The following is a 144,179-nucleotide window of genomic DNA, read 5'->3' on the forward strand; positions in this document are numbered from 1 at the left end:
AAACATCAATACCTTTTATTTACCATATGAGCGCTTAGTCATGTGTCCCGCGATGTTAAATACACCACGCATGCGCGAATTATGTATGAGCACTCAGTCACGTGCTCCGTAATGGTAATCATACCACGAATATGCATATCACGTATGAGCACTTAGCTATGCGCTTAGTAATGCTAAATATACCACGCACACGTGAGTCACATATGCGCTACAACTTAGAGCACATTGTTGTGTAGCTTTAATATTTTGCGCGGACATATATGTTCTCCAACCTGAATCGCACCATCTGGCAAACACTCCAAGGAATGTAGGGAGCCAAACGAGCTCCACTATATTTAAACCTAGGAGCACACAGCATACAATTTGTATACATCTTCCAGACTGACCGAGCTTTGTGTGAAGGTAAGACTCTCTATGCTCCCCCTTTTTTTGCTGTAGTTGTAAACTAGGGATTATTGGTAGCCACATTGATATAAATAACAACACAATGATGCATGCTAACGATCAGTGTTTGATATGCAATGGCTTTCTATCATGAGATTGAGATGATTTGGCACATTTACTTGTTATTATGTATATATAGATTTTTTTATATTTTAAATGATAAGGTTGGTATATGAGATTTGTTTTACTATTGTTTTATAAATCATGTATTATTATTTTTTGAATTCATTGTATATTTTAACTTAGGCCTAAGTGCTTCTCTGGCCAAAAAAACGTTGAAGTGAATACTTGTTTTATCTATTTTCTAATTAGTTACGCACTTGAGAAAGGGCAGGTGTGCCCGAAACGCGGCGATTTTTTTAGCGTTGTGCATCATTGTCTTTTTGAATAAAATCCTGTTGTGACCTGAGAGCGCCGTCTTTCCATTTCATTGAAAACTCACAGCATTGTGGACGCCCTCAGTGCTGTTTGAGTGCTGGGGACCACCCGCAGTGCTGCGAGAGAACTCATTTGCATACCGATGAAAAGCGGGATTTCTACTGAACTGCGCCCCGGAGAAGACATCTAAAGGTAGGAGACGAATAATTGCCTTTCTTAAGGCTATTCCTATGTGTTAGGGACAAAAAAATGAGTTTTAATGATAGGATCCCTTTAAGCCCGATTCAGGCTGTTATGGGGGGTCATTTTCTAGAAAGAGCCATGCCCTGGCAGATCAGTGATTGGATTGGAATTTAACTTAACCAACTTATAAGAACCTCCTTAAGATACAACAGAATCATCAAAAAGATGTTTCGTGAACAGGAAGAAAAAACCTGGAACCTGTCATACTATGGCACAGTGGGGATCCCAATGGCTGGCACCCCATCAATCGTGAAGTCATATGACTGCCATTAGAGTTGACTGAACTGGTTTGGATCAAACTGAAAAAAACTTTCCTGACCTGCCTATAAATCCACATCCACTCCTTGAAGACCTCCTTGCCGAGCAACAAAAAAGGCAACAATTTTGGGTGTCAAATTTGGCACGTCATGATTTGTTATGTTGTAACCTTTTTTCAAATGCAACCTATGCCAAAATGGATAAATATGGGCCATTGCTGACCAGAAATGTTTATTTAGATCATGTGTCATTTTTGCAAAATTAAATCTCCTTCTTTTGAACCTCCAACATCAATTCCAATGGTTTCTTCTTTCATCGAGCAGGAATATTTATCATTTATTTAGACTAAATGTTAGAACTGTAGTTGTGGAGGCCTCATCCTGGATCGTGGGAATCCTAAGCATAAGAAATGTGCAAGGGCCTTATAACAGATAACATCTGCCCATTTTCTATGTGCTTTTCAAAGACTGTGTCTTTAGGGTCCATTCACACGGAGTAAACGCTCGCTCATTTTAGCAAAATACACATGTAAAAAATACACGTGTAAAATAAGACTCCCATTGACTTCAATGACATTTTTTACACGTGTAAAAAAAACATGTCAAAATACACGTGTAAAATGTCATTGAAGTCAATGGGAGTCTAAGGCTCTGTTCCCACGGAGTAACGCACCGCTCATTCTGACACGTAAACATGTATCAGAGTGAACGCTGTAAAACAGAATCACATTGACTTCAATGGGTGCCGTCTTATGCATTGAAATCAATGGGTTAAAAAGCCTCCCTCCTTTTTGGGACAGGATGTTGATCCAGGGACTTAATCCATTAGCCATATTTGGAGTTGGGAAGGAATTTTTTCCTCCAATGTCGCAGTTGGTTTCATCTTCGTGGGATTTTTGGCTTCCTTTTGGTTCAATTTGGTAGGTGCATAGGTTGGACTTGATGAGCTTGAGTCTTATCTACTACGTTACAATGTTACTATCTCACCTTCAAGTAGGTCTACATATCATGAAGTACATTGTTTAATCAAAATGTGCCTTCTTTATCTCCTAATTTCCCTGTCGTCTGTACCAGCGGCACAATGTGGGGTATTTCTGCCCCTGTGTGCTGGTAGGACAGGCGGATTTTTAATTAGCCAATCAAAATGCGTGGCTGGCCCTATAAGAGGGCACAAGAACCTCCCCTCTGCGTGTTTTTTTCTGTCCTGTGTGGACAGAGGACAGGTGGGAGGACTTGTGTCCTCTTATTGGGCTCTATAGAGTTACTTACCCTTTTGAGCTCAGTTCTTAGTTTTTCCCTTCAGGGCCCTTCTTGATTGGAGTCTATCCTCTGGCCCTGTTGAAGGAAATAACGTTATTAGCCTGCGTTGGCTTTTACCATACCCTCCCTCCCCCCCTCCCTTCTCTCTCCCTCCTCCCCTCCTCTAGGCTTACCTGTCAGCTTGCTTGCGAACCTGCGAGGTTCGTCTCACGCCGCATCCCCGTCCTCCGGCTGCGCCGCTGACGCTTAGCTGAATCAGGGGCGTAGCGGCAGCCGGAACTAAGTTTCCCGGCATTGTGTTGCTGCGTCCGCGCTGGCCGGGTGCACACTTCCGGTTGGAAGCCGGAAGTTTAGCGGCGCCATTACAAGTGCTGGCGCTGACATATGCAGGCCCCGGCAGCGCTCTGGCCGCGTATTCGGGCCAGGAATTGGCCTCAGGAGGTGGAGGTAGGTACCCCTTGTTGGGGCTTGCTATGGAGGGGGACCTTTTTCTTTCTAACCCCTTTTGGATTTAACTTGGGGTTAAACTTTGGGAGCTGTAGCTTATCCCATTTCCGGCCGGCGGGGTTAAAATTCTGGTCCGGCCAGTTATTTGATACCTTCGGTTCCTAAAAGCACTGAAGGCTGTGCATTGTGGTTGCTTTAACCCCGAAAGCTCCAGTTTTGCGTCTACCTGCGCTTCTAACCTTGGTTTTGTCACCTTGCTGTCCGGTCTTCTGACCTGGTAAGATCTACCCTTTTATATTTGGTAGGTTGTCTTGGTGACAAGGTTGCATGGTCTGTTGTCTCTCTCTAGGATATGTCATCCTCTACTACCCCCCCGGGGGATTATAGGAGGAAAACTACTGCTAAAAGGAAGCATCTTTCCTGTTTTGACTGCGACACGCCGCTCCCTGATGGTAGGTAGCGGCTTAAAGGGTTATCCCCTCCGGGGTACTACCGGTCCTATAACCCGCCTATTATTTTTAGGCTACGAATGGGCCCGTTGTCGCGGTTGCAGAGGCCCTCCACCTGAGGAGCCCTCTCCTAGAGATATGATGGCCTGGGTCAAGGAGATAGTGAGTTTGGGCATCGCTCGGGTAAAAATAATTCCCTTGCTTGTACTCTCCTTTTATTTTTTGCAGGATGATTCCCGTAAAAGGCATACAGTCTACCTTGTCTCAGCTCACCAAGAGACCATGCACTGAGCATCGTTCCTCGTCCCTCCCTCCCCTGGAACATCTACGGGTGGCAGAGGATGATTCCTCCGAGGACGACTCAGTAATTTCCAGCAGACCTGTGTTCCACTATGAACAAACAGGCAGGCTGCTGAAGTCCATCCGGTCTACAGTGGGCCGAGATGTTGACGGGGAAGCCTCCACGTCTGCCTCTGGGGGACATATTGCCTTCCATGCGGACGCCACGCTGACCGACCTCATGGGGCAGCAGTGGAAGCAGCCAGAAAATTCCTGGGGGCCTCCCTCGAAGGTGGATCTAGCCGTGGCGAAGTTGTCTCGTAGAACCCTGGTGCCCCTTGAAGATGGATCAAATCTTCAGGATCCTCTGGATCGTAGGGCTGACGCCACATTGAAGAAGGTTTACTCTGCTTCCTCTGCCCAAGCTTCAGTAGCCATAGCCTCTACCACTGTGGGCGATTTTCTACGTAACCGCCTAGCCACCTTGGAGCTGGATATTGATTCCGGCGTGGACAGGGATGAAATCTTGGCTTCCATGAAGAATATTCATAGGGCTGCAGATTTTTTGGCAGAGTCTTCCCGCCATCAGTTAAAAATTTCAGCCAAATCGATGGCATTGTCCACTGCGGCCCGTAGACCCCTGTGGCTAAAGCCTTGGCATGCAGACTTCGCATCCAAAGCTGCTCTCTGCGCTCTCCCCTTTGAGCCAGGAAGAGTGTTTGGCCAAGGCTTAGATACCATCATGGAGGGATTAGCAGAAGGTAAGGGGAAGTCCTTACCTCAAGCATCCAGGGGCAGATGTGCCCCCTCTAGAGGCAGAGGTTCTGCCTCTAATTATAGACGCCCGGCTCAGCAAAGGCGTTCCAGATATCGTCCTAGGGGAACTGGACGAGGCGCTTCCAGGGAAGACGCCAAGAGGAAGCAGGAGTTTTGACGCGGGGCAGCTCCCTGTGGCCCCCCTTCCTGTGGGAGGACGTCTTTCTGCTTTCTTCAGAGCATGGGTCACCCATATTCAAGATCCATGGGTGTTAAAAATTATACAGCACGGGTATCTTATCGATTTTCACCTTCCACCTCCAGATCGGTTTGTTGCCACCAGAACCCTTCCACCTTCTCAACAGGCCAGTCTAGAGGCCTCGGTCGCCGAGTATGTTATCAAAGGCATCCTAGAGAAGGTCCCAGCCTCAGACCTCGGTCGGGGAGTTTACTCCCCCGTCTTTCTGGTCTCCAAAGTCACCGGGGGCTGGAGAATGATAATAGACCTGAGGTACCTCAATCGCTTTATCAGGAAGAGGTCATTTCGTATGGAAACCGTGGATTCCGTGACTGTTTTTCTCCAGCCAGGAGACGTGATGGTTACCCTCGACCTGAAGGACGCCTACCTTCATGTCCCTATTGCTCACTCCCACAGAAAATTCCTCAGGATTGCCGTTTCTATGGCTGGCCACAGGGAGCACTTTCAATTTACAGCTCTGCCGTTCGGCATCATATCCGCCCCCCTGGTATTTACCAAGGTGATCGCTCCGGTTGCCGCGGCCCTCAGACTGCAGGGTCTCTTCATCGTTCCTTACCTAGACGACTGGCTACTGAAAGCTCAGTCTCCTGCTGCTCTCCTCCAGCAGCTCAACCTTGCCATCAGCTTCCTACAAGAGTTAGGATGGATCATCAACTGGGAGAAGTCCGAAATCGTTCCATCCACACGGAGGAAATTCCTCGGGTTCATAGTGGATTCAGAAGCGATGCAGATCTTCCTCTCCAGCCCAAGGAAGAAAAGGATCCAGGCCAGTGCACGTTTTCTATTGCACACCCGGCGGGTAACTATCCGCACCGCCATGAGAGTCCTCGGACTAATGTCATCCTCGGCCAGAGCAGTCCCTTGGGCTTTATGGCATTTGCGTCCCCTGCAGATGGAAGTGTTGAGAACCTGGAACAGGTCTCCACGGGGACTGCACAAGAATATCTGCCTTTCTCCCGCTACCCGTCTTTCCCTCAGATGGTGGATACACCTGAAAGACGGAAGGTCCACGGTCCCGACATTGTGGACCCTGTTGACAACAGATGCATCCCAGTGGGGATGGGGAGCCCATTGCCAGGACAAGACTGTACAAGGACGATGGAGATGTCCGGAGCTGGGGTCTTCCAATCTCAAGGAACTCAGAGCTGTGTACCTGGCCCTAGTACACTTTGCCCCAGAATTGAAAGGCAAGTCTGTCAAAAACCGGTCAGACAATATGACGGTGGTAGTCTATATAAACAAACAAGGGGGCACCAGGTCACCAACCTTGCTGAGAGAGACGAATCTCATATTTGCCTAGGCGGAGAAGAATCTGGTCCAGTTATCCGCTGTTCACATAAAGGGCTCCCTGAACATAGTAGCCAGGATCTGAGGAGACTCAACCTGACAGCCTGGAGGTTGACCAGTCCCTATTGAGGAATAGAGGACTGTCTCAAGCCGTCTTGAAGACCCTATCCAGCGCCAGAGCGGATTCAACTAACAGGAATTACCGTCGAATTGGTAACATCTTTAATGCCTGGTGTCTGCAGCATCAAGTGGACTCCACTGATCCCCCGACGGAGGCGATCCTGGACTTCCTTCAAGACGGACTAGACAGAGGTCTTGCTGCGGCCACACTCAAAGTACACGTAGCGGCCCTGTCCGCCTATCTGGGGAGGCGTTTGTCTCAGGATCCTTTAGTGAGCACCTTTATTAAAGGAGCAACTAGGCTGAGACCGGTGGTGAACACCCCTGTCCACCAATGGGACCTTATTCCGGTCCTGAACGCTCTTTGTGACCAACCATTCGAACCCCTGGAGGAAGTCTCCCTTAGTAACCCCTTAGCGACCCTTGACGTAACTGTACGTCATGGGTCGCATGGGGATGTATGGAGCGAGCTCACACGCTGAGCTCGCTCCATACACAGCAGATGCCGGCTGTATCATACAGCCAGGACCTGCCAATAACAGCAGCGGTCGGTGCCCGAGCCGATCGCTGCTGTTAACCCTTTACACACTGCGGTCAAACGTGACCGCAGTGTGTAAACGGCGCCGGCGGCATGGGCGCCGCCATGTTTCGCCGATCGCCGCCCTCCTGAACATCACATGAGGGCGGTGATCGGTTGCTATGACAGCCGGAAGCCTATTGAAGGCTTCCAGGCTTGTCTCTGCACTAGATCTATTAGACGATGCCAGAGGCCAGAGGCATCGTCTAATAGAAGTGCTGCGATTCTGCTATTCACTGCAGTACTGTAGTATTGCAGTGAATAGTATGAGCGATCAGACTCCCTAGGTTTCAAGGTACCTAAGGGGTCTGATCATAAATGTAACAGAAGAAAAAAAAAAGTTTTTAAAAGTATTAAAAAAATAAAAAAAATATAAAAGTTCAAATCACCCCCCTTTCCCTAGATTAGCTATAAAAGTAATTAAAGAACATTAAACATAAACATATTAGGTGTCCCTGCGCTCCAAAATGCCCGAACTATTAGAATATTAAAACATTTATCCCGTACTGCGAACGGCGTAGCGGCAAAAAAAATAAAAACAGCCAAAAAGCGTTTTTTTCAACACTTTGCCTCCTATAAAAAATTGAATAAAAAGTGATCAAACCATCGGATCTTTCCCCAAATGGTATCAATAGAAACGTCATCTTGTCCCGCATAAAAAGACACCACAACCAGCTCCATACATGGAAATATGAAAAAGTTACAGGTGTTAGAACATGATGACACAAATTTTTTTTTCTATTTTGCAAAGTTTATCATTTTTTTAAAAGTATCAAAAAATTTCAAATACTATATAAATTTGGTATCACCGCGTTTGTACTGACACGTAGAACACAGGTAACATGTCATTTGTACCAAACAGTGAATGCTGTAAAAATTAAACCCATAAGAAAATGGCGCAAATGCATTTTTTCTCCAATTGCGCCTCATTCTGAATTTTTTTCCAGCTTCCCAGTACATTGCACAGCATATTGAATGGTGCCATTACAAAGTACAATTTGTCCCGCAAACAATAAGCTATCATGTGACTCTGTGAACTGAAAAATGAAAAAGTTATGGCTCTTGAAATGTGAGAAGGGAAAAACGAAAATGCGAAACCAAAAAATGGCCTGGTCCTTAAGGGGTTAAGTTACTGACCGGCAAAATGGCACTGCTATTGGCAGTTACGACTGCCAAAAGAGTTAGTGAACTACAGGCCTTATCTGCTGAAGAGCCATATACTATTTTCTTTTCGGACCATGTGCAGCTTAGGTTCCTCCCAGGGTTTCGTCCCAAGATTCCATCCGCTGCAAATAGGAACCAAACAATTTCCCTTTCAGCATTTTGTCCTTTCCCCTCTTCACCTGAAGAGGAGAGATGGCACAGGCTGGATGTAGTCAGATGTCTGCAAATTTACCTGCAGCGCACTTGCCCTTTTAGGCAGGCCGAAAACCTGTTAATCAGCTATACAGGGAAAAATAAGGGCGCCAAAGCCGCCAAGGCTACGATATCCCGCTGGGTTTCCGAGACTATAAAGGTCGCCTACACCGCCCAAGGGCTGCCGGCCCCATCTTTTCTTCATGCCCACTCAACCAGGGCAGTGTCCACCTCTCGGGCAGAGAGGAGTGCGTTGTCTTTAGATCAAATATGTGCAGCTGCCTCCTGGGCATCTGAGTCTACCTTCATTCGGCATTACCGCCTGAAGGACCGGGTGGCAGATTCCTCTGCCTTTACCCAGACCATTTTAAGCTCGGTCATGGAATAATCCCGCCCATCTTGGGGCCTACTTGCTATATCCCCACATTGTGCCGCTGGTACGGACGACAGGGAACAAGTGATTATGAAGATAATCTTGTTTCCCTTAGTCCTAACAGCGGCACAAGATTTCCCACCCTGGGAATCATATCTTATGTATAAAATTGTGTATAAATATGGAGGTACTTTTGTATCAACACGCAGAGGGGAGGTTCTTGTGCCCTCTTATAGGGCCAGTCACGCATTTTGATTGGCTAATTAAAAATCCACCTGTCCTACCAGCACACAGGGGCAGAAATACCCCACATTGTGCCGCTGTTAGGACTAAGGGAAACAAGATTATCTTCATAATCACTTGTTCTTAGACTAGGTGTGAAATCCATTGCTGCAGAATTATCTTCAAATTTAACTAATTCTAAAAAAAAAAAAAAAAAAGTAGCACATTCTTTTGCCAGCAATAAATTTGATATGTTAGTTTTGGAATTGGTCCACAATCGCTTCCACTCTACCTAAATAGCTCATTGTCGCTTTGTACTGTTTATCCTTGGCCGCCCTCGTTCCATGTTTCCAGAAGGGAGATAGTTAATCCTGGACAAGCTGTTCCTCTTTCCTGACAGCCGTTAGAACCAGCAGCTAATTAGCTTTCAGATGTTACCTAATAGCAACCAGACAGTCCAAAATAATTGCTAATAAGCCCTTGTAAAGGGAGCGAGAGAGCAAAAAAACACAACCTTCTCCTTTGGAACTTTATAATTCGCTAAATGCCTCTGCATCCAGGGGCTAATTTGCCTGAAATATGACAAAATGGGAGAAAAACACTTAACAGTCGAGCGCCTAAGTGAATTGATGAACCCGGAAAAATTATTCCGTTTTTTGCTGTCTGTCCAGGTTATTAGTGAAAGATTTATCTTCTCTTTCAATCATTAAAAAAGTTGTATTAAAAGATGTAAAAAAAAAAAAAGTCAAATAGTTTTATGGATGTGCTGGTGGCTTACATGGCTTGGCTGTGATTGACTAAGGCTATGTCCATGTCTCCGCTGGAGTTTCATCGAAGAGTCCAGCTGAAAATTGGCAGACTTTCTCCTCCGCTCCAAATTGACGAACACCCAACAAATCCCATTATCGTCTATGGGATCCATTGGACTCCATGTGTAACTGCAGTTTTTGTGGTCTGCCTATCCGTTGTTCTGACAAACCAAAACAATGGCTAGGCGACGCAAGTGTGAACCTAGCATGAGAAGTTGTAAGGGGGCGCTCAAACTACCATTGGTGACCATCAGTAGTGTCCGTAGCTATTGTCCGTTACAAGATTTTAGCAACGGACACTAGCTGAACCGTCAGTAATCTGTTAAAATTTCCATTCATTTCAATGGGATTTTATCTTTTGTCTGTAACCCTTCGTTCACATCTGCGTTTGGTAACACTGGTCAACAAATTTTCAAAAGTTGCTTGTTTCTGAAATGAAATGAGTCATTCCCTAACGATTTTTATGTACTGAATTCAAATATCACAAGGAAAACTGTCAATTGGCTCTAGTTTCTATGATATCGAAGGGTTCTCATTTTACTGTTTTGTGAATTGTATAGAATATGATACATATTTATTACTTCTGCAATAATAGAGGTGCAAGTTTACAGTTTTTAAAATTTTGGAAATATATTCTTAGGAAACTTAGTTCTATCTAAAATCAACTATAATTTATAGTCATATCTAAGAATTTTTTTACAAATGAAGTATGTTTATTGAACTTTGGAACGTAGATCCTTATTGAATTGCTATTCGGCTCCTTTACACACGTCTCTTGTATTCAGACATGGGATTGTCTCTGATAATTGTCCAGCAGTAGTCTGCAAGCATTGATGGGTTCCATTTACCCTGATATCTCTTTTCCATAGTAGCAATTTCCTGATGAAATCGTTCACCATGTTCATCGCTCACCGCTCCACAGTTTGGTGCAAAGAAGTCTAGATGAGAGTGTAAGAAATGAATCTTTAAAGACATGTTACATCCCAGGTTTTTATATGCCTTCAGGAGATTTTCAACCAACTCTTCATAATTATCTGCTTTGGTGTTTCCCAAGAAATTAGTCATGACTAACTTGAATGCTTCCCATGCAGTCTTTTCTTTGCCACGCAGCAAATGGTAAAACTCGTCATCTTGAAGAAGCATACGAATCTGAGGACCAATAAAGACTCCTGCTTTTATCTTCACTTCACTCAACCTTGGAAACTTACAGAGGAGATATTTGAATGCCTCTTCATTTCTATCCATTGCCTTTACAAAATTCTTCATAAGACCAAGCTTGATATGTAAAGGAGGTAACAGAATCTTTCCTGCTTGAACAAGTGCTGGATGCATAACATTTTTAGCCCCTGGCTGCAGTGACTTTCTGAGTGGCCAGTCTCTTTTCTTGTAGTGTTCTGATCTTGCACGACTGTCCCACTCACATAGGAAGAAGCAGTACTTGGTGTATCCTCCCTGTAGACCAAGCACTAGCGCTATCACCTTCAAGTCACCACAGAGCACCACAGATGTTGATCATAGTTTATGCATCTCAAGAGCTCTTTCATGTTGTTATAGGTTTCCTTCATGTGAACAGCATAACCAATTGGAACTGATGGTAGTGCATTGCCATTGTGAAGTAAGACAGCTTTAAGACTTAGCTTTGATGAATCGATAAATAGCCTCCACTCATCGGGGTTATAGCTGATTTTGAGAGCATCCATTAAACCACAAACGTTATTGCATACAACAAGATCACCCTCCATGAAGAATTGGACAAGAGACTGTTGACGGTTCCTAAAGAAAGAAATTCGAACATCATCTGCCAACAGATTCCACTGTTGAAGTCTGGAACCTAAGAGCTCGGCCTTACTCTTGGGCAGGTCTAGATCTCTAACAAGATCGTTAAGTTCACTTTGCGATATAAGGTGCAGTTCAGTGGAGAGTGATGCAGGAAAGTCTGGATCTGACGAGGTAGATGGTTCATGACAAACTGCTTCTTCTTCCTCGTCAGTGGAATCGAGCGAGAATGTTTCTGGAGCATTTGGAACTGGCAATTCTTCAGAATGAGCTACTGGGCGGCGTATCGCAGATGGAATATTCGGATACTGTAAAGTCCACTTCTTTCTTTTTGAAATTCCTTTCCCAATTGGAGGCACCTTGCAGAAGTAGCAATTGTCACTATGGTCAGATGGCTCTCTCCAGACCATTGGCACTGCAAACGGTATAGACTGTCTCTTCCGGTTCAACCACTGTCTGAGCTTTGAAGAACATGTATTACAGCATATGTGTGGAGCCCAACTCTTGTCCTGGTCGCCTATTTTGCAGCCAAAATACAGGTGGTAGGCTTTCTTAACCAAATATAAATAGAAATATAAAATGCACGTCTATATCATGAAAAGTAAAGCCAATTTTAAAATTTTAGCATCAATTTCAATCTCAGCACCCCAAAATTAGTTAAGAACAACTGGTTTGATGCCCGAAACATTTTGGCTGTTGACCAGTGTAATCCGTTCGGGGAGTCCACATGGGGACCCCCTGAACAGAATACCAAATGCACTACTATAATGTGGTCCGTGTGCTCTCCTTGTGCTGCCCGCATGAATCATGCAGACATGAAAGTAGACCACAAAGTATTTTTCTGTCCACATATTGTGCAGAGAGCACACGGACACCATTATAGTCTATGGGGTCCGTGTGCTCTCACTGCACACCGCTTGCCAATGAATTTGGTATTCCTTTTGGGGGGTCCCCATGTGGACTTCCCGAACGAATTACCAAACGCAGATGTGAACTAGGGGTTAGTGTCCTTTGGGGCCGTTTACATCCAATCCATCAGAAGTCCATTTTTTTTTCTGTAGACAAAAAAATCCTACATGCAGGACTTTTATGTCCATTTGAAAAAATGGATTCTTGATGGACAGCAAGGGTCTGTAATTTTTTTAACGTCTTGAAGTCTATGGGCAATGGGCTGTTGTTTTCTGTCCGTTGTTTTCTGCGCATCCTCAGAAACAGAACAAAAATATGGACAGTATAAAAAAAACGGAGACTAACTGATGCTAATGTGTCCATTAAATGGATCAGTTTTAAAAAACGGACACATTAACATCAGTTAGTGTACATTAAAGGGGTTGTCCCATGAAAAGCATCCTATCTATACTGCTAGTTTATGTGGATTTAAGACTTTTCTTAAATACATTGCTTTATCAAAACTGCTTTGTTTGGCCGCTATCTTAATTTATTCACTTCATTGTTGACACTGCATTTCTATGACCACTGGGCTTATCTGCTCATTCCCCAAGTGACTTAGCTGCCTGCTCTCAGGGGGGGAGGGAGGGGCTGATAAGCAACAGAGCTCCTCATATAGGGGAGGGGGAGGTGAGAGCTTCGGGATTACTGTGCTGTCTATCTTCAACTTTTCCACTTATCAGCCAGTTTAATTGAATTTGGCTGATAAGGGCTGAGATAGGGAGTCTGTTACCTCTGTATGTAAAGCAAGCTGACTCAAATCCAGCTCTGCTACATCAGTTTCCACATCAGCTTCATACTATGGTATGCCTAGCAGATAGCAGAGCAAGTGAAACCCCGCCCACCAATGTGCTGAGAAATCCAGGAAGTGAAGAGAGCACAGAGCCTTCAGGCTGCAGAACAAGAGTTATGGGAATACCCCTTTAATATCTTTTAATATCTATTATGATAGGGGTCCTTTTTTTTTTTTCTTTTTTTTAACGGACACCTTTATAACGGAATCCAGCGGTAGTGTGAACCCTGCCTAAGCGATTTACACATATTTTTTAGAGTGTAGAGTGCTTATGGTCAGAGTGGGGCCACAATCTCTCTTTCAGAGAAATTCATACAAAGACCTTTTATATCTCCATCCATAAATCTGAAACATTTGAGGTTGTTTTGAGAGATTGGCCTATTGTTTTCATCTTTTAGACCTGCTTCTCTGAAATCCTGCTTGTGAAGCTACAAGTTCAGAGCTCAGTAGATGTTCCTGTAATGTTGCTGTGTCTCCTCCTCTTCTCTCAATCTATAAGGAACCATTCTTAGGCCTGGTTCACATCTGCATTCAGTAGTCCGTCTGGGGAGTCCACTTGGGGACCCCTTGAACGGAATACCAAACACATTAAAAAGCGGTTAGCTAAGAAACCACACGGACCCCGTAGATTACAACTATTACACCCTAGCACAGAATCAATGGACCTCTGTGTAGGGATGAGCAAACAGGTATATAAAAAGCTATTTTCCAAGCATTTTGGATTCGGTTGAAATAAAATTTTTTCCAAAAACAAAATTTTGGGGGTTTGCCACCCACAAACCACTGCGGTCTGATCAAACACCAGAGTATAAACAGTGGAGGCCTAGGGGAGGTAAGTAAACACAATAGTTATACTCACCTTTTCTGGGATCCATCATGGCATCTGGTGTAGGCCCCCTGTCCTCTTTGGGCCTCATCTGGCTCCCTGAACGTCAATGACCCCAGGGAACTACTATGAAAACACAACCACCAATTTCATGATGTCAGCTTGCTCCATGTCACCACTGAGCCCGGAGCAGCTGAGCAGTTTTGGGTTGGCCTTTGATCTAAAATGAAACTGCTAGTCAAACGTTGCGAATATTTGTAAGATGAGTTTTGAAGATTTTCCCAACGCTACCCTTCTCGTTCACTCAAATGGCAACAGAAGCTATGAATTCTGGGAGAAAATACAGCTCAGAAGTCTCAGTGCTATATAAACTGACACGTTATATGTAGAGATGAGCGAGTAGTACTCGATCGAGTAGGTATTCGATCGAATACTACGGTATTCGAAATACTCGTACTCGATCGAGTACCACTCGTTATTCGAATGGAAAATTTAGATGAAGAACCAGCATTGATTGGCTGAATGCTATACAGTCGGCCAATCAACGCTAGTTCTTCTCCTACCTTTAGAAGTCTTCTCCTTGCAGGGTCCCCGCGGCGTCTTCCGGCTCTTCATTCACTCTTCCAGGCATCGGGCCTGGGCAGAGCTGACTGCGCATTCCCGCTTGTAGTGCGGGCATGCGCATTTGGCTCTGCCCAGGCCCGATACCTGGCAGAGTGATTTCAGAGCCGGAAGACGCCGCGGGGACGCTGCACGGAGAAGACTTCTCGGAGGATCCAGCCCGACCCTCACTCGTGGACTTGGTAAGTATAATTTGATCGAACGTTGCCTACCCCTGAAACGAGCATTTTCCCCCCATAGACTATAATAGGGTTCGATATTCGATTCGAATAGTCGAATATTGAGGGGCTACTCGAAACAAATATCGAACCTCGAACATTTTACTGTTTGCTCATCTCTAGTTATATGTCACTCAATCCCAAGGCGCTGTAGATGTTACCATGTGGTGTCTCTTAGTTAATCAGGGAGTCGCAGTAATTAAAGTATTGGGCACGGTGTACACTGGTCCCCCGGGCTCGGGGCTTGGTCACTTCTCAGCAGGTGCTATCCAGCATCTAAAAGATACTCGTACTACAAAGTGTCTGGTTCTGAATATACTGTGTCGTCTACAGCCTGAAGAAGATATTTTATTAATTGATACCCCGTATAATTCATCTGTCGAGTAGGAGTTGTTGAGCCGAGTGGTAATTTTATACTGATGTTTAGCCGTCAGTTCACTTCAGTGGCCACTAGGGATATTAAGGCTTCAATTACTGGTCAATTATTTCCGTCTGATATGAAGTTAATTATCTCATGCACTTAATATGCACCAATGAATTAATGAGCAAAGTAGAAAAAGTAGCGAAAAAAAAATTCAAGATCTCAGAAATTTCTGGAATGGTTGGTTGTTCCTCAATGGTTGAGATGACTTTAGAGTGAAGAAAACATTACAATTGATCGCTAGTTGTTGCTATAAAACTGTAAATGAATAAATTGTTATATTGTTAATTAATGACATTTATTTCTTTATTTTTTGTAGATTTTTTTTTTTTAGTTTCTGTACTTAATAATGGGGGTGGCCATCTTGACTGAGCTTCACCTCTTTTCAGTCAGCCCTCCCCACCCCCCGAGAGTATATTGATCGGATGCCACTGTTACTTACCTCTCCTGCACTCCGGATGGCTTCAGGCCTACTTGTGTGATGTCCCAGACGTCACGTGGGCCAGGCTTACGTCCTTATGCATCGCGGTGGAAGCCCTGGCTCAAGTGACATCTCTTCCATCATTGAAGATAGCTGACATCAGCAGAAAGTGCGGCGGAGCCCAGGAGAGGTAAGTAACAGTGATTTTTATGTTGATATCCTCCCCTTGGTCTCTAATTATTATACTTTGGGGTATGAAAAGACTCCAGAGTGTAATAATTGTTCATGAGTGGTCCACAAAAGGGAATAATACTGTGTGCAGGGGCCACTATGAGATATAATACTGTGTGCAGGGGCCACTATGGGGCATAATACTGTGTGCAGGGACCACTATGGGTCATAATACTGTGTGCAGAGGTCACTATGGGATATAATACTGTGTGCAGGGGCCACTATGGGAAATAATACTGTGTGCAGGGGCCACTATGGGGCATAATACTGTGTGCAGAGGTCACTATGGGGCATAATACTGTGTGCAGAGGTCACTATGGGATATAACACTGTGTGCAAGGGCCACTATGGGGCATAATAGTGCATGCAGGAATGCGAGAGTCGGTCCTAGTCATCTCACCAGTCATGGCCATAGGTAGCAATAATCTGGAGCCGACTTATTGAGATCTAGGGGAGATATGCTCTGTGCAGGGAGGGTACAATAGACAAGCAGTGACATCATCTATTGTCTGTAGTGGATGCAATAATGCGTCACTATAGGTGTTATCTTCTATTGTGATAATGTCTGTGATGTAAATAAGGTGAATACTTCAGAAAAAAAAAACCTGTAGAATTGGCAAGTTCTAGTCTATTTTTAGGCTTGGTGGCCAGAGTGGTAATTGTAGAAAAAGGTACTTTAAAAAAAAAATATAAACAGTGATGTAGAGAATATTAAAAAAATATAATGCATTTTTGAAAATATGCCTAACGCTAGGTTCACACCTGCGTTCACGGTCTCCGTTCTATGGTTTCCGTCTTCTGCATGCCAGAAGACGGAAACCACAAACCGGGTCCGGCCGTGCGCGGCGGTGAGCGTTTTAGGCTCTCCACTGCGAAACCGGATTTTTTTATCCGGACACAGAGTACTGCATGTCCGACTCTGTGTCCGGATTATAAAACCCGGTTTCGCGGCGGAGAGCGCAAAACGCTCACCGCCGCTCACGGCCGGACATCTCTCTCACCCATTCAAATGAATGGGTGAGAGAGACTCCTGCAGGTTTCCGTCTCCTGCCTCTGTTTTAGGCAGGAAACGGAAACCTCAAGTACGGACACCTGGGCGCAGATGTGAACGAGCCCTGACATAAAAACTTTAAAAAATAGGTACTTTTTGGGTAACACATTCCTTTTAAGTGAAGACGTCCAGGTGTTTCTAGTTCTTAACTGAAAGATTTGTGTTTAATTGAGCTGTGAGGAGAGACAAATGAGGCCGTGGCTATGTATCTCTATGAAGTCTATATCATCCAAGCACTATGATGTTGATGCCCTCACATGACCACGTTACATCGTGTGAACACACCCTAATGGTAGATTTATGTATCAGCCCGCTCATCTGAACCAAGAAGAAATGTACTATAAACACACAAAAAAAGAGCGAAAGAAACTGCGGCAAACCGCGCTGTACTTGTCATAAGGCTGAATTATATTGTAAAATATACAATAGAGATTCTTCTACAGAAAGTCTAGTGCTGCCGACTCATTGTAAGAACCCGGATACATCATGATCGCTACACTCATAGTACAGAAAAGCATCTGAGAATTAACAGCAGGTAACAATGAACAGAGATTTTAAAGCAAAGTCCTTCCGACAAGAGGAAAATGAAAAAAGTAACGGTTATGAAAGGCAGAGTTCACTTCTATACAGACATACAGTATTAGATGGACAAGTTACCGTTTCCATAGAAGAGAACATTCTGTTATGTGTTCTAGAAGTCAATAGAAACCATCAGGAAAATTTGTGAAATTCGTGTTGATGTCCTGCATCTATTGGATATCGGAACGCACATAAAACATTTACTGGTATTATTTATAAATGGCACTTAAATGGAGTTTCCCTTAAAAAAAAAAAAAAAAACTAAAATATGAGGAATGCTACTGTTGGTGATACTTCTGAACCCCGTTGTAACTCATCAGAAACTGAATCTTTGTGTTTATTTGCATGTATTTTGGGCTAAAAAAAAATTGTAATAGGTTTTAGTTAAGAATGTTGAAATATTTGGATTCTACAGCTGAAGAATTACAATACATTGCAAGCTGCAGAATAGAAATACAATACATTGCAAGCTGCAGAACAGAATCACAATACATTGCAAGCTGCCGAACAGAATTACAATACATTGCAAACTGCAGAATAGAATTACAATACATTGCAAGCTGCAGAACTGAATTACAATACATTGCAAACTGCAGAATAGAATTACAATACATTGCAAGCTGCAGAACAGAATCACAATACATTGCAAGCTGCAGAACAGAATCACAATACATTGCAAGCTGCAGAACAGAATCACAATACATTGCAAGCTGCAGAACAGAATTACAATACATTGCAAGCTGCAGAATAGAATTACAATACATTGCAAGCTGCAGAACAGAATTACAATACATTGCAAGCTGCAGAACAGAATTACAATACATTGCAAACTGCAGAATAGAATTACAATACATTGCAAGCTGCAGAATAGAATTACAATACATTGCAAGCTGCAGAATAGAATTACAATACATTGTAAGCTGCAGAACAGAATTACAATACATTGCAAGCTGCAGAACAGAATTACAATACATTGCAAACTGCAGAATAGAATTACAATACATTGCAAGCTGCAGAATAGAATTACAATACATTGCAAGTTGCAGAATAGAATTACAATACATTGTAAGCTGCAGAACAGAATTACAATACATTGCAAGCTGCAGAATAGAATTACAATACATTGCAAGCTGCAGAATAGAATTACAATACATTGTAAGCTGCAGAACAGAATTACAATACATTGCAAGCTGCAGAACAGAATTACAATGCATTGCATCCTGCAGAATAGAATTACAATACATTGCAAGCTGCAGAATAGAATTACAATACATTGCAAGCTGCAGAACAGAATTACAATGCATTGCAAACTGCAGAATAAATTACAATGCATTGCATGCTGCAGAATGTCATTCACTTGACATTCTCTCAGAGACCATGTATGATGGTGTAAAGTCCACATATTGGATAGTGATGAGAGGAAGATTTTACAAGATTGATTATAAGGTTTTATCTATCTGGAATTGTTGAGCTTGATCTCAAGTCTTATCCACCTTATCCATCAGCATTGGAACTTCTAAAAACTATCAGATTATGACCAAATCAACATTCACTGTGATTTGATCAAAAATCATCTTGGAATTTTGATTGATTGATTGATTGATTAAAGAGAGGGGCTAGAAACCACATTGTCATTTGAGCTTTCTGAGGTATTTTCTAGGAATGGCATCTGCAGCTTGCTATGTATTAGAATACACTCAAGCTACAGAAGCCGAATGGTCCATAATTCTTACTAAAAACCTACTACAAAATCATTTTTAGCCCAAATCACCTGCGATTAAATGAAAATAAAAACCTAAAGGGGTCAATATTCTTTAAAATAAATTTCCACCTTTTGACATATTATAGTTTATATATATATCAGAGCTCCACTTTCCTGCTACAGATTTCCAAACTCTTTCTATAAATTTAGAGTTAAGTCTATGTAATGTAGTGGGTTGGTCCCAACTGTAGAAGTTATCCCCTATCAATAGGATAGGGTTTAGCCATATGATGGGTGTCCAACCACTTACACCCCACCAATTTGGAGACCAAGCATGTGTCAAAGCAGAGCAAAACAAAAAGGAGCAGCAGGGCATATGCTCAGTGTGCCATCTATCAGGACAGGAACTTAGACTCCCATTATTGGGATCAGTGGGGTCTGGATAGTCGGAATGTCACTGATCATGAAGTTATTCCCTATCCCATCGATAGGGAAGAACTATGTAAGTTGGTATAGTCTATGGTCTTTAAGTGCATGGGAACTGAGCTGCAATAGTACATATTGTTATAGTCACTAAGGGGTCGTATGATTCTGGCTCTGTACACTACACTGATATAAGCTGATAGCAGGGGTCCAGGTGTTACACTACATGGATATGAGCTGATCAGTAGGGTCCAGGTGTTACACTACACGGATACAAGATGATCAGTAGGGGTCCAGGTGTTACACTACACGGATACAAGATGATCAGTAGGTGTCCAGGTGTTAGACTACATGGATAGAAGCTGATCAGCAGGGGTCCAGGTGTTACACTACACAGATATAAGCTGATCAGTAGGGGTTCAGGTGTTGAACCTCCACTGATCTGGCATTGATGGTTTATCCTAAGGCTAGGCTAGCAATATGTAGCCTCAGATACCCCTTTAACTTTATGTGTACTCAGTTGAATTGGACTTCTGACCCCAGTAAATATACTTTCTATTGCAAAGAAATTTGGACATCTGGTTGCGAATGAAAACTGCAAATTTAGTTGCGTCCAGCTTAAGTGGAGTCCTGTATTGTGGGGGGGGGTTAGTTTTCTAGATTACTGTACAGTTTTTCTAGATAACTATACAATTACTTAAAGTAAAGATGTCACTTCCCAGAATGCAAATGGAATTGTGAATGCAGCTCTGCAGTATAAGGGTGCATGCACACTGAGTAACGCCGGGCGTGTATGAGAGCCGTACACGCCGGCATTACAGCAGACTGCCGAACACTTCCCATTCACTTCAATGGGAGCGCTCGTAACAGCGGCGTTTACGAGCGCTCCCATTGAAGTGAATGGGAAGTGCTCGGCAGCCCTGCTGTAACGCCGGGCGTGTACGGCTCTCATACACGCCCGGCGTTACGTAGTGTGCATGCACCCTAATTCAGTCTGTAACTATATATGTAATGTAATGCACTTACAAATTTACTCAACTTTTGATGTATATTAGGCTCTATTTACATAACGTGTGCATGGCAAACGGTATAACGTACGTCAGGATATGTTCCTGAGATATTTGGCCATAGTCTTCAAAAAGCAGTGTGGTCGGAGCTTTACTTCCATATGTAAACTGTAAATTTGTGTTCAGATGTGAGCATGCGCTTCAATATGTTAGATTCTGCATTTCTGCAACTTGATCATGAATATTCCGTTTGTCCATTCCATAGAATGCAAATGATAAAACCTAAATGAGAATAGAGAGGTCAATGCCAGGCAGCTTCTGCAAAGGCTTACAAAATCCTGGGATTGACGACAAGAGCACCGACGTACACAATGCAAATGTTTTCGATATTTTATATATATCTTAAATCTGGACAAATCCGTTTTGTGGTCACCTATTCTTCACTCCTCCTTCTTGTTCCCAGCTACAATATGCAATAATAAATTTTAATTTTGAGAAAATAAAAAGTCAAAAGTAAAACCCTTGTAGACCCGTCAAAACGTGCTGTATCCAGTCATTCAGTGATAAAATATTATAGAAAAAGCAGTCTATTATACACAGTAGAGAACATCTTTAACACACTCTTATGGGGGCCACGTATAGCATGATGCACTCACCCTTGTACCAAAGAATGCAAGCTATCATCTATCTATCTGCCTTCCAAAGACGTGTCTGATTGTCACCAAAATTTAGGTTTTGCTTTTTATATCATTTTCATGTTCCAAAAACTAAAAAAAAATATATATGGCACTGTAATATATGTGCCGGAAAGAGAGTACTTGGAGCTCCACTTACTCACAAACGTGTTCCCTGTTTAACAGCACTCCATGTGGTCAGACATGGTATTACACGTAGAACCTCCATTGAGAAATGTTATAATTACCTGTAAAGCTATCACAATATGTGACTGATACAAAGTGACAAAATCACGGCAGTCATGGCAATCCTAATATATCTGTATCAGGTCCACTACAGTGATTTAACCAAAGGATGAGATCTTCAAACCCACCATTGTACATATGAGGCGCCTCGGAGCTTTGATATACGCATTGATGTGATAGACATAAACTTAGCAGATCCCTAGCGGTCCATTTAAAATCTCATAATAAAACCTCTACAGTATCTGAATGTGTCAAAACGAACTACTGTGAACTCGGAGATAACAGGTTTTGTTGGACATTACTGAAAACATTAGCAATTCAGGGACAAAGGACTTCACGATTGGGTCGTGAAGAGTTAAACCCAACAACAGTTAGACCCAACGGCCATGAAGTAGCCTTCATTTCTTGACACCAGTCTTAGGGGTCTCTATGCCCTTCTTCTGGTAAATAAATAATTGGTAAGATGTCCAAGCCGATGTTCAAGCCTTAGCCGCGGTGGCAATGCTGCATGAGATCCTTCACGATGTGGGAGCAATATCTACAATAAGAACGTAGAGCTTTCAGGTGGTAAATTATTAAAAATATATAGTCATTTGTAAAAGGGCTCATTGGGGAAGACATCTAAGTATAGGGCTTCAGTGTTAACTCGGCTACAACGCGGCATCTTCCAGTAGCCACAACATCATCTCTCCTCTACGTGACTCATGCAGCCAGTGGTTGGGTCTTCTTGGCCGTGATGGTTGACCCAAGCGGAGCTCTCGCTTCTTTAAATCGATGGCTTTAGGTGAATAGCAGAACTGTTTGGTCGAGCAGCAAGGATATAAAGAACATTCTCCTTCAAGAAGGCATCCCACTTCACCTGTCTGCAAGAGACATTTCAATTAACGCAAGCCAAGTACTATGGTATAATTGTACAAAACTTGTTGAAGGGCTTATAACACAATAACCACTTTTTTTCTCGACAATTTAGTCCTGCTGAGTCCATTTATCATATGAGCTGGGAAAGCTCCCAATATATGTGGTACATTAAAAAGACTGATAAGCTGCCCAGACTATGAAGTGAACTCCGGGTAGTGCTGGTCGAAGCCAGAATTTTATCCTATTAATATTATAAATGTGAAAGTTTGTGAGTTTGGATGTTTGTGGGTTTGTGTGTTTGGATGTTTGGATGTTTGTTCCTCAATCACGCAAAACCCGCTCGACCGATTTGGCTGAAATTTTCCACAAACATAGTCACTACACTCGATTGCGCAATAGGCTACTGTTCGTCACAACAGCGCACATACGTTTGTGCCAGGACCCCCACAAAACCCAAACTCACACCACCATCTCTGCAATCTCACACACTTTGGACCATAGCAAGCCACAAAATTCATATTGCCCTCTACAGCCTCGCCCCTAACCCCACACAATCTCATATACATATACTTTACCACTTTGCCCCTCCCCTTAACGATACTGCAGGAGGCTCTCTTTAACGCTCCGGAGCAGCCATGTTTGCCGACCCCCACCGCTCTGACAATCTGCGACACCGCCCACCCATGTCAATACCCCTAGGAAGTCTAATAAATGCAAAAAAAAAGTTTAATAAAAAGTAAAAAAAATATAAAAACAAATAAAAAGGATTAAAAATTCAAATCACCCCCCTTTCCCTAGAACACATATAAAAGTAGTTAAAAACTGTGAAACACATACATGTTAGGTATCCCCACGTCCGAAATCGCCCGCTCTACAAAGCTATACAAATATTTTTCCTGTTCGGTAAACGCCATAGCGGGAAAAATGGTCAAAAGTGCCAAACCGCCGTTTTTTCACTCTTTTGATTCTGATAAAAATTTGAATAAAAAGTGATCAAAGCAATAACATTTCCCGAAAATGGTAGAACTAAAAAGTACACCCAACTCCGCAAAAAAAGACGCCCTATACACAGACGTATAAAAAAATTACGGCTGTCGGAATATGACGACTTTTCAAAAAAAAATGTTTGAACATAGTTTTGGATTTTTTTAAGGGGTCAAAATGTAAATAAAACCATATAAATTTGGTATCCCCGGAATCGTAACAAAACACAGAATACAGGGGACATGTCATTTTGGTTGCACAGTGAACGCCGTAAAACCAAAGCCCCTAAGAAAGTCGCAGAAATGCATTTTTTTTGTCAAATCCACCCCATTCAGAATTTTTTCCCTGCTTCCCAGTACATTATACAGAATAATTAATGGTGGCATCATGAAGAAAAAATTTTCCCAAGAAAAATTAAGACCTCATATGACTCTGGGAGCGGAGAAATAAAAAAGTTATGGGGTTTAGAAGGAGGGGAGTCAAAAATGAAAAACCAAAATCAAAAAATGCCATCGACGGGAAGGGGTTAACTTCAAATACTTCTGTCCCAAAGTCACTATGTAACGTTTCTCACAACACCGTATATATAGCAGCTCAAATACAAAGTAACTTCAACACAAAAGTCTCACGTATTCTCTGAATTACAGCAAAAACAAGATACAAAGTTACATTTCATATCCCATACCTTATACACAGTACTCAAACCTTACCCACACCTGTATATACCCACTTCTACAATCACCGCAGACGAAGTCGCGGGTACCAGCTAGTATATCTATAAATTCTAAGCAGACCTTCCCTTTACAAAAATAGGTAATGCAGTAGCACAGAATTTTTGGGAAAAAAATGGAATGTTGGATAGTAACTTCAGTAAAAGTGTAGTACATTGCTAGCTTAGGGAAGGCCAGTGACATATACAGTATATACACCCCTAGCACCCAAATGGAGAACATACCATATACACATGTGTAATTCCTTGTCTGTGCTCTTATATGAAAAGTATAAGATGGCCCATTAAGAGAAAAATAAAATACTTGATTTTGTGATACTCTGTCACAAGATTTCTGTGCTACATAGCAGGGGTACTCACACTTTGTCAGCATGTGAGCTACTTTATTATATGACCTAGTCGAAAGATCTACCCACTTCTTGTGGGCGGGGCCAGGGAGGGCATGTGGGCGTGTCTATGGGCGTGTCTGTGGGCGGCCCTGGCATGTGGGTGGGGCCGAGCAGAGCGTGAGAGCAGGAGACAGTGGCGTTCTGTGGCCGCCCAGGGATCCCTGCTGTCTGCTTGTTCACAGTACAGGCTGAAAGTCGACTCTCAGTCTGCGCTGTGAACAAGCACTCTGGACGCTTGCAGGCTGCTCTTAGGGATGGAGGGGACCGGGGTGCTGCTTGTTCACAGCGCAGGCTGAGAGTCGACTCTCAGCCTGCATTGTGAACAAGCAGACACCGGGGATCCCTGGCTGCATCCTGCGACCGACCCATACGTCCATTGCGATCGACCTTTAGATCGCGATCGACGTATTGGGCACCCCTGCTATACAGTATGAGTATGCATGTCCACCCAATGGTTGGGATAAGAACTGAGGCTGTTAAGTGTTTTGCATAAGGACCTTTCACATCTTCATAGATGTGCGGTATTTTATACCGCTAGAGAGTCGACTTCAGTTGAATTCAGTGCATGGTTTGGACTCTAGTACAGGAGATATCTATGCCATTAATTTTGGCACTGATATCTCTCCACTGTCAGAAGGGCGGGCCTTACAGACTAGCATCTTTGCTCTTTGTACTCTTCCATTAGCTTGTACTGTCAGGAGCGTTCCTCCCTCCCCCTTCCCCAGCGATGATGGTGATCTGTAATGCCCGCTCTTCTGACAGTGGGGAGATATCAGCGCTGAAACTGGCGCAATATGTTTTTGTGCCTTGCCCAGTTGCATAGGAAAATGTCCTAATACAGAGAATGATATTGAAAAGATACTTCATGAAATTTTCCAAGCCGATGGGATCTATGGCCCCATGTGTGTACAGAGCCTTATCTCTTTCTCCATCGAAGTTTCGATAAAGACTTTTCTCTCTTTGTGTTGACAATCATCATTTTATGATTTTATCTTGGCTGCCAGATCAATGTTCTCTGTTCTCTATAATTTCCGTCAGGCGGATTTTTATTCGATGTATAATTTAGGAGTAGCGAGGTCTTTAAACATTTTAACACACGGTAATAAATTAGAGCGGAGTCGTACACCGCAACCAGACATAGTAATTACAGTCAGAGGTAACAAAACTGGGGGAAATTGGAAGGTAAATGCTATTTAATGATACTGGATCTTCTGGAATAATTAATGGGAGTGCAGCCGAAATTTGTTGTGTGATTTATGGGTTCGGAGGAAAGTTCCTTGTAAGATCCCTCTATGGAAACGGCTAGAATGCTCTAATTGGGTAATACAGTGACCATGATGGTACAATGGTAAAATAAGTAATGAATGTACAGAAAACTCTATTAGGATACAATGGACTATTAGGGCATGTTCATCCTACATAAAATGAAGACATCCTCCTTAGAGGACTCTTCATTTTCCGGCTTTGGCTCCACACTGCAGAACTCTGAAGGACACCATTGGCGTTCCGCCGCTATTTAGGCACAAGCTGTCTTGAATTCCAGACTCTATGGCTGAACTAGTTACAGATTCTGTTGAAAAATCATACAGGACACTAATTTTTTCCTGTCCTGCTGCATTCTTTTTGGAGGAGGAATCAGATTCTGTCAAGTGAATGGTCCTTAGGCCTCGTTCACATCTGCATTGGTAATACATTCAGGGGATTCTGCATGGAGACTCCCCCCTGAACGGACTACCGAATGCATTGGCAAGCGGTGTGCATTGAAAGCACATGGACCCCATAGACTATAATGGATTCCATGTGCTTTCTGTTCAGTGTCCACAAGAGATCCTGAACTACTTTTCTATCTGCATGTTCCATGCAGAGACCATGCAGAAAGCACATGGAACCCAATATAGTCTATGGGGTCTGTGTGCTTTCAATACACACCGTTTGCCAATGCATTTGGTAGTCATTGCGGACTCCCCCGAATGGATTACCAATGCAGATCTTAACCAGGCTTTAGATGTGGCTGTGTATTTATTAGTTATCTGATCAGTGGAGGCAGATTATAGACCTCACACAGATCAGCCGTTTCCGATTCCAGTACTATCTATTGCACTGAGCCAGCTGGTTCCAGTCTCTGTATAGTGGCAGGGAAACGGTACTGCAGCCCAGCTCCCATTGACTAGCTGAGCTGCAGTGATGGTGCTCAGCTACTATACCTGGCCATGAGCCAATTACTTCTGGTTCCAGTGTTGGACAGCTGATCTGAGCAGGGACCAGCTATCAGTCCCCCACCGATCAGGCCTATCCCAAGGATAGCTTCAATGCGTGCTGAGCTGTACCACCAGCACAACAGGGACCAAAGCCAACTATTTCTGGTTCCATGCCATGTATATTATGGGTGTCAGAAGCCGTTCTGAACTGCTGATCCATGCAGGGGTGTTGCTGTTGATTATGAACATAAGCCTTGTTTTAGGCCTGACAACTTTTGTGACTAGACCCGCACTTTAAAGATCCAACAAAAACATTTAGCTAATTCTTGCAAAGTGTTCAAATCTCTTAGTGCTGCAACAAGAACTGCTTATGGTGTAACAAAGGTCGCTCCACCTGCACGCAGTATTGTTTGCCAACAGAAGGACACTCACCTGTTCTCGTCTGGATCTGTAGTCAGTGGCACCTTTTCTTGGCTTTTTCCACTTGTACTACTGGCTGGGCTGCTCTCCGACATGGGCCCAACATGGCTTATACTGAAAGAGGTGAAAACACAACATACAGTAGTACATTACAGATACAAGCCAGTGGTTATTATTAAAAGGGTTCTCCAGCCCTAAATTGATTTTTCACACTGAAGGCCTATCCACAGGAGGAGACCCCAGAGTATAGGAGTGTTTCGTGTGTGTCAAACAGTAAAACATTCAGGTTCTGTCTTTTCCTGGAATTTTTGTAAAATTTGGTTCGAATCTGGTTCTGGGAATTGGTTTGCTCATTCTTTACTGTAAATCCTATGGATTAGAGAATATCAGTAGGCTACCCCAGAGTATAATAATTTCACTTCCGTTTCTACGCTAGCAAGTTTGGACCGAACTGGAGGATCAGCTTGCCAGAACACCAGACGAAACAAATCTTCAAAGGTTTGCCGCTCCAACCTCACCCAGGAGTTATTGCAGTGGCATAGCTAGGAATAGTGGAGCCCCGTGGTGAACTTTTGACATGGCCCCCCCCCCCATCAACACCGAAGACTTTGACTGACCCCCTCCTATGCATTCCTGCGCTCTCTATTATGCCCCATAGTGGCCCCTGCACACAGTATTATGTCCCATAGTGGCCCCTGCACACAGTATTATGTCCCATAGTGGCCCCTGAACACAGTATTATGTCCCATAGTGGCCCCTGCACACAGTATTATGTCCCATAGTGGCCCCTGCACATAGTATTATGTCCCTTAATGGCCCCTGCACACAGTATTATGCCCCATAGTGGCCCCTCCGCACAGTATTATTCCCCATAGTGGCCCTTGCACACAATATTATCCCCCATAGTGGCCCCTGCACACAATATTATTCCCCATCGTGGCCCCTGCACACAGTATTGTACCCCATAGTGACCCCTGCACACAGTATTATCTCCCATATTGGACCCTGCACACAGTATTATGCCCCATAGTGGCCCCTGCACACAGTATAATGCCCCATAGTGGCCCCTGCACACAGTATTATGCCCCATAGTGGCCCCTGCACACAGTATTATGCCCATAGTGGCCCCTGCACACAGTATTATGCCCATAGTGGCCCCTGCACACAGTATTATGCCCCATAGTGGCCCCTGCACACAGTATAATGCCCCATAGTGGCCCCTGCACACAGTATTATGCCCCATAGTGGCCCCTGCACACAGTATTATGCCCCACTGTGGACACCCATAAACAATTATTATACTCTGGGGTCTTTTCAGACCCCAGAGTATAATAATCGGAGACCCGGGGGAATAAAAACATAAAAAATTACTGTTACTTACCTGTCCCCTGGCTCCTACGCTGTAGCCTCCGCTGTAGGCTGGAGTTACTGCCTATTAAGAAAAAATAAAAAACTGCAGCGGCTGTCACCGGGCCCCTAATGTCCTGGGCCCTGTGGCAGCTGCCTCTGCTGCTACGGCGGTAGTTACGCCACTGAGTCACTGTCAATCCCGGGAAAATGGGATCCCTATAGGTAAAATCCCAGTTCTGCCATATCACATTACAGCATGCTATGATATTATATTAAATTAGTTTTGTGCAAAATTGGATTCTTTAACTAAATCCAAGCAAGGGCGGGCAATTCTGTAAATTGGTGGTGAGACATTCTTGGCTCGGCCAACGGATCAGTCCTGTCTCGGGCTGTTAGGCAAATAGGTGCAGAAGGAACCCAACCTCCTCAATAGATAATCAGAAATATGAACCCCGCCCGTTGGTATCAGTGAGACAAACATGGAAGTGATCAGTCTATGGCTGGAATACGTTACCCCCGAGCACAGCACATACTCAGATATTATCTGTATTTTATATTTAACATCACGGCCTGTCTTAATTCTCATATAAATGGTAAGGGCAGGATAATCATATAAAGCACGCCGTGGATATTATGAGGCCGGTAATGAAATCTACACATCTTCTTAATCCACTTATCATCCCATTGCTTTAGAAAATATCATATTTTATTGTTGGATAGCATAAAATACATGAGAGAGTAATTATCTTTTATTAACAAGACCATTAGAGACATGATGTTCTGCATATTTATTAGCCGAATTAAAGCCTTACATCCCATATTACATGATGTGTTATCTTAGTACATTAAGAACCAAGTTCATTTTATCTTGCTTAAAAATTTCCAAAAATTTACAATAAATCTGTGGCTAAACGGGTTGTTCTAGTTGTACAATTCTTGTCTATATGGCCTTTAGGTGTGGAAATTTATAGGGAGAATTAAATGATTTGGGAACCTCCAAGACCTACAGATAATAGGTCCTACATTGAATGGGCTTTAAAGGAACACTCCAGGCAAAATTGATTCATTGTGTCATCCTGATGAAGGGCCTGAGGGGGCCGAGCGTGACACCCTCTTTGGTACTCTTTGAGTCCCTGTATTATATAGCTCCCCCTCAGGCCCTAAGTGAAATCTCAGTGGAACACTTGGATAAGAATGTGAATTTTCACTTTACGGGAGGGTTCACACGGTGTAACGTGCCGCGTGATGTGGCACGTCTACGCCGTGGGAGCCTTTGCGGGCCGTACACGCTCCCATTGATTTCAATGTCAGGAGATGGGCGATATCCCTGCTAACTTTTTGGGACAAATGTGTTTGTGACATAGACTGTAAATTCATTTTGGATGGACCTTAGAGCTAAGATCCAACCCATAAACTTCAAGCCAACTTGTATACCATTTTTGGAACCTGCACAACCACGGCCTGGGCATTGTAGTCATTAAAGATTTTTGTGGGAGATGAAAAGCGCAGTTGAGGAAGATCCCTAAGTAAGGGAGCCTTCACACGGAGTTACCCTCCGCTCATTCTGAACGTAAAACTCGTTCAGAATGAGTGCGTAAAAACCAGATCCCATTGATTTCTATGGGTGCTGGCATACGCGCGCTCCCCATTGAAATCAGTGGGAGGCTTTTTTACCTATTGCTTTCAATGTGATACGCGTGTATGCCAGCACCCATAGAAATGAATGGGATCTGATTTTTATGCGCTCATTCTGAACGAGTTTTACGTTCAGAATGAGCGGAGCGTATACCCCGTGTGAAGGCTCCCTAATAGAGACACTGACTGGAGCCAGAGAGTTTCATCACCCATTCTCAGCTCCAGCACGGGGCTAACAAGTCTGTAACCAGTATCTTATGAAACACTGCTGTTTGTTATTACCTGTCTTACTTATTTGTTGCACATTGTCTCCTGAGTCCTCGATCCTCAAGTACCATCAATGGCGCTCCACCTACCATCATGCTCTGGAAGGCCCCTAGGAATACTATTACCACCATCTTCCAATCTGCAGACTTACAACCATTGCATCAGCCTATACAGATGCAGGTCCTCTTGTCAGTAAACTTGAGCAATACTGGAGGGTTGGTCTGTGAGCCCTACCGTGACCCTACTCCCATCTTCTCTGCAATCCTGCAATGGATTGCTGCACCTGCACCAGGTATATCAGAGTGAATCGGCCTTACCTAGAGTGTTTCTTTAGTTCTTGGTGGGCTCATTACATAGGCATGGCTTGTTTGCGTGCATGTAGTATTAGAAACATCCCATATGACAGCTAAAGGAGTATCAATGGCTCCATAATTCAAACCTCTACAGAGAGTCCAGTGATACCATTTACAAGGGAGTCAATATAAAGTGGGCATCAATATAACAACTGGCACATGTTAGTTGGGGGGGGGAGGATCTTTTACAGGTTTTGTTTCAGGAGTTGATGCTTCATATTATGCCTTTGGGAATAAGAGTCTCAACCAAACTTCCCATGTTTATGAACCCTAAAGCAGTTTTAAAGACGTTGCAGGCTTTAACTTGACACTTGACATGTTATGTCAAGCTTTACCTATGCAGGCTTTACCTTGATTATTCCAATGGCTTTTGTGTTGTGCTATAAGATATCGCCCTGCATTGTCATGATACACTTTGCTGCATCTGTATTTCTTACATGAAAGAGAACCATGAGATCCTCCATTTGTAAGACCAGGCTCCCAGCAACCAAGAGGTTGCAAATTTTTCTATTGTGCAAAGCAGTGGCAAGGAATAGCAGGGCCCCTTGGTGAACTTTTGACATGGGGTTCTCTGCCCGACTGACGCCGAAGACCCCGACTGACCGACACCCCCCACATTCCTGCATGCACTATTATACCCCACAGTGGCCCCTGCACACAGTATTATCCCCCATAGTGGCCCCTGTACACTGTATTATTCCCCATAGAGACCTCTGCACCCACTATTATGCCCCATAGTGGCCCCTACATACACTATTATGCCCCATAGTGGCCCCTGTACACACCATTATGCCCCATAGTGGCCCCTGCACACACTATTATGCCACATTGTGACCCTTGCACACAGTATTATGCCCCACTGTGGACATCCATGAACAATTATTATACTCTGGGGTCTTTTCAGACCCCTTAGTATAATAATTGGAGACCAAAGGAGGATACCAACATAAAAAACAATGTTACTTACCTCTCCTGAGCTCCAGTGCAGTCTTTGGTGGTGTCGGCCATCTTCAAAGACGTTCGGGATGTCACATAACCTGGAACGTAGGCCCCATCATGTGAAATCAGGGACGTCACACAAGTAGGCCCGAAGCCTGTCTAGAGCCCGGAGAGGTAAGTAACACTGCTTTTTTTAATGTTTCCTTACCTCTCCTGGTCCTCTGATCATTATACTCGGGGTCTGAAAAGAGAAAAAAACGCAGCGGTAGCGGCTGTCGCTGGGCCCCTAATGTCCCGGGCCCTGTGGCAGCTGTTACCCTGGTAGTTATGCCCCTGGTGCAAAGATAACAAAAAGCCAAAAGCACATGCTGTACCTCACACTTGTATGTAAGTATCAGAGATGTATTCTTACCTGACATTACATGACGCGGCCTCTTTAGAATGTTTACGGAACCAGCCATGTTGGGCCTTTCTGCATTCGCTGCCTGTAATCAAACCATCATTATCCTGGTCCAGAGTCAGAAACGTGGTCCGAGCTCGCTCTCGCTCCTTCACGGACAAGATCCTCAGCAGAGAATTCTGAGAGAAATGACACAGTACAAGAAATCAAGACTTGCATAAATGAAAAGTGACAGACATATTGTTATACAGTAGCAAGGGGGTCACCATGGTTGTATTGCACCGCTGGAGCTATGTTTTTGAAGCTGGCCACCATCCAAAGGAAATGAGTGAGTTTCCCCCTGGGCCTATTTAGGTTTTCCCTACTGAATATTTTCTTATATATGTATGATTGAAGGAGGAGATTCTAAGGCACAATACAGTCTCAAACACATAGATATACTGTATATCGTATGAAGAAGTCCAAGCCCTAGAGCTTTCTAAAATCTAAGAAGACACTGGTATTATAGATATAGATAGCACATGTTAAATGGGGGGGCCCATTACAGATTTTGAATTGGCGCCCTGAAATTTTGAGTTTTAGGTCAATTATGGTTGCTTATTTTGACTAGTCAATAAAGTCACCTCTTGGAACAGCCAGAGAAGATATCCCGATGAATGGTGATCCATAAAATATATGTGTGTCTCTAAACTGTATTACAGTGCATCTAAATCACAAAAATACACCAATATTTGGTGTGAGCCCCTTTGGTGGGACCAGTGATGTCACTCAAATATATCAATGCTTCCCTTCAAGTGACTGCTAAAATCACTGATTGGTCTCAATAGTCACATGATTCTTTCAAGTACTACTGGTTGCTGCATATCTTTGTGTTGGGTTAGGTGAGATAAAGGTATAAATTTATGGTATCTTCTTGACCAATCTTTTTAGGGGTTGTCTTCATAAGACAACCCTTTAGCCAGCAGTTTACTTTATGTGAAGTTCAACTTTACAAACAACTTATTCTCATTTCTGGGCTAATATGTAATGTATTCTACTTAAAAATGTTACTTAGAGAAGAGTCTTCAGCTTTTCACATCTCACAGAGTGTAAGGAGAGTCTAAATTCTTCTACCTACTTCTGTCTAGCTGCTTGTGTTATTGCTGATGGGATGTTAGTTATGGACAGCATGCAGCTTTCCTGATTATACTCAGATCTCTCTTTTTATATGTCAGGTGTCTTTTTAGCTGCATCATAACCTGGGTTTGCAGTCCAGTGTCCATTGATCTCCAGTAGTATGGTTTCTTGGGCTAAAGTTACTCCTGGCAGAATTGCACGTAAAGAAATCAGTAGCAATAATAAAGCAGACTACTCTGTATTGTACACATCCGTTGCAGTAGACCAGCCGCCATTAGCTTTACAGACCTAGCATCCACTGTAATATAGCGACAGATGTAGGGGAGGGTTTTAGTTGCTGAGGCCCACAGCATCATCACACTCCTGCCACTTAAGGGAACCAGTGACGGTAAGAGCATGACAATTCTGTAATTCCGCTCCTCCGTCCCCTTATAGTCCACATTTGGACCATAAGACGCACCCCCATTTTCCTCCCAAATTTGGGGGGAAAAAGTGCATCTTATAGTCTGAAAAATATGGTAGTTTCCTTTATACTATTTTCTGGAAATGTTAATTTTCTCCCATATGTCGGAGTCTGCTCAGTGGGATCAGGTGGCTCTTCCCAATGTGACAGATGAGCAGTGTTGCATGATCTGACCACTGAGATGTCATCCCTCCTCTCCTTTTCACTTCTTCTTCTTTAATGACCGTGTAACTGAAGACATATGTTTAGTAATACAGGAAGTTTCTTAGACAGACAACCTGCAGCCAGGGAAAGGGGAACTACAGCTGCTGAAAAATCAGCTTAATAATATGGCTTACAATAATCGTGGTCAGGGAACCCACATTTTCCCATGTTATGATAAGAGTTGGGCGACCCCTGAAGATTTGTTTTGGGTTTGGATAGTTTGACCAAAAAAATGTGATTCTGGTAGAATAATTACAAACCAGAAGTGATACCAGAGTGACCCCAGAATGTAATAGGTGGGAGTGTGCAAAAATAATAAACCCTTATACTCACTTTCCCTCATCTCACCTCACCCTCCCCTCTGAGCCTTCTGGGTGACATCACGGAATCCGGGATAAATGCAGAGGCCTGTGAACCATAGTGGACACATGGGCCACACTGATATCATGACACTTGGACTAAAGTGTGATTGGTCCTCAGGTAACCCCAAGACACATAACGATACCCAGGAGACTGAAAGAAGACCCCAAGAGAGCACTGGACACTGTGAGGATACCCAGGAGAGGTGAGTGTAACTGGTTATTATGTCTCCACACCTCCCAGGGTCTCCACTTATTATTCCTCTGAATATCCCAGACTATAATAGTTTCACCTCTGGTTCACAGGTGATGAACCCCCAAAGTCTCAAGGTTGATTCTTAAAATTTTTGGAAAATTTGGGTTTATATCTGGTTCATTCTGAAGAGTTCACTCATTTCTAGTAGGGAGCCTAGAGCTGGACCTCAGGACCTCGTATTTATCAGGTATTTATGACATAATCTGTGTAACACAACTAAATACTGAATTAAGAAATCATTAGTAGTTGATTTCTGGGAAAGGAATATGTAAAGAAGTTCAAATTGATGGAAAAAGGAAAACATACTCTAGCACCAACTTTTGGAAGGTAGCACTCTGTAGATAAATGCTTGGTTTTCAAAGATACCCAGTGGGATTAAAGCCAAACCAAAGCATGGGTACTTGACTGGGTGAGAGGTCCTAGATGTAGCCCTTTGTAGGTTGACTTACCATATGCAGAATCTTCCAGAGCATGCAAGGTCTATGAGACTCTACAGACCACAAGGTTGTCGGCAAAGGAAAGTCTTCTTAACACTAGGTTCATACTAGCGTTTGAGTCTCCGCACAAGACTCCGCCCCATATGCCTCTTAAAATCGAGAGAAAAGCCCTGCTAGAAGATTATAGTCTATGGGGTCTGCGATTTTCCGCATGTAACCACTTTTTAAGAGGATAGGGTTTCCATCTTATGGGCCACAAGTAGACTCAAATGATGGACAACCTGAACGTCAGTGTGAACCTAGTGTAAGATACCCCTTTTGATTCTAGTTTTTGGTTTTATTATTCAATTTTTCCCTTAATTCGACAATGCAAAATCCACTGACCTGTGAACGTAACTTCTGCAGTAGGCAGATAGACTCATGGGATAGGAAATCAGGCCACTCTATCTGCCCCTTCTTCTCAGGATCCATGGAGGAGAACTGTAGACTGGCTTGTTCCTCCAGCTCATCGCTCAATTGCTTCTCCTGCATTCGCCGGTTCACCAGATGTTTGTAATGGAGGAAGTCATCCAGGTTAAGGGTACATTCTGTGTGGAGAAGTAGTCAACATAGTGATTATTAGCGTACATGTAAGTTGTAAGTTTATAAGTCAACCGTTTAGATTTCTTCTAGACAGTCCGACTTTATAGGAGCACTGCAGATCCCCTATATTCAGCCAGGCTGAGTTCCAAGTAGGGGGAAAAACCCACAGTCCTCAAGCTCAGGGAAGGGGCAGACAAACAACCAATACACCCCCTCCCCTTCCCCAGCACCCAGCAACTACTGCACCCAAAAATTCCGGCCATTTTAATTTTTGAAATTTTCCAGTAGCTGCTGCATTCTTATGCTTATGGCCTATTCTTAGAATAAACTTAAAGGTGAAAACACGTACTGAATTTAATTGTCAGCTAACCTGATTCTTCACTTTGCTCAGGTCCAAGTTGTTCTTAATACATTTGGAGCAGGGGAGGAACAAGAACATACAGTACCATTTAACTGATGGTGGTGGACTTTCAACTTTATATCTCGTTGGAATTCCTATCCTTAGGATAAGCCATACATATGTGATCGGTGGGTGGGCAACCGGTGGCCCTTTGCATGGATAAACTGCTCAAGGGTGTGTCCAGTCAGTGTACTACCCCTTGCAGGAGCTAGAAGCAGATGGCTCCATGTCCTATATATTGGGAGGGCGCCATTGCTGCAGCTCTGTTTCCATTGCCCATCTACTATACAGTGACAGACCATATATATATATATATATATATATATATATATATATATATATATATATATATATATATTAAAAAAAAAATCCCAGACAACCAGACCTTGGAGCCTCCCTATAACAACATAGAAAGACACTAGGATTATAGATGGTGCATGGTAAGAGGGACATGTTACAGATTTCGCACTGAAGCCTTGGACAGGCCATAAATAAATTCTGGACGATCCCTTTAATTGCATCCTTTTTAGCTAGCATATGCTATTGCTTTGGTTATATGACAAATTGGAGTTCAGTTAAGAGTGGACACATCTGTACGATACATGCAGAACTAAATGTGCACATGGTCTTATTCTTATAGTATTATATCACCTGGTGGGTCAGGGTACCCTAGTCTGAGAACAATCCACCTAATAGAATCTCTTTAATGACTTCTTCCCACTAAGCATTCAATCCTCATGTTTTTATTTTGCCATGAGCCCCCTCCCCCGGCGGGATTGTATACCCGTTCCTATTATTTCTCTATGCGCACCGAGCAGCAGATGTTATATAGGATTGACTGCTAATGAAATGATTGCGTCTTGTAACCAACCCAAGTTGAACATGCAGCCCCGGCTTTAATTAGGCAATTACAAACTGAAAAATTGTATGTGTAGCAATAAACAAATAGGAAATGTAATTATGGCTGAGAGTACTTGTGACATGTGGGTAATCAGCACGCCGAGGCGCCGCGAAATGCTGCCGAACAAACTCGCCCATCGCATTCTCGTTACATTTTTTACACCATTTTATGCAAAATCAATGTATTCTCCATAAAAAATATAATATCAATAACATTTAAGCAAATGAGGGGAAATAAACCAATCTGTCGTTTTCGCGGCGATGGTTCCAAAATGTATTCAATATGGATTGAAAAAGTTGTTAACCCTTTAAGGATGAGTTTACATGGGTCTACATTTATACCTCCTTTAGGCTAAGACCTCACATAGCGAAGCATAACCAAAAAAAAAACAAAAAACACTGCGGTGTTTTCTTTAACCAAACCTATTAAGCTATTCCAAAGATATAAGCCCTTTTAATAGTTATAAATAGGGTTGAGCGATCGTGTTCAGAAAAGATCGGATTCTGATCGGCGATCGAGAAAATTTCACGATCGCAATTGGAATTCCAAACACGATCTTTTTAGGTGGGAGATGGGTACTATTTCCCACAATGCTTTGCTTAGCCTTCACACTGAGTATACGCTCCACTTATTCTGAGTGTATACTCAGTGTGAAGGATCCGCTGCGGTTCCATAGGAATGAATGGAAGCAGCTGGCACACGGCCTTAACCCCCTGCGCGCCGGCTTCCTCCATTCATTCTAATGGGAGACTAAACTAACATCTCTAGTAGCTACTTACCTCTAGAGATGGCTAGTCTGCAGTGCCTGGTGTTCTTCTTCGCCTCACTGCCGCTCCTCGCTGCTCTTCCCGCCTCGCTGCTGCCGCCTCCCAGGTTAGTGTTTAAAGAGCTAGAAAGGCGGGGCTTGTGGCCTAGGAGAGTGTGGGCGGGTACAGGGCGGGGAGACGTAACATCTCCCCTCCCAGTACCCGCCCAAACTCTCCTAACCCGCCCACACTCTCCTAACCTAGGAGGCAAGGGGCAGCGAGGCGAGAAGAGCAGAGTGGAGCGGCAGCAAGGCGAAGAAGAACACCGTGCACCGGAGCAGCCATCTCTGCAGGTAAGTGGACACAAGGGGGGACTAAGTAGTCAGAGGATTAAAAAAAATCCTCTGGCTACTTAGTGATTCATTACACAGCATGGATTCTAACAATGAAAGCTTTCAATTGTTAGATTCCATGCTGTATAGTGAATAGGATTGCTTTTAAAATCCGATCTCCGATTAATAAAAAAAAATCCCATTGACTTGCATTGAGATCGGAATTGGGATCAAGATCGGGCTCGAATGAAAAATGATCGGAAATCAGATTTTAAAATCGATCCTGAAAAGTCAAGATCGGCTCAACCCTAGTCATAAAAATTAAGGTCTACTAGTCAAATGGGCGGTAACCTCACCTCAGAGACCTCACCCCTATCGGTACCTCCCTCTTGTCTAGTAGAACTTAATGTGTATCATCAAAAGGGGCTTATATCTATGGAACGACTGAGCAGATTTGGATAAACAAAGCACCAACATGCTCAGGGTGGCAGCACCTATCAGGATAGATATGTCATAGGGCATTTCAGACCAGGTGACAGATGTCCTTTCACTTCAATAGTAAATAATCTATGTATAAATATATTAATTAATCCATTTATGACAGATTTTTCAATACAGAATGTTATGGTTGGATTTCTCCCAAAACAGCGACACAACTATCAACAGGTTGCGTGTGGTATTGCAGCACAGCTCAGTGGAGCAAATCTTCAATACCAGATGATATTCGAGGACAAATATTGCGTTTTCTAATCCCATTAATATATTTTAATTTGAAGAAGTTGGGAAGTTACTGATCCATTTCTGTTGATGGATCTTCTTTCTTTTTTAATAAAATATTCAAAAAATAAATATATGATGTATCCTAACTCCAAGACTGAAGTCAGCTGCTCAGTGGTAAAGCCCTGGGGTATACAGAGACTTTATTATCTTGTCTGCTAGATAACAAGGGTCTCAGCGGATCATGCCGGGGAGTAATTGTCTCAATGCTGCAGTTATTAAGACTGAATCAGACAGTCCTCACCTGGGATCACTTTACATTGACTGAACGTCTCCATCAGGCTGTACATTTCCTCCTCCGTCAGCAACAGGTTCAGATTGTCCTGTAGGAAAACACACGAAATATGTAGACAGTGAATTGTGAGGCCTCCTAATAAAATGTCAGCAAAACAGAATGCACTGATGTTAATATTATGGGAAAAAACATGTTATAAAGTCTACTGATAAAGTTGCACACTCTGCAGACACTAAACAGTAGTGTAATCTTCAGGCTGTATCTTGCCTGGTACATGATTAGAGATGAGCGAACAGCGTTCCATCGAGTACATGTTCGATCGGATATCAGGCTGTTCGAGATGTTCGATTCGATTTGCCAGGTGTCAAACTCACTAAAAATTCGATTCCCCTCCCACCTTCCCTGGCGCTTTTTTTGCACCAATAACTGTGCAGGGGAGGTGGGACAGGAACTAGGACAACGGAGGCATAAAAAAAAAAAATCAGAAAAAGTAATTGGCTAGCTAATTCAGGTGACCTCCAATTTATACGAACAGTGGATTTAATATCCGGTTCATATGTGACTGTGAGACAGGGACAGATCTACAGGCAGGGTTAGCTAGGGATTACCTTTATTTAGGTGGGAATGTTACTCACACAGCTCTTTGGGGCGCTATCTGGTTGGGATCCCTGTCAGCTTGCGATATGCGGGAGCTGACTTTTTCCCATAGGAATGCACTGACCAGCGTTGATGGGCTGAATGTCATACAGAGTACAGTATTCGGCCAATCAACGCTGGTTCTGCCGGAGGCTCATCTGAGGAAGTGGAGTCTAAGATCAGACCAGAATGGAGACTGCTGTGGACCGATCTTAGACTCTGCCTCCTCCGGCAGAACCATTGTTGATTGGCTGAATGCTGTACTCCGTATGGCATTCGGCCAATCAAAGCTGGTCAATGCATTCCTATGCCAAGATGTAGCAGTGCTGGCCGTGCGCTCAGCTCTTACTACACCAGAGATGCAGCCGAGCTGAGCGCACAGCCAGCACTGCTACACCAGAGATGTGAATCTATCTATAATACACACTGTCAGGGCTCCTAGGAACCTATCTATAAAACATAGTGTATAACACTGTCAAGACTCCTAGGAACCTATCTATAAAACATAGTGTATAACACTGTCAGGGCTCCTAGGAACCTATCTATAAAACATAGTGTATGACACTGTCAGGGCTCCTAGGAACCTATCTATAAAACATAGTGTATGACACTGTCAGGGCTCCTAGGAACCTATCTATAAAACATAGTGTAGAACACTGTCAGGGCTCCTAGGAACCTATCTATAAAACATAGTGTAGGGGTAGGGAACCTTCGGCTCTCCAGCTGTTACAAAACTACAACTCCCAGCATGCATACTTGCTCTGCTGTTCTTGGAACTCCTATGGAAGTGAATGGAGCATGATGGGAGTTGTAGTTTCACAGCAGCTGGAGAGCCGAAGGTTCCCTACCCCTGACATAGTGTATGACACTGTCAGGGCTCCTAGGAACCTATCTATAAAACATAGTGTATAACTGTCAGGGCTCCTAGGAACCTTTCTATAAAATATAGCTCTCTAAGGCAAACATCACCAGGGCAATAGCAGACACTGCAAGCAGGACTAAAAGGGGTGAGGGAAGGGGAGTATGAATGTTTTTTTTTTATGTTTTTTCCTCCCATGGACCTGCCACTATTATACTCTGGGGTCTGAAGAGACCCCAGAGTATAAAGTGCAGCTATTTTAGTTCACCCAAGACAAATCTTTTGTAAAAAAAATAAAATAAAAATAAAAAATTTGGAATATTTGAGTCGAACCCAGCTTGGTAGGAGTTGGTTCACACATTTCTAGACTGGGAACCCATTACACAACTACATACAAATATTACTTGACACTCCTTTGCAAAGCCTACATAAATGTATTTTTCAGTGATAGCTGCTTCCTAGCCCTTGCCTCTGATCTTTCTGCCCTGGGGTCTGTCAGTAGTCTGCTGTCTGGTCTTGCCTTGAACTAGGGCTTTCTTATCTTTGTAAGCCTAGGGATACATGCCCACACAGAAGCAGGCCTCAGGCAGCAGCGACACACTGAAAGATGACTGGTGACTGGGGCGCCTGCAATGTGATGTAGAACATGTGGACCATGAGGAAGGATACTGGTTGGCTGACTTTGCACCTACATGTTATCTAAGAATGGGTTCACATCAGCTTTGCAGTAGCATTAAAAACTGCTGGATGAAACAGCGTTGCAAGCTCAACTTTTTTGTCCAGTGGTTTCAGTTTAAAAATATGGACTCCCTATGGATCCCATTATAGTCAATGTGGTCCGATAGCACCATTGGTGTCCGCTGTTTTCACGATCCATGTGTCCATTGTCATAACATAAAATCTTGCCAAAACCTTCCTTTGCTCTGTCATTGACCATTTCCCATCATTCCCTGATGTTAGTGTGTGGTCATTTCACAACATTGTAATAAGGCTATATTCACATGCTGAGTGTAGCTGAAAATCAAGTCCATTCATCCACATGGGGCTTGAAGTGGTGGAAAATACATGGATCAGGTCAGATAATTGAGACAATTGTAAAAATTCCATTAACAAATATGCCATATGGAGACCTCTTACCCTTCGGCCACATTTACATGACCATAACACATCTGCAGTATACTATTTGTACGTAGGCGACACCGGACAATTATGGAGGATGTCAAGGGTTGCATGGCCTAGCTTGGGGAATAACATTACTTGTATGAGAGCATTTAGGTTGTTAAACTTGGAATGATAGAGATCCTTATTTGCTAATATTATGGGTAGACCGTAGCCCACAATTGTCACCACCCTAACCAATCCTCTCATTAGCCATGTCTTGTGGAGCATTCCTTCCCCGGGGAGTACACTGTATATTTAATATGATATCAAATCAATGCTTGGTCTACCTAATAAAATCAAGAACAATATTAATATACTGAAACTACCAAGTAATTACATCCATTAATCTCCGCTCACGTTCTGCATTCACTATATTAAACCCTGGCAGGGCCGAAAGCGTAGGATCCGCTGACAAATTATGGTATATATCTACAATCCCGAACGTACATACTTCATAGTCACGGACTATGGGGCCGGCCAGGTCATGCTGAGAACTCGGCTCTGCTAGAACATTTGTTATGCTTAAAGAATATGGAATTAATAGAGACGTAGAGATGTAGCAGAGCCGGAATCTATTCTTAGTTTATACGTTCTAGCAATGCTGAATTTGTCATTGGAACTACTTGTCATCCATAGGAATGACGCAGAAGAGCAAATTTAGTGCTAGCACTGTCATATGAAGCAGAAGTTTGCTTATAATTTTTTTTTTTTTTATGTAGATTGTGAGCCCCACATAGAGCTCACAATGTACATTTTTCCCTATCAGTATGTCTTTTTTTTTGGAATATGGGATGGAAATCCATGCAAACACGGGGAGAACTTACAAACACCTTGCAGATGTTTTTTTGCCCATGGCGGGATTTGAACACCAGGACTCCAGCGCTGCAAGGCTGCAGTGCTAACCACTGAGCCACCGTGTGGCCCCAGTTTGCTTATAATTTGGGACAGTCCTGGGGATATCATATAGGGTGGGATCACACTACTGTTATTTAATGTCCGTTGCTCTCATCCATCACAGAGAGCAATAAACATTTACATTTAACCACCTGATTCAACAAGTAGCCAAAACTTGTTATGGGGCCCCACTCTACCATGACTACCTTTGGGTCAGTGCACACAGAGTTTTTTGGCATTGATTTTTGACGCTGAATCCGCCTCAAAATCAGCCTCCAAAAAAGTCTCCCAACAGAGTTCCTCCCAACTCTCGGATTTAGCAGGAAATTTCCGGACTCTGGGTCCTGTCCCACAGTCCTGCTCGGTGGGAGGTATGTCCCGGATGAGTTGAATACAGTGGTGAAGCAGGAGCAGACAGCTCCTTCCTCACCACTGTGCCCCCTATGTGCTCCGGCTCCAGGAGCTGTAGGCGCAACGTGATGACGTCACGCACATCTTGCCTGCAGCTCCCTGAACATTCTGGGGCAACAAACTGCAGACTGAGCAGCAGGGGAGGTGAGTATCATTGGTTTTTATGTTACACTTTGGCAGATAAAGAGGGACATTAAATTTTGGGAGCAGATGAAGGGGAAACAAGCCGGGGGGCATGTGAGGAGGACATTAAACTGAGGCCAACTAAAGGGGGGCATTAAACTGAGGGCAACTGGAAACAGGACATTAAGCTGGGGGAAAGTGGAGGAGGACATTACACTAAGGGAAACTGGAGGATGACATTAAACTGAGGGAAACTGGGGGAGACAATAAACTGGGGCAGCTGGACATTAAAATGTGGGTGAATCAGGAGAGACTTTATACTGTGGAGTCAATTTGAGGAGAACGTTATAATGTGGGGAATATTATATTAGGGGACTGTAGGAGTATTATACTGTGTGGGGAGCACAAAGAAAAATGGATGGGAATGGGCAAAGTAATTTAGAAGTGGTTGGAGCTAAATCTGCCAAAGTGTGCATAGCCCGCCACACATTGTGGCGCTCTTTCAGTCCATTGAAAGTTGGAATTTACAGTACAGATTTAATAAACATAGTGATGTCACAGTACAGGAATAATGAACAGGATGATGTCACAGTACAAGGATATTAAACAGAGTGATGTCACAGTACAGGGATAATAAACAGCAATGTCACTGTACGGGGATAATACACACAGTGATGTCACAGTACAGGTACAATAAACAAAGAGATGTCACAGTACAAGGGTAATAAACACCGTCATGTCACATTACTGGGATAGTAAACACAGTGATGTCACAGTACCAGGATACCACACATGGTGATGTCACAGTATAGGGATAAAAAAAAACACAGTGATGTCACAATAGAGTCATTATGTACATAGTGATATTACAACATAAAGAAAGATCCAGACCCAAAGGGGTAGTGGAGGGGGCTCATGACAGAAAAAGGGATGAGGAGCAGACAGGTTATGCAGAGTTCATGGGGTCAGGGTATAGTATTATTGTATAATAGGTGGGGTTTCACCCTAGTTTATAAAATAGAAGAACAGCAAAGAGGAATTCTTAGTAGTTACAGGAGGCTGAAAGAGAACTTTGTCCCTCCCTTAAATAGGTTGCTTGTTCTTTGTCAGGAGGGGTCTTTGGAGGCAGAATGGGGGTGGAGGACTAAGGGGTCATCTCCACCGACTTGGTAGTACAGATACTGGATGGAGAACCAGACTGGTTAACAAGTTCTGTGGTCAGGGTACGCAGGATGGAATCACCCTCCGATGTTGGTGCCCCTGATGGAACATGGCCGTGGTTAATAATCGAAGACTGCGGCTATGTTTTGGGGTTGGTGCCTTCAGAGATCCATCCTTTAGAAGGGGATGAGACTTCAGTGTTTGTGTTGCTGGGATTGGTAGTTAATTGTTATGTCCCATATGTAAATGATGTTATAATGTTATTTATGATAATTCTTGGATATGATAATTTATGGTTTAATACGGAGGAGTAATTTAACAAAATGTCACTGTGGCCTTTTCTTCCAACCTCTGGTGTCTGTCATTAATGGGATCTCAAGGGGACAAGATAGGTTGGGGGGGGGGAGGGTTAGGCACTCAGCTCAACTACAAAACGCTAGTCATGCATATTGTGATGTCACAGTACAGATTTATATACTGTAAAAACAATGTTAACATAATCAGAATTTATGTAGAATGATATGGACGACTCATACTGTGATTGTATTTTGCACTCATATGATGGTGGCTATACTAAGCTGAGGCCTCACATTGCAGAAAAGTTGCTTTTATTACTGCAAATTTTGCTGTGGTTGTTGGAGAAAAGAAAAAATCACAGCAAAATCTGCAACAAAAAAGCAGCTTTTCCGCAACGTGAGGCTTAATGTTGGCTGACGATTTTTATGCCATGTTTTTTTCTTTTAGGCTTTGCTAAGTTTTTACGTGTGAGGTTCGATCACCTATTATTATTATTTATATAATTACATGGTGCATTACACTGGGAGTAAAATAGAATAACTTAGTGACCAGCTGGTGCAGTGGGTAAGAGCACCCTACTCGCAAAGTTTAACAAACTACAAGGGAAGGGGATAGAGACAGTATTTCAGGATGGAAGCTGTCCAGATGGTGATGTGGTGGCAGCGGGGGTTATCGAAGGACATCACATAGGTGATGGGCAGGAGAAGTCTTGAAGGCGTTTGTATGAAGAGTAGATAAGAGCAAAGTATAGTAGGAGGTCTTGAGAGAATCGCAAATTATGTGTATGGAGTTAGCGAGAAATTAGATCCATGATGTATGGAGGGGACAGGTTGTGGATGGCCTTGTAACTCAGTTCCTGGGGGAAGATTTATTAAGACTGGTATATCATGTCCAACAGAAGCAAGGCACGGCTCTGGCATCGTCATAAATTAGTTGCATGGCCATGTGCCGCAATGGAGATCTATGCCAGAAAGTGGAGAGCGAGGTGCAGATCAGGACAAGTGTTGGGACTTCAGCACAAGAGGGGGCTTTCCCCCAAATGTCATTCGTCTTCTGGTGTAGATGGATTGATAAAATTCCTCTAGAGTGCCAATGGGTAGGTCCATCCATACTCCATACACGTGTCCTGTACACGAGTCCTGCTGGGTCAGGTACCGTAGGCCATAGGAGTTTTCACAGTATCTTTCACCTGTGTACACCCTGGCCATAGATGCGTTCTCTATTACTAGACCAGGTCTTTATGTATGCGTCCTGTGTGGCGGTGATAGCAGTACACGCCGTCTGACACATCTCCACAGGCGTCATTGGAGATTAAAGTAGTCGCAGGATCACACTGCAGGAGAGGAATAATTATACACGGAGAGCAGGCAGCGGAAAACTGCAAGGAAAGCAAACAGCCGTCCTCAACCACCGCACATAGGCTTCAAAGGGAAATCCAGCTTATTGAGAATGCATTAAATGATCCCAGAACAGATTCCCGCTACGGACGCGGCCATCACTATCAGATTGTGGGTCTCCACAAAGAATGAAAACGCTAAAAAAAAAGAAAGTGTCTTTGAGTCGTCCTCTCCTACCGACTTGTCACAAATTCTACTCAGCTATTTTATAATTCTGTCTGTTCCTGGGAGAGATCCGGCAGGTGATAAGCAGCAGCGCGGCCATTACCACATCAAAACGGCATCGGGGAAAAATCCATCTGGTTTTACTGCCGGTTTTCGGTACGATTGCAGTTTTTAAATGTAAAATGTGTTAAAGGTGTTCACCTGCTCAGGCTGGGTTCACAGCAGCGCTCGGTTTCTGTTCGAGGATTCCGTTTACCACTATTTTGGGTGGAGACCTGGCGGACCCCATTATAGTCTGTGGACTCCAACCACTACCACTAAGCCCAGCCCACTTTTTGTCTCCATTTTTAGCGGTGACGGGAGTCAATATGATGTACAAAATAACTTGTGACTTTTTATGCCACCAAAGAGGCGCATATCACTTCTTGTATTCACCCTATGTCCCATACAAGGGAGGACATATAGTGCTATAGAGGGAGGCCAATTGGCTGGTGTGGGGTCAAGGAATGGGAGGGGTCCTATCCCATTTTGTTACTGTCATGAAAACGGGCCTACAGGGAAAAATAATCTTCAGGCCTACTGAAGTAAACCCTAGCGCAGTGATTCCCAAAGTGGTCCAGGTGGACCCCCAGGGGTCTCAGTCGCGAAGCAAATTTCCATTGTTTGATCTAATCTTCACATTTTTTGACGAGTTTTGGGAATATGGTAGAAATGTAGCAGCAGGAGATCCACAGAAATCAGTAAATTTTTGAAAGTGGTCTACGAGAAAAAAAAGTTTGGGAACCTCTGCCCTAGAGCCATGATGGAGGAGCCTATATTTGTTCACTTTCCAAGCAGAGCCAATGTGGGAACCTGGACCTTCAGGAAGGTGACCCATGGGGTTATTGACATCTGTGGTTATCTTCCTGAGTTAATCTAATGGAAAAATTTTACATCTTGTTGCTTTAAATGGCCCGTCATAAGCCAATCTATCATCCATTGCCGGCGCACAAGGTCAACTTCCTTTTTGACTTGGTGACAAGTTTTGATTGGTTTCCATGGTCATGGAGAAGTTTGCCCTGAGGCCCGGCAATGAATGATGGATTGGTTTATGGGGACACTTTGTGTTTTGGATTAGATTCCAGCTCCATTTCAAGGGAGCCATACATGCAAGTGCACGGTCCAGTAGACGTGCACCTCATGTATTAAGAGGTGTGTGCCTTGACATAAATGAGGCGCACCCTTTGTCGGCTCAGGGGTTATGAAGAAAAATAAGTCTATCCCACCATCTGTCTTGTCCTGTAAATACAGTGAACTTCTTAAACAATTACATCATCCATTTCAAAGGTGCACAGCAAGGACAGAGACAGCAGGTTATGACAAAAATGGCAGTAAAATTTCTATTAATTCAGACAGGGCTTGGCCTAGTCACAGAAGAGCAGATGCCGCAGTAGTTCCGAGGCCACCAGGTCCCACTGATGTGAAGGATAGAGAGTGAGACATGATTAGGATCTTCACACCGTGCTCCAATGTCTTAAGCTGTCTGTAACACTGCCGAGCCCAGAGCCATTACCTCTCCAGCTGCTAAACCCAGCAAACCACAAACACATGTAAGTAACGTATGCTGTAAATCCCCTCTAAGCCAATGGAAGGATGAGGGATGGGGGAGGTGATGCACATCTCCCCTCGGTGTATGACAGTACCACCCACCTCCAGTTCCTACGGAGAGTCTGATTGAGCGTAGGATGCACAGATTAACTTTGGACCGGTGCCTAGATGCGCGTCTACCGCCAACTCACTGCATTGATTATTCCATTGCTTGTCAACTCTATCCTTTAAAGCAGAGATCTACAATCTAGACACAATAATGGCCCATTAATAATGAATCCAGTACATTGTTTTGGAGAGTATCCAGGGCTATTAAGTCTTCCCATTACTTATACGGTAATCTTCTGTAGGGGACACTGCGAATGCAGCTGCGATATCATTAAAGTTCTATGGACGTTGTCATATAGAAGATTCATAGACCGAACATGACTTTCTTGGAAACATTTAAAGGGGAATCATCAGGGTAGACCAAGTACAAGCTCTCGATCTCACTGAATTAGGTTGGGTTTTACTTTGCATTGGTGTCTCCGCACCTGATCAATTCCTGCAATCCATCGAAAGTTTAAAAAAAAAAAAGTGATTTGGAACGGTTCCGCTGGTTGTTTTTTTTAGACAGATTCACTAGGTGTAAATATCAGGTGCAGATGTGAACATAGCACCAGCCATATGGTGCTCCATTTCCCTGCACATGGTAAAGAGACAATAACCCCCACCATAAGCTGTGCATGGAGCCACATGCAGGCAGATGATTCATTAAAGTTAAGGACCAATTCTTTATACCATGTGGTTTGTAGGTCCTATATTCTGCGTTCTAAATTTCTTGACACACCTTTGCAGCAGAATATACAGGAACTCTATATCCCTATAGATAGACAATTAAAACATACTTACCATGGATTGACCTCCGGCACTTCTCGGAAGAGCAGGAGAATTTCCCGGGCTCCACAGATTGCTCCCGCATCCATCAGGATAGCAGTTATTATATATGAGACACAGCACTTGATATCCTGATCACATCTAATAAAAGGGGGACATAGCCAGAACATTTTGTGCCCATGTGACAAGAAAGGGGGCGTGTTCATTTTTGTGAAAGGGTGTGGTCAAAAGGTTCCCGCTATGCCCCCTTGTGAATGGAGGGCCTGTGCACTTGTGTGACCGAGTGATCGATTGGCTAATCCTATAGATTATGGAATTAACTACTACAGAATATTGAACCTAATGAATTAAAAAAGTGGTGATCAGGATGGACAATCCCTTTAAATATCTCAGCTTTTAGACATTACCAGTCTCAACAGGAGCGTAAAAGTGATCATAGGACCTTATAGCAAAAACCAACTGCTATGCCTGCAACGTAATATCAAGTTCTGCCCCTCGGGAAACTTTAACCCAGCTTTATCAAAATCTGAAGATTAGGATTGAGCCGATCTTGACTTTTCAGGATCGATTTTAAAATCCGATTTCCAATCATTTTTCATTCGAACCCGATCTCGATCCCAATTCCGATCCCAATGCAAGTCAATGGGATTTTTTTATTAATCGGAGACCGGATTTTAAAAGCAATCCTATTCACTATACAGCATGGAATGTAACAATTGTTAGAATCCACGCTGTGTAGTGAATCACTAAAGTAGCCAGAGGAGTTTTTTTTGGTACTATTCCGTTATCGGGCCAGCAGCAGCGCAGTTCAGCAGCAGCTTTCGGGACAGCAGTTCAGCAGCGGGAATTACAATGACATCCGAGGACTGCTGGCCCGATGCTTGTGCCCAGTAACCAGTACATCGATGACCCCCCTCCCCCATCCTTCTCCTCCTGCCAGTGCTGCCCCCCAGCTCTCCTTACATCTTCCCCGTACCCTCTCCCCGCCACACGACTAGGCCTCACCTCAGCGCTAGTACCGAGACCGAAAGGAAAGACACCGGGGCTCAATCCAGGCCCTGACAAGAAACACGCCGACTATAGGAACGGTGAGCTACAGCGAGCCGGAGGGACAAACTTTCTGCAGCGTCCGGCGGCTATCTAGTAGCATTCATTGCTCAAGATTTACGGTGAGGCCTATTACAGGGAGAGGGTACGGGGCAGATGTAAGAAGAGCTGGGGGGCAGCACTGGAAGGAAGAGGAGGATGAGGGCATCGATCGATGTACTGCCTACTACACACAAGCACGGCCTCTATCATCGGGCCAGCATCGGCTTAGTCATGTGGCGGGGAGAGGGTACGGGGTAGATGTAAGGAGAGCTGGGGGGCAGCACTGGAAGGAGGAGGAGATGGAGGGGGGGTCATTGATGTACTGGCTACTGGGCACAAGCATCGGGCCAGCAGTCCTCGGATGTCATTGTAATTCCCGCTGCTGAACTGAACTGCTGTCCCGAAAGCTGGTGCTGAAATGCGCTGCTGCTGGCCCGATAACGGAATAGTACCTTTTTTTTAATCCTCTGCCTACTTAGTCCCCCCTGGTGACCACTTACCTCCAGAGATGGCTGGTCCGGTGCCCTCCTTCTTCTTTGCCTCGCTGCCGCTGCACGCTGCTCTTCTCCCTTCGCTGCCCCCTCCCTGCCAGGTTAGGAGAGTGTGGGCGGGTTAGGAGAGTGTGGGCGGGTACTAGGAGGGGAGACGTCATGTCTCTCCGCCCTGTACCCGCCCACACTCTCCTAAGCCACGCAAGAAGAGCAGCGTGGAGCGGCAGCGAGGACAAGAAGAAGGAGGGCACCGGAGCAGCCATCTCTAGAGGTAAGTAGCTACTAGAGATGTTTAGTTTAGCCTCCCATTCGAATGAATGGAGGCAGCCGGCGCGCAGGGGGTTAAGGCTGTGTGCCGGCTGCTTCCATTCATTCCTATGGAACTGCAGCAGAGCCTTCACACTGAGTATACAGCGTATACTCAGTGTGAAGGCTAAGCAAAGCATTGTGGGAAAAGATTACCGATCTCGATCCCACATAAAAAGATCGTGTTTGGAATTCTGATCGCGATCGTGAAATTTTCTCGATCACCGAACGGAATCCGATCTTTTCCGAACACGATCGCTCAACCCTACTGAAGAGTAATACAATCAGGAGAATAGCTATAGGGGGTACAGGGGTAGCAGTAACTACCGGGCTCTGGAAAGTCCCTATGCCCCATAAAATATAGCAGTATTCTAAATGGCACAAGGCAATCAGGGGCCCAATTACACGCTGGGGCCCAGTAACTCCAAGTTACACCTATGCCTATATTCAAGTTACACCTATGCATACAGTATACATGGAGAAGAGCTACCATTACCTAAGACTTGCTCCTATACCCCAGATTGGACAGTTTGCAGGTTGGAGTTGAATGAGTCACTTGGTCGCCGAAGATTTTATCAATCTCTAACTAACTGGAACGTCGAGAACCAGCAACAAGGAACTGGTTCACTTTAAAAGCAATTTCATAGAGTGCGAACATCCCTCTAAAGACCTCAGCTGCTGGGACTATGCACCACGCTAGTCTATAGCTATTGTACCAAAGAGTGTCAGGTGGCTGCTGGAGAAAGAACTTCATGGATCATTACCTCCGAAATACACACAGATGTGCTGTCCATCCAGAGCATGAGGACATCTGTCAAGAGTAATGAAGTCTCAGGTACAGGATTAACCCTTCCTGAGAGTAGCTAGGAGAGAGTGGGCACCATAACGTATTGTTAAAAAATTGGCAAGTTTTATACTTGTCCGTTTTGACGGATACACCAACCTAATAAAATGGATATAAAATATGTGACACACAATGGACGTTGTACATCCTAGTGTATTTCTGTGTGCCATCCATCTCCTATCTGTGTGTGATTTGTGTAAGATACGAATGCCGATATAATAGTAGTGTTAGGCAAATTGGTTTGCAATGAACCAGATTCGACCTGAATATTTCAAATTCAGTAAATTCCACCTATTATACTTTGGGGTCTGGAGAATAGAAAAAATTCCAGGATATAAAAATTTCACATCTTATTCTATCCAAATAAGTTCAGACCGAACCAAACCAGAGGACCTCTTCATCTGAACACCGGATGAAACAAATTTTCAGACCTTCGCCAATCCTTAAGCAGAAGTTTGATCACAAGTACATCATACTAGTGCAACCTGCCGGCTATTCATCTGAATTGACAGGCAGCTCTTGCAAGGGGAGAGCAATCCAGGCGCAAAATATTCAGCTTGAATCGTTTCACATTTGTATTAATTAGAGATGAGCGAATAGTATTCGATCGAGTAGGTATTCCATTGAATATTACGATATTCGAAATATTCGTACTCGATCGAATACCACACGGTAGACGCCGTAAAAATCCGATTCCCCTCCCACCTTCCCTGGCGTTTTTTTTACACCAATAACTGTGCAGGGGAGGTGGGACAGGAACTAGGACAACGTAGGATATGAAAAAAAAGCATACAGTCATTGGCTGGCTAAATCAGGTGACTTGCACTTTATAAGAACAGTGTCAGATTCGGTTCAGACGTGACTGTGAATTAGACAGGGATAGATGTTCTTCCAGGGTTAGCTAGGAATTTGAATTATTTAGGCAGGAATCTTACTACAACAGCTCTAATAAGAGCTAAACTTACATCTACCACTGCTTGAAGATTGTATATACACCATCTGTATATACACCATCTGTATATTATACACCATCTGTATATACTCTATACAACATCTGAATATACAATCTTTTTGCAAATAATTTCCCCAAAAGTCCTTGTTAGGGATCCAATTACGTTACACCTTTTCCCCCAACATACCTTTCCCATCTCCAGTTATATACGTGTTTTAAGCTCAGTATATACTTCTAACATACAGAGGTATTTGGGTGCTATATACCGTGCCCAAGGGCCTGAAGTTAAATTTCGGAGTGCTCACCCAAAGGGCCTGAAAAGTAATTTTTGGAGGTCTCACCACATCACGCACACATACACAATGACAGTTAAGGGTGAGGGCTGTTGGATTTCCCATTACCTATGCCATCTGTGGTTGTCATGGGCAAAGCATATCTCCCAACCGTCCCGATTTCCGTGGGACATTCATGAATTCAGTGTCCTGTCCCGTGGTCCCGGTTGGCGGGAGGTATGTCTCGATTTCAACTCATCGGCGTCCTCCGAGTTGAACATATAAGCGAGTAAAGCAGGAGCTGTCACAGCTCAGCTCCTGCCTTACGTCTGTGCTCCGACTTTGGCGTATGTAGGCGCGATGTGATGACGTCACATCGCGCCTACAACTATGTGAGTGGAGTGAGAGAGCGACGGGGGAGTGTTGGAAGGGGAGTATAAGTATTTGTTTGTGTTAAACATTGAGGGGAACGTAATGTAGGGGGCCTATGAAACTTGGGGCATATGGGGGGGAGAACAGCATGACACTGGGGCAGATGAAGGGGGGGGATGGCATGACACTGGGGCAGATGAAGGGGGGGGAACGGCATGGAATGGCACTGGAGCAGATGAAGGAGGGGGAGAACGGCATGACACTGGGGCAGATGAAGGGGGGGGAGAACGGCATGGCATGGCACTGGGGCAGATGAAGGGGGAGACATGAATCTGGGGGCAGAGATAGGGGGACATGAATCTGGGGGAAAAAATGGGGGGACGAATCTGGGGGCAGAGATGGGGGGACATGAATCTGGGGGCAGAGATGGGGGGACATGAAACTGGGGGCAGAGATGGGGGGACATGAAACTGGGGGCAGAGATGGGGGGACATGAAACTGGGGGCAGAGATGGGGGGACAGGAAACTGGGGGCAGAGATGGAGGGGGGACATGAAACTGGGGGCAGAAAAAGGGGTTATATGAAACTGGGAGAGATGGAGGGGGGGAATATAATTTACAGGTGGCTGTAGGAAGATTATACTGTGTAGGGGCACATGAAAAATTAATGAGAATGGGCGGAGGCAACATAAAAGTGGGTGGAGCCAAGTTTACCACGGCGCACATGTGCTGTCCATTTTTTTTTCATAGCCTCATTGATATGAATGGCAATGACGAATAGAAAAATGAAAGGGTCTTCACTCCCTACAATAGAGAAGGGTATAGAGCTCTCTGGAGTGCTGACTCTCCGATCCATAGGCCATGTGAGAACTCGGCAGATTTTATACCATGCGCTTCTTCTGATTTCCTTTTGATGGATTGTTAGGGCTTGAACAGTTTTTTTCCTTGATGGGCAACACTGGAGAATGTTGATTATGTTGTATATTAATAAAAGATAATCATAATTATCATCATCATCATCGAGTACTTTGGGAAATTCAGATTTGCCGTCTCTTTCTGAAGAGTGTAATCAATGTAAAAAAGGGAAGGAGGGAGGATGGAAGAGGAGAATGAGAACACTGCCAAGTCTCTTGGAGTGGTAAGCAATCATCTACATTATGCTTCCTCCCCCGTACATACCGCCACCTTAAAAGGGACCTGCCACCCGAATAGACTCTTTAAGATTACTTCTAAGTTGCTGAAATGGTTGTCGCACAATGGGTGCCGCCACATGATGTAACATGTGGTGTTGCAGCTGTCCTCCAGCAAGAGGCCCCCGATGCTTTCACTGAAGGGGATTTTGCCATTATAGACACTTCCACATCCTCGATCTACAGGACTGGAGATACGTGTCCAAATGCTGAGGGCCTGGAACGCTGGTCATACTAACGCACTGGTGCTCCATTCACAGAGAGGCTTTGGGAGGACTTTCGTTCCATCATCCTCCTGATCAATGAGACTCGGCTTCAGGCCCCCAGCAATCTGACACATCCCCTGCAATGTGTTTACTGGATAAGAGTCCATAATGGCACAACCCCTTTAAGGCCTTATACACTCGTCTACATATCACATAGTGTAGCATCTGCATTTTTCACAAGCCTGTTCACTTTAATGGACACAAATGAAAATCTTTGAATCAGTGAAAAAAAACACGGATGACATCCGTTTTTCATTCATTTTTTTACACATCCCCGATTCAGTGTCTACAAATCCCCGAAACACAGAGATTATACAAAATAAAACAAACGTAACAAAAAGTTGATCTGCTTTTCATAGAAGCAGATGTGAAAGGAGCAAGGTGGGGTGACAGCCATGAATCATAGACCTCATACAAAGAGGAGGACATGTCCGCCACCAGTGGCCTTTCCATCTCATGCCGGGCCCGCTGCCAGAGGCCCCATCAGTAGCTTCAGTGGTCGTTGGAGAGGGACCGGTAATGTCACTCCCATCATCAGTTCCTTACCTATGACCAACATGGCCACTGATGGGCCTCAGTGGTTACGAGATCCTCAGAATTTCCAGCAATTAGGCTCTGGCACCAGACAAAAATGGAACCAGCCGCCGTCTTTTATAACTTCCCCGGCTGCCAAACAGGCTGCTCCAAATCTTGGACAGAATCTTTAGATTGGGGTGTGGCAGAAACAGCATGGCACAAAATACTGCGTATTATAGTACCTGTAAAGTGAATGGAACTCCGGCTAATCTCATCCACACATTGCAGAAAAAAAATTGCAGTGGAAATGCATTTGCGTTTTTGTAAATCACAGAATGTCAATTATACCTACGGAAATACTGGTGTTTTCCGTAGATGTGTAATCGGGGCAGAAAGTGTGCAGAGGAAAACAATGTGGACTCTCCATGTAAAAAATGTGACATGTATCCTCTGCGGTCTTTTCCACAGTATTTATTTGCAGCAATTCACTGCATGGGGCCCTAGCCTTAAGAAGTTTAATGTGTTTCCCTGAGGACCTGCTGCAGAAGCGCACAACTGCAGGTCCTTTTACAATAGGCACACACAGCGGCAGGTCCTTTTACAATAGGCACACACAGCGGCAGGTCCTTTTACAATAGGCACACACAGCGGCAGGTCCTTTTACAATAGGAGCACACAACTGCAGGTCCTTTTACAATAGGAGCACACAGCAGAAGGTCCTTTTACAATAGGCACACACAACTGCAGGTCCTTTTACAATAGGAGCAAACAGCTGCAGGTCCTTTTACAATAGGAGCACACAACTGCAGGTCCTTTTACAATAGGAGCACACAACTGCAGGTCCTTTTACAATAGGGGCACACAACTGCAGGTCCTTTTACAATAGGAGCGCACAGCGGCAGATCCTTTTACAATAGGAGCACACAACTGCAGGTCCTTTTACAATAGGAGCACACAGCGGCAGGTCCTTTTACAATAGGAGCACACAACTGCAGGTCCTTTTACAATAGTAGCACACAACTGCAGGTCCTTTTACAATAGGAGCGCACAGCAGAAGGTCCTTTTACAATAGGAGCGCACAGCGGCAAATCCTTTCACAATAGGAGCAAACAGCTGCAGGTCCTTTTACAATAGGAGCACACAACTGCAGGTCCTTTTACAATAGGAGCACACAGCTGCAGGTCCTTTTACAATAGGAGCGCACAGCGGCAGATCCTTTTACAATAGGAGCAAACAGCTGCAGGTCCTTTTACAATAGGAGCACACAACTGCAGGTCCTTTTACAATAGGAGCACACAACTGCAGGTCCTTTTACAATAGGAGCACACAACTGCAGGTCCTTTTACAATAGGAGCGCACAGCGGCAGATCCTTTTACAATAGGAGCACACAGCTGCAGGTCCTTTTACAATAGGAGCAAACAGCTGCAGGTCCTTTTACAATAGGAGCACACAACTGCAGGTCCTTTTACAATAGGAGCACACAGCAGCAGGTCCTTTTACAATAGGAGCACATAACTGCAGGTCCTTTTACAATAGGCACACACAGCGGCAGGTCCTTTTACAATAGGCACACACAGCGGCAGGTCCTTTTACAATAGGAGCACACAACTGCAGGTCCTTTTACAATAGGAGCACACAGCAGAAGGTCCTTTTACAATAGGCACACACAACTGCAGGTCCTTTTACAATAGGAGCAAACAGCTGCAGGTCCTTTTACAATAGGAGCACACAACTGCAGGTCCTTTTACAATAGGAGCACACAACTGCAGGTCCTTTTACAATAGGGGCACACAACTGCAGGTCCTTTTACAATAGGAGCGCACAGCGGCAGATCCTTTTACAATAGGAGCACACAACTGCAGGTCCTTTTACAATAGGAGCACACAGCGGCAGGTCCTTTTACAATAGGAGCACACAACTGCAGGTCCTTTTACAATAGTAGCACACAACTGCAGGTCCTTTTACAATAGGAGCGCACAGCAGAAGGTCCTTTTACAATAGGAGCGCACAGCGGCAAATCCTTTCACAATAGGAGCAAACAGCTGCAGGTCCTTTTACAATAGGAGCACACAACTGCAGGTCCTTTTACAATAGGAGCACACAGCTGCAGGTCCTTTTACAATAGGAGCGCACAGCGGCAGATCCTTTTACAATAGGAGCAAACAGCTGCAGGTCCTTTTACAATAGGAGCACACAACTGCAGGTCCTTTTACAATAGGAGCACACAACTGCAGGTCCTTTTACAATAGGAGCACACAACTGCAGGTCCTTTTACAATAGGAGCGCACAGCGGCAGATCCTTTTACAATAGGAGCACACAGCTGCAGGTCCTTTTACAATAGGAGCAAACAGCTGCAGGTCCTTTTACAATAGGAGCACACAACTGCAGGTCCTTTTACAATAGGAGCACACAGCAGCAGGTCCTTTTACAATAGGAGCACATAACTGCAGGTCCTTTTACAATAGGCACACACAGCTGCAGGTCCTTTTACAATAGGAGAACACAACTGCAGGTCCTTTTACAATAAGCAGACACAGCAGCAGGTCATTTTACAATAGGAGCCCACAACTGCAGGTCCTTTTACAATAGGAGCTCACAACTGCAGGTCCTTTTACAATAGGCGCACACAGCGGAAGGTCCTTTTACAATAGGAGCACACAGCGGCAGGTCCTTTTACAATAGGCACACACAACTGCAGCTTCTTTTACAATAGGAGCACACAACTGCAGGTCCTTTTACAATAGGAGCACACAACTGCAGGTCCTTTTACAATAGGAGCACACAACTGCAGGTCCTTTTACAATAGGAGCACACAGCGGCAGGTCCTTTTACAACAAGCGCACACAACTGCAGGTCCTTTTACAATAGGAGCGCACAGCAGAAGGTCCTTTTACAATAGGAGCGCACAGCGGCAAATCCTTTCACAATAGGAGCAAACAGCTGCAGGTCCTTTTACAATAGGAGCACACAACTGCAGGTCCTTTTACAATAGGAGCACACAGCTGCAGGTCCTTTTACAATAGGAGCGCACAGCGGCAGATCCTTTTACAATAGGAGCAAACAGCTGCAGGTCCTTTTACAATAGGAGCACACAACTGCAGGTCCTTTTACAATAGGAGCACACAACTGCAGGTCCTTTTACAATAGGAGCGCACAGCGGCAGATCCTTTTACAATAGGAGCACACAGCTGCAGGTCCTTTTACAATAGGAGCAAACAGCTGCAGGTCCTTTTACAATAGGAGCACACAACTGCAGGTCCTTTTACAATAGGAGCACACAGCAGCAGGTCCTTTTACAATAGGAGCACATAACTGCAGGTCCTTTTACAATAGGCACACACAGCTGCAGGTCCTTTTACAATAGGAGAACACAACTGCAGGTCCTTTTACAATAAGCAGACACAGCAGCAGGTCATTTTACAATAGGAGCTCACAACTGCAGGTCCTTTTACAATAGGCGCACACAGCGGAAGGTCCTTTTACAATAGGAGCACACAGCGGCAGGTCCTTTTACAATAGGCACACACAACTGCAGCTTCTTTTACAATAGGAGCACACAACTGCAGGTTCTTTTACAATAGGAGCACACAACTGCAGGTCCTTTTACAATAGGAGCACACAGCGACAGATCCTTTTACAATAGGAGCACACAACTGCAGGTCCTTTTACAATAGAAGCACACAGCGGCAGGTCCTTTTATAATAGGAGCACACAACTGCAGGTCCTTTTACAACAAGCGCACACAACTGCAGGTCCTTTATCGTTACACTATAGAGCCCTTATATATAATTTGGTAGTTCTCCTTTATCACACTGTTCCCGATGTAATTTTACATTGTCTCATTTCATCTGCTTTAATTTAATAGTCACCGGTGTCACCAGGGTCACAGAATTGCTTCCTGCTGGGAAACGTTAATGAATGTTTTTACAAAGACCTCAGTTCCTCCATTCGGTGACCTGCAGAGAAGTTTTATTTCGGCGTCTTTCTGCACATTACCCTCCATCGCCCTAGATGAGCGTCTCTTCCCCGAGAGCAATCCCAGATGACTCTGACTCTCAGTCTATTCTCTCTTATCTTGTCAGATGCTTTAGGTGAATATAAAAATAGTCAGAGAACATACGGTGTCTTATTATAAGACTTAAAAGGCGAGGCCTAGATCTTGGCATCTCATGCAGGTGATCAATGGGCAGCTTTGTAGTTAATCCGCTTTTATTGGCTGTTTGTGAAGGGAAGAACAGTTGTTGCTTTTATGTATTGCACTTTATTGATATTTTTTCCCCTTTTTGTCTCTTTTTCTGCCTGCGGTTACTTTGTCATCCATCACAATAATTAAAAAAAGTTTTGATCATTTTACACTATAATGTCTATATAATTCTGAGTTAAAGACACCGCCAGAGCTTTGTTTACAATTCATGTTGGTTCTTCTTAGTTCTGCCTTCACGTCTTCCAGCAATCCCTATCGGTTCAGTGTCTACAAATCTCACAATATGCTGCGCTGTAAGTTAAGTTCCCCATGTAGGAGCGCATGGAGGAGTGTGCAGAGGATGGGAGTAGTATTCAGAGGTAGGTTCACAGTGGCTGTAGTCAATTCCACCAAACCTTAAGCACAGGGGCGTAACTAACGTCTTGTGGGCCCTGGTGCAATCTTTTGTCCGGGGCCCCCTACCTCATCCCTACAGTAAGTAGTGATGGCTACGGGTGCTAAGGAGTTTAATCCACCTTAATGTGGTTAGGGGAATCTATGGGTCTTCTTGGTTTATGCGCCAGATAGAAGCTGCAATCTCAGTACTGATGCCAGTGCTTATGGGCCCCCTAAGGCTCTGGAGCCCCGGTGCGACTGTATCCTCTGCACCCCCTCAAGTTATGCCCAAGTCAAGTATGATCAAGTATGCCTTGGTGGCTAGTGCAGTGGTGAAGAGGGGACCTTCATTTTGGATGTTAGTGGATGCAGTGGGTTCCCTCAGGACACCTCCAGTGGTATGTCTCCTGTCTGATCAGGCTTGGCGTGTCCTTGATGCATTGGTTCATGCACACAATAGTGTGCATCTGAGATGGGGGCCGAGTTTAGCACAGAATGCAATCCGGTGACACACGGTGTGACATCAGAGTGCTTACCATGATGCATTCAGGACTATGGGACTTCCGCATACATTCCATTCCAATAACACAGAGTAGAATAGAACCTGCTCTATAATTCTTCATGTTATGGGAAAGAAAGGGCCGGAGCATAAATATAGCAAAAGGCCCGGCATGACAGGGATTTCTATAGTCATGAACAGAGGTAGTAGCTTGTCAAGGGTTAATTTTATGGCGGGGATTTGGGTTTGTTTAGGGTTAGTCCTGGGCCAAGGGGTGGGTTTGTTTACAATACGGGGGTCTATTTAATAATCCCTTTCTCTGCCCCCTCTGTTATTCCTCACCTTGGACCTTTTGCAGCCATGTCGGATGAGCAGCTTCTCCAAGACTCCATGCGGCGCCTGGCCGCCGTCCACAGAACAGATTGGCTCCGCCGCACTCTCCTGGAGGCTTTGCCGGACCCTGCCTCCCCTCCTGCTGTGGCGTCTCCCCCTCAAGTCTCTTCCAGGCCCATCCGGCCTTCTCGACCTCCGCAGCGGCTCAGCCCTTCTGCTTCTCCCCAGCGTCGGCGCCGTGCTCGGAGCCCCTCACGGGACCCGCCGCCTCCTGCAGCTGCCTCTGATGCGCTCCCTTCCACAGGTGAGGCAGTGCGGAGGCGTCGGAATCCAGCCGCACGGCGCCACAGCTCCACTGCTCCCAGGGCCACTTCCGGCCTAGACGCTCCTGCTCCGCCCACTTCCGGCGCGGTGACGTCAGCGGGTGCGTCGGCCTCCAGCAACGCTGCCCGGACCTCCGGATCCTTCGTCCCGCCCCTCAGAAGACGTCGCACCGTTGCCAGGGACACGGAGGCGGAGCTTCGGGATCCTGGTGCCCGCCTACCTCCCTGCTCTTCTGCTACCACATGATCATCTGCAGCTACAGGCATCCGGAGATGCCGCGCTGCTGCCGGGGATACGGGGGCGGAGCCTCGGGACGTTGAGGCCCGCCTGCCTGCCTGCTCCTCTGCCTTCACCCAGCCCTCTACAACCACCAGCACCAGGGCCCATAGGAAATCATCCAGGAGATCGCACGCAGCGGCACGCCCACTGGGGGCGGAGCCTCCCACACCTTTGTCCCAGGTGCCGGATGTCTGCCAAGATGGAGCCCAGCATGGTCATCACCGCCAGCTACGGTCCACTACGGCCGAGCCCCACACTGATGATGATGAAGATGAAGACGCCGCAGATGTGGATTACGTTCCAGACGACTACGGGACGACGGCTGCCTCGGCGCTCCACCGGAGCCAGCTTGGTGAGTCACAACACTCTCTTATTCCTTTACGGTCAGGGTTTCTCCCACCCCTGAACCATCCTTGCCCATCAGCTAATGTTTCCCCCTCCCCTGACCCTTTAGCTACTCTCTTTGCTAGTGTGCGTCAGTTTATTGATAGTTATGTGCCGTCAGTTAGTGTCCCTTCTCCTGCTACTGCTTGGGTTGCTCCGGCTTCGGCTCCTCCTCCTGCGACGGCTCCCGCGGCACCTGATGCCGGGGGGAATTCGCAGGGTGAGGTGCCAGTTGACCCGGTTCGACTCGGCGATGCAGCGAAGGGTGAAATCTATCTCTGTTTTGATGGCCCCTTGGGGGCTCATGTTAAACAGGAGGTGAGAGAAAAGATATGGAGAGACGAATACGTCGAGATATTTTCTCTCTTGCCTCTAGAAAAATTCAACTTAGATAGAGTTAAGCTCACTGAGTCAAAAAAAGAGGAGGAGGAAAGACGCCGGTATCGCTTGATTCCGCGCACTCTCTCGAACTGGCTCCAAGCGTTTCATATACTAGCTAGCATTATTGGTGAGAAGGCCCCCCAGCACTGTTCTGCTTTATTTTGCTATGAGGAGTCCATAGGTGAGGCCTACCGGGTTTATGGCGGGACCGCTTGGATTCGCTACGACGAGCAGTTTCGTCAAAGGAAGGCGGTCCGACCATCAATCCGGTGGGATCACAAAGATATTAATTTGTGGATGAGCCTCATGGTAGCGGCTAGATTGCCTTCTCAGCCGTTTCGGTCCAGCACAGGGGGGTCTTTTTCTGGACAGGCGTCCTCAACAGTGCAGCGTCCCGGTTGTTGCTGGCAATTTAATGAAGGGCAGTGCCGCTTCGGCAGCACTTGCCGCTTCAAACACGAATGTTGCCATTGTGGAGGGTCTCACACAGGGTCCCAGTGTTTTAGAAAGCATAGGACCAAGCAAGCAGACTCTGCTACAAAAAGGGATGACACCGGTTCAGCTAGATCCGATGCTTCCTTATCTAAATAGTTATCCTGATAGAAATGCAGCTCAGTTTTTGTTGGCAGGTTTTAGAGACGGTTTTATCATACCCTCTGTTGTTCCAGTTTCTGTCCCATGTCTGAGGAATTTGAAATCCGCACGCTTGCGGCCTGATGTAGTGTTAGACAAATTGAAAAAGGAGTTGTCACTAGGTCGCATTTCAGGGCCTTTTGTTGATCCCCCCTTGCACAATCTTCACATTTCTCCTTTAGGCGTTGTTCCCAAGAAGGAGGCGAATAAATTTCGCCTAATCCACCACCTGTCGTTCCCTAAGGGACTGTCAGTAAACGACGGTATTGACGAGGAGTTGTGCTCTGTGTCATACGTGTCGTTCGACAGGGCGGTGGATTGGGTGAGACGCTGCGGTTCAGGGGCCCTTATGGCCAAAGCGGACGTAGAGTCGGCATTTCGCCTCCTTCCAATTCACCCTGACAGTTTATACTTGTTGGGATTTCGGTGGGAAGGATCTTATTTTGTCGATAGGTGCCTCCCGATGGGTTGTGCTATATCCTGTTCGTACTTTGAACGTTTTGCCACATTTGTTGAATGGGTAGTTAGGAAAGAGGCTAATTTGCACTCCATCCTGCATTACTTAGACGATTTTTTGTGTATCGGTCCAGCCGGTTCATCAGTGTGCTCGGTTCTCCTGTCTACCTTGCAGCAGGTTGCCTATCGTTTTGGCATCCCTCTCTCTCCCGAGAAGACGGAGGGACCGACCACCAGGCTACAATTTTTAGGAATTGAGATAGATTCCATTGCTATGGAGTGCAGATTGCCTTTTGAGAAGGTTGTGGATTTGAGGAAGGTTGTGGATCAGTTGATCACATATCGTAAGGTGAGGTTGCGCCAGTTGCAGTCTGTACTTGGTAAACTAAATTTTGCCTGCAGAATTATCCCTATGGGGAGGATATTTTGCAGACGTTTGGCCCAGGCAACGGCGGGGATTTCTAGCCCTGCGCACTTTGTGAGACTCACAGCGGAGCACAGGTCCGATTTGCATGTGTGGTCGTCCTTTCTTTCTGCCTACAACGGCAAGTCCGTTTGGCAGGAGACATGGTGTGATAATGTTGACATCTCTTTGCACACAGATGCGTCTGGTAGTTTTGGGTTTGGTGCATATTTTCAGGGACAGTGGATTGCTGGCGAGTGGCCCCTTTCTTGGAAACAAGCTGCTTTCACCCGTAATCTCACCTTACTCGAGCTCTTTCCAATTGTTGCAGCCCTGGAAGTTTGGGGTCCTCTTTTCAGAAACAAACGAGTTAGGTTTTTGTGTGATAATATGTCGGTTGTTGATGTGTTACGCAGCTTGTCTTCCTCGTCTCCTCCAGTCATTCGTCTTGTACGTCATTTGGTGCTTACTTGTTTGTCTTTTAATGTTTGGCTGTCTGCACGCCATGTCCCAGGGGTGACTAATTCCATTGCGGATGCTCTTTCTCGCTTCCAGTGGGACCGATTTCGGGCCTTGGCGCCGGGGGCGGCACTTCACGGAACTCCTTGTCCGGCTCACCTATGGGATCTGGCGTTCGGACAGCTCTGACCTTGGTTGGGCGCTCCCTTTGCGCATCTACGTGGAAGGCATATACACGGTTCTGGCAGGAATGGTCATGTCATTGTAGTACGGTAGGGCATGATTGCTACGCAAGTGCTCCTGTTTCCTTGCTTCTTTCTTGGTTGGGTTCTTGCTTTTCTCAGGGTAGGTCTAAGTCTGTTGCCCGCAGGAGCCTGTCGGCCCTCTCTTTTTGGCTAAAATTTTACGGGTTACCTGATACCACCAAGCATTTTTTGGTCCGTCAGGCCCTTGCGGGTTTCAGCCGTTCTCCCCCAACGCCTGATCCTAGGCGCCCGGTGTCATTTACCTTATTGGAGGACATGTTTTCAAAGCTACCATTGGTCTGTAAAAATGCTTTTGAGACTCAGTTGTTTGGGGTGGCATTCTCCCTTGCGTTTTTTGGGGCATTCCGTATCAGCGAGTTAGTCAGTTCGTCCTGTAGTTCCCATGATGGTTTGTTGAGATCCCATGTTTCAATGGACGGGGGAGGGGTCACTTGCCGGGTGCTGCATAGCAAGACAGATCAAGGGGGTAGAGGTTTTACGGTTCGCCTGTTCTCTGTGCCTGGCGCGTCTTCTTGTCCGGTTGCTGCTGTTAGCAGGTTTTTACATATGCGGCCTGCTGTCGGCGGGGCCTTTTTGATCCATGAGTCGGGTAAAGCTCTTTCTCGCTTCCAGTTTGTTGCGGTTTTTCGTAAAGTCTTGGACAGTTTGGGCATTTCGTCTTGTCACTATAATTCGCATTCATTTCGCATCGGGGCTGCAACGGAGGCTACGAGATGCGGATTGCCGGAGTCCACGGTTATGCGCGTCGGTCGTTGGGCTTCCAAACGTTATCGCATATATGTTCGTCCGAATCTGCTGTAGAACCACTCATGCTGTAACTGTTTTGATATTGTTAATATTACGTTTTTTTCCAATTTGCTCTTCAGTGTTTTTTGTACCTTGTACGTTTTCTTTCAGATGCTGCCCTGTGCCTCGTTTGGATAGTTGGGCACTCGTATGTGCACTGGGGAGCCATCAGAGCTGATGTTAGGCCTAATGGTAGGCAATTGGGTTTGTCCCGTTCTCAAGCCTTAGTAAGATGGATAGGTAGGAGGGGTTGCTGTGGAGTGCATTGCTGCCGGTGTTACATTTTCATTCCCAGATGGATAGGCCTCCAAACGTCCTGGTCATTCACGCGGGCGGTAATGACCTTGGTGTCCGTACGTCCCGTGAGCTGGCGAGGGATATCAAGTACGACCTTCTTCGTATTTGGTCTATGTACCCAGGCATCGTACTAGTGTGGTCAGAAATAGTTGCCAGGCTGTCCTGGCGACATGCCCGGTCGGTTGCTAAGCTAAATAAAGCCCGACGTAAAGTTAATTCCACAGTTTCTGCCTTTGTCGCTCGTAATGGGGGTATAGTCGTTCGTCACCGGGATTTGGAGGTGCCACACAGTGGTCATATGAGCCGGGATGGGGTTCACCTCAATGATGTTGGGTATGACATCTGGTCGCTAGCGTTGCAGGAGGGTGTTGAAAAAGCAGTTCGTGTGTGGGCGGACTACCATGCGTAAGGAATCACGCATGTTAGTGCTGGCGGTGGAAGGTCTGGCAGGGCACGCTGTAAGCCGAAGTTCCAGCGAAATACAGGGGACCCATGGTGAAGGGTACCTCTGTGAGTGTTTTGTGTATCACTATAATAAAGTTATGAACATGTAAAGGGAGTTAAGGCAGTACCAGGATTTTTGTCCTCTCCCGTGTCGGCGCGTTGCGGCTGGGAGATTTGCGCGTGGGCTGCCTATCACTATGCTGGCCCTGCTCGACCTTCCAATAACAAAATGTTGTTGTTGTTATTATGTTTTCAATAAATTGGCTGTTGTGGCCCTCTTATCCCATCGTATATTGGTGTGTGACTGTTTTATTTCCATTGGGTGGGTGAGAGTGTGGGTTACACATGTTAGTTAATGTTCATTACATCAATGACATGGGAATATCCCAGTCATGCAATGGATCCAGAAGCCCCATAGACATAAATGCATCATAAATGTCACCCGACTGCATTCTGTGATAAACTCAGCCCCCAACTCAGATGGATACATGATCCTGGCCATGGACCTTTATCTCAGGATATGGATGAAAACTATGCAAACAACTCATTGTTTTATGTTTAGGCTGGAAGAATACTCAACTCAAAAAAGTGAGCAGGGCTATAGCTCATCTCTGTCTTGACTGCTAAACGACACCATCAATTAAGAATACTAATCATCACCATTACCGTCATCACAAGGATTGTCTCCAAGTTTTCCAGACACTCTGAATAACATATAAGGTTAAGTTCACTTAGCAGAATTTTTGTGGCAGAATCTGAAGATAAAATTCCATCTATTAGTCCATCCCCTGCCCTCCTATCTACAAACAAACAGCATGCACCAAGAACTGAATCAATCACTAATCTCTGTAGCCATGACTGCAGAGGGTCACAATGCAGATACGTGCCATATCCATGGAGCAAAGGGTAAATACACATGAAATTAGAGTGGAAAACCAACATCAATGTCAACTGTGTCCAAATGCACCGACCTGTAGATTTCATACTCTTCCTGACAGATGCTGCACAGTGGATTACTCAGCAGGGGGCGACAATGAGCACAGGGTAAAGCTCCTCCCATGAGGTTCCAAGATTATAAAAACATGGCTGCTTTATTTCACAAACACCGAACCCCACACGTACACAGGTTTTATGTGGTATTACATCTCAGCCCGGATCACTTAATTGGAGCGGTGTGTGGTATTGTTGTATCTAGTATGCAGCCATGTTTGTCTAACCCTTGACAACCCTTTTAAGGCACCTGTCAGTCAGGATATTCATCAATTAAATGTGTCAATATAATGATGGCGTACTTACACAGTAATAACAACTCCAGCCGGTTTCTGTGTGAGCGGTTTCTGTCACCTCCAGGGCATTGTCATTGCGCAGGTATCCCATACGGTGAAGGCAGCCATCATGAAAAACCCGTGAGCAGATTCTGCATGGGTAGAGACTCTCAGCTGTCCAGACCTCGCAGATCTCACACATCTCATCATTGGTGATCTACAGAGATGAAACAATAGATTATACCTGCCCAATAATATGGCTCTATACAATCATGGATGTAAATTTCAAGGAGCAATGCCTAAGGTGTCTTAGGGCTAGTTCACACAAAGTTTTTTGCAGGTGGATTTTGATGCGGAATCTGCCTCAAAATCCACCTGCAAAACCAGCTTCATTGACTTCAATGGGAGCCACTCGCTTTTTTCCCCACTAGCTAGTAGGGGAAAAAAGAAGCGAGATGACCTATCTTGCCGTGGATTCCACATCTGAATCAGTTGTGGTGTCCGTGGCTTAAGACACGCTCCTGTTTAGGCCTAATTCATTTACTCAGGTGCGGTATTCCGCGATGAAACGCCGATGCATCACATCGGCATACCGTCGCAGCTAGCCACGCGTAAGTTCACACGGCGGAAACCATTTTCCACTGTGTGAACATACCGTAAAAGGGGTGTCCACACAAACAGAACCATATGTATACTTGCAGATACTTGAAAGTGAAAGAGGACCTTTCATGACTTGGGGCACCGGTGGTTTTTTATACCGCTGGAAAGCTGACAGTGCACTGAATTCAGCGCACTGCCGGCTTTCCCGATCTGTGCCCCGGGTAAAGTGCTATCAGTGCTGGTACCGTAGCTCTTCACAGTCAGAAGGGCGTTCCTGACAGTCAGTCAGGAATGCCCTTCTTCACAGCAGTGCCTATAGTGTTGTACTGTGTGAGCGGGGAGGAACATTCCTCCCCGCTCTCATAGTACAGTGGTATAGGTGCTGCTGTGAAGAAGGGCATTCCTGACTGACTGTCAGGAACGCCCTTCTGACTGTGAAGAGCTACGGTACCAGCACCGATAGCGCTTTACCCGGGGCACAGATCGGGAAATTCAGCGTACTGTCGGCTTTCCAGCGGTATATAAAACTGCCTGTGCCCAAAGGTATGAAAGGTCCTCTTTAAACATTTCTGCAATTATAAATATTTAAATATTTTGCAGAATTTTCAAGATTTTTCTCTGACTCTCTTAGTGGTGACAATCTTTTGTTTGATCAGTTGCCAATGGATACGATCATGACTGCAGGAACAGTCTTCCATTTGGAACTTGTCATATACTTAGCCATGATTTCCATATCCATATCCATTATCCATTGGCAACCAATCAAGACAACATCATCACTGCAACATGCATCGCTAGGAAGAATGATCTCCCCCTATAATGTTGCCACCCTATGAATAATGGCTCCTTCTCACCACAGGCTCAACACTTCTCTATGAAAAAGAGATTAATGGGTGCAGGTTAGGATAAACAAGCCAAAGAGGCTACTGTCAAAGTGGGGATCAGGGTTGACATCTTTTCCATCCACGATGCACGGTGGCTCAGTGGTTAGCACTACAGCCTTGCAGCACTGGAGTCTTGGGTTTGAATCCTGCCAAGGACAACATCTGCAAGGAGTTTGTATCATGTTATTTTGAAAATCTGGTCATCTTGATCCACACATTTTGGTATATGCTGAGCCAACAGGAAAGGTAAGTAAGGACATGAACATTGACTGCACTGGTAATTTACTGATCTAGGGGCAACCCTAGTAGGGAGTGATGGAGTCCAGAACCAGCAGATTGAGTGGACGAGACCCCCATATGCATTTTCGCTACAGACCCAGGTCTTTCTCTCCTCTATATGCAATCCTTTATTCCACAAAGAAAGGGGTTAAAGGCCTTCAGCCATGGTCTATTAAATAATCCAATCAGATTTCTAGTGCTGCCAATTCTGTAGAGTTGAGCTGAAGTATTGAGCTTTGAAATACTGATACAAATTGTTATGGTATTGATCTCGGCAGTCTCCGGCAGCTAAGTGCTGGGCTATGGATAATGTATTTGGAAAGACAGCATGCTGCGGTATTCATGTGCTGATTTCTTGGCTCTAAGTTATCACCCAAACCAAGAATTATAAAAACTGAATTACTTTCCAGGGCGAGATGCATTTCAAGAACCTCTCAACTGTAGAAGATCAAAGGGAATAAAACAAGCACCGGAGCAGAGTTCCAAGACCTCTGGAGCTCACTTGTATTAAATAGCGTTTCCTCTAGCTAACTCTGGGAAAACGTGTGCGACAAGCAATATGGGAACCATGGCGGCTCCCATGGGGAATATCACCCTGTTTCTAGCATTCCAAATAACTCAATATGCACTGATATATCACATGCTGATATTTTATTACATATCTTGGTATACTTTGCTGTGTAAAGACGTGCAATGCCCATACTGTACTCACACAAAAGCTGGCACAGCCATCGGCTATACCTCCCAACACCCCCAAACCATATACATGCTGGGCATGACTGAGGGTGCACATATGTTACTGGAGCCTTCTGATGGCGGCTTAACTCCTTGGGGAACAAAGGATAAGACATGGTAATATTTGACATTTGGAAATCCTTCTATTCATTGTATTTCACCAATAAGGAGTGTCTAATGGGTAGGTGATGAATGCTTATGGTTGGAGTATTTGCTTAAACCCTTGGGCCTGAAGCAAAACCAGTAACCTGTTTGTTGGCATTTTCAATTATAGTGCTGAATTTTCCTTTAGTAGCACTGTCATAGCCATTATGACAATGGTAGCATCCCCATCTTCTTCAGAGTGGCCTGCTGGGGGAGTTGCATACCACCCAGGGCCAGGAACAGACTTGACAGAATGGTTAGAAGGGACAGCTCTGTCCTGGGGAGCCCCCTGGACCCAGCACTGGTGGTGGGTTACAGAAGGACACTGTCCATGATGAGCTCCATGATGGAGAATAAATCCAATCCCATGTATGAGACCGTGATAGCACTGGGCAGTACTGTCAGTGACCGACTGCTTCACACCAAGTGTGAGAAGGAGCTATCGGTGACCCTTCCTCCCAAATGCGGTCAGGCTACATAATCTACATCAAACTAAGCGAAGAGCAGTCTGCACAGAGAACTAAATGATCCTGAGTCTTTCTTTTTTCTTCCTATTGCGCTATGACTCCTAGTATATTTTTATCTGCTATGAGCTATTTCTTGATTTATATTACTGTATATACTTGAGTATAAGCCGAGTTTTTCAGTACAATTTTTGTACTGAAAAAGCCCCCCTAGGCTTATACTCGAGTCAAGCGCAGGTTTTTCCAGGGAGAGAAGGTTGTCCAGCCAGAAGGTCCATGGGGAGTGCAGCGGGATGCCCTCACTGTCCGGCTCCTGTGGCAGCTCCAGGCCGGTGAACTCGGTCGATGATGGTTCAGGTACAGCTGCTCATCACTCTACGCCTTCAGCTGCTGCCTGTCCGATCCTGTGGGGAGAGGCATCTTCCTGTGAACCCCGCCAGCATCGTCACTATCTGTGCAGAGAGTCAGCAGTTTCGACGGCGAGTCCACAGGAAGATGGCACTCCCCACCTGTCTGAACCGGCAGCAACTGCAGGCAGAGAGTGATGAGCAGTTGCACCTGAACCTTGGAGCTGCTGCAGGAGCCAGACAGTGAGGGCATCCTGCTGCACTCCCTGTGGACCTTCTGGCTGGACAACCTTCTCTCTCTGGAACAACCGCAGCAGAATGTGAGTCCAACCTACACTGTGCAAACAATACAGTGTCTGGAGTGTATATAACAATATCCCCATAGGATAGGGGATAAATACTAGATTGATGTTGATGGAGGGGTCGGGGTTTGGGGTACAGTAGATCCTGTGGAAGGGGGGCTGTTTTGGTTGTCTGTCTGCCCCTTACCTGAGCTTAAAGGGGCAGACCCCCCACACTTGGAATTCAGCTTGACTACAGCCAGATTGAATATAGGGTATCTGCGTTGCTCCTATTCCGTCGGGAAGAGGTTAATAGGAGCACTGGATATACCCTATATTCAGCCAGGCTGAATTCCAAGTGGGGGGGGACCCCAGTCCTCAATCTCAGAGAAGGGGCAGACAGACAACCAAGACACCCCCTCCCCATCCCTAGCACCCAGCATCTACTGCACCCAAGAACTCCGTCTATTTTAACTTTTGAAATTTTCCAGTAGCTGCTGCATTTTTTTTAGACAAGTTATTCTAATTTAACAGAGCATTTGATTCTGAACCAAAATGTACTGCAATTTATTGAAACATATTTCTATTTTATGCCCTAAAAACCTCTCTAAAGTTCCTGCCATAGGTGTCTCCCTTCTAGATAATTTGCTGTACACTCTCTGTTACTAGAGACGTCCGATACTTAGATACCTGCATATTCACAGTGAGTAGAGGGAGGGTCTGTTTTCTTGTCACACACTGAATGTAGAGAGGAGAAGATCTTTTTCCTCATAGCCTCAAAACACATCGAGGACAGCTTTCTCTCTATACTGCACTGAGAGTATTCTGAAACAGCTCACACCATACAAGGTAAGACATTCACTATTTAACTATATGACTGTTTATGGGGATAACGTCTATCCTTAGGGAGAGACCACCTTCTATTCTTCCCATATATGACTGTTTGTGATATTAGAGATGGGCTATTAGTCTCAGACAGCAAGCAGTTTACCTTATTGTGGCCAAGTATCTCTTTTTCTGGGTCAGGGATATTTTTAGCTGTATCATGCCCTGTTTTTGCAGTCCACTGTCCTTAGACCAGCTCTGTAATGGTCACTTGAGTTTTTCTCAGCTATTTGTTGGCTACTTAATAGTCACTCCTGTTAAAATTGCATGAAAACAAACCACTAGTTATAGTAATGTATAGGGAAAGGGGCAGACTGCTCCATATTATATTTTAACCTTTCATGAAAACTCAGCTACGCTATAAATTAAAAGGGATTTCTCATGTTGAAAATATTTTGGGTTTACTTAGAACAGGTTTTCATGTTGTAATTAACAGGTGACTAGTATTCTCAACAACCAAAGTGATTAGACATTTTTGTAATATCTAGAATGTCAAAGCCCCAGTGTAAAGCATTTGGTTCCAAAGTCAGCTCTGAATTGAGTTGCATCCTTTGGGGAACCACCAGGATAATAATCTTAAGGGACTAGTCTGACCCTGAGTGCGTCCCATATCCTACATATTCTGAGCCCATCCTCCCACTGTAGAACAGAGACATACAGACATGTGTTCCAATGAGTGAATGAGCCATTTATAAATTTCATGGATTTGGTTTTTCTACATTTGGATTCAGCCATAGAGATTTTCCAGGTCAGGCCTGGCTCACATCTGTGTTCGGGAAGTCCGCTTGTGGACCCGCTGAACGGAATACCAAACGCATTAAAAAGTGGTGAGCAATGAAAATACATGGACCCCATAGACTATAGTGAGGTCCGTGTTTTTTCCGCACGAGTTATGTGGAGAGACAAGTACTTCAAGAACTACCTTTCGCTCCACATGACTCATGTAGACACCGCCAGGAAAACACATGGACCCCATTATAGTCTATGAGATCCATGTGTTTTCATTGCTTACTGCTTTTTAATGTGTTCAGTTTTTCGTTTGGGGGGCAAATTCAGCAGTTTGTTGGGGGGTTTTTTCAGTTGGTTTTACAATCATATGAGTTTCCTCACCTCTTCCCTCTGATCCAGGTTTATCTCCAGTTGTTCATCATCATTCAGAGCACGAGTTGGTCTGATGAAGGCCGGAGGGGTGAAACGTTTGGACTTATCAAACTCATCAGGTTCTACTCCTTTTCCATCTCTTAGTCTTTCCCAGGCTGCCCGATTTGTTGGGTTCTCTTGCCGGGGTTGAGATTGACAAGGAGAATCCGGGTTAGATTCACTTGCATCCTTCTCTTCTTCCAGCACTTGGTCCAACACATCTGCTTTACTCCCTTTCCTGATACAACCCTCAGATTTCCTCTTACTAGGCGGTTTGTCCTTCAGCCCATCCTTGAATGCGGAGACGGCAATGCTGACCTTCTGTACTTGCTCCACGGTCTGTCTTTTGGACATTAGCACACCCATCTTCCTGTCAAGATACAGACAAGGGATTAGCGTACCAGACGAAATCTAAAGACTGAAGATCTGGATTCTGTAGTTTGACAAATTAGGTTTCTCTATTGTAAGACAAGTTTTTTTCACCGATAGCTGAAGACAACCAAGTGACAAATCACCTAAAAAAACATAATGTTATCTTACCCTCACCAGATCATATATAGCATGAAATATTGTATTTTACTATACAGTAGCATGGGGTTCATAAGGCCTAGAGTATAATCATCGGAGGTCAGAGAAGGTGTCCCAAGAAAAAAATGCTCTGAAAGGTGGTTGGAAAATGGACAAAGTGGCGAATTGTTGACCAATTTACTAGATTCTCCCGATTGTATTAAGAGACAGCCACCACTTCATAAAGTTGCCACATGTCACTCAAACTTTAGTTTAAGACCAATAAAACACCAAACTTAACCAATCTGCCCCTTTGTGTTTCACTTAGTCTCCATTTTCCCCGATCTCTCCATGATGCCAGTGAAGGGACATGTTCTTGTTTTTGTCTGCAGAATAACATAGTCCAGCTCACACAGCTGACCGACTTGTTAAGCTGTATCGGTATAGATAGAAGCTTTCTACCTGGAATCCAGGACAGATATTTGTGCTGCTCTGTTTAGCTCACAGAGAATTGCCTGCTCTTATCTTGATGTGCACCACGTCTACTCTAATCACATTCAGAGACGCACATTTCTGCTGATTTCTTACTAGCTCTCACGCTGCAGGATCCTCTTGCTGACTAAGGCTTGCATGCAATTTATATAGCTGTCCTCTTACAAATAGTCCTTCCAACCCCCTATATATATGTACGCTCAACTAGCCAATTGTGCATATGTTCTGAATTGGAGAAAAGTAGCATTTTATGCTCCTGAGATCATGAGGATCAGGCATGTTGAAATCCAATAGCCCAATCCTTGTCTTCTCTAAGGCTTAGTTCACATGTGGAGCGTAATGGTGGATTTTGGCACCAAGAGTGACACAGGGAGCCGCGTCACTCTCAGGCCAAAACCCGCATGCCACGACTGTCATGGCTTCAGACAGTCGCGGCTTCCCCCTCTGGAGTAGGTTCAAATGAATGGGCCGACACAGGAAGTTGCTCCATGAGACGTGGAATCCGTCTGAAGAAAGGGCAGCCCACTTCTTTTTTCCGTGAGCGGCAACATGCTACTGTTCATAGAAAGAAATAGAAATATCCAGCTCACCATATATCTCCCGATACAAAAGTCCTCTGAAGAGCTTAGGCAAACAGGTGGACTCCTCCCGTCAGTATCAATAGACTCCAAACAGTAAAAGAAAGGCCAGCTGCATCCAGATTGACTTCAATTGTCTCGGTACTCCAATACATATAAAATATAACTTTTATTCCATTTTCGTTAAAAAGTTACATAGTAACTAAATACATGTTCACAGAAGACGGCGACGCGTTTCGGGTGTGTCACCCTTCTTCCCAGCTCAACTGTTTCTACTAACACTCTTCCCTATATACTACAAAATCCACATGAACACGCCTACCACATTACATGTTTAACCCACTATGAACCATACATAATAATATGCATACATCACAACGCATATGCATTAACAGATGAACAATAGGTTATCCATATATGTGTATAATACATAATATCAAAAAACATTTGGAATATTCAACATTTAATAATCTTAAGTACCGTATCACTACCGCATATTCTCTATTTCATGGTATCTACCACACATCTCGTATACTATGTGTCCATACTCACCAAAAACGCACTTCCGCTAAGAGCTTCCATTGAATACTAGACTCCTCATTATTCCGGGATAACCTGACATGCGCAGATATTCCAACAAGTCACATGACCTATCACATGATACACAGCCCGGTAAAGTTTGAAATCTAGAGCTGCATAGTGTACTATCTACACACTTATCCTACAGAATGAATCTCAACTCCAAAATCGGCATCCCCATCTCATAAATATAGACTTATAACATATTAATCTCTCCTAAAGAGACATTACACTTTAACTCAAATCCTACAGAAGTATAATTTATGTATTCAAATCTTAATAAATGTACGCTAAGTCTGATCGAATATTTAGACCATGAGGCTGACGTGATCCCCTCCCCAATCCCTTGGTCCTTAGAGAACTCCTTTAACTTGGAAATTAGATTGTGAGCTCTTATGGGTACAGATATATGAGACAAAAACAAAAAACAGCACCGAGCTGCATATGGTGAAGTACTGTATAATAATTAAAAAAAGAGAGAGCTGGTAAGATATCTTCTCACCTTGAATGGTTGTGACCACAACCGCTTATATAGACTTTCGAACCACTTAATGAGGGGGGTTCTCACCCGGTAATGAGACTGCAGGATCCTGTACCACCCTTGGTGTCGGTTGAATATTTAAAAAAGGACCGGAATACAGATAGGATCACCGCGCTCAGTAGATGAATAAAAAGTGCTTTATTTTGATAGAAGAAACACAACGCGTTTCGGGCATCTGTGCCCTTTCTCAAGTGTATATACTTAGTTCTCGTCGTACTGGACGCAAGCGTCCAGTACGACGAGAACTAAGTATATACACTTGAGAAAGGGCACAGATGCCCGAAACGCGTTGTGTTTCTTCTATCAAAATAAAGCACTTTTTATTCATCTACTGAGCGCGGTGATCCTATCTGTATTCCGGTCCTTTTTTAAATACTTATGGGTACAGGGATTTATTTGAGTTATAATAATTTGTGCACAGTGTAGGATTGAAGATTCTTGGGTCCATCAGATAAAATGATTCTGGATCAAATCAAATAAAATCAAATAGGCTTTATTGGCACATCCGAATGGATATTTGGCATTGCCAAAGCTAGTAAAGTGGGGGGGAGAGTTGGAGTCGAGGGGGAGAGTATGAGGGGGGGGAGTGGCTGATTTGGGGTATAACAGTCCATGGAGTCTCAACTTCCTCTTAGTTGGTGACTGCTATATGGGGAGGTGGGGTGGGGCAGGTGGTTTGGGGTATAACAGTCTGTAGAGTCTCATCTTCCTCTTAGTTGGTGACAGCTGGACAGTCCTTCCATCACATCCTCCAACAAACATAGTACCTTTCAAATTTGGGTGCTTCAGCTGGACTATTAATGTGTTAGACCCTGGGCCCACAAGACGATCCTTTGGTCAGACCAAAACTGACTGTTGAATATATATTGGTTCTACTAATAATAAGTATAGGGGCCTCTCAACACTCCTCTGATGGCAGATATCTGGATCAAAAATGATGGGGCTGGTGGATCTCACTATGCCCAATCGTCCTTAGAACAAATGCCGAACATGTGAAGCCTTCATTTTTAGTTTGGTAAGTGCTTGTTCTACTTGTGCCAATAACTTATTTAATTTCTATCACCTCTGTTCTCTCAACACTGTAGGGGATTGTAGGGTTATAGGTTGGACTTGATGGACTCATGTCTTTATCCAACCTCATCTACTATGTAACTATGTAACTATGATCCAGGCTTCAGAGTTTGATGTAACTCAAAAATACTCTACATGGTCTATGGTTACATCTAACGAATATAAGGAATATACTTATTATTCTACGTCTACGATTTTGAGTGCAAAGTCTTTTACCTACTACATTTTATGGTTTGGGACCATACATTTACACTCACTGAATAAAGTAGGGTGCAGCTTGCACCTCTACTACCACCCTTGAACTCCTTGAACATGGCATCAGCCTTTGAGGAGCATTGGAAGCTCCGGTAGAGATCCTTGCCACCTTGACCACAGTGACTGCTACTCCCAACACCTTAGCCTTCCTCCTAACAGATCTCCCAGTTTTAGGAGGTCCAGCTGACTAGCAAATGTATCTGAGAGTGTTCTGACTCTCTAACAAGAGTGTTGGGCAAATTTGGAATTCAGCTCCAAGCTGAAATGAGCATGCATGTGTATGGAGTAGAGATGAGAGAACCTTACAATTTTTTTTTTGTCGAATATTCCAAGGTTTGGCCCTTTGGTTTAATTCAGACCAAATTTGTTAGCAAATCTGGTGTCCCACAGTATCCTCTTTAGGCCTCTTCCAGCCCATGCATTGACTACAATGTGCATGAAGTCAGCCAGAGCTTGGAAGACACTTGAAGAGGATGCGGGGAGATTGCCAGGGCACGTGAGACCTGAGTCTCCACTTACTATAGGCTGGGGTTTGAGGAGACACTAGAGTATAATAGTGTGTTTTGGGTGGCGAACCCCAAAAGTTTTTGGTTCCGGTTGAACATGAAACTTTTTAAAATTCTTGTCGAATCCAGTTCTGTCCAAATTGGTTCACTCATCCCTAATCTAGAGAGGTTGAAATGAAAATATAACTTCTGCATATACTCAGCTTCTCTTTAACCTCAGAATCTCAGAAAACTGCAATATTGAGATTATTCATATTTCTATTCTAATAAAAATAAAATCAGTCATGGCCTCAGAACCGCTGACAGTTTCTTTTTCGGTAGGCTCACGGAATTCTACTTGCGCTACGATAAATAATATACTGCAAAACAAAGGCTGTGATGTTTGTTCCCTTCAAGATGATATCAGAAGGAGACAGCTGAGGAACAGGGACCTTTATTGGAATAAGAAATGGAGACCTGTCAGGGAGATGCTGTTATATTCCCTACCAATAACATGGATAAGAAAGTAACAGATCAAGAAAACGTATAAGACCATGACACATAGCGCAGACTCTTTGAAGAAATATTGTCAGAAAATATCCTAGTTCCCTAACAGCCTGTGGGTGCCATGCTTATTCACAGGGAGGGAATGAATCTTGTATGAACGTATGCAGGAGTCACTTCAAGCGTCTGTGTTACAATGTGGCGCAGCAGACGTCCTGTCAACAGGGAAAGATATCCTATTCGTAAAGAGCCTGGAGAAATCTATTAAACATCCATGATGACTGTAGAGACACAGAGCGTTCCTCAAGTACAGGCACGCCAAGGAGGATGACTAGTGAGAAGAGCGCACAGAGAGAGATGTACAATAGAGATGAAGAAGTTACTCGCTGTCTAATGAACATACCCAACGTCTGGTGAATTCATTAGACCTGGTAGATATAAAGGAGGGACATATCACTGGGTATTATAGTGGCCAAAATAGGGAGTGTTTAAGTTTATCAACATCATAATACCTTGGTTTACAAAGAATAAGGAGCCATTAGGACCACTTTGGCCAATTCTGACTTGGTTTAGACAGTAAAGATGTGTTCAAGAGGTTCCCGATGGACATATGTCTTATAGAATCTGGTGCACACATTCTGTGCTGAGGAGGTCTCTTTGCTTGGGTCTTTATAGAGGGTTCAGATCTACTGTGAGCCCTGGTTCTTAGAGGGCACACAAGCCCTTTTGCTACTTAAAGGCATTCTATAATCTGTTTTTAACTAAGCCCACACCAGAAGAGCCTTAAGAAAGGCTATTCTTCCCCTAACTTTAGAATTCTTCTCCGCACTGCCATTCAGTAGATATCCCAGTTTTCATTGTTATGCTAATGAGTCTCCAGACAGCACAGGGGGCGTCGAACAGTGCTCGAACAGCACTGGGGTGTCCCCTGTGCTGCTTGAAAACTCTCCAGCGCCGCCTCCATCTTCTTCTCCGCCTTCGCTCCTGCATCACCGTTGCACCTTCATCCAAAAGTGCCAACTGCACATGTCCATCGGCCATTTTCCAGGAGAGGCCACAGGAAAATGGCCGACGGACACGCGCAGTCAGCACTTTTGGATAAAGATGTGACAATGACATGAGAGAAGAGTTTTTAAGCAGCACAGGGGATGTTTCCATTGCCGTTTGAGCACAGGGGACATCCCCTGTGCCATCTGGAGACTCATTAGCATAACGACGAAAATCGGGATATCTACCGAATGTCGGCGCGGAGAAGAATTCTAAAGTTAGGGGAAGAATAGCCTTTCTTAAGGCTATTCCGACATATGCTTAGTTAAAAATGGGATTCTAATGATAGAATCCCTTTAAGAAGACACTGGTATTATATATGGCATATGGTAGTTAAAGTAGTATTAAAGTTTTTTTCCCACGGAGGTCCACAGTGAGGTCACAGCTTTGCTCTACTGCTGGCACCAGCTATTCTGTTCAGAAATACTTATGTAATACAATATTCAATGGTTCATATCACATACTGTATATAGCAAAATGTATAAATATACATATAGACAAATTTTGTTAGTTCGTTCTGTTCGTTGTTTGGTTTTGTTAAAAATCTAACAATTTGGGATATTCAGGTCGAACCGAGCTCGTGACGAAGCATTTAGGCCATCTCTAATAGGTATTCTGAACAGTAAGGCAACTGTGCAAGCACGGCTCTTTCCATTCATTTTGATAGAAAAGAGGTGAGAGATGCACTTTCAAGTTTACCTTTTCATTCAAGATGGAGTCAGTAGACCCCTGTTCTCAAGATAGGTGCAGGTAATAGCAGTGGGATCCCCAACTATTAAATATGTATGGCGTATTCAGTGGAAAAGAATACAATATCCCTATGAGTTCTATTTATTAGCATATATATGTCATATCTCCACCAAATGGTTAAATGGGGGTTTTCCATATTAAATTTGTAAACAATTAAAAATTTAAAATTTTTACAAATAATTAACTAAGATAATTAAAAATGTAGAGTCCTTGTCTAATAACTTTTACACAGTAAAGAAAGCATGGCTAGGTTTATGGAAAGTATGAGACCATAGAAAGTTCCTACATTGATGGTCAAATCCATTGGCCACTGATCAAAAAAAAACAAAAAACACTATCTCCACTAAGATGGTTAGAGAAAATCTTTAATATCTGCCAATGTTTTAATTATCTGTCCATCAACATTTGTAATTGTCTACAAAGTTAAAATAAATATATATATGAATGAATAGGAAATAACTTGGCACTCACCCTATATGTAAAAAATCCAAGCTTTATTGAAGAAGTCCAGGTAAAAACACATACAATGGGAGGAGGCACGCTCTTCCTCTGAGTGTGCCTCCTCCCATTGTATGTGTTTTTACCTGGACTTCTTCAATAATGCTTGGATTTTTTACGTATAGGGTGAGTGCCAAGTTTTTTTCTATTATTCATATATCTTTTGGACTTTGCTTCACTTTGAGCACCACCCTGACATAGTAATTTTTTTCACCCCTATCCAGGCTATTACGTTTTTTGGTAGTGCCACCTTGCTCCACATATAATATATTATATATATATATATATATATATATATATATATATATATATATATATATACACTCACCGGCCACTTTATTAGGTACACCATGCTAGTAACGGGTTGGACCCCCTTTTGCCTTCAGAACTGCCTCAATTCTTCGTGGCATAGATTCAACAAGGTGCTGGAAGCATTCCTCAGAGATTTTGGTCCATATTGACATGATGGCATCACACAGTTGCCGCAGATTTGTCGGCTGCACATCCATGATGCGTATCTCCCGTTCCACCACATCCCAAAGATGCTCTATTGGATTGAGATCTGGTGACTGTGGAGGCCATTGGAGTACAGTGAACTCATTGTCATGTTCAAGAAACCAGTCTGAGATGATTCCAGCTTTATGACATGGCATTGCATTATCCTGCTGAAAGTAGCCATCAGATGTTGGGTACATTGTGGTCATAAAGGGATGGACATGGTCAGCAACAATACTCAGGTAGGCTTTGGCGTTGCAACGATGCTCAATTGGTACCAAGGGGCCCAAAGAGTGCCAAGAAAATATTCCCCACACCATGACACCACCACCACCAGCCTGAACCGTTGATACAAGGCAGGATGGATCCATGCTTTCATGTTGTTGACGCCAAATTCTGACCCTACCATCCGAATGTCGCAGCAGAAATCGAGACTCATCAGACCAGGCAACGTTTTTCCAATCTTCAATTGTCCAATTTCGATGAGCTTGTGCAAATTGTAGCCTCAGTTTCCTGTTCTTAGCTGAAAGGAGTGGCACCCGGTGTGGTCTTCTGCTGCTGTAGCCCATCTGCCTCAAAGTTCGACGTACTGTGCGTTCAGAGATGCTCTTCTGGCTACCTTGGTTGTAACGGGTGGCTATTTGAGTCACTGTTGCCTTTCTATCAGCTCGAACCAGTCTGGCCATTCTCCTCTGACCTCTGGCATCAACAACGCATTTCTGCCCACAGAACTGCCGCTCACTGGATGTTTTTTCTTTTTCGGACCATTCTCTGTAAACCCTAGAGATGGTTGTGCGTGAAAATCCCAGTAGATCAGCAGTTTCTGAAATACTCAGACCAGCCCTTCTGGCACCAACAACCATGCCACGTTCAAAGGCACTCAAATCACCTTTCTTCCCCATACTGATGCTCGGTTTGAACTGCAGGAGATTGTCTTGACCATGTCTACATGCCTAAATGCACTGAGTTGCCGCCATGTGATTGGCTGATTAGAAATTAAGTGTTAACGAGCAGTTGGACAGGTGTACCTAATAAAGTGGCCGGTGAGTGTATATATATATATATATACACAATGTGGACAAAATTGTTGGTTGTTTAATGAAAGAAAAACCCACAATGGTCACAGAAATAACTTGAATCTGACAAAAGTAATAATGATGAATAAAAATTGTTGACAAGCCACAAAGCTTCTGGGAAAATGCTTATCTTGAAAAGAACACTGTCCTTACTGTGAACATGTTATGTTTTGGGGTTGCTTTGCTGCATCTGGCACAGGGTGTCTTGAATCTGTGCAGGGTACAATGTAATCTCAAGACTATCAAGGGATTCTAGAGAGAAATCTGCTGCCCAGTGTCAGAAAGCTTGGCCTCAGTCACAATGACCCAATACACACAGCTAAAAACACCCAAAAATGGCGAAGAGGAAAACTTTGGACTATTCTGAAGTGGCCTTCTATGAGTCCTGACCTAAATCCTATTGAGTATCTTTGGAAGGAGCTGAAACATGCAATCTGGTAAAGGCATCCTTCAAACCCGAGTCAACTGGAGCAGTTTGTACATGAGGAGGCCAAAATACCTGCTGAGAGGTGCAGAAGTCTCATTGTTAATCGTTTGATTGCAGCGATTGCCTCAAAAGGTTGTGCAACAAAACATTAAGTTACGGGAACCATCATTTCTGTTCAGGCCTGTTTCATGAGTTTTACTTTAAAAATAAAAAATAATTCTGTTGCAATTTCTGACTTTCATTTGTTCGTTTTCATAGAAATTTTATTCATTATTACTTTTGTCAGATTCAAGTTATTTCTGTGACCATTGTGGGGATTTCTTTCATTATACGAGGGGTACCAACAATTTAGTCCATGTGTGTATACAAGGGAACACCCCTTTAATGCTATACTTTTGTCTATGATACATAAGGATATTTTATGGTGCGACACAAGTGGAATCCATTAGACGTATATGTTGTCTTTCCTCTATGCTAAAATAGACTCATGGCCAAGGTGAAAGCAATACGGCAGACTGTTCATTGTTCCAAAAGCAATTGCCTGCCGCTCTCCCCCTTCTCCACGGCTACTAACAATTGATTTTCATTAGAGAATGAATGGCGGTCATCACATCTAAACAATTAGCGACCTTTCTCCAACATAAAACAATCGAGCGTTCCCGCAGGAGACCGGCCACCAAACAGCAGTCAGCGATTGCAGCTCCAAGGAAATTAACAAGTTCTGTGATCCCAACAGTGAAGGAAACATTTGCATCAAACCTGGCAGATTAGCAGCAAGCCAAGGGAGCAGGGCTCGGCAGGAAAAGAATAGCGGGTGCCATATAACATGGCATATGACAAATAGGACACTAAATTCATGGGCTATGCATTGGCAAACCAACACTATCTAGCAAGCATTGAAAGGGTATATCATCTGTACATCAATACCATCCCTTTGAATTTTAAGGGGAGACGCATGGTGTGGACCCAAACTATGTGAAAAATAGAAGTATCAGTCCATTATCCCATCTAAAACCTATCTATAAAACGGTTTCCTAGAAGTCCTGACAGTGATCTCCACTATTTATAAAACATAGTATAGGACAGTGTCAGGGCTCCTAGGAACCTATCTATAAAACATAGTGTAGAACACTGTCAGGGCTCCTAGGAACCTATCTATCCATCATCTAGGCAAACACAAATGAAGTTATGTCAAAGTAAAAAATTACATAATTATATTCTGGGATATCTTCAGACCCCAAAGTATAATAAATGGAAAGCTGAGAGATGACAAAAAAAAAAAAAAAAAAAAAAAAAACATACTCACTTTCCCTAACCACTAATGGGCCTCCTCATCTGGCACTTTCCTTGTGACATCTGGCATTCTTCTGGTACATGCCCAGGTAAGCACTGAGGCCCAATCACAGGTGAACCTGGCCAGATGACATTACTGGGAGAGCACCATAAGCTACAAAGAGACTCAATATTCCAACAATATTCAGGATGAACCCCGCTCTAACTAACCTCCATTTTGGTTCTTGCACACCACTTATCTGTCCAAGGCTGATTTAATTAGGTCATAATTTGGGTGAACTACACTCCTATTCATTCAGAGGCCAGACATAACATGGTTGTGAAACACATTTGCCCTAATTCAAGGGGGACCAAGACCCTAAGGGTTAGTTCACACGGGGACATGGACGCTGATTTTGACAGCGGATTTCGCGGCCAAATCAGCGTCCATACAATGTCCACACTATGTGAACTGCTCCCGCCGCGACCATCGCGGTCGCGGCTTTCACCTCCGCTGTCGGCTCAAATGAATGAGCCGACATGGAGGGCGCTGCGGCTGAGCGGAAGCCGCGGCTCAGCGCGCGCGGCTTCCGCCTGAAAGATAGGTCATGTCGCTTCTTTTTCTGCTAGCGAGCTAGCAGAAAAAAAAAAGCGAGCAGTTCACATAGGGATACATTGTATGGACGCTGATTTGGCCGCGAAATCCGCTGTCAAAATCAGCGTCCATGTCCCCGTGTGAACTAGCCCTAAGAGAGGCAAGTCATTTTAGTGTAGGAACCCACCTAAAAGAGGTTGCCTTGACGGGGCAGGTGAGCTTACAATTACAGTTTGATCAAAATGTAAAAAGTACCAAGAACCTCATCCTCATGTCTCCTTATATACTGTAGGCATTTCCAGTTTTGCTCTTGGTGTTAGCAGGGGGCTGTTGTAACTTTGTGCCCTATAGTTACACCAGCATATAAGAACCTTTTTAGAAACATATCTCTAATCTGTATCTATTTCCCCATTAACTGATTTGTCAGATAATAAAAAAAAACATTGGTTGGAGATTTATTAAAACTGGAGTGTAGTATGTCAGTCTTGATAATAAGTGAGATATACTAAAATTATTAAATGAAATCTGCACCCGCTAGGAATTTTCCCCATTTTCTGGCACAAATAATGTGGTAAGCGCAGCATTAGAGATGAGCGAACAGTGAAATATTCGAGATTCTATAGTCGTTTCGAGTAGAGCCTCAATATTCGACTACTCGATCGAATATCGAATCCCATTATAGTCTATGGGGGGAAAATGCTCGTTTCAGGGAAAACCACTATTCGACTAAAGGAGAGTCACCAAGTCCACGAATAGCAGGAGGAGAGTGTTTAGGAGGAGCGCTGTGCTGTTGCGCTGATAAAAAAGTAAGCTCCCTCGTAACCGCAAGCTGCCAGCTCTCCCAACTAGCAAGGATGAGCCTGCTGCAGAACCAGCGTTGATTTGCCGCAGGCTCGCCCTTGCTAGTCGGGAGATCTGGCAGCTTGCTGTTACGAGGGAGCTGACTTTCTCATAGGAATGAATTGACCAGCGTTGATTGGCCAGTGTACAGCATGCGGCCAATCAACGCTGGTCTTGCCGGAGGTTCGTCTGTGAGGAGGCGGAGTCTAAAATTGGACCACTTTGGAGACTGCTATGGTCCGATCTTAGACTCCGCCTCCTCACAGACGGCAGGACCAGCATTGATTGGCCGAATGCTGTACACTGGCCAATCAACGCTGGTCAATTCAATCCTATGAGAAAAAGTAAGCTCCCTCGTAACAGCAAGCTGCCAGCTCTCCTGACTAGCAAGGACGAGCCTGCTGTAGAACCAGCGTTGATTTGCCGAATGCTATACACTGTATAGCATTCGGCCAATCAACACTGGCTCTGAATCGAATATTTACTGCGAATAGCTAGTAGTATTATATCAAGTACGAATATTTCGAATACCGTAGTAATACCTGCTCGATCGAATACTACTCGCTCATCTCTACGCAACATATATGGATTATCCTCCCATCCCCATATCCAAATAATGGGACAAGTGCAAATCACATCGATGAAACAAAGTCACTTCGCTCCTATTTGAAGCCCCTTCCCCTGAGGACGAGCCACAATTTTGCATCTACTTTCATACGTCTATTTTAATTCCACATTTTAAATATGAAATGTAAATGAAGGAAATTTATGTAATTTTACCGCTTGTTTCTTCTCAATATCGCTGAGATGTTTCGTGCCTGTGTCTAATGACTCATTCATCATCCTGCGAGATGCTCGTAAGTGTTCTGGGTGACATTACAAGGAAATTTTCTGTGTTTCTATTATAACGTATTTCCCTGCTCTATACACTTTCTCTTGTACAATTTCCCTTCAAAGATCTCGCTGTAATTTTCCCTTTTCATCTATTATTTGGCCTGAGTGAAGATTTACTCTATCCGGTTACATCTTAGTGGGATTATTCTGCTTATACCAGTGATTTGCATGTTACGTGGATTATATATGCGCAATGGTCTATATCACTATATACAAGAAGATGCATAACTTATCTTAGGTGCCCTATATGGCCAAAATTAGAAATGTATTATTTTGTTGCATTCTTATACACTGTCTACCAATAAGTATTTGGACACCTGTGGTCCACGCGGCACGAGCGGCAATTACAGCCTCAGCCCTCCGGGGGCATGCTTTCCACAAGTCCTTGTATGACGGCTAGTGGTATTTTATTCCATTCAGCTTGGAGAAGACAGGTAAGTTCTTTCACTGATTTTGGACGGCTGCTGCACCCCTTAGTTCGGCGATCCAACTCGTCCCAGAGGTGCTCGATAGGGTTCAAGTCTTGGCTCTGGACAGGCCAGTCCAGTTGGTTAACCTGTACCAAGCCATGGTAGACCTCGCTACATGACAGCTGGCGCGGTGATCCTGGAAGTAACATTGGAGAAGACAGGCCCATAGAACTGCCATAATGTAGGAAGCACACTTATCTAACATAGTGTAATAGGTGTGAGTTTACCATGCACTGGGACCAAGGTTCCCAGTCCATACCAGGAGAAATACCCCCAGACCATAACTCCACATCTGCTGAACTTTACTGGGTGTCCAAATACTTATTGGTAGACAGTGTATATCACCATCATATTCTGCAGTGCTTTACTGTTACTGTGCCATATAGGGTTCACTATCTAAATTCCCTATCAGTAGGTCTTTGGAGTGTGGGAGGAAACCGGAGTACCCGGAGAAACCCACGCATACATGGGGAGAACATACATTAGAAGCTAGGAATCCAGTTTTGCAAGCCTACACTGGAACCCACTGAACCCCTGTATTGCATCAATTGTAAACCGGTGGACAAACATCAATGGGACCGCATGGGTAATAGTATGGGCCATACTAAACAGCTCCATAACTTTAAGGGTATGTTTGCATAGAGGAATATGCTGCGGATTTGGAGCAGAGTCCATACCCAAATCACCAGCAGATTCTGCCCAGATTCTGCCTTTCATTGCTTTTAATACAAGGCAGAGATTGCAAGATCCTGCTCGATCTTGCTGTTGATCCCATTCATTAGGGCCTAATCAGCAGCAGAAACCCGCAACTAAATGCCGATACCTGCCCCAGTATCCCATTGTGGGTGGACTGGAAAACTGTGGTGGAAAATGAAGAGGGATTCCTAAAAGAAGTCTGATACCAGAACGCAGAATATCAATCCTGCCCTGCAGATAAATAGGGTAGGGTCACCTCAAGAATCAAGTTTTTTTTTCCCTTTGTATCGTCGTTTCCACTGCCAATACATTGCATTTTTTTTGTCAATATGCAAATGAGCTATTTGAATCAATGGAGACTTTGCCACTTATCTCTAGGGAGCAATGGTAATACCTTTGTTGCTTCAAATGAATGGGCCTAGCCGGGAGGGAGTGTCACGAGGCGGACGTCCACGGCTGAATCGGCCGCAGAATCCACTTGAAAAAAGGGCATGTTGCTTCTTTTTTCCCACGAGCGGGAACAAACCACTCGCAGAAAAAGGAAATGACCAGCTCCCATTGATTTCAATAGGAGGCGGTTTTTTGAGCCGGATTCTGATGCGGATTCCACATCAAAATCCAGCCCAGAAAACACCGTCTGAACCCGGCCTTAAAGTGGTTTTCCAGCTTCCAAAATCATCCACAGCAGTGCTAAATCCTCACCTTTCCTGTGTGCACCCTTTGCTTGGCTTTATTTTACTTGCTACTCCATCTATCACTGTTAATTACATGCAGTGAATCTGTGAACTCTTTTTTCCCACTTTCCCCTGCCAGGAAATCACAGGTAACAAATCATTCCCAAATCTGAGGTCACATGCTGCTGAGATATTTTTTATGCTGCTTGAACTGCTAACAGGGAGGGGTAGTCAGCTTGCAAATGAAACATAATAGCTTTGATTAATGACCTGACAATAAATCAAATAAATGGTGCTGAATTTAAGCAGGATATAGATTAGGATATTTATTGTACTGATGTATCCTGTTATTTGGCTCAGATTAAAAAAACTGTATAACTCCTTTAAGGACAAAGAACAGCCGAACCTCAAAGAACGAAGACTGCTTAAACTCACAGTGCAGGGCTGCCGAGCGTTGAAGGTTGTAGCTACAAAAACAAAATCATCTATTGTACTTTGCATTGCAACAACAATACCAGAACTGTGAGTCAGTAAGGAGCTATGTGTTCCCTGGGGCGAATCATGGCAGATGAATGGATGAACCTGGGATTGAGGGATGCCCTATATACCAGAAAGCTTAGAATGTACTCCTACATTTACTGGAGCAGGGATAATGGTATGAGGCTGGATTTATGGTTGGTTTTCTTTCTTCCAATGAAGAATAATGGGGTAATAACTTCGAAAAGATCCTTCTTTCTCCAGCAAGTGAAATCATGACTTATAGAGCTTATCCTGGAGGACCTTGAGTGACCCAACCTCAAAGCTGTCAAATATCTTGCCCTGTGATGGAGCAATATAAGAATTGGGGTATATCCCGTCATAAAATAACCAGTCAAATTTGCCATTTAGCATTTTGGCATCAACAGTAAGTCAATAGGGTTGAGCGATCGGGATCAGGAAAAATCGCATCCCGATCGGCGATCGAGCAAATTTCATGATCGGGATCGGCTGGAAAATTATCGAAAATCGGATTTTGAAATCTCAAGATCGGCTCAACCCTACTGTATATGTAATATACAGTAGGGTTGAGCGACCGGGATCAGGAAAGATCGGATCCGATCGTTGATCGAATTTCGATTGGCTGGAAAATGATCGGAAATCGGATTTTAAAATCGATCCAGAAATCTCAAGATCAGCTCAACCCCATAAGTCAAACATCCTTTGGATTTTCTGTACCTGGGGCAGAATTGCTTGTCCACACCAAACCCCTTGCACAAACCACTCTGGATACATGTCATATCAGCCGTCTTCCTGCTAGCTATGGCCCTGACATAAATACAAGGCTAAGGAGGTAAGAAGGAAGCAAGATGTCAATCGTTTCCTTCTCAGCAGAGGCAGCTAGGAAATTATTAACCCTGTTGACCCTGCAGAACACTCAATATGTTCCATAATAACATGTTACTACTAGAGGGTATGAAATTCCGGCTCCTCCATCCAGACGTTGCTCTTTAGCTGCTGCTCCTTGATCTCATCTCCACTTGTTTTGCACTGCAAACAAATATACAACAGCATTTCCCCATGTGACGGCGCCAAAACTACCGCGCTAAATGTATTATAAATATCCGATTTACAAACCCACATTTGTTATAGCGCACCATGAGCCAAGGAGTCTGCATAAATAATAAACCAGCCTTTTACAAATGGGCTCAATCGGGTTTGGCTCAATGTGCGGATTGTTTATAATGTGCTGAAGTCATTGGAAATCTGCATAGAACAAGGTGCTAGTCTTGTGAGAGAGACGGAAATTGATGCAATAAAACTCTTTTGCAATTTTCCCGAGTCGCGTTGGGGAGCAGAGTTGACTCTACCGGGACGGCAATAATCCTTATTTTCAATTTGTTGCTTTGAGATAATGGAAAAAATAAGGCAAGATGAAATCAAACAAATATTACAAGTCTTAAAGGAGAACTAAAGACACAAGAAGTAGCAATAATATAACCTTGGCATATCGTTGAGCCTGATCTTCTGCTGAAACTACATTAGCGCAATATTTCCCTTGATATCACTTGCCTACGGTGGGTTTGCAGCCGGTGCCAATCACCCTTGTAATTACGGTTTTGCAGAAAGACCAGTTAATAAGAAACCTGATGGCGTTTCAAGGAAGTGGAAATGTTGCTGGAGGGAAATACAGTTACTTCATCCCTTTGCAACCTATAAATTCGTAGGAGGGCAAAACTGTTCTGGTACATTGTGATCTACGTAGATTCCATTACAATGAAGGATTAGGGGGCATTCACATGGAGGAAGTTGGCGCTGGTCCGGGCATGATGAGTCGCGTCAGAATCGTCACGGAAAAAAAGCCTCCCATTGACTTCAATGGCTTCCATTTTCCGCACGGAATCCATTGAACTCAATGGGAGGCTTTTTTTCCCATTGAGTTCAATGGGTTCTGCGCTGAAAACGGAACCCATTGAAGTCAATGGAAGGCTTTATTTAAAGGGGTTTTCCAGGACTAAGATGTTAATGATGTCCTAACTTTAAGGGTGCATTCACACGGCGTAAAATAACGCGGCGTATACGATCCGGGCTCCCATTGAAATCAATGGGAGCATATACGATGCTCAGAATCTCACACGGTGTATACGTGCAAGGTCACGCGGCACGTTACTCCGTGTGAATGCACCCTAAGATTGGTAAAGTCTAGCACCTAGGACCCCTGCCAATCAGCTGTTTGAGGTTCTATTTCCTTCTCTCAGGCCAGTGACATCATTCATTGGTTACATGGCCATGCTACAACTTAGTCCCATGGGGTGAGGTGCAGTAAAAATCACGGCTACTATACAATGTACAGTGCTGTGCTTGGTAAGTAGTGAAGCAAACACGGCACTTATCCAAATGCTATAGCTCCTTCTATCTGCTGATCGGTGGGGGTGTTAGGTATAGGACCTCCACTGATCTGATACTGATGACTTATCCTAAAGGACAGGTGATCAATATTATAGTCTCAGGAAAGCCCTTTAATAAAAGTGGAGGATCTCTTTTTGACAACTTATAGAGTGGTTCTTGTGGTGAGGGACCACATGGGGTCCACTGGGTTTTCACCCGAAATTAGAATTTCACCCAGATGTGTCCCTGATCATAAATGTGGCACATTCTTTGGCCGGGGTGGATATATGAAAACCGATGTTGAATACGCTGAATCTCCCCCAATAAGTACTCAACAAAAACCCTTCATGTCTACGGAAGAGTTTCTTTCCCCATAGATATCCGGCCTCATTCTGTACAGTGTTGTATTCATTCCTTGTCCTCAGAATACTGCAGCCACAAGACACCACATCCCGACATCCCCCCTCTCGGCCCCTGACTATGTGTGAACGTCTTTCTGCCCCCTTGTTTCTCCAATTCGAGCTTTCCTCCCGCTCGCTCCATCTCTACAGAAATCTCCAGTCAAACCCTTTCAGCAAGTAAAAACATTAAGACTCCTCCTGTCTAATCTCTCGCAGTCCCTTGCTCATTTTTTATCTCCTTTCTTCTGCTAAATTGAAGTGATCTCATCTCTCAGGAGACAAAGTGTTGGAGACTTGATGCATTGTGGGAAACTTTCTGTACAGAATTAGCGCAACAATTAGAGATGGAATTGGGATGTCGGAATTAGAAGAACATTGGTAATAAAGCAGCGTCCTCCAGCAGACGCATCTGGTGCGAGGATTATGGATGTCTTAGAGGTTGACGGCGGAGGGGGGGGGTCTCCCCAGGTGTCTTGTCCCAAATTGTTTTCTTCCAGTGCAGATGTCTTTGCTGTATAAATAGAATGCGGACATATGTGGAGTAAACTGGGTGAAATATATTAAGAACAAGAAAAGAGGTGACACAAGCCGATGAGGGGGCCAAGGAGAGCAATTGCTGCTTCCACCTTGTACCCAGGACCTGTTCACATTACCACCTCGTGTCATGGCAAAGCCACGTGCGCAAAAGCATTTTAAAGGCACGTGAAATTCCTTGGGCTCTGTATTCTGGGGCTCTCCATTGACTGCAGTATGTTATGATCCTCCATATGGCACTGTATTAGGAATTATTGTGCCCTAAAAACAAAAGCTAAGATTTACTATCCCTTGATTTTTGCAAAAATAAAAAAAATCTGTGTTGGTGTCTCTCGCCATTACCGATCCTATGATGTACTTCACTTTAATATTTTATACTCAGGTTGGGATACACATTGTACATGTCATTTATTATATATGATGGTTGGTTTATTGTCGTTGTAGTTGGGAGGGAGTAGGGATAGGTCCACATCTACATTGGGTGACCGTTCTGGGATTCCGTCCCCCATTCCACTTGAAAAATGCGGAGAGAAAGGTCCTGCAAACACTACTTTTCTCTCTGTATTTTTCAGGCAGAAACCATTATAGTCAATGGGGTCTGCGGGGAACCACTTTTTAAGCGGAGTTGGTTTCCATTGTTATGGTCCCCAAGTGGACTCAAAGAACGGAAACCTGAACACTAGTGTGAAACAGGGATGGCAGAAGATGGGTGTAGATGGGATAAGTGCTTACAAGGTAGAAGGGAAGCGAGCGACAATCCTTCCTCCCTGGTCATATTTTCAGGCTCAGCGTCCTTTAAGGTATCCATATAAGGTACACAGGAATAATATAAAACTAATCCGCAGATTTCAATTGGACTCTCTAGCTCTGCCTCAACAAATGAAGCGAGGGGAAAGAAGGATGACAAATGTTGAATTTCAATACCTGATAAAGAGAGATGAGGTGTCTCCAGAGATGTCTATCAGTGATTTACATCCTTCTCCCTTAGTCCCGTTTCATATCTGCGGTCGGTATTCGTGGTGTCCGCACAAGTCATACGGAAAGAAAAGTAGTTCTTGAAGTACTTTTCTCTCCACATGACTCGTGCGGAAAAACACACAGACCCAATGACAGTCTATGGGGTCCTTGTGATTTCATTGCTCACCTCTTTTTAAGATAAGATAATCCTTTAATATTTTTTTTAATGCGTTCGGTCCCCAAATGGACTCCCTGAATGGAATGCTGAATACAGATGTGAACCAGGCCTTAGAAGAACTAATGCACACTTGGCTAAAGCATGCTAGTATAACCTATAGCAGTCATGATACTTACCTTGATGCCAGAAATTCATGTCCATTTACTCTGGGGACCTGCAAGTGAGGATTCCCTTTCTATCACATCCACATGAGCAGGTAGGTACAGGGTTAGGCAGGGAGGTATGGATGATTTGAACAGGGCGCCACACAAGGTGGGCATAACCTTGGTGGATAAAGAGTGGGGGTATCTGCTCGTCAGGAGCCACCATTTCAGTAGCAATGGAGACGTGGTCGATAGAGCATCATGTGTTCGTGTACAACACCTTTATTGAAAGGGGCCGTTCTATCATTTCAACGTTGGCCGTCATGGTCGTGTTCCGAAGTTTGACATGATAATGAAGTGGGTGAATCACTTTCAATGAACAGGTTCTTTGAGACCCGGAACTGCACGAGGAGGTGACCGGCCCCGTAAGACATCGAAAGGGTGCGTCAAGCAGTTGAAGCCAGCCCTTGACACTCAGCCGTAATCAAGGTTTTAATTTCTTTTTTCTTTTGTTTTTCTTTGATATTTGTAATGGCAACATCCAAGCTACACATTAAAAAAAATTGAGTTTCGTTGAAAAATGAGCGTGTAACTGTTATTTCAAATCATCCATACCTCCCTGCCTAATCCTGTACTATTAAAGCATTCATCCAAGTATAGAAAAAAAAAAAAAAAAAAAACACTTTCATAAATAAAACAGGTGAAGATACGAAACTTTGTAATATATCTTATAAAACAGCAGTTCTCAACCTGTGGGTCGTGACCCCGGCGGGGGTCGAACGACCAAAACACAGGGGTCGCCTAAAGCATACCTCCCAACCGTCCTGGTCAGTGGGAGGTATGTCCCGGTTTGAACTTATCAGCGCCCAGAGGACGCCAATGAGTTGAAAACACAAGCGATTAAAGCAGGAGCTGTCACAGCCAGCTCCTGCTTAAAGGCTGTGCTGCAACTTCTGCATGTGTAGTCGCGATGTGATGACGTCACATCGCGCCTAGAACTATATGAGTGAGCGAGACTGCAGAGAGAGAGGCGGGGGAGCGTTGGAAGGTGAGTGTAAGTGGGTTTTTTTGGTTTTAAACATTAAGGTGGAACATAATGAAGGGGCTCATGAACCTGGGGGCAGATGAAGGGGGGGGGACGACATCACACTGGGGCAGATGAAAGGGTGGGACTGGCATGACACTGGGGACAGAGATGGAGGGGGGACATGAAACTGGGGGCAGATGAAGGGGTTATATGAAACTGGGGGAGAGATGGCCAGGGGACATATAATGTACGGGTGACTGTAGGAGGATTATACTGTGTGGGAGCACATGAAAAATGAATGAGAATGGGCGGAGTCAACATAAAAGTGGGCGGAGCTAAATTCACCACGGTGTGCTGTTCATGCCGCACATTTTGTCCCTCCTTCTGATCTTCAAAAGTTGGGAGGTATACCTAAAGCCATCAGAAAATACATATTTCTGATGGCTTTAGCCACTGAGAAGCCGCACTACTGTCTGCAGCAGCGCTATTCAGCTGGAACGCACGCCGTTATGGACGCGTGTTCCAAACTGAATGGGGTCAACGCAACATGAGGAACTGTATTGCGGGGGTCACGGCATTAGAAAGGTTGAGAACCACTGTTATAAAAGAAAAATGTTCTTGGGCGTGAGGCAGTGTACGGTAATATAACGTGGTGCTGTAACCCGCCATCTCCTGTCCTCCATACACTTGCTGTTTGTTGTCCCCTCCTTATTCCCCTGATTTACATATTACTGACGATACCATTTCTCACAATAAATATCCTATCCACGTACCTTATTATCCGATCTAACGCTCATCTCTAAAGATCAACCTAAATCCAGGAACCAGATATTAACAAGGAGATGATGAGCAGAAATGTAAAGAGCCAATATCCCGTCCATAGAAATGAGATTGGATGAGCGATTATTTTCTAATGCTCTGGAGATTACTTCTGCATCGCTGCTATTTACAGTACCCGGATGACTCCCGCTATCCCCCAGACATTTACCAGGCATGTAATAAGCAGCTTTTATTCTAAGTGACGCTGTCAATACAATGGGAATCTTTTATTAAAATCACATTTACATATTGAAATGCCAATTCAACGTGGAAATGAAATCATTGCATCATGGCGCCCAATGGCTCCCTCTATGCACAAAACTTAAAGACGACCCTCCTGCACTTTTTACTTTACTTTTAAGTGACCTTCAATCTAGTTTAATAAACTATTTATTGGATAAAGAATAAATTGCTCACCGGTGAGACCCTCACCGATCCACCGATCATTGAAATGTGGCACAGTGAAGGCAGACAGACCCCCGCTCCCATTAGATAGCCGAAGAACAGTCTGTGTCCACTAGGGGTGCACCTGTGTTTACTGCGGTCTCATCCACAACCTATTCTCTAGATCAGTGGAGGTCTCAGCAGTCAGAGACAGCTATTTAAAATCAGCAAAGTACCAGGAGCCAAGACAGGTGCCCAGATGCCTTCACCAGCGCCAGCCACGAAGCCACTTGCTCAATCTGAAAGTTAGAATTGTCACCACAGAAAACTGTACAAATAATAATGCTCTGCAAACTGAAGTAAAATCAAAACCTACTATTGACTTCCAAAGTATAACAGGAACATGAGTACAGTTGTGCGGGCACGGGTCAGAACCAGTTGAGGATGTCAGAGACAAATTAGAAGACAAAAGTGATAACCAGAAGCAAGACAAGGGTCAAATCCAAGCAGGTATCAGGCAGAATCAGCAAGCAAAGACTGTTCAAAAAGCAAGGCAAGGGTCACAATGATGCAGTTGTGAACACAAACAAGATGCAGAGCCAAACTAGGAAGTAAAACAATTAGTCAGCACCTGTTTCAGGAGGGAGGGGTCTTATATAGGCCTCCTAAGCTGATAATTGGACCAACCCATGAAACTTCTGAAGCTGCAGAAGCTAACCAGATTGACCCAGTAACCTTAATGGTAAATCAGTCAGACTGAGAATCCTGACATAAACATATTGGCCGAGGTAGAATATACCAGAGGATAGGTGCACCTTGGGATAAGCAGGAGTGCAACTGCTATGAGGTGACCTGAAGCAACGGCCTCAGGCGGCACCTAGCTCATGGTATAAATTATAAGGGGGGCAGTATTCTTTTTTAATTGGCAGCTACCTATTGGATTATTGAGGTCTTTTTTTGGTCTTCCTTGTTGTTTAGCACATTTCCTTCTATATTCTTTAAGGAATTTATCCATATGCAATCCAATTGTTTGAGGTACCGAACCCACCAGTTTCATATGCACATTCACTGAACCCTTCTTTAGTGATAAATCAAATATGATTTTTTTTCCCAAATTCAAGACATAGGTATTTGGTTTTTTACTGGTACACAAAATGAACCGTGCATAGGGCCTAGTGTTCGATCGAACCCCGGTAAAGAACCACTGCCCTAACCTATCTATCTTCAGGGCTGGGTTGATGTGCTGGGTTCTGGTGGCAGACTCCCTTTAAGTGTGCTTCATTACATGGTCAATGAGGCCTGACACAAGGTAACATCTGGGCAGTGTCAGTCTGTTAGACAGATTTTTGAAGACTTCACATCACCGCATGCACAGAAGGAGAGTGATATTAGTACTTCTGTATTACGTGAGCTGTGATTGATAGATCAAGTGTTGTAATGCTGTGTGATATATTCAAATCTAAGGATCCATTCACACGGAGTAATGTGCTGCGTGACCTGGCACGTATACGGCATGTGAGATTTTGAGCGACGTAAAAGCTCCCATTGATTTCAATGGGAGCCTGGATCGTATACGCGGCGTTATTTTGCAGCCGTGATTTTGCAGCCGCAAAATCACGGCCGCAAAATAACTCGGCGTATACGATCCAGGCTCCCATTGAAATTAATAGGAGCGTATACGGCGCTCAAAATCTCACACGGCGTATACGTGCCAGGTCATGCGGCACGTTACTCCATGTGAATGCACCCTAAGACCCCAATGTGACAGTGTGTGGTTCCAATGTAAGGCCAAATTTACAATAAAATGATACTCGGAGTGTCATCCAGTGTATTCCTTGATGCATTCACATGTATCAGGGCTTCACCGTAAGGTCTTGGAAACATCCTGCCCTCTTGTACAGCCAATCTTGAGAGATTATTGGTATGAGTTACTGATGATTCAGTCATACTGACATTAATAATATAATCTTGGCGATAAAGAGCTTGAAATGGGTCGGATACAGTCCTAGGAGACTTCAGAGTGCCATACATGACTTGTCAGGGCAACCAGAATAAAAAGGTTTTACCATAGTCGCAGGCACGGATTCTTTACAATAAGAGCAGTGAGACAATGAAGTTCCCTGCCCCATGATGTGATGATAGCTGATAACTTGTGCGGGTTCGAGATGGGCTTGGATGGCAAATATCACAGAATATAGCAATTAAAAAAAATTTGGGGATAGGAATAGAGATGAGCATATCTTTCAACAATTTGATTTGGCCTAATTTTCCGATAGGATTCGATGCGAATTAAGATGCGTAGAATTGCGTTAAAAAAAAAAACAACTATTTCCTGGCAGCAGAGAGCCTGCATAGTGGTGTACAACACGTTGCCTCGCAGTGGACCTGAAACATCGATACACTGATTACTGGTTGAGCACTACAGACTACAATACACATATACTGTAGTCTATAGAGGAAGTCAGTCTATGCAGTCACACAGGCTGACCTACTCACTTCTGGGCAGAATCAACCAGGTACTGGGGGCTACTAGTAACCCGGGGTCAGTGGCCAGACCCCAGGCTGTAGAAAATTGAGGGGATCAGTGAGATCGAGGGATGCCGAGGGGAACATGTAGCATTGCGGAACCCTTTGGATGCTGCAGTCACGTTTGACCGTGGCATCCAAGCGATTAAAACCACTGATTGGAGCAGTGCTCTGACCAGGGATTATGGAGCAGGGTGTTAGCTGTCAGTTACAGCTAACACCTGCTCCCGATGCCCTAGGCGGCCACATTACAAAGGGCTGTGACACCACAGGGCTGGCTGCTGATTAGCTGCACGCATGGCATTGTGGGTGATCCCACGTTCCCAGAGTTCTTGGCCCCATGTCCTAACATGTGTAGCAGCCATTTTAGCAAAAAATGTTATTCGTTACCACGAAGTGTGAAGAAATCCGTATTCGATTCGAAACCAATATTTCCTGAAATTCGTATCGAATTCCACTTACTCAGCTTCAATTCGCTCATCTCTAAATAAGTTGTTACAATGTTTGGACTTGAGAAGGAATCTTTTCCTCTCATTGGACAATTGGCACAACCACATGGGGGGCTTTGTCTTCTGATAGATAGATAGATAGATAGATAGATAGATAGATAGATAGATAGATAGATAGATAGATAGACTGTTATTATGTTACAGTTTCTTAGAACTCTCATAAGGTTGACTTCTGACAAGTTTCTAGAAGACATTTTTCTCCAAGAAGACAAAAAGTTGTTGAGTTCCAGTCCATTTTGTACTGCATACTTAGTCATTATGTCATATCCCTTTATTGATGTAGCAGCGACAGTCTAGTATTAGATGTTATGGATGAAGCGCAGCGAAGCATCCCGTCGATTGTGATTTTAACCTAAGAATAAATACACACACTTGACAAGTTCTCTGCACGTATTGTTTTATTTTCCAAGACTGATTGAATCCGAGCGCCAAGATTCTGTCAGATCAGCAGATGGTTCTGCTACTTCCAACTGCAAACTTCATCCAGAGTCCTCCCACACGACATGGTCTGGCAGATGGGGGCCCTGTTAAAATGGCAGCTCCTGTATCAGCAGACAAGCATTTTCACTTGGACTCCATGAAAGGATTTCATTGTCCCCTGTCACATCTTCATACACAGATATTAGTGCCTGTCGGTGGTGGCTGTCTAATCCCCGGAGCTGTCAGGATTGTCATCTTGGATAACGTAGAAGGACGTGTTCTATCCTGTAATTACATTTTTTCGAGAGATGCGACCGCTGAAGTTGGACCTGTCAACGGCACCCATAAGGAATTCTGAAAAGTGCCTAATAAATAAACATTGCGTTCTTCACCTTGCTGCACACAACACAACTTTTGTCTTTAATTTGATAATTAGAGAATTACTAATTGGTAGCGCTCCCTCTGGTAAGACACTGCTGTCTACATGATGACAGGACAATCTGCCCGACAAGCTTCTGCTCCAAGTCTCTGCGTCTTCCTTCTGTCTCATTATTCTAGATTTCATTTTTATATCATCTTTTATGAACAATTACTTCAAGAAGAAGCTTCACCTTTGGGCCTTCTTTAACGTGTTCTGCAGGGTCATCTTTGTGCTCTCTTTAGGTTGTTTCGGGGCTGGAGTCAGAATCATAGAGTCGAAGTTAGGACCAATTTTGGTTGTAATTGCCGACCATGACTCCATGATGAATTAATTTAATTACAGTATACAATTATCAACATTATATGATTCATATGTAGATGTAAGGTTTATTAATTTACTTTCAGAAGAATTCAAACACTGTTATGATTGACCAGGTAATGACTGACCATGGCTGAGTCGGAGTCAGAGCAGAAGTCAACGTTGGGCTCGGTCTTTGGAAAAACAGATGAGTCAGAGTTGGTGGTTTGGCCTCCCAACTCCACAATGGTTAATGATCCCCAAGATATCAAACATCCTCAACGTAGGCTAGATTCATACATGTGCCCAGTTTCCATTAGGAATTTCCAAATGCAGGACTTTTCTCTCTTTAAGTCCCCAAGGAGACCCGATGAACGGAAACCCAAACGCAGGTGTGAACCAAGCGTCGGTTAGCTTGAGAACTTACGGTTCCAAAAAATCCCTTCCTTAAAATTTGTATTACTTGAGATTTTTTCTTTTAATGAGTATTAAGGATGAAGGTGCAGCTCCAGCTTCTTCTAGATTCAGGATCTTCATTGTATACTCTTTAAGCTGTAGCTTCATCCTTGGGACTGTTCAAGATGTAGGTCACCTGTTGGCTTCTTCACGTCATGTAGGTTTCATCAGCTGCTGGCTGCCTTTGTATTTTGACCTCTTTTAAGGTGTCAGGTCAACTTGAGCAAAGATTTTATGAAGTTCACTAAATGGAAGATTTTCAAAAGTATAGCAATTTTCCAACTCTATCAAAGGAGTAGCTTCATTTTGGGGCCTATTAAACTTTTTGGAACACACATCTATCTCAAAAATGCTTTCTTTGTCAGATTCATACCTTTCTGGTCACCTTTGCTTTGAACTTTGGGACCTGCATCTGTCTGGAAAACCTTTCATGACTTTCCTTTCTACTGTTGACTTATCTTCTGACCTTGGCCGAGAGTCTTCGTGGCAATTATGCTTAACTACTTTTCTAATATTCCACTATTGGCTATAGATTTGCTCTGATCCAGTCCTTTGGAGTCCAGTTTCCACTTCTTAGAGTTTTTTTCAACTCTGTGGTAGCATCCGCTATCTTCTTAGGAGTGGCCTGCTGTTGGAGTTGCATACCAGCCAGGGACAGAAATACACTTGACAGGCTGATTAGAAGGGCCAGCTCTGTCCTGGACCCAGTATAGGTGGTGGGTGACAGAAGGATACTGTCTGTGGTGACCTCCATGCTGGGGAATAACTCCCACCCCATGTATGAGACCGTAACAGCACTGGGCAGCACTGTCATTGACCAACTGCTTCACCCCAAGTGTGATAAGGAGCGCTATCGGAGATCCTTCCTCCCAACCACGGTCAGGCTGTATAATCAACATCAGGCTAAGCGAAGATCACTCCGCACAAAGAACTAAATGATCCTGAAGTCTTCTTTTCATTTTAGTTGTTATGACTCCTAGTATCTTCTTCTATCTGATACAAGCTTTTATGTGTTCTTTCTTGTAATATATTACTGTATTATCCATGCTGCTGTAACACACTGAATTTCCCCATGTTTATCAAGATACTGTAAGATGCAGATAAACCCACCAAATTCAGCAGGAATGGTGACCAGGCTTTTCTCCAACAGCAAATATTGGGGTAAGAAAGGTCAAGAATGTTAATCCTTGGTGGCAGCGTATATGCTTGGCTGCCGTTCCTTGTTCTGGTTGTGTGGACGACGAGGTTGGGGACTTCCATTCTGGTGGTCAATATAGAGATTCAAGTGGTCGCTCCCACCAAGCTAAGACATTTCTTAACCTTTCCAAACACTCTGAACCAATTTCTTCATTATTTTTTATCTTTACTTGTCTTGAAGACATCTGCTCAGTTGTATAAAGGTTAATACGGAATCTACGAGAAGTAAAATTTCAGCTGTAGTTCCAAGGTCTGCTATTACATCTTAGAGGCTCTTCACGACAGAAGCATTCTCCAGAAAATTGAAATATTTCAGCTAAAGCATCAAGGTGCCATGCAGAGCATATTTCAGTTCTCCACGGCAGCAGGATACGCTCTGCGTCAGTCGCCCCTCCCCCACTGGCTATATAAAGAAATCCCTTGGGGTTCTTTTGTTGAACAAGAGAATAGGACACACTGTTTGGTAAGCCATTGTTTTCTGCTCCTGACCCCATAGCGTTTGCGTCATATGATGTCACAACCTTCACATCTTTCTCGTCATAAGGACAAAAACTCCACATTTTTAGGTTTAATTGGAATTTCATATAGTACTCCCAAACAAAGGAACACAGAGCTGTGTAAGTAATCCTTTATATTACAGTCAGGTATCTGCGTATTTTCCAAACCCTCAATTGTGATTCATGTACTAATTACGTCCCACGCAGACTATTGAAGCACCTAAGTGCCGGCTGTCATTCATCCCTCGGCTGCCCATTAATGTAACCACTTACACCTGGACAGATTCTACCACATTCCACTTCAGTCTCTAAACAGTCATGATCAGACACATTAGTTCTGGATTTTTTCCTATATCTTGTGCAACTAGTTTCCTCCGTCTTCTATATACCACACACACACTACCATTACAACTTGTATACTAGCTTGAGTCAAGAGGGCTTTTATCATCTTGGGATTTTTTTCTTCTTTGGTTTATAAAAACTTCATTTAGGTTCCCAATTTACATTGATCATTTTTATATGCAGTACCAAACCCTATCACATGGTGTACTGTTACAGGAAACTTAGCCTATACAGTAGAGTGGCCATGCTGTACTTATTAGGTTAAAACATACCAAATTTTAGCAAGTGGTATCCAATGGAAAGGTATAATTTCTGATAGACCGGCCCTCTATATGCTCCTTTTAGTGACTTGGACACACCATATATCAGTTCTGAGACATGGCTAGGACTTACTTTCACCCAGATACAGGTAGCATCCAAGACATTTGCCCACTCTTAGGGGACTCCGAGAGGTTACCCTTGTAACAAGGAGTTCAAGGTAGGAAGCGGTTGTCTGGAGAATAACAAAGAAAAGGGTGATCACACGACGGAATATGCCATGGATTTTTAGAAGCGTTCCACCTTAAAATCAGCAGCAATCTGATTCTACTTCCCATTGTTTTCAATAGGAGGCAGAGGTCGGAGCAGAACACAGAAAAAAAATAAGTGTTTTGCTCAATCTTGCCCTGGATTCCGAGAAAGCTGCGGCGGACAATGGAGAGGAATCTGAGGCCGCTGTCCAACTGAAATTCAGCATATTTTTCCGTCTAAGGGTTTGTTCACATGGCGGAAATTTATCCAGATCAAAAATTCAGGTTCAAGAATGTGAAGATGAATTTTCAGCATTTCCAAAATAAGTGTCAAATTCTGCGTCAAAATCCATGTCAAATTCTGCACTTGCCAAGCGGTATTTTCCGCCTTCCATTCACTTCAATGGGAGTTAGCAGGTGGAATTTGCCCGAATATCGAGTTCGATGCTTATAAAAATCAACATCTGACTCTTATTGAATTCAAGAGACACTGGTTTCAGGTGGAATTTGGAGCTGAATTTGAGGCGGAAAATTTCTCTAAGTGAACAGACCCTAGAGCTCCAGACTACCCACATGATCATTTAAGGGTGAATTCATACCAGCATTGGAGTCTTTGCCGCAGAATCCACTTAAAATCAGTGGAGAGGAAAAATCCTGCAAGGAGGATTTTTCTCGAAACTAAACAGGCCCCATTATAGTCTATGGCCATGATGGTGAACCTATGGCACGTGTGCCAGAGGTGTCACTCGGAGCCCTCTCTATGGGCACCCATCTGTGGAACAGATTATACTGTGTGGGGGCCACTGTGGAGCAAATTGTACTGTGTATTGGCCACTGTGGAGCAAATTGTACTATGTATTGGCCATTGAGGAGCAAATTGTACTGTGTATGGGCCACTGTGGAGCAAATTGTACTGTGTATTGGCCACTGTGGAGCAAATTTTACTGTGTATGGGCCACTGTGGAGCAAATTGTACTGTGTATGGGCCACTGTGGAGCAAATTGTACTGTGTATTGGCCACGGTGCAGCGAATTTTACTGTGTGTGGGTCCTTCACTATTTTTATCACACAGTATCTGTTTTATAGCAGACAAGTGATATTATTACAGACCATCCATAATCCACACCGTATTAAGATGAAATTACTATGTTGGCATTTTGTGATAAATTAGTGGGTTGGGTTTTGAGTTGCAGTTTGGGGACTCGATCTCTAAAAGGTTCGCCATCACTGGTCTATGGGGTCTGCGGGTTTCCACGTACAACCGCTTTTTAATCAGACAGGGTTTGTTCTTAACACATTATTTGCTGGGTTCTTGTACATTTATTATATTTTCACTTGGCCTGGCAACAATTTCATTCCTCTTTTCTCCTGCAGGGCGCTGGGGCGGGGGAGCTCATTAATGGTGATAAAATGTGATGACTCTTTACATTCACCTCTCCGGGTCCAATTATTCATTGGTATAAACCTTCCTATACACAAACCGCTCTGGAAGTCACAGGACGGATATTTTAAGAGCTTAAAGTGTGAACGTCCTCGCCTCTATATATAGTTATTTTCCAGGGATTTCCATGTGAACCAGAATAAGCCCCTTTACTAAGGAGAAAAAATGTGAAAATAATCATCTATTCTGAATGTGTCCCCGTGATAATACTTCCCATCCTAACCCCAAGCTGTTTTAACACATGGCAAGTCAACGCAACAGTAACCAGAGAGATGTTACAGCTTCTAACCTGGAATTGGAATGGAATTTGGATTTTATTAGGTATTTGAGACAGTAAGAAGTACTGCGTACATATTGCCTATTTACCTAAAGCCCTGGATTTAGCCTGTGAGAAGAAGGCGTTACATAAAAAGTCGCCATCTGGGCATTATACTGTATGGGGGCCACTAAATGTGCATTATATTGTGTAGAGATTAGTAAAAAGGACATTATATTGTGGGAGGGGTCAGTAAAGTGGGCATTATACTGTGTGTGTTCTGTAAAAAGAGGCAATGTACTGTGTAGGGGGGCAGTAAAGGGGTAATTATACTATGTAAAGGTCAGTAAAGGGGGTATTATACTGTAGGTGGGGGCAATAAGTGGTGCATCATACTATTGGGGGTCACTAAGGGGGCATTATACTTTTTGGGGGCACCAAGGAGGCATTATTACTGTATGGAGTAATTCTTTTCAAAAATATGGAATGGTGTATGTGCATGTAAACAGGGGGCATGGTATGTACATAGTAGCTAGGCAACAAAAATGTTTGTGGCACACAGTGTGTGCTGTTGGTCTTTCCCGACTAAAAATGAAATAAATTGGGAACCCCGCCCACTGCAAGCTACATCCCTGAAAACACCGACCATAATAGCATTAAAACCACATTGTCATATGTTAGCAACTATTACTGCATTTTTAACACAGCTTTGCAAATGGTGACTGCAATGATACTGTAGATAAAAATATAGATACTGTATATAGATAGATAGATAGATATGAGATAGATAGATAGATAGATAGATAGATAGATAGATAGAGAAAGAAAGAAATATACTGTAGATTGATAGTGTAGATAAAAATATAGATGGATGCTTTAAATGGATCAATTAGATGGATAGATCCTATAGATAAAATATATAGATTTATACTGTAGATGGATGAATAAAAAGATATTGTAGATAGATAGATAGATACTGTAGAGATAGATAGATAGATAGATAGATAGATAGATAGATAGATAGATAGTGTAGAAATAGATAGATACTGTAGAAATAGATAGATAGATAGATAGATAGATAGATAGATAGATAGATACTGTAGAAATAGATAGATAGATAGATAGATAGATAGATAGATAGATACTGTAGAGAGATAGATAGATGATAGATAGATAGATAGATAGATAGATAGATAGATAGATAGATAGATACTGTAGAAATAGATAGATAGATAGATAGATACTGTAGAGATAGATAGATAGATAGATAGATAGATAGATAGATAGATACTGTAGAAATAGATAGATACTGTAGAGAGATAGATAGATAGATAGATAGATAGATAGATAGATAGATAGATAGATAGATAGATAGATAGATAGATAGATAGATAGATAGATAAATTCATACATTCTGCAGTGAGAATTCAAACAATTATTTTGCACATGTGACACTGAGCGGCTCCAGACCCGGCAGACATCCTCTGGGGCAAGCTGAGATTAATGCCATGAGGAAAAAATTACTAGAGAGCAATTAGTAGAAATCCCCTCATTAAGCGAATAAGACTGTAATCACAGCTGTCCTATAGGGACAAAACACTGTGCAGGTGAGAAACGGTTAAATGATGACTAATTCTGCTATTAAACTGGTGTCAAACAAGTTCTGGGTGTCTATGAGTGAATCCTGTATGCAGCAGAGGAGGAGATTAGATTATTATCCTATAGACTCATTATCCTAGAACAATCTGTACTTATTATGAAGGCATTCTGTAGTCTGAACATGGCCTCATCTCCATACTATCCAGACTACTCCAGACACACTACCCCATAATCACTATAGGTGACTCCCGGTAATGTAAATCTAGCTTTAGTCCTTGTAATAGAAGTGGCACAATTGTACATAGAAGCAATGTCTAAGAGGAGAAAGGAATCCTACAAACTGTAGCCCTTTCTATTGGTAATTCTATCTACCGCAAGCCCATGCAGCATAAAAACAACTGATCTACAAAAAAATGGGCAAGATGTGTAGAATCATCTGGTGAGCATTCAGACACATAGAGGCACTTTTTTTTTTGTATTTCTTATAAACTTACAAAACAACCTTAAAAAAGTTTTTGACTATTAACCTTAGTCTGAAGACGAGATAAAAACTGATACATCACAAGTCCTATAATGGCGCACATATTGTGAACTATTGTTACTTGATATTTCTCAGTCTATAAAATCCACCACCATGTGCTATCAGCTGGCACAAGACGCCAATGAAATTTATCAGCAGGTGCTTACTGGCAGCTCACTGACACCATGCCAACTGATAAGAAAAGATCATTAGTGACTGACAGCAATGTCACGTCTTCATTATCCCATCAGTACCACATTGTATTACTCGGAATCAGATGAGGAGATAACAGCAGATGCCACTGGTAGAAGACGTCGAGAATGATACATAATGGAGAAGTTGTCTTTTAACTCTTTAGGGTTTCATTATTCTGACGAGTTGTGTTGCGTATATACTGTACAACTATATATACTAATACGCACTAGGAGGACATCGGCCACATTTTAGATCACCTATCTTCGTAATATTCTGGGTATGGAAGAAAGCCACTTCACTGTCTTGGAGCTTAGCTGATAATGGCGGGTGGCACATTGGAGCAGTACTATCATCAGTGTTGTTTTAGGGACCCTCTATCCTCTTCACCGATGTCCAGATTGTGAAAGGCTATTGTACAAACACAACATTTCCGAAGTCAGGGAGTTGGAGGGTATTTCACTGCTTGATTATATGACTAAACTGCCGGTTTACCTTTGTCAGGGCCTACTAGAGTCCCAATTCCAGCTGTTGCTCTGCCATACCGTTTTGGCACTCGTCACAGAGCAACTCTTCATCTCTTAAAGAGCCAGTACTCATGACTTGCTCAAGGAGCCAATCCCTACTTGACTGGGAAAGATCTATTTGGTCCCTGCTGTCTGCTACGTCTTCCTACTTTTACCTGTTTTCTGCCTTTCCTGACCTCAGTCTACCTACTGTATCATAGACGACCAAACTCTGCCTGTCTTGACCATGTTCTCTGCGTCCTACCTGCTGTAAGCTTTTGCTACCAGAGATTACTGGGAATATCGATCTGAAGACTCCTTGTGAGAAGGTTCATACCTCCTTGTGTTAGGGAATTGCTAGGACAGCTTTTCCCCAATAGCTGTTGAACCCTGGGACGGGACACAAGAGACAGTCCCCAACTGTCCCTTCCTATTGCCAGGCCCTATCCTACGTAATAGGCGGCAACCAAGAAGATGGTCCCTTCCTGGATATGTGAGACACAAAATGCAGACAAGACGAACAACAACAAAGGGAGGTCAGTAGGTTTGGTAACAGTTGAGCGATGCAATGCCAAATCGGAATCCAAAGAATAGTCAGTAGGGAAAGCCAGAGGTCAAGGATTAGAATACAAGCAAAGTTAATGACAGCAAGGAGCAAGTATGCACAAGGCAATAGCAAGCACTGGTGTGAATGAGAGCCAAGACTAAATAGGGGAGGAAGAACCCGCCCCTGGACCTGACAGGAAGGCAGGCTGTCAATCACAGGCAAGACAAAATTTAACCACTTAATGGACAGAGGCAACAAGGGCAGAAGACGGGTGTGGTGCAAATACAATCACAGAACTAGAGCCGTGTTCAAACAGTGCGACCAAAAACTTTAAGCCAAGAACCAAACTGCACACGCCTCCTGCACCGCTGCATGCGAGCAGAGGGTGGCGCAGAGACCCAAACAGGCAGAGATGTTACACCTTGCTTGGGTTGAGGGTCAAGAACCTAAAATCTGTCCTTGAAGAAACTGTCAGGGACTTGGTGGCCTACATCTCCTTTTGGTCTTGTAAAACCAGTTCTTGATATGCAACTTGAACTTCAGATAATTCAAGATGGAAATGGGTCCATGAAAGCTATCATTGGTTAAGGTTATGTACGAGGGTACCCTATACATATTTTGCTAATGTGTATGTTCCCTGCTAGATATTAACATCAAGGTTATTGTGTCTCTTGATGGTCATGTATATATAGATGTCCCCCACTATAAGTCAGGGGGTGAATATGTAAAATACTGAAATTTTGCCTTAGACCCCCGTCATAGATAAGGTACAAAAACCCCAAACCCCTATTAATGTAGATGCGTAATTCACATCCATCCTCTGTAGAAACTCCCAACACATTTCAACATCTTATTTCCGTACAATAGATTTCACCCTTATTACACATTCCAACAACGAAACCCAAATGACACATAAATTACACAAATAGGTCAGGTGTGAACAGATTGCAAAGAAAAAAGTTATTCTTCCACAGCCTTCCTGTGATTTTACCATAAAGTCATTCATCTGGAGCTCTCAGAAGACAAGCGGGATTTTCTACATCACTCATATATGACATTACCATACAGGACGCTTCACAGAGAAACGCAAAGAACCTGAAACATTGTCACAGGGCAGACTAAAAGCTTTATTGAATAATAGGCTACCCACTGGCAGCCAAATCCATGCACAGTAAACTGGAGGTAACGTGTAATAGAATGGAGGGATTCAGACTAGCTGGTCAAGAGGGAGTGGCTTAGTGGGAAAGGGGGTGTGGCTTAGAGGGGAGGGGTGTGACGTAAATGTGTAATGTAAATTTTATCAAAAACTAGGCAAATCAGTAGGTGGTGGAAAGGGTTTTTGTCCCATTATGTTTTACGACTTATGATCAATCATAAATTATTGATCTGACGACACCCTACTAAAATGTATGGGATGAAATATTGAATTGGCTCAGGCCCTCGCCTGTTACAGGAAAGTTGGGGGAAAAAAAATTCTAAATGCGGTGGAGTTAGAGAAAAACTACATTTGTGTCACTTTCTTATGGGATTTGTTTTTCCGGTGTTTACTGTGCCGCCATGTCACCTGTATTCCGCCATGTCACCTGTATTCTTTGGGTCCTTACGAATATGACAATACCATATTTGTATCGTTTTTCTTTTTAACAATTAAAAAAAAAAAAAAAAAAAAAATGTTTTTAAAAAATCCCTATAGTCTGATGCCTGTAATTTTTTTATGTTTCCATATACAGTTCAACATAAGGAGTCTTTTTTTTTGCAGGGCCAGATGTACTTTTTAAAGTCTGATTGATTGCTTTTTATTCCACATGGGAAAAATATTTTTACCAGTTTGTAATTGAAGCATTTTACCGAATGTGTTTGCTTCTATTCTATTATTTGTGTATCAGATCTTGGGAAAGGGGGGTAATTTAAGCTTTAATATATATTTATTTTTATTGCTTTTATTTTTAGGGGCCTAAGTCCAGGGTTCTTGAGCCATAGGGTGTCTAATCACTAGTACAATACACTGCAATGCTAATGCATTGCAGTGCATTGTAAAATCCATAGAGTTTTCTTACAGGCCTACGGTGACCTGTATTAGAACTATTCTAATGACAAGAATGGGAGCCTTCAATAGGCTCCTGGCTGTCATAGCAATAGATCGCTGCCCCACCTTCCCCCTATCTCGTTCCACGGGATGGCATGGTGATGGTTACTCTTATGTACTATCAAAAATAAATGCTTCAATTGAGGCATCTTAAAGGGATTCTATCATTAGAATCCCTTTTTTAACTAATACTACATACAAATAGCCTGTGCGGCTTGAAAACTCTCCTGCACTGCCTCAGTCTTCTACAGCCATGCCTCTCCACCATGTCCTCTGTGTTGTCTTCTTCTGGCGATCCTGTCTTGAGGATGTAAATCTGGCGCATGCGCACTCGGCTCTGCCATCGGGCTTCTGGCAGAGACGACTGCGCATGTCTGTTCGGCTATTTTACAGGAAGAGTACACTCAGCCACAGTAAAATGGCCGAACAGACATGCGCAGTCAGTTCTGCCTAAAGCCCAAAGGCAGAGCCAACTGCGCATGCGCCGGATTTACATCCCACAGGATTGCCCAAAGAAGACAACACACAGGATGCAGCAGAGAGGTGCTGTTTGAGCATGGAGTAACATCGCCCTATGCTTAGCATACTGAGAAAAAACAGGATATCTACAGAACGGCGCCATGGAGAAGATTTCCAAAGGTAGGGGAAGAGTAGCTTTTCTTAAGGCTATTCCTATGTGTTATACACATTAGGGAGAGTGTGTGCCTACATAGGTGTACGGAAAGTTACAAGTCATTCCTGCTCCGCTAGGGATTCTGGGTAAAAATATGCAAATCTATTCTCCAGGACGTAATTAGGAGAACAGCGCCTCTGTATGCTGCCCTCTAGAGGGCAGCCTCCTTAACATCATGCATGACTCAGTTAATAAGCCTACTAACATGATGAGGATTTAATTGCCAAATTAGTATTTCTATTCCAAAAGGAACAGATTCCCAGCTATGTGTTATTAGTTAAAAAAGGGATTCTAATGATAGAATCCCTTTAAGGGGTAATGCCTGCGGTCAGACACATCTGCATGAGAGTCTACCTGAAATCACAGATCAAAAAGTCCTGCAAGTCCGACTTTTTCATCCGGTGATGTCAGGGAGAAAACAACAATATATGTACAAAGATACGGAAATCGCTCTACCTTGAACGTTGTTCAGATGGTATCATATAGCACGGGGTGCACGGAACATCCGACCATTAGAATGGAATCCAATTGAAGAAACGATGATAAAAAAATCCAGCACGCCCAATAGTTGAAAAATAAAATATAACCTTTACTTCATAGTGGTTAAAAACTCCTTAGAGCATGGATCCAGAATAAAACAACAGCCTACGCGTTTCGAGACTCACATCCAGGTCTCTTAGTCATAGCAACGAAGAAAACAACAATACCCAATAGACCCCCATTCCATTCAATGAGGTCAATTTTTTTGACCACTACTACCTCATTGTGTGACATTACAGCAGATAGTGGAATTATGATAGGGAATCATTGACCAAAGACAAGCGACGTATCCAGAGCAGCTGCTTCTCGCTGGACGTTACTGGCCTGGGGCTCAGCTGCCTCCTCTGTACAATTCACAAGGGGAATCCTCAGAAAACATTTACAGGAAACCAGAATTGACGTTCGTACCAGGGGTCTTAGATACTGTCAGCGCTGGTAGGATCTGGGTCAGTGTCAGACGCACGGGTAGACAGCAGCTCATCCAGTGATCATGTCTAGAATCATATCTGGGAGATTTCAGAGTCTCTATGCAAGATGCAATTCTACGAAAAATGGAAAACGTATTCTCAAGCTGTCAAGACTTCAAAACAGCTTCTGGGGACATTTTGCTGAGCAGACTGAATACATTCAAGCACATCACACGAGGCAGAGCTGAGGCTAATTTTAGTACATTAGTATGCTTAATACTGGCAGATCTGTCACTTGTTAATTACCTCTGGAGCAACACTCCATGACGCCCCAAGGGGGGACAACAAATACCGCGCCACCTGCAAAATCCAGATAGGATTTGGGTGGGGAATTTAGGTAATTCTGATGTGTGATCGCTCAGCATAAAGAAGATTCCAGTGTTGAAGAGGATTTTCGATTGTTTACTGAACAGAGCCCTGATCTGATCATCATCCAGTCCGTCTGGGATGACATGAAGAGACAGAAGGATTGGAGCAAGCAACATCCACAGAAGATTAGTTCTTAGCTCCCCAAGACCCTTGAAAAATTGACTGAACGTGTGCCTAGAAGAATGGACGGAACGCAAAGGGCAAAGGTCACACCAAATATTGATGGAACTTGATTAAGGGATTGATGAGTGTTCCATTCCTTTTATCAAAAGGGCGTGTCTCTTTATAATCTGTGAATGTCAGCACTGATTGGACAACATCAGAATGTGTAGGGACACGCCCCCTTACTGGTAACACCCAATTGTCAAATTATTCAGAATTGTATTTCTTAGACGGAACAGCACAATGCAAAGTAAGAGTTATTATATTATGAGGAGTCCTATTTAAATTGGTGAGTCACATAATAAAATGTGCAAATACATATTATTACCGACTATATGTCAAACGTGTAATATAAAGAGAGAGGTTTTCAAGACAATGTTATTACGCAGCAATACTCCATACCCTGCAGTGCATTATAATACTCGTTATCAATGACAGCGCAGTCGCTTGCTAATTATCTGTGAGAAGCACTTCATGGTACCCCGGAGATAACAGCAAGTACTGATTCACAACTGATGGTTTTCAGGGTTAAGTACCTCTCACTTATGAATAATACAGTATACCTAACCACTTATACAATAGGAAAATGACTATATAATCATTCTTACTACTGAATATAGTACGGTTTAGAAATTGGCACCAGTTATAATACCGACTTTTGCGACAGATTTATTAAGGCTGGTGTATTGTATGCCAGTCTTAAAGGAGTTTTCCAGGCAGAAAATCTGTTTGTTTTTTTTGTTTTGTTTTTTTAGAAAGGTTTGTTAGTGCTAGTGATATAAGTGATATAAGTACACCTATATACCTTTAGCAGTGTTTGGAGTGATTTCTGGGTGTCTCTGGTTGCTGATGCATCCTTTGTTTACTTGGTGTAGCTTCCTTCTGTGCAGCTTCCTGTGTAGCTGCTGCACTAGTTCCCTCTCACTCAGCCTCCTGTCTCACTAAGCCTAGCCCCCCCCAACCTCCCCTGTCTTAGCTACCCCACCCATTACTAGCAAACTAGGGGGCAGATGGAGGGTGACATTAAACTGGGGTAGCTGGAGGAGGATATTAAACCATGGGGGGGTAGCTGGAGGGGGACATGTCTGCCTCTAGTTGCCACCAGTTTAATGTCCCCCTCCAGCTACCCCAGTTTAATGTCCCCTCCAGGAGAGGGGCTTAATACTGCAGGACATTTGAAGGGAAACATTATAATGGGGGGTGTATAATGTTAGGGTGACTGTAGGAGGATTTTACTTCGTGGGGCACATGGAAAAATGATTGAGAATGGGCGGAGTCAACGTAGAAGTGGGTGGAGCTAAATTTGCAGTGGCGCGGCCCTCTAGCATAGTTTCAATTTCTTATGCGGCCCCATGGGAAAATTAATTGCCCACCCCCTGCTCTAGAGACTATAATGCTTGGAGTCAGAGTGTCCAGGACTCCAGGCTCAGTCCCGGAAATATGCCCGACATCCAGTCTATATCTCACAATACAAATCTGTCCATGTGAAGCCGGCCTAAAACGCTGAGACCACTTTTCTTGACACTTTTCAAATCCAAAAAAAGCCTCGAATTCTTTTGTAAATGTACCAAGATTGGCAAACCACAACTAAATAATAAATGTGGGCCTTTTGTCTTAAAAGAGCTTTCTGGGATAAAAATAGTGATTACCTATCCTAAATATTAATACCCAATTAGAAGGAGTCTGATAACCAGCACCCCTACCGACCAGCTTTCCTCAGCAGTTAAAGCTTTGTAGTGGTGTGGTGAAAAGCTGATTTGCAGTACCTGATCTGACCACTGCCCATAGAATAGCGCTGCCTACTTCCTGCTCCGTTCTCTAAGTATCTGCTGCTGAGAACAACTGATCAGTGGGGGTGCCAAGCGTCTGGTATTGATCTTTATGAAGTCATTAAACCCTTATTTTCCAAGATTTCTTCTAGTTCTCAGTGGACTGAAACATTTACCGTTTCCATCTAGTCGCTTTACATAGATCTGAATCTAATCCAGTGGACACATATCCAAGACTAAGTCATCGAAAAAGTTCCAAAACACTATGATGAGCCTTCAATATTGTGTCTATAGAGAGCTCTTGACTACAGTGGACCCATCTGATGAAAAAAACGTATTCTTCTGTAAGAAATGGGATTCACATGTTGGTATAGCAAGCACCTACAGAATATTATGATTGCCATACAGAGGCTCGGTAATACTCAGAAGTTGTATGGAGCCATGATATAGTCATCTAGAAGAGCGTTCCAGCTGGACCGGTGGTTAGAGGTCTCATCCTCTAGATACATTATGGTCTCTTAGATCCTAATGAAAACTACAAATCATTTTCATGTCACTCTCTGGCAGATACAAAGCGAGAGGAAGTCTCAGAGCTGTGATCATGTCCATGTGATAAACTCACAGGGAGATACAAGTGACATGATGATGGCTCCAAGATAGTGATTCAAGTGGAGGTCAAGAGATCTCAAGCTCTATCAGATTTCATCTAAGGGTTCTTGACATATAACAGGAGATGTAGCATCCGGTTGGAAAGTCTTATTCCCTTAAGCTACATCATGTGATGACGGAATGTCTCTCTTTGTACTGGACTGTAAGGTGATGTATGTAATTTACTGACATGTACTGACTGGCCTCGGTATTACAGGGCACCTCTCCACTGTAGCCGTATAAACAGATCCTGACAATGAGGAGGTCAATGCTGGAAACCGCCAAGATAGGAATGTAATACTTGGCTTATTAAGTTTATTCAGTCCCTCAAAATTAAATATATTGGGCAACCCCTTTAAGGGGAACCTGCCTCAATAAAATTCAAGACAACATCTTATAGAGCTAGTGGAGATGAGCGGATTGATATATAGTATTGAAGGGAAAGATTAGGCAGAACCAGTGGCGTAACTACCGCCATAGCAGCAGAGGCAGCTGCCACAGGGCCCGGACATTAGGAGCCCAGTGACAGCCGCTACCGCTGCTATCATTATACTCAGGGGTCTTTTCGGACCCCCGAGTATAATGATTGGCGGACCGGGAGAGGTAAGAAACATATAAAACACTGTTACTTACCTCTCCACGATCCTGCCAGACCTCCTTCCTAGTTGTCTGACGTCTCTAACGACACGTGAACCCGGCCTGCATCCCGGGTCATGTGGTGCCCAACGTCATAGAAGAAGGACGGCAGCAGAGAAGACAGCGTAGGAGCTGGGGGGCAGGTAAGAAACAGTAGTTTTTTAATGTTTTTATTCCCCTGGGTCTCCAATTATTATACTCTGGAGTCTGAAAAGGCCCCAGAGTAAAATAATTGTTTACGGGTGTCCACTATGGGCTATAATACTGTGTGCAGGGGCCACTATGGGGGATAATACTGTGTGCAGGGGCCACTATGGGGGATAATACTGTGTGCAGGGGCCACTATGGGGTATAATACTGTGTGCAGGGGCCACTATGGGACATAATACTGTGTGCAGGGGCCACTATGGGACATAATACTGTGTGCAGGGGACACGATGGGACATAATACTGTGTGCAGGGGCCACTATGGGACATAATACTGTGTGCAGGGGCCACTATGGGGGATAATACTGTGTGCAGGGGCCAGTAAGGGGCATAATACTGTGTGCAGGGGCCACTATGGGGTATAATACTGTGTGCAGGGGCCACTATGGAGTATAATACTGTGTGCAGGGGCCACTATGGGGCATAATGCTGTGTGCAGGAGCCACTATGGGGGTAATACTGTGTGTAGGGGCCACTATGGGGCATAATACTGTGTGCAGGGGCCACTAAGGGACATAATACTGTGTGCAGGGGCCACTATGGGGGATAATACTGTGTGCAGGGGCCACTATGGGGTATAATACTGTGTGCAGGGGCCACTATGGGACATAATACTGTGTGCAGGGGCCACTATGGGACATAATACTGTGTGCAGGGGCCACTATGGGACATAATACTGTGTGCAGGGGCCACTATGGGACATAATACTGTGTGCAGGGGCCACTATGGGGGATAATACTGTGTGCAGGGGACATGATGGGACATAATACTGTGTGCAGGGGCCACTATGGGACATAATACTGTGTGCAGGGGCCACTAAGGGACATAATACTGTGTGAAGGGGCCACTATGGGGCATAATAATGTGTGCAGGGGCCACTATAGGGGATAATACTGTGTGCAGGGGCCACTATGGAGGATAATACTATGTGCAGGGGCAACTAAGGGACATAACACTGTGTGCAGGGACCACTAAGGGACATAATAGAGCGCGCAGGAATGTGTAGGAGGGGGTCGGTCAAGGTCTTCGGCATCGGTCGGGGCCCCATGTCAAAAGTTCGCCACGGGCCCTCGCCATTCCTAGTTACGCCACTGGGCAGAACTTGTCATTTTGGACTGAAACCTCTGCAGTGGGCGGTTCTGTGACGCTGGGTTCACACTAGCGTTCAGCACTCCGTATTGGGTTTCCGTCTTTTGCTGACAGAAGACAGAAACCTGTCATGCAGAGTCCATCCTTGACAGGTTTGAAATGAATGGATTTGAAAGATGCCGGCAGGTTTCCATCTCCTGCCCTTGTTTTGTGCAGGAAATGGAATCCTGCAGAACGGAGTCCCGGGCGCAGATGTGAATGAGCCCTGACTCATACAAGAAAGTCTGTTTACTTATGAGTGGCTCCTCCCACTGTAAGCCTAAACATAGAATGAGCCAACCGATGTGTGGCAGTTTCTATTGAATATTTTCCCACAAAACTATATATCAATCTGTTCAGCTCCTCCTGCTCTATAACATGCTGTCTGCAGATTGGTCCACATTTTCAAGGTGATAAGATCCCTTTAAGTTGAACTAATGCCTCTATCCCAATTCACAACACTCTTCTTTTATACAGGGAAGATGTGGCGGAAGGGGGGACTTGGTTTAGCAAAAGCACTAGCAGGGGGACACATTCACAAACAAAGGGAATTACCTTCGCTCACTCATATACCGCCATCATATTCGGCAGCCCATATAGGGCTCACAATCTACATTCCCTATTAGTATAGGTTTGGAGTATGGAAGGAAACTGGAGTACCCGGAGGTCACCCACGTAAAGACAGGGAGAACATTTTTTGGGATCACTTCTGATTTTCTAAAGCTGCACCCAAGATCAAGACGGACCTTCTTCTATTCTATGTCCACATTTCCAAGATCACTTCTATTGGCTACGTGTAGCAGAGCCACATATATAATAGTCAAGGACTGTCATATTAAAGTCCTCACCCATTCATAGGTCCTCCCCGGGCCCAAATATAGATACATTGAAGCAGATAGATTCAAACGGTCCAATAGCAGAACAGTCTTTGTTGCCCATGGCAGCCAATCACGGCGCATCTTTAATTTTGCACTTCGCGCTTGAAAGATGAACTGTGATTGGTTGCTATGGGCAACTAAGAGTTTAATGAATCCGCCCCATTCTACTGTAACTAGACAACCATTGTCAGACCTGGCTACTGTACGTACACTGGGAACCATTACAGTAACATCTATATCCAAGTGTCATAACTCAGAGATATGAAGAGATTGTTCTTTACATTACACTCAGTCTTAAAGGGGTTCTCCATTTTGAACAGTCCATACTAATCTAAAGATCTCTCAGGTGACTATGGTTAAGTTCACATTGGCTTTTTTTAAGTCTGTTGTTCTGATCTGTCATAGGATCAGAGCAACAGACTGATAAACTAATGTAATGGCGGATGCAGAAAGACCACGTTCTTTCCATTTCTATCATCATTCACTGTAATGTTAAAAGCAATGTGGAGTCTACCATTTTGTTCGGTTACTTTTCAGACAGAAGATAAATTATGCAAGAAAGACTTTGTCTTCCACCAAACAGGACAGAAGAAAGCAGCCATCTTGTATCTAACATTACAGTGAATGATAATGGATGTGGAGAGAATGTATTTCTTCTGTATCTGTCATTATGTTCATTTACCAGTCCATTGTTCTGATCCAATGACAGATCGGGACTTAAAGGGGTTGTCCAGGATAAACTTAAGTTCCCCTAAAGTAAACCTCCCCCGCCTATCGTCTAATTTACATAAATTAAAATCTATAACTACCCATATCTCTGGAGTGGTCCAGGGTCACATTCTGATAATCCAGTGATGTTCTGTTTTACCACTCCCAAAACAGAACGTCACCCTCTTCCCCCTCCCCTGAAATACTTACCAAGCCTTGCCGTTTCCAGGAAAGGGGACCTCCCCCTCTTCCTGTCTGCTCATAGTGGGCGGAATAGCTTAGCTAGGGAGACGGGGAGAGTGGGAGGGGCTAGTAATGGCCAGGATCAATAGACTTAGTGAGCTAGCAAGGATGGGAGGAGCTAGTAAGTGGGTGGGATCACTAGTCAGAGAGAGTGCGAGGGGCTAGGCTTAGCGACACAGGCAGGGTGGAAGGGATTAGGCTAGTGAGATCTTTGGTTTCATAAAGGAGTGAGAGGAGGGGCTGAGAGAGAAGGAGTTAGTGCAGCAGCTACCCAGGAGGATGCAAACAGCATGGAAACAAACACAGAGGATGCAGCAGCAACCAGAGACACCCAGAAATGACTCCAAATATTGCTAAAGGTATATGGGGGTATTTATAAGCCCATCACTAGCACTAACAGACCTTTATAAAAAAAAAAAAAAAAATTAAAAATCTGCCTGGAAAACCCCTTTAAAGAGGACCTTTCACCACCTTCACCAATAGACACCGAGCTCTACTGTCAAGGGGGTGAACCAGACAGACAGGAACTGCCCACCTGACAGTAGAGAGGCTAATTGTGCCAATTACTAAGGAATAATAGGGGGGGTATTCCAACTGTGCCAGAGTCAATGGAGCGGCACCTATAGAGAGATGTAAAGAGTTGGACTTATGAAAGATCCTCTTTAACAGCACCAATGTGAACTTACTCCTAGTCACCTAAATCTTGCAGGTTTATCATGGAACTAGTCATAGAGGATACAACTTACAGCCCAGGGCCATGGATACTGGGGCTTATCGACATCTTCTTATAATCTGACACATGGTGCCAAGGGATGGGAAATTTCCTTGTGATCTTTTGATCTTTTCTCTTTCTCAGCACAAAGAGAAAGGAAGGATCAGACCTTTGAAGGCAACATGGCAGAGCTAAGAAGGAGAACATTTGCATTCATATACACAACTCTTATATATCTCTACAGATATGGGAACCCATACATTTTAGAAACTGGATAACCCCTTTAAGTAAACAGATCAGCAAACTTTAACTTGACTTTTGGATAATTTAGAGGGGAATCGCACCAAAGCCAAGTGCTGAAACATCAGCGATCCCTACAATCCCATTGGATTGAATGGAGTGGTGCCTGACTACGGGGGACAAATGTTCTCCAAATCAATCTGCAAGCTATCCGCTATCCTCCAAATAAAAGCACCCTGGGCTCTTTCCGGCATGAATTCAACGCACTGTCAGCCTTCCAGCGGTATACAACACGCCAATGTTAGAGGATATGAAAGATCCTCTTTAATACAAGAAGGGGAATCCCAGCCCAAATTGGAAATAATGGAAGATAAATGATCTGTAGATCCAAGGGTGGATCCATTCATGATCTCAAAAAATCCACACAAAATCATACTCCCCTCCCTGGTGCAATAAGCAAACAAAATTGTATCCCAAGTCTTCAGGCTTTTACCTCCAGGAGGTTACGGATCTGCCAAGGAGCGGCTTTAATGCATCTATTGAGGTCACTGCTACAGTCACCGACCACAACGCTGGTTAGAGAAATCGCATTAAGACCATTTCATGATGTCTGTGGTTTCTGCACCTGCACAATGAACTTTGCAATTCACCACTGTATAGAAGGAAACATCAGGGATGTAACGCAGGATCTGTTATGGAAGGCAGGGAAGGTCTGACAGTACAGATGAAGGGGAGTAGAGTAGATAGTTGGCAATGCCAAATATCTATTTGGACGTGCCAATAAAGCTTGTTTGATTCTTTGATTCCTGATTCTAGAGCTGAGTTTGTCATCTTGTTACATAGGACTGTAACATCGACAACAGTATTTGGCCTTAGAGAGTTATCACGATGCACAAGCAATACACCACAAGGATATAAAGGAAACACCTTATATAACAATAATTCTTTGATGGTGACTCTGCTTTAGACAACTCTTAATACAGTCCCTTGACAATAGATCGCAAATTATCGCCCTGTTGCACCCCTCACTAATCACCAATCTGTGGGGAATCCTCTTAGTAAGTCATCAGTTTCCCTGCAGCGCCTCCGCAGGGGCAATCAAGCATGACACACTATTCATTTAACTCAATGGGTTGTTTTTGTAATGCAGAAGAAGACAAGTCCTCCAGACCGAGACAGACCCACTCTGTACTCCAACCAACCAAATAACTGAGGATCCAAACCATAGGACCCCAACCCCATCTATTAACTCAACTTTTACTGATAAGGTGTATATCAAAGAGTTTCTAAACTGGACAACCACTTTAAAGAGTCTCCTATCCCTGCCTGGGTTATTGGCTCTAACCCTACTAAGGAATGGAATTTTGTGAGGGGCAACACGGTGGCTCAGTGGTTAGCACTGTAGCCTTGCAGCACTGGAGTTCTGGGTTTGAATCCTGCCAGGAACAACATCTGTAAGGAGTTTGTATGTTCTCCCCGTGTTTGCGTGGATTTCTTCCCATTCTACAAAGACATACTGATAGGGAAAAAAAGTACATTGCGATCCCTATATGGGGCTGACAATCTACATGAAGAAAAAAAAATTAATTTCGTGGTGATTTTGAGGTGAATTCTGACGTCAATCTGTCTCTCATTGTTTTCAATGGGAAGAAGAGAGTCCTTGGTGCAAGCAGTTTGGCGGATATGCCCCATTAATTTGGGGCTTATCAGCGAGTGACAGCCGTGTACTGAAGCTAGAGGGACAGGAATTAGAGGCAGAAACCCACCTGAAATTCCTCTTCCATTTATGCAGTGTGAACATACCCCAAGTGATCCATGTGCTGCTCATGACATCAGCGCTCTACAGACACCACTTATTATGGCAGTGATGTCCCTACAGATACCATAAAGCCAAGGACATCAATATTTCATGGACTATTTACTACCTGCAACACGTAAACCCCTGACATTTACAATCCATGTAATTCCACATTTTTCTGCTTCCTTCTTCATCGACAGACGTTATACTTCACCATCTTGAAATACGGATGTAGCAGAGCTGAAGGTGTCATCACTGGGTTCACTGTTATGTCCGAATAACTTAGTAACCGCAACCCTATGAGACAACGCATTTAGGGCATGTAGACACTAGTACAACGTGTATTACATCCAGGGCTCAGCTCTGCTACATCTGTAATGGTCTCATACCATCTTCATCACATCGCAAGGGAATGCAGGCAAAATTCAGACCCTTACTGGACGGCTATATATACTACAAATCCTTCCAACAATGACCAGTCATTTTGTCACTAGACGTCATATAGATTGTCAGCTCTTCCGTCTCAGCTCATTGACTAAAATATCTAGAACACTAGAATCAATGTTTGTGCTGCCATCCCAAGACGTCCTATGATAAGAAGCAAAGATGTTGACTCTTCACACTAATTTTAACATCAGGGGTATAATGTAGGACCCCAAAAATATCTCTACAATGCACATCTGGTATTCTATCTTCATGGACAAACCTCAGGTCGACGACACCGTACCCAGCGGTAACTACAATCCGATCACCTATATAAGCCTTGAAGGCAAAGAATGCAGAAACCCTGGCGTATCTTATATACAGTAACAAGACTTGCACCCAAGGACGTCTATGGCAGATGACCCTGGACATGACCACATTACATTACAGAAGACTAGTATAGACCTCAATGTCTTCAATGTCTACATATGGTCACTGCAGCTGGATACTATATGACAAGTTTGGAGGAATGCAGTATATGGGAGGGGGGAGCAGCACTCACCCTTGTTGAGTTCACTGAGGGACCCAGCAGCTTCTACTTGATCCAGCTTGCTTTTCCCAATGCCATTGGCTTGTCCTTCCAAGACGGCAACCCCTTGTCTCCTGACAGTGCCCCTCTCCTGTCTACTCCATCCTCCCCGCTGGTGATGTCTTGCAGGATCTAGTGATGGCAGTGGGCACTGGGATGGGAGGGGGATGCTGCTGCTGCTGCTGCTGCTGAGAGCCTGTCCGACACTGATAATGGAGCCCACTAGAGCTGAGAGAACAGTTTGTGAGCCCTCTGGGGCTGTTGTGGTGTGTGGCCACTCTGCTACCAGCTGCTGCTTCTTTAATGCATTGGAAAACCCTGTACGTACTTAACCCCTGCACGACCAGGAGACTTGCACAGCACTTAGGAAAAAAAGCTAGGAAATTGGTTCATAGATGGAAGGGTTAAGCAGGTTGACGTTAGATGGAAAGTACCAATAAGATCCCCCCCAGTCTCACCCCACCTCTTCCAGTCATTGTCAGGGCTCCTCCTATTCCTTGTCTCTTCTCGCTCTGTTTATGTGAGATGCTCTGTAGGGGGTAGAAGCCCCCCAGTAATTCTGCTTGTATCCAGGTCAAGTGGTAGCACAGGGAAGGGTGCCGGCTGCATGTATACACTGCTGTGCATGGGTCATGTATATAATGAAGGGTGCCGGCTGCATGTATACACTGCTGTGCATGGGTCATGTATATAATGAAGGGTGACGGCTGCATGTATACACTGCTGTGCATGTGTCATGTATATAATGAAGGGTGACGGCTGCATGTATACACTGCTGTGCATGTGTCATGTATATAATGAAGGGTGCCGGCTGCATGTATACACTGCTGTGCATGGGTCATGTGTATAATGAAGGGTGACGGCTGCATGTATACACTGCTGTGCATGTGTCATGTATATAATGAAGGGTGACGGCTGCATGTATATACAGTAACCACCATGCTGTATACATGTATATAATGAGGGGTGCCAGCTGAATGTATATACACAGTGACCACCATGCTGTATACATGTATCATGTATATAATGAAGCGTCCTGACTGCATGTATATACACCACCACCATGCTGTATACATGTATATAATGAGGGGTGCCAGCTGAATGCATATACACAGTAACCACCATGCTGTATACATGTATCATGTACTGTATATAATGAAGGGTGCCAGCTACATGTATATACAGTAACCACCATGCTGTATACATGTATATAATGAAGGGTGCCAGCTGCATGTATATACAGTAACCACCATGCTGTATACATGTATCATGTACTGTATATAATGAAGGGTCCCAGCTGCATGTATATACACCAACCACCATGCTGTATACATGTATATAATGAAGGGTGCCAGCTGAATGTATATACACAGTAACCACCATGCTGTATACATGTATATAATGAAGGGTGCAGGCTGCATGTACAGTGCCTACAAGTAGTATTCAACCCCCTGCAGATTTAGCAGGTTTACACATTCTGAGTTAACTTGGCATTGTGACATTTGGACTGTAGATCAGCCTGGAAGTGTGAAATGCACTGCAGCAAAAAAGAATGTTATTTCTTTGTTTATTTTTTTTTAAAATTGTGAAAAGTTTATTCAGAAAGTCATTTATTATTCAACCCCTCAAACCACCAGAATTCTGTTTGGTTCCCCTAAAGTATTAAGAAGTAGTTCAGGCACAAAGAACAATGAGCTTCATATGTTTGGATTAATTATCTCTTTTTCCAGCCTTTTCTGACTATTTAAGACCCTCCCCAAACTTGTGAACAGCACTCATACATGGTCAACATGGGAAAGACAAAGGAGCATTCCAAAGCCATCAGAGACAAGATCGTGGAGGGTCACAAGGCTGGCAAGGGGTACAAAACCCTTTCCAAGGACTTAGGCCTACCTGTCTCGACTGTTGGGAGCATCATCCGGAAGTGGAAGGCTTATGGAACTACTGTTAGCCTTCCACGGCCTGGACAGCCTTTGAAAGTTTCCTCCCGTGCCGAGGCCAGGCTTGTCCGAAGAGTCAAGGCTAACCCAAGGACAACAAGGAAGGAGCTCCAGGAAGATCTCATGGCAGTGGGGACATTGGTTTCAGTCAATACCATAAGTAACGTACTCCACCGCAATGGTCTCTGTTCCAGACGAGCCCGTAAGGTACCTTTACTTTCAAAGCGTCATGTCAAGGCTCGTCTACAGTTTGCTCATGATCACTTGGAGGACTCTGAGACAGACTGGTTCAAGGTTCTCTGGTCTGATGAGACCAAGATCGAGATCTTTGGTGCCAACCACACACGTGACGTTTGGAGACTGGATGGCACTGCATACGACCCCAAGAATACCATCCCTACAGTCAAGCATGGTGGTGGCAGCATCATGCTGTGGGGCTGCTTCTCAGCCAAGGGGCCTGGCCATCTGGTCCGCATCCATGGGAAGATGGATAGCACGGCCTACCTGGAGATTTTGACCAAGAACCTCCGCTCCTCCATCAAGGATCTTAAGATGGGTCGTCATTTCATCTTCCAACAAGACAACGACCCAAAGCACACAGCCAAGAAAACCAAGGCCTGGTTCAAGAGGGAAAAAATCAAGGTGTTGCAGTGGCCTAGTCAGTCTCCTGACCTTAACCCAATTGAAAACTTGTGGAAGGAGCTCAAGATTAAAGTCCACATGAGACACCCAAAGAACCTAGATAACTTGGAGAAGATCTGCATGGAGGAGTGGGCCCAGATAACTCCAGAGACCTGTGCCGGCCTGATCAGGTCTTATAAAAGACGATTATTAGCTGTAATTGCAAACAAGGGTTATTCCACAAAATATTAAACCTAGGGGTTGAATAATAATTGACCCACACTTTTATGTTTAAAATTTATTAAAATTTAACTGAGCAACATAACTTTTTGGTTTGTAAGATTTATGCATCTGTTAATAAATCCTGCTCTTGTTTGAAGTTTGAAGGTTCTAACTTATTTGCATCTTATCAAACCTGATAAATCTGCAGGGGGTTGAATACTACTTGTAGGCACTGTATATACAGTAACCACCATGCTGTATACATGTATATAATGAGGGGTGCCGGAACACTCACTATAACATCACATGTAGTAAGTGAATCAGTGCAGGGGGGTTGGTAATACACTGGTCAATGTATATTATATAGATGTATATGTAGATATCAGCCACATTATTATATAACAATCTTTATCTATTACAGGGCCATGGGCCAGGGGTGCAGGGATCCTATTTGTAATTCTGGGATTAACCATTTCCCTTCATTATAATGTTGGATATCCCCTTCACATCTCACAAACACCGCAATGACAGTCAGGCCCTGAGTTTAGCTGTGCTGTTTGCAGTGTGGAGGTGTCAGGGGGTGTCAGGAGGTGTCAGGGGGTGTCAGGGGGTGCAGGTATTTATCCTGAGTCATTGGGTGGACATTTCTATAAGTGCACGGTCCCCATACTGTATTGTATATTGTATATTCTATACATTTCACCCTGGGCTGTTTCTTCCTGTAAGGTTTCTGTAGAGTTTTAGTCCTGATGCTTTGTGAGAATATTTCCAAGCAGATTATTATTCCAGTCATCTCCTGACCTTATAACAGTCACTTTATATGGATTATCCTGGGCGGCATGTAGCGGTTATTATACGATGTGCTGTATGTGACACTGTCAGCACTATAATTCCAGCTATGCGTCAGCACCATGGACAGCACCTGCTTATTATAGTATATACAGTATCCGTATAGGTCAGATCAGTGCAGAGGATAGCATGGAGCCCATACTGTAGGATATAAGATATCTACTATCTGTACTCGTCTTAGTGTAGCAGAGCTGAGTTTATCCTTTGGCTAAGGCCACACTTTTTTTTTTACGTTGCAAATGTTGTTGCGATTTTTTTGAGCCAAAGTCAAGAATGGTTACAAAAGGAATGGGAAATATATAAGAAGCTCTTATACTTCTACCTTCTGCTCAATCCACTCTTGGCTTTGGATCAAAAAAACACAGCAAAATCTGCATCAAAAAAAGCTGCGTTTCTGCAACGTGGGGCCTCAGCCCTTATGACAGTGTGGTCTGTATTCGCAGGTGGTGGTCCACTCTCTGGGATTTGAAGAGTCAGTGTATTATATGGCAGAGATCTTAGCTATAAGGTTTTAGTTACACAGAACAATTTTGATTCAGTTTTTGAATGCAACCAAAACGTTGAGCAGACCTTAAAGGGAACCTATCAGCAGAACCCAGCCCCATAGATAGATGAATCAAATTGCATTTTCCCTTGTGAATCACTGCTTTCATAAGGTCATGGTCACCTCTTTGGAGCAACGTATGTAGTTCATTGTCTATTTATGATACATGTCTCTGGCCCAGACCATAGTGTTGGACATTCCTTGAGTCTACCCTCCATCAATCCCTAGGACTTCTGCAGTCCATCGGAGGATTCTCTTGTACTATGGTTGGCCAGTTGGTCATTAGGTTATCCCCTTATAGGAATGCCATCAACAAGCCTAAAATCAGTAGGGTCTGCCAGTAAATCCAAAATCTTCTTGGGTAGGTCACAACATGAACAACAGTCTTGGAGTCTGGTGGAGCTACTAGGAAGATGACATACTCCCCATAGTAGTCAGAGAGGGAGGGAGACTACTAGCAGAGTCGCAATAGAGAATACTACCTCTGCACCTCATGTCACCCTGCACTGACTGCACACAACTGAGTCCTTGTCACTAATAAAATCCTGTGCACCCTTGGCCAAATGTGCATTCATATAGGAGAACCAAGAGGGATAGCTTTAGCAGTATCACGACTTATGTATAACAAAAAAAAATGAATAAAGGACCCTATCGTATGAATAAAAATAAAATTAACGAGTCCCTACTATCTGCAGGGACTCATTAATTTAATTTTGTTTGATTATCTTGACTTATGGCAGAAGACAAACCTGCAGGTTGGAGGAGCACATACAGTATATAGAATGAAAAAATTCCAGGCAATGAGGTCACAAGAAGTCAAGACGTTCACAAATAATGTCCCATCTGGCCACATCCCTGACATTATTACAGATAAGCTCGCTCTTGGGATGTGCTTACATGATGAGCTGTGGGATTTGCTGGTAGTAAACAAAGAACAATATCCATTGCTGGCGCTCCTGGGTCTTCTACTGCCTTTGTGTATTTGGCCAATATTGACTCGGTGCAAAGGTGGTGGCGGGCACTGTGACCGGTGGGTTATTGTGAAGTGTAAAGACTAGAGATGAGCGAGTACTGTTTGGATCAGCCGATCCGAACAGCACGCTCCATAGAAATGAATGGATGCACCTGGTACTTCCGCTTTGACGTCAGCCGGCCGCTTAACCCCCCCGCGTGCCGGCTATGTCCATTCATTTCTATGCGAGCGTGCTGTTCGGATCGGCTGATCCGAACAGTACTCGCTCATCTCTAGTAAAGACCTATAACTGTGGCCCTAATACACATCATGTGCTTTACACTACAGAGTGTCCACTACTATTATAGATGTATACTATTTGTATATTACATAACCCTCTATTGTCCGAGTCTCCGCTCCCCCAGAGATCCATTAACATCAATCATATCGGATTTCAGGTTCTTTATGTCTGTGCTAATCCTTTTTGTTGTATCCCTGTATCTGCATCCTTCTCATTTACCTTGAAAGTGGAATGAACATGTGTGTAAGTGCTCGGGGGAAGGGGAGGTCGGCGAGGCCGCTGGAACAATCTCATATAGTATGCTAGCCATCTTCTGACTATGCGGATTACACTGGAGCCAGACTATAGTGTATACAGAACCATAGAGGAAGCCCTAGACAGCTATGGCTAGCCCACCCCCTCCCCCTGCCTATTAGTAGCATGAACCTGTTTAACCACTCTAGGCCTGGGCCATCCACCCTGGTTCAGGATGGGACATATTTTTGAGTTTTTTGGTGATAACAGTTATTTTTTCATTTATTTAAATAATTTTTTCCTCTTTTTTGCATAGAAATAATATTCTATTTAATGGTATTACCATTATTTTGTTTTTAAATTCTAACAAAAAAGGGCAAACATGTTTTTCTATAAAAAAAAAAAATGTAATCGTTTTCCTTCTCTTTTACTGTAATTTTTATGTAGGTTTTTTACTCTATTTTTTTTTTTTTTTTATTTAACTTTATTATTTTTATTTTTTTTTATTTATTTCTTTATAAATTGTGCCCCCCATAAGGTCATAATAGAGCTTTGGGGGTATTTTAACGTTACTTTTTTCTTTTTTGCTAATTTCCCCTGTGACTGTGGCTGATCCATTAGCCCCAATTACAGTACAGGAGGAATAAGGCCTCCTAAGGCCGGGTTCATATCTGGGATCCATTGGAGACTGTCACAAAAACCGCCAAAACTCGGCGGAGGGAAAAGTCCTACATAGAGGAGACAGTGGACACCCGGCTGATCCCATTATAGTCAATGGACTCCACTGGTCTCCATGCGTAACCACTGCTTTAGCTGTACATCTCCCCGTCATTTGGATCCCTTGACAGACCTGAATGACGAGAGCCTGGCACTAGTATGAAGCTTGCATAAACTATACAGCAAAATTACATGCGCAAAATTATGCGCGCTATACGCCCGTAACGATACATTGAAATGAATGCGATCTGTTTTGAGCACTCACATTCTGACACGTGTATACGTGCCAGGATGCGCGCGCGTTAACTCAGTGTGAACTCGCCCTAAGACCTAGTAGCATCTACAATTCATAGCACCCAATGGGCCACCTAACCACGGGGTCAAAAGTGGAGCCTCATCGTGGCAGTTTCCATAACTGTATACACAGCGAGCATTGAATTTCATGAAGGATTTTTTCCAACCAGCCCATTCTCATTGACCATTATGCAACATGAGTTGATGGTGTCCATTGAAATCAATGAACCATCTATGTAATGTATCGTTGCTTCAGCCTACTTTGCCCCCTTTCTTCCGCATTTGGCTAGTGGATCAGAGGCCTTTCCAAATGCCCTAATAATGTATGTCCCTTTACGACGTTATAGTACGCAAACCCTTCTATATTCTGAGTGTGATCCAGGATAGAGATAGTTAACTCTCCCGGTTCTGCAACGCTGGCGCTGATTCATGATTATTCCATGAATTGTGCAGGAGAGTTTTATTAGGATTGCTGTATAATGGATTCTAAGGAATATGTTACTTCCCATCCCAGTGTTCATGTCTCTTCCAGGGAACATGGAGCTCCTTTATTAAAAGCAGAATTTGGGATTCTGGTGATTACTCCATAGAATAAACATGGAGAATTAGCCGCGTCTCCCGGGGCAGAAAGGAAAAACAACTCAGATTATGACAGATAATCGCTTCCAATTACGGATCTATCATTCTCCGCCGCTGCCGCGTCCCTCCTGTGACTGACTCAGTCGTCAGGGCTGATCTTATGCTCCTATCTCAGACATCAATACAAAGCTGCCCTGGCTGGCGTCACTTCTTTAAGGCTCTAATCACACTTGGATTTTATTTGTGGCTGTTTTTCAGCCAAATACAAAAGTGGATATAAAGCTAAATACATCCAAAAACTGCATGTGTGATTCCAGCCCAAAGGAACTGATTGGAGGATTGAGTTTATGTGAAAACTTTGCTTGTACTATCGGCTACTAGTGAACTATGTTACAGAATAAACCCATTAGGATGCCACCAAAACAGCATAGCATAGGACATACTGAAGATGAAGAAGATGAGGCTGAAGGGGACTACCTTCATCAATTCCAAATCTTTGTCTCTTTCAATAGGTGCCACAACAGCGATTCCATCACAGTGGGAATTTTTTCTCGAGCCTCCGCCATTCCTAAGCAATCAGTGCTTTTAGTTTCAGCCATCAGGTCGCCGATCTTGGTCTGGGACGGTAGACAGTCTGGGACCTCCCACTGAACAATAGAGAGCCTAATTAGCATATTGGGTGCTGAAACAAATAGAAATGATTGATCGGGAATATTGGGGGACTAGAGAGAATACTCCAGCTGAGTTGGAATAATTGGAGTGGCATCTTTCTGATACAAAAGTCGGAACAATCCCATATACGATAGACGATGGACCAGTTGTGCAGAAACTGGTGCGTTCAAACTACAATCTAATGTGTATGGCCACCATAAACCTCTGTAGGCTGTGACTTTGAGGTGATTTGCAGTAAGCACACTAAGGGTATATACAGCAGCCCGATGGGAGGGAGGCCATTCGGTTGGGAGTAGTAATCACTGTGGATATTTGCCAAATGTTAGGAATTCCTACGACAGCAGTTCCCCAGTACTGTAGATGGAACCCTGGAGGAAGGGGCACAAGAGACAGTGAGCCCTGGTCTGAAATCCCTGACTGTCTCTACCTGCTTGCCAGACCTATCCTATGTAATAGGCGACAACTGGATGACAAAAACCCTTCCTAACTACGTGACACACAAAACGCGGACAAGACAAACAACAACAAGGGAGGTCAGCTAGCCAGGGGTCAGAAACCGTCGAGCAATGCAGTGTCAAAATCAAAGTCCAAAAGAGTAGTCTATAGGGAAAGCCAGAGGTCAAGAATCAGAATACAAGAATAAACAGCGAGAGAAAAGCCAGCACGCACAAGACAATAGCAAGCACCAATGTGAGTGTGAGCCAAGAATAAATAGGGAGGAAGAACCCGCCCTGGAGTTGATAGGAAGGCAGGCTGTCAATCACATGGCAAGACTAGAATTAACCACTTCATGAACAGAGGCAAACAAGGACAGAAGATGGGTGTGGTGAATATTCAATTACAGAACTAGAGCCGTGTTCACACAGAGCAACCAAAACCTCTAAGCAAGGAATTAAACTGCACACGCCTCCTGCACCGTAACATGTGAGCAGTGGGTGGCGCAGTGACCCGAAAAGGCAGAGACGTTACACCAGATCCTCTAGATGTCCTCAAAAGCTGGTACAGTGATAGGGGCCTGCAGGGTGTCTGTTGGTACTAGTCATGTTCTCTGGGATCATATTCTAGTAGTAAAGTCTCCCTGGGCCTGATAGTGGCTGGAGTGCCCTTATTGGTCAGTGCTGGAATGAGACTCAGGAGACAGGGTTGGAAACAAAAATGGTTTCAGGGAGTAACAAACAGATACAGTTCTTAGTAGCATCCACTTAGACTGGAACTGAATGTTAAGATGTTTTTCCTGATAGAAGTCTGCGTATGTCTTGCTGAGGCCGTATACTTCTCAAACAGTGTGCTAGAACTCTCTCCATGTATAAAGGTCTGACCTGTGGCTAACAAAAGTATCATAGATATGAGGTCCATAACATAAGCCTCATAGTCTTCTTTTGAACACAATATCTTCCAAATGAGCAGCGATCACTCCATCTCCTGCAGGACAACACAAATACTGACTCTGAGCTGGCTTGAGGCCTAAATGGGAACTGTAGCTCAGTCTCATCTCTTATACTGTCTCCTCTCAGCTCAGGTCTCCTTCACCTCCCTAACTAGAGGTTCGTAAATAATTGTTGTGTCAATGACTCAACTCACAGCCTAGTGGTACAAATTTTATGAAACTGAACAAATTAAGATTCCTCTGGGACAAATTAAAATGGCCACCATATTACACTCAGGGGACTCTTCAGACCCCAGAGAGTAATAGGTGGAGGCCAAGGGGAAGTGAAAAAAATAATAAAAAAAAACATTCATACTTACCTTCCTCTAACCACTTTTTGAGCCTCCCCGTGGTCTGGTGACATCATGCGCTCAGGGATACCACTGAATGAGCCAACAGCAATCAAATGGGAATACCAAGCAGCCGTAAAGGTACTCTACACTATGTTTTATAGATAGGTTCCTAGGAGCCCTGACAGTGTCCTACACTATGTTTTATAGATAGGTTCCTAGGAGCCCTGACAGTGTTCTACACTATGTTTTATAGATAGGTTCCTAGGAGCCCTGACAGTGTTCTACACTATGTTTTATAGATAGGTTCCTAGGAGCCCTGACAGTATTCTACACTATGTTTTATAGATAGGTTCCTAGGAGTCCTGACAGTGTTCTACACTATGTTTTATAGATGAGTTCCTAGGAGCCCTGACAGTATTCTACACTATGTTTTATAGATAGGTTCCTAGGAGCCCTGACAGTGTTCTACACTATGTTTTATAGATAGGTTCCTAGTAGTCCTGACAGTGTTATACACTATGTTTTATAGATAGGTTCCTAGTAGTCCTGACAGTGTTCTACACTATGTTTTATAGATGAGTTCCTAGGAGCCCTGACAGTATTCTACACTATGTTTTATAGATAGGTTCCTAGGAGCCCTGACAGTGTTCTACACTATGTTTTATAGATAGGTTCCTAGGAGCCCTGACAGTATTCTACACTATGTTTTATAGATAGGTTCCTAGGAGCCCTGACAGTGTTCTACACTATGTTTTATAGATAGGTTCCTAGTAGTCCTGACAGTGTTATACACTATGTTTTATAGATAGGTTCCTAGTAGTCCTGACAGTGTTCTACACTATGTTTTATAGATAGGTTCCTAGGAGCCCTGACAGTGTTATACACTATGTATTATAGATAGGTTCCTAGGAGCCCTGACAGTATTCTACACTATGTTTTATAGATAGGTTCCTAGGAGTCCTGACAGTGTTCTACACTATGTTTTATAGATGAGTTCCTAGGAGCCCTGACAGTATTCTACACTATGTTTTATAGATAGGTTCCTAGGAGCCCTGACAGTGTTCTACACTATGTTTTATAGATAGGTTCCTAGTAGTCCTGACAGTGTTATACACTATGTTTTATAGATAGGTTCCTAGTAGTCCTGACAGTGTTCTACACTATGTTTTATAGATAGGTTCCTAGGAGCCCTGACAGTGTTCTACACTATGTTTTATAGATAGGTTCCTAGGAGCCCTGACAGTGTTCTACACTATGTTTTATAGATAGGTTCCTAGGAGCCCTGACAGTATTCTACACTATGTTTTATAGATAGGTTCCTAGGAGCCCTGACAGTGTTCTACACTATGTTTTATAGATAGGTTCCTAGTAGTCCTGACAGTGTTATACACTATGTTTTATAGATAGGTTCCTAGTAGTCCTGACAGTGTTCTACACTATGTTTTATAGATAGGTTCCTAGGATCCCTGACAGTGTTCTACACTATGTTTTATAGATAGGTTCCTAGGAGCCCTGACAGTGTTATACACTATGTATTATAGATAGGTTCCTAGGAGCCCTGACAGTATTCTACACTATGTTTTATAGATAGGTTCCTAGGAGTCCTGACAGTGTTCTACACTATGTTTTATAGATAGGTTTCTAGGAGCCCTGACAGTGTTATACACTATGTATTATAGATAGGTTCCTAGGAGCCCTGACAGTATTCTACACTATGTTTTATAGATAGGTTCCTAGGAGTCCTGTCAGTGTTCTACACTATGTTTTATAGATAGGTTCCTAGGAGCCCTGACAGTGTTCTACACTATGTTTTATAGATAGGTTCCTAGGAGCCCTGACAGTATTCTACACTATGTTTTATAGATAGGTTCCTAGGAGCCCTGACAGTGTCCTACACTATGTTTTATAGATAGGTTCCTAGGATCCCTGACAGTGTTCTACACTATGTTTTATAGATAGGTTCCTAGTAGTCCTGACAGTGTTATACACTATGTTTTATAGATAGGTTCCTAGGAGCCCTGACAGTATTCTACATTATGTTTTATAGATAGGTTCCTAGGAGCCCTGACAGTATTATACACTATGTTTTATAGAGAGGTTCCTAGGAGTCCTGACAGTGTTCTACACTATATTTTAGGCCAACTTAAGGTGTTGTCCGTACCGATCCTAAACAAATCTAGGACCCGAACCGCCAAACCTAAAACGAAACTAATCCCAGGAGGTTTGCCTTTACTAGTGTCATTAGACCCCTATACATGTGAAGAGTCTGGGATCCTGATATCTACAACAAGCAGTGCAGCAGAAGATCTTGGTGACCTGATATGACATTTTCCTATATTCTCAGCCCCCTTCACTCTGCAGACTATTCATCTATTTAATTTCAAGACTCTGTACATCGTGCTCACTGGGCTCAGAGTAATCTCCCTGCCTGTACTGTAATATGGACGCATCATGTATTTAAAATGAATGTATAATCCTCCAGCCGGACCCCTCCCCCCACCTCATTATAAAGCCATTGTTGTAGTGTTCATAGGAGGTTGTAATCTGTATCATCATCCTGAGCTTACACTGAAGGAAATGACTCCAGTATCTCCCTGCTCTAGTAATGAAATCCGGAGATGAGGAGCACGTCTTCCTGACGTGAAGGGGTTAAACGGCCTTCAATCTGTAGGTTCAATCCTGGAAAATCAAATGGAGATTAAATTCCTGTCCACACCTTAATAATGGACTGAAGGCTCCTCGCTGATGAAATCCTGTCCGCCTTAATATAATAAGCAAAGCCCTGTGTAAGCGCAGATATTACATGTCATGTCTCCCGCATTCCAAATCTCCTTGTTTGGTTGTTTAATTGCAATATGACTCTGTATAATGTCACCATTTTATACAGCCTGGAGCCTGAGGGGACCCAAGAGCCCTACTACCAGTAGATGACAAGTGACAAGTATGACTGCTATTCCATAGGCGTTGTCAGTGTTGTGAATTTTGACAGAACTTTTATGCACTTCAGCCTTTGTGTCAGTCTTCACTGTGGTTCTGTCATTACGTTTATGAACCTGGTCAGTATTGTGTCCAAATCAGAAGCAGAGAAGCTGCAGTGCAAGTAATCAACCACAAAAGGTAACATCATACCTCCCAACCGTGCCGATTTCTGCGGGACATTCACAAATTCGGTGTCCAGTCCCACGGTCCCGGTCAGCGGGAGGTATGTCCCGATTTCAACTCATCAGCGATGATGACGTCACATTGGGCCTACAACTATGTGAGTGGAGTGAGAGAGCGGAGAGAGAGGCGGGGGAGCGTTGGAAGGCGAGTATAAGTATTTGTTTGTGTTAAACATTGAGGGGAACATAATGTAAGGGGCCTTTGAAACTTGGAGCATATGGGGGGAGAATGGCGTGACACTGGGGCAGATGAAGGGGGGAGAACGGCATGGCATGGCACTGGGGCAGATAAATGGAGAGACATGAATCTGGGGGCAGAGATGCGGGGGACATGAATCTGGGGGCAGAGATGGGGGACATGAAACTGGGGGCAGAGATGGGGGGACATGAAACTGGGGGCAGATAAAGGGGTTATATGAAACTGGCAGAGATGGAGGAGGGAATATAATTTACGGGTGACTGTAGGATTATACTGTGTGGGGCCACATGAAAAATGAATGAGAATGAGCGGATTCAACATAAAAGTGGGCGGATTTAACATAAAAGTGGCGTGCACGCGCGACATATATTTTGTCCCTCTTTCGGCTCTTCAAAAGTTGGGAGGTATGTAATATGAAGGCATACAGATGTGGTCACTCTTATTTTAGGGGTTGTCTGAACCTTTAAAAGGGAGTCTGTAAGCAGAGTCCAGCATGTCAACTCAGCCCAACAGATAGATAGGTTAGGGTCGCCTGAATAAAACAGTATAGTATAGTATATAAAGAAGTGACCTTTGTCGGCCTGTGATTGGCTCCTGGAGACCAAAACTGAAGACCAGACTAGTGGAAAAGAAAGACCACGGCCCCTTCAATAGCTCTACTAAACTTACCCATGAAACAATAATCAATACAATCTTGCATGTTGACTCATTGCAGCAAGCAGTACAACCACTAGATGGCCATAAATACCTAAATCACCAAATCACGTTGGCTTGAAAAGCCGATCATCTTATGGCACACGTATCTGGACATCTCCAGCCAAGAGACAAGATAAGAAAGGACATTTTTGTACATACAGCTACGACTTTCCAATACACTAAAAAACAGATACTTTACCAAACAATGACTACTGTCTCATATCACACAATTTTCAGCCTGTAGATTACTATATCAATGTCTTTAGTTGCATAGAGAAGTCCTGCTCTGGAGCACACAAAGCATCTGCCACCAGTGCAAATCCGGTAACAATTTGCACCACTTCCTTTAACTACTGTTTAAGCAAATTAATAAAACACAGCTAACATTTAAGCCTTCCATTATAGAGATTACTATCGATGTATATGGTACTTCGCACACAAGATGCTGGGGTACTATATATCACTGTATGGGATACATCACCAATAGAGTACCAATAAAATGTACTGCATGGTGCACATGTATGGTACTCTTTCTTGGCTTCCTTTAGGAAACTGGTTGACTATGTCTAAATAGTAATAATAGGGGTTGTCCAAAATGATGGTGTTTATGGCCAATCCTCAAGATAGTCCCTAAAAATCTGATATGTAGTCACGTAGTGGCGGTACTGCAGCTCAGCTCCCATTGCCGCAGCTGATTCTAAGGCTACATCCATATCTGTGCTGGAGTCCGTTAAAGACTCTGTCGTAGGCTCCATCGATAACTGGTGGAGGAATAAGTCCTGCACGGAGCGCTTTTTGATGCAATGACAGACACCCAATAAACCTCATTATAGCCAATAGAGTCTGTCGGGCGCTATCTATTTTAATTTTCCACCTCTCCATTGTTCGGGGCTCCTGATGGACACGAACAACGTTAGTGTGAGCCTAGCATTAGTTGCTTATCACGGCTCAATTCCCCCATCATTCCCGGCTTGGTCAGTTTTTACCCTAGGATTTTCCAGAGGGGAACACCCTTTACCCCCCGGCAGAAAATTAACCTTGCCCTCCTGATGGTTGCTCTCTAGAGTAATGAAATCCAGATACCAGGGAGCGGCGGTGCTTTTAGTGAGAATATTTATCATGTACAGCTGAGGTTGGCAGAGTATGATAATATAATAACCATGGTCACTTACCTCCTCTGAGTCCCCGCTGCTCCATCCTCACACTACCTGCAGTCCAAGAACTGCATTATTAACCAATTATTGGCTGCAGCCGTGTCCCACGTTAACCAGTGTATTTGTTGTGTGCAAGAAAACCTGCCCCGTTATGTAGACCCCTGGTGTGCTCAGACCTGTATAGGAATGAACGAAAAATGAAATGTCTACCTGCATTATAGCTGCTTAGCTTGGTTCACACTTGTGTTGTGATCTCCGCATGGAATCATGATTTCAATGGGTTTTTAAAACCATCCACAGGTTGCATTGTGATCATTTCCAGCCGGTATCCGTTCATTTGGAGGTAGACAAAAGTCAGACTTGCTACACTTTCGTTTATCCAAAAAGTAAGAATACACGACAGGCAGCGGCAAATCCGTTTTTTTTAACATTGAGGTCTATGGAAGCGGACACAAATGGATTACCATCAGATAGTGATTTGTTTGTGTGCATTTTGTAATCCATTTTTCTCTGCGCCTGCTCAGAATGAAGATTGAAGGAAAAACGGATTTGTCAAAAACAGACAAAAATGGACAGTTTTTTTCACGGACACCCATTGACTAATCTATCAAACAAGACGGACCTGTTTAATATTTGTGACCTTTTTTTTAAAAAAAAAAATCCATTTTTTTTTTTATGTGGTTCCACAATCAGCGGATACCACAGATGTGAACATAACTGTTTGTTCACCATCTTTCTGACTGTTTCCAAGTGCAACCAGCAGAATAGTGAATGCAGTATATTATACACTTAGTGGCCAAAAGTCACGGGAAGGCGTGTCCCAGTGCCGGTTGTGTTGGATATGACGCTCAGACAGTATGACGCGATGCGGCCTATGGCGCTAGTGTAGACAGGATATCTGAGCAGTCTCATGCAGTCTGATGGCAGCATGTCGCAAGTTAAGTGACTTTGAACGTGGGATGATAATGGAGATTACCTGGGAATTTGCGTTTCCGACGTCAACAGTGTCTCAGGTGGACCTGCAATATCGCAGCGACAATGTTGTCAACCGTTTAAACCGGTGCACCGGTCGACCGCGAATGTTCGATGAACAGATGTCACATCACCTCCGCAGAGTTGTATGGGGCTCTTGATGGTCTACTGTGGGTCAAATCGCTGCCGCTTTGAATGTGGGGTGCCAGGATCCCATATCCACCAGGACTGTATGCTAAGAAGTGCACCGCATAGGCTTCAACAGTCGATGCCCGACCCGTGTCCCTTTGCTGACGTGACAACACAGAGCTCAAAGACTGGCATGGGCCAGCGACCATCATCAATGCACCATGGAACAGTGGCGGCATATGGCATGGTCTGATGAATCATGGTTGTAGCCGATGGGTGTGTGAGAGTGTGGCGTATGCCCCATGAATCCTGCATGCCAACAGGGACGTGTCCAGGTGGGAGGTGGCTCCGTCATGATCTGGGCCGTGTTCACATGGTCCCAATTGGGCCCCATTGTCCAGGTACAGGGATCAATGACCGCTGCTCGATACATGCAACTTATGGCAGACCAACTGTACCCCTTTCTGGTATTGAAGTTCCCTGATGGGGATGCTGTGTACTAACAGGACAATGCAACATGTCATCGCATTGGTGGCACAGGACTGACTTAATGAACACACCAGTGACCTCACGACCCTTGATTGGCCTGCCCGCTCGCCCAACCTCAACCCCATAGAGCATTTATAGGATGCTGTGGATACCAGTGTCTGCTCCACGGACCCAGCACCAACTACACAGGACCAATTGTGGGCTGCAGTGCAGACTGCATGGATCAATATCCTTCCAGAACTCTTCCAACACCTCGTGGAGTCCATGCCTTGTCGTCTTGCTGCAGTTATCAGGTCTTGCGGAGGGGCGACCCGCTATTAACAGTGCATCTGGTAGCTTCCTGTGACTTTTGGCCACACAGTGTAGATAAGTAAGGCAATATGTTTACAAAGTAACTATATTTTCTATACATAAATAGCATACTTCTCCACTGTTCCAGACTCAGAGGGTCAGTCACTAATTTCGGGATTGTCCTGCTGTCCTGTAGGGCAGTAAGTATGTCCCCACTTCACTTCCTCCAGGTACAGATGAGTTAAATGCACAAGTGAAACTGGGAGCCATGGAGTCCCTGCTAAAGCAAGATCATCGTACTTATTGCTCCCTAAAGCCACCAGAAGAGGAGACTTGGAAGGACTGCAGGGGAACAACGAGAGGAGAGGTGCATTTTTTGGAGGGGCAACATGGAAGAGAACATTACACTTTGGAGGCCATATGCAGGGGGACATTATACTGTGGGGACCACATGAAGAGGGCATTATACAGTGGGAGCCACATGGATGGGGATTTTTGCTGTGGGAACCATATGGAGGAGACATTATACTGTAGGGGCCACATGTAGGAGGAATTATAGTATGGGCGCCACAGAGAGATGAAATTATACTGTCGGGCTTGTGAGAGAGTGAAGGGTGTGGTCTGGGAAGACAAGTATATTCCAGCCAGGCACCTAAAGGGTGTTTGGTAAAGACTCACACCAGGGAGGTCGGCTGACTAATCAGGCCCTAATAACAGTCTGAGTGTGAAGACTAGCAGTGTGGCACCACACCGACAGGGCTGATCTCTCCATACCAAACCTACAGAGCAGGTACTGTGACACCAGTTGTTGTTGCCAAGGTGGCAGACTGGTAGCCAGTCTCCTGTATAGTCAGGGAAAAGTTTCCTTACGTTTAAGTTACTTTTCTCAGCCGAGAAAGATTTTGTTTTGTTTATCCTGTGGCTTAGCAAAAGCAGTGTATGCGTTACATGTGAATAAAACCTGAACCTGTGTGCAACCCAGTGTCTGCGTCTCTGTTTCCTGCACTGCTACAGGCATCTACCTGAGCAATTTCCCACAGGCTACATGGATGACACAACATACTGTGGAGGCCACATGCAGGGGGACATTACACTGAGGGGAGCATTATAGTTTGGGGACTATAATGAGGGGGGCATTATACTGCAGAGGCAACACTAAAAGGGGACATTAGCAGAGGTCACATTAAGGGGAATATTATACTGTGTGGGGGCTACAAGCGACACCAAAGGGACATTATACTTTGTGGGGCACAATGGTAAATGGGTAGGATTGGGCAGGGTCATAGATTTTGTCCCTCTTTTAGTCCTCTGAAAGTTGGAAGGTATGAATGGAGAGATGGACGTGCCCTTTAAATTCTTTGTGTTCTTCTCCATTCAAATCGTGACAAGGCGGCTGCTGTTTTCACCTTTTTGTGAAGCGCCCATTAACCTAGGAGCCCATTGATAGGAAAGAGATTGGGATCCCCGCTGCGCTGTCTGCATCTTGTTTTTACTTTGCCGCATACATTTTCTTTGCTTTCTGGCATCAGAGCCGACTGTCTGTCTTATCTTTTTCTCCATTGGGACATTAGATAAGAGCAGCGACTTATTAAAATTGCCGAGGCCCTTGGGGGAATCTTGATTTGTATACTGGTTATTTTCAGCCCAGGCAGTCTGTCATTTCTCCAGTGCAACAAGGACAGCAAGCGGAAAGTTTTACTCCGCTAATTGTCATGGTAACATTTACAGAGAGCACTTCTTATTAAGGGGCATTTATTAGAATTCCAAAAAGACCAGAAGCAAGTGCACATTTAATGTATCGGGCACTGGAGGGTGAAATATCACTGGGCACCCGCAAGTACACAGCTCCTGAAATTCTGCGAGCTGCCGGGAGCCGTACTCCTATATCTTAACCCCAAGAAGACCAACGTAATCTAATCATGAAATTCCCTTTGCTGCTGGGAGCCGGAGATGATAGAAATGCATTTTAAATAGCCAGGTTCGTTACCTATTTTCCAAAATTTGAGGTTTGGCCAAACCCAATATTTTGGGGGTTTGCCTCATACAGATCACTATTATATTGTGGGGTCTTTTCAGGCCCAGGGTAGGTGCGAAAACATAACAAACACTGATGCTCACCTTTCCCTTGTGGTCCCCTTCGGTCATTTTCTAGCCTTCTGGGTGATGTGACGGGCCCAGGGGAACTGTTGATTGCAGCATCCCAGAGTGAGCTGCTATATGTTTTGTGTTTGTTACATGTACCCCGGGGTTGTCCTGTTTGTCTTGTCTTATATATGTCTATGATAAATGCAATATGTCTGACATTTTACTGTATATTTGCATTTTCATATATTGCTGTACTACCTCATGACCAATCACAGGCCAGTGGGCGGGGTTCTAAGAAAGGTTTTATATTCTCCAGTAGCTGTTTCCAGCTAGTCCAATCCAGATCAGATCCAGTATCTAGTTGCAGAGGACAGAGTTCCAGTATCAGTCATCTTGCGTGTATCCTTCTGTGAGTCATCAGCCCAAGGTCTAGGAGTGAGGCCACTTTAATCCATGGTATATCCAGAGTCTGCCCCCGGAGTTAGTAAGAAAACTTTGGGGTTCCCGAGTGACATCTGTGTCCATGCCAATAGGAGTTACAGAGGTACCCAACAGAAGTATTGAAGACAAGCCTGCCTTCCAGGAACCTGGTTTCCCTATCAGGACTCTTAGCTCCGCTTCATCCCCTAGCTAATTTAGGGAGTGGTACGAGAGAAGGAGAGTAGAAAAGTACGTCAAGTACTACGGTGTCTACATTACCTTGGCTAAACTCTTAAGTCGTGGATATTTCCTATTGAACTGTATGCTGTATCCATCTTGCGAAGCTGCTGGAGCATCTGTTGGCGTTGTTCTATAAAAGTTATTTAGGTTACCCTGCAACCACTGGGCTTCTGAGTCATACCTGCATCACCATCAGGGCACCTCCTGAACAACATCTACACGGCTCAGTATTGAGAGGTCCCCTCTCCAACAAGGGGTGCCCCAGGGGAGAAAACAAGGACTCTACCGCATTCAACAGGTAGTTCTACAGGACCCCCTTGTCTGTAGAGCCTCGTGGAGGGCATACCAGGCCTAGCAGGCGGCACAGCCCATGTCGTCTTATTCCGCACTCTCTGACCCCTCCACTGGGTTGCTTCATGATTGGTTTCAGTGATCATGAGGGACACACCAATACTTGGCACGTCACATGACCTCTGAGGCCCAATCACAGGCTTCAGTTGACCCCCTCTAGCCCATGACATCACCTATAAGACTGAAGAGAACAGAAGAACAGAGTCGGAAGCAGAAAGACTCCTTACCCTTTACCCTGATGTCAATGGGAACAGAGTTGTGGTAATGGCTCCCAACCTCTATGCAGAGTATGGAGCCATCTGCTTCCAGCCCCATGCACTGTATAGTATGGGCATCAGAACCAAGGCCAAACAGCTGATCCATGCAGTGGCCAGCTGCCATCCTTTCCAACAATCAGGAATTCATGGCCTATCCTTAGTGTAAACCATTAAAAAAAATCCTGGACAACCACTATCATGCGAGAATACATGGTGTTCTAGGGTAGTGAAGTGGTTAATGTAAGTATACCTAGTGGTCTATGACAGTGAGGGGGGGTTAATTCTAGTATTCATGGTCACCTAGTGTAGTTTAAATGACAATGTAAAATTCCCTGGTAGGCATATCCATAGTGAAGGGCAGTGGAAGGGTTAATGCATCATTCCTAGGGATTAGTGATCACTCACCTCTCCAAACTGTAGCTTAGCCCTACCTGTAACTTCCTGTTTCCTCTCTGCACAGATCATAGAAATAAGTGCAAGGGAAGAGAGACTTGTGCAGCTGTTATTGTATGACTGCACAGTTCTCTACATGAGAAAACTAACAGATTTCGGAACACTGTGCCAGTCACTAAGGTGAGAGCAGTAGCATTTCCATTCACTGACAGTAAGCAGAGATCTTAAAAATGTTGAGAAATTCAAAAACAAACTGTATCAGAAAGTTGCAGAATTCATTATACCACACAATGACATTTTATTAACATAAACCCAGAAAGTGTCATAATACAAAATAAGATTTCCCGTAAATGTAAACACTGTGAAACACCTTCTTGTACACACAATATACAGGAGGCGGTGCACTCACGATGGAGATGCTCTCAGCGTATTTATAAATATCAGCGAGTCGAACATCCCACGTCTATCTGCAGCAGACATCTGTGATCGATGACATCATCAGGGTGTGCAATCAACTATCCAAATCATTTATTGTTGCGGCATTGTTATGTAGTTCCGGATCCCGGAGGCATTCGTGCAGGACCGACGCTTGTTACTGTTCTCAGGACTCACATACAATTGACTGTTGCATAGATGGTATTAGATAGTCATGACAATGCAGAGCATATGGGATTGTCCTAGGGGGTATTCGTAGCTGTGACTGGGGCCACTGTGGCTGTCGTGGCTAGTGCAGGTGCAATAAAAGTAAAAAGCCAAAGATATATGAAGGGAGAGAATCTGCAAGCTGTTCTGAGACGGATAGAAAAGATGATGATGAGATGAGTTAATTCTTGTAGAAATTGCCTCCAACCGAGCCACAGTTCTGCATCCACATGATGGATGTCGGTAATAACTGGTTACAGTATGGCGGTATTCAGCAATAACCATTGCTTATGTTATTACAGTATTATTGAGCCATGGTATGGTGGTAATAATCAGTCACCGCCATATGCTTGTATTATTCACTTACTGTATGTTGCTAATCTCAGATACTGCTTGCTACCTGTAGCCTCCATTATACGGCACTAACCATAAACAGTAATAGCATAAGCAATGGTTATCATACAGTGGCTGAATACCACCAAACTGTAACCAGTTATTACCAACATCCATCATGTAGATACAGAAGTAATAAGAGTGCAATGGCAGCCCAACTCCTATTACTTGGATAGGAGCAATGCTGCACACACTCCCCGTCCACTAGCAGCTTCCAGCACCAGAGGGCTTCCACAACAGTTGACCTGTTCGGGGTTTGGGTATCTGATCCCAACAGATCACATACTGATGACTAGGGTTGAGCTGATCTTGAGATTTCAGAATCGATTTTAAAATCCAATATCCGATCATTTTCCAGCTGATCCCGATCGTGAAATTTGCTCGATCGCCGATTGGAATCCGATCTTTTCCGATCCCGATCGCTCAACCCTAGTCAAGTTCGGGGTTCAAAATCCAATTCGAACAGCCACACACTGTTCGACTGTTCAAACGGGTTTCGAACCCCATTATAGTCTATGGGGGGAAATGCTCGTTTCAGGGGTAGGCAACATTCGATCAAATTCTACTTACCAAGTCCATGAGTGAGGGTTGGGCTGGATTCTTCTCCCTGCGCAGCGTCCCCGCGTCCTCTTCCGGCTCTTCATTCACTCTGCTAGGCATTGGGCCTGGGCAGAGCCGACTGCGCATGCCCGCACTACAAGCGGACATGCGCAGTCGGCTCTGCCCAGGCCCGATGCCTGGCAGAGTGAATTCAGAGCCGAAAGAGGACGCTGGGACCCTGCACAAGGAGAAGACTTCTAAATGTAAGAGAAGAGCCAGCGTTGATTGGCAATGTATAGCATTCTGCCAATCAACGCTGGTTCTGCATCGAATCTTAACTTCGAACAGCGAGTGGTACTCGATCGAGTACAAGTATTTCGAATACCGTAGTATTCGATCAAATACCTACTCGATCGAGTACTTCTTGCTCATCTCTACTAGTCAATGCTTCTCTATGGGAAAAGTCACTTTTAGGGTTGAGCCGATCTTGAGATTTCAAAATCCGATTTCCGAACATTTTTCAGCCGATCCTGATCATGAAATTTGCCGTTTGGAATCCATTCTTTTCCGATCCCGATCACTCAGCCCTACTGATGACCTATCCTGTGACTAGATCAGCATGAAAAAATTACTTGGGGCCAGAAAATTTCTTGGATTACGCATTGCCTTACAGGCATACTGGAGGAATACTAGTCCACAAGGTCAGCCATGAAATTGTACATGAAGCCATGGTCAAGTCATCTACTCCATGATTGTGAATGTCTGAATACATCACAAGACACAACCAGACTGTGATGGCAAACAAATGAGCGTTGAGAATCTTTGTGTCTTCTCTTCAGTCCGTTGACCATGTTTTCTTCCTTCCTCGTACACTACTTGCTGCAGATACCCCCAAGCAAATCCATATTAATGGTAAAATTCAAATAGCCCGAAGGGAATTCATCCAAAAAGTCAAAGCAATGACGGTGACAGAGGTCACAGAGACGATTCTCCCGCCCTGGGCCAGTGTAGTCTTCCACATATTAACCCAAATTAAAACTTAAAAAAATCCAAAATGATCTTTTTAAGAGATATTTGCATAATGGAAATTTCAGCTGGAGGCCAGGAAGCAATCTCTCATCTTTACTTAGTGTTGTATAAATCGGGCATCATTATGGTGCCAAGTTTTACCACCAGGATGGATGAGCTTGAGCTCGAGCTTGAGCTTGAGCTCTCCTCCATATTATCCATGTCCCATGGGTCAAATCCCCATATTTTTTTAGATATTGTAATTCCTCAGGAGAGAGAAATACTCCACAAGTTTTCGCCAGCCAAAACAATTGATGATGAATATGGCGTGGGTGATGGCCCAATTCATGCCT

The 144,179-nt window shown here is 44.0% G+C and overlaps 1 protein-coding gene across 2 annotated transcripts; it reads right to left on the minus strand.

The window, feature by feature from the left end:
- Positions 1–21,824: 21,824 nt before the first annotated feature.
- Positions 21,825–121,108, minus strand: PHF24 (PHD finger protein 24). Of its 2 annotated transcripts, none has more exons than XM_075269755.1 (8): positions 120,736–121,108; positions 72,168–72,563; positions 66,470–66,655; positions 38,794–38,872; positions 35,196–35,398; positions 31,989–32,155; positions 27,045–27,146; positions 21,825–22,316 (listed from the first exon to the last, which is right to left on the minus strand). In XM_075269755.1, exons 2-8 carry the CDS (start codon positions 72,561–72,563, stop codon positions 22,220–22,222), a joined length of 1,230 nt encoding a protein of 409 aa, XP_075125856.1. In that variant the 5' UTR covers positions 120,736–121,108; the 3' UTR covers positions 21,825–22,219. The 2 variants fall into 2 exon arrangements, with proteins under 2 accessions (XP_075125856.1, XP_075125855.1); XM_075269754.1 differs by having other exon boundaries at positions 72,168–72,567.
- Positions 121,109–144,179: the final 23,071 nt, after the last annotated feature.

The sequence above is a fragment of the Leptodactylus fuscus genome, chromosome 1 (assembly GCF_031893055.1).
Source record: "Leptodactylus fuscus isolate aLepFus1 chromosome 1, aLepFus1.hap2, whole genome shotgun sequence".
NCBI classification, from domain to species: Eukaryota; Metazoa; Chordata; class Amphibia; order Anura; family Leptodactylidae; genus Leptodactylus; species Leptodactylus fuscus.

Excerpts from the sequence above, each read along its gene's own strand:
- PHF24 (XM_075269755.1), bottom strand. The coding sequence starts at position 72,563 with ATGGGTGTGCTAATGTCCAAAAGACAGACCGTGGAGCAAGTACAGAAG. Across the intron at positions 66,656-72,167 it reads ACCTGGATCAGAGGGAAGAG|ATCACCAATGATGAGATGTG; the intron begins GTGAGGAAACTC and ends TCATCTCTGTAG. Across the intron at positions 35,399-38,793 it reads TCAATGTAAAGTGATCCCAG|AATGTACCCTTAACCTGGAT; the intron begins GTGAGGACTGTC and ends TTCTCCACACAG.